Source organism: Callospermophilus lateralis, chromosome 1 (genome assembly GCF_048772815.1).
Source record: "Callospermophilus lateralis isolate mCalLat2 chromosome 1, mCalLat2.hap1, whole genome shotgun sequence".
Taxonomy (NCBI): domain Eukaryota; kingdom Metazoa; phylum Chordata; class Mammalia; order Rodentia; family Sciuridae; genus Callospermophilus; species Callospermophilus lateralis.
Genome location: NC_135305.1, coordinates 222,185,134 through 222,315,524, shown reverse-complemented (window position 1 = coordinate 222,315,524; position 130,391 = coordinate 222,185,134). Strand labels below are relative to the sequence as shown.

The 130,391-nt window shown below is 60.0% G+C and overlaps 6 protein-coding genes across 12 annotated transcripts; 1 reads left to right on the top strand and 5 right to left on the bottom strand.

Moving 5' to 3' along the window:
- Positions 1-1,667: 1,667 nt before the first annotated feature.
- On the bottom strand, positions 1,668-14,902 carry Ubxn6 (UBX domain protein 6). The gene is made up of 11 exons (XM_076872115.1): positions 14,715-14,902; positions 11,611-11,774; positions 11,185-11,249; positions 10,325-10,453; positions 4,796-4,893; positions 4,104-4,179; positions 3,534-3,618; positions 3,201-3,420; positions 2,984-3,114; positions 2,648-2,796; positions 1,668-2,159 (listed from the first exon to the last, which is right to left on the bottom strand). The coding sequence occupies exons 1-11, from the start codon at positions 14,795-14,797 to the stop codon at positions 2,031-2,033; spliced, it is 1,329 nt and encodes a 442-aa protein (XP_076728230.1). The 5' UTR covers positions 14,798-14,902; the 3' UTR covers positions 1,668-2,030.
- A 13,839-nt stretch (positions 14,903-28,741) lies between these two features.
- Positions 28,742-51,686, top strand: Hdgfl2 (HDGF like 2). 2 transcript variants are annotated; one of them, XM_076851304.1, is made up of 16 exons: positions 28,742-28,922; positions 30,643-30,719; positions 30,813-30,951; positions 38,840-39,040; positions 44,151-44,264; positions 44,357-44,428; positions 45,232-45,391; positions 45,540-45,615; positions 45,776-46,088; positions 47,306-47,409; positions 48,583-48,656; positions 48,933-49,003; positions 49,377-49,478; positions 49,661-49,874; positions 50,669-50,798; positions 51,409-51,686. In XM_076851304.1, exons 1-16 carry the CDS (start codon positions 28,851-28,853, stop codon positions 51,503-51,505), a joined length of 2,016 nt encoding a protein of 671 aa, XP_076707419.1. In that variant the 5' UTR covers positions 28,742-28,850; the 3' UTR covers positions 51,506-51,686. The 2 variants fall into 2 exon arrangements, with proteins under 2 accessions (XP_076707419.1, XP_076707411.1); XM_076851296.1 differs by having other exon boundaries at positions 51,406-51,686.
- A 6-nt stretch (positions 51,687-51,692) lies between these two features.
- Positions 51,693-64,037, bottom strand: Plin4 (perilipin 4). Of its 2 annotated transcripts, none has more exons than XM_076851277.2 (7): positions 63,773-64,037; positions 63,273-63,420; positions 62,440-62,516; positions 56,163-60,210; positions 55,885-56,072; positions 54,724-54,810; positions 51,693-54,651 (listed from the first exon to the last, which is right to left on the bottom strand). In XM_076851277.2, exons 1-7 carry the CDS (start codon positions 63,821-63,823, stop codon positions 54,322-54,324), a joined length of 4,929 nt encoding a protein of 1,642 aa, XP_076707392.2. In that variant the 5' UTR covers positions 63,824-64,037; the 3' UTR covers positions 51,693-54,321. The 2 variants fall into 2 exon arrangements, with proteins under 2 accessions (XP_076707392.2, XP_076707401.2); XM_076851286.2 differs by having other exon boundaries at positions 62,440-62,501.
- A 2,812-nt stretch (positions 64,038-66,849) lies between these two features.
- On the bottom strand, positions 66,850-74,347 carry Plin5 (perilipin 5). 5 transcript variants are annotated; one of them, XM_076851224.2, is made up of 9 exons: positions 74,259-74,347; positions 73,777-73,887; positions 73,447-73,528; positions 72,559-72,754; positions 71,713-71,795; positions 71,040-71,220; positions 70,164-70,363; positions 68,106-68,216; positions 66,850-67,769 (listed from the first exon to the last, which is right to left on the bottom strand). In XM_076851224.2, the coding sequence occupies exons 3-9, from the start codon at positions 73,504-73,506 to the stop codon at positions 67,236-67,238; spliced, it is 1,365 nt and encodes a 454-aa protein (XP_076707339.2). In that variant the 5' UTR covers positions 73,507-73,528; positions 73,777-73,887; positions 74,259-74,347; the 3' UTR covers positions 66,850-67,235. The 5 variants fall into 5 exon arrangements, with proteins under 5 accessions (XP_076707339.2, XP_076707380.2, XP_076707360.2 ...); XM_076851265.2 differs by having other exon boundaries at positions 73,777-73,828; positions 74,259-74,342; XM_076851245.2 differs by lacking the exon at positions 71,713-71,795.
- A 1,346-nt stretch (positions 74,348-75,693) lies between these two features.
- Positions 75,694-77,950, bottom strand: Lrg1 (leucine rich alpha-2-glycoprotein 1). The gene is made up of 2 exons (XM_076872099.2): positions 77,865-77,950; positions 75,694-76,910 (listed from the first exon to the last, which is right to left on the bottom strand). Exons 1-2 carry the CDS (start codon positions 77,945-77,947, stop codon positions 75,929-75,931), a joined length of 1,065 nt encoding a protein of 354 aa, XP_076728214.1. The 5' UTR covers positions 77,948-77,950; the 3' UTR covers positions 75,694-75,928.
- Positions 77,951-80,041: 2,091 nt separating this feature from the next.
- Positions 80,042-91,834, bottom strand: Sema6b (semaphorin 6B). Its single transcript, XM_076872087.2, has 17 exons — positions 91,483-91,834; positions 90,828-90,977; positions 90,558-90,681; positions 88,946-89,006; positions 88,775-88,837; positions 88,152-88,253; positions 87,667-87,757; positions 87,139-87,258; positions 86,495-86,583; positions 85,246-85,463; positions 84,563-84,694; positions 84,207-84,356; positions 83,617-83,799; positions 83,391-83,537; positions 82,515-82,592; positions 82,374-82,432; positions 80,042-81,838 (listed from the first exon to the last, which is right to left on the bottom strand). The coding sequence occupies exons 2-17, from the start codon at positions 90,946-90,948 to the stop codon at positions 80,925-80,927; spliced, it is 2,652 nt and encodes an 883-aa protein (XP_076728202.2). The 5' UTR covers positions 90,949-90,977; positions 91,483-91,834; the 3' UTR covers positions 80,042-80,924.
- Positions 91,835-130,391: the final 38,557 nt, after the last annotated feature.

The window sequence follows — 130,391 nt, the reverse complement described above, 5'->3', positions numbered from 1 at the left end:
CTGACCCTAGCTTGGCCAGTAGGCTGGGCTCATCCCCAGGTCTGGGCTGCAGGCCCTCCTGCTTCCAGCAGAGCCTATGTCTACTTGACTCTCAGGCAATGTTCCTGGAGTAAGCAGGGGACGTGGGTCAGAGCTGGCCTTGATCCTCAAACTCACATTGGGCAGCTCTAGAGTAAACTGGGGTCTCAAGCTTCAAGTCTGACTCATGCAGCTGGTAGTAGCCACATGACCAGTCACCACAGACCCCCACTGGAATAGGCTAGATGGTCACAGCCTGGTGCCAGTGATAACCCACAGTGTCTGGGGTGGCGGGCCCACGGCTTCAGTGCTGCCTGGCTGCAGAGATGGTGCCCATGTGTGAGCCACAGGACCAGGGCCTTCGACACAAGGCCTTATCCAGTCTCCTGTGGCTGCTGTAGCACATCACCACACCTGGTGGCTTAGAACAGCACAGATTCATCGTCTCACAGTTGTCAAGGCTACAGTCGCACGTGGTTCCCGAGGTGGACCCAGGAACGGCAGGGCTGGGCCAGAGGAGGCCCCGCAGCCCTCGGCTCCCAGCCCTTCCTCCAGGAGAGCCAGCAGTGCAGTGTCTCCCAGTCTGACCCTTTTACCTCCTCCCATGAAGACCCTGGTGACACTGGGCCCCACACAACCCAGGGTGACCCCCCCTGCATTCTGCTGAAAGGGAATAGACACAAGTTGGAGGAGGTGGAGGTTTGGGGGAACAATGTAGTCTGAGTATGTCTCCCAAGGCTCCACCTGTGGGATCTTGGTCCTCAGGGTGGCCACGTGGAAAGGGACCTTCAAAAGGTGGAGCCTCGGGTGGGATGGTGGAAAGAAATTGACCAAATTATGCTATGTACATATTTGAGTGTGCCACAGTGATCACCTTTGTGTATATCTATAAAGCATTAATATAAAAAATCTAAGTAGAAGAGGACAGGAGGAGGGAAAAGGGAAGTGCTGGGGACCCAAGTGGAGCAAATCACTGTCTGCTTTTATGATCATGTGAAAGTGAACCCCAATATTCTGTGTAACTGCAATATGCTAATAAAAACATCTTTTAAAAAGTGGTGGGCCTCCTGAGAGGTTTAGATCACTGGGGCAGCTGCCCTCCGGAGACTGTGGTTCTTGGGACCCTGCAAGGGGTGTGCCTGCAAAGGAGAAAAGGGCAGGCCTGGCCCTTGCCCACGCTTGTCCTCCTGGGTCACACTTGATTTCCGCTTCACGTGTCCTCCCACCACACCCTGCACCCCGTGAGGCAGCTGCAGGCCCTCACCAGAGCCATCTCATGAAGGCACTATGCCCTTCTCCCTCTAAAACCGTGAGCTCAGAAAACCTGTCTTCACACTTTACTGAGTCTTAGATGTTCTGTTATAGCAACAAGCTAGTTGAACACACCCCTCCCAGGGCTAGGGGATCCCAAAGGGGCCCTGGGCCTCAGGGACTTGGCACAGGGCCCCCTAAATAAAGCTTGCTCACTGAGGTTCTGTGAGCAGTTAGGGAAATCGGACATGAAAGCTTGGCCTTTGGCACGTGGGGACCCCTGGCTGGACAGCCAGCAGCCCTGAGAGCATGAGCCATGCTGAGCCCTCTGCACTGGGGAGCTCAGCAGAGGTGACCCTTGCCCTAAATCCAGTGGTTCATATTAACCACCAGGAAGCTATTTTCAAATATTCTATTTATTTAGGTTCATAATTTAGAAATTACTGTCAACTGTGCTGTTAGGCTAGCATCTCTCCTGCCACTGTCACCAGCTTAGTGCCAGATGGGGCCACCCCCATACACAGCACATGGAGCCTGTGCTCAAGCTCTGCCCAGGGAGACACATCTGCCCGCCCCAGGGGCTCTGCAAAATGGTGGTCAGAGGTGCTGCCGCCAAGGCGGGCACAGCTCCTCCAGCCAGCCGAGTAGGGCTGGGGGCCAGGCCCAGTGTTTCCAGAGGTGGCTGGGTGGCCCTCGATTGGGACAGGGGACAGGGAGAGCATGAGACAGACCCGTGGGCTGAGGCCAACCCTGCCTTTATTTCAGGAGAGCTTCTCTATGGCCGCCAGGAGCTCGGGTTTCAGGATGGAGGAGTTTGGCTCAGCCCCCGCAGCCTTGATGTCCTCTAGCACAGCGGCATCCCAGGAGAAGGTCAGGAGGGCTGAGGGCACCTGTGGGGGGACAGTGGGATCCAGATCATCCCCTGATGGGCTAGTTGGCCAGGAGATGCCCCTGCCTGGCTAAAGCCATCAGAACCAGGCAGAGCCCCAGGTTCCCACCCAGGCCCTCACCTCCCTTCCGGGCAGCAGACCTGCACCTGCCCCGCAGGCATCCTCCCTGGGAAATCCCCCGCCTTCATTCCACCTTAGCTCTGCTCCTCAGAGGACGCACCAGGCCCATTTCAAGAGGCAGCAAGAAATTAGGAACCATTCAAGAAAACAGCAAGGTCAAGGTCACAGCACCAGAGGGAAGGTGGGATTCTAACACAGGAACCAGGCCTGGAGCCATCCTAAGTCCTGCCCTGTGAGCACCACAGACCACAGGGAGGGTTTGGTGACAAAGTGATTGCCAGCAATCAGCTTCCCAGGATGTCTCCTGGTCCTCCTGGGTGAACCCCTGGGGGTCCTAACTGCATCACCAGCACTGGCCCCTCGCTCACCAGCCCACACTCGTTCAAGGCCAGGTTCTCTTCCTCCGGCAGCTTCTGCCCTCCCGAGGCCAGCAGCTCAAAAGGCAGCCAGTCGTTCTGCAAGGCCTCCCTGACGAACTCGTACAGCGATGACAGCCGTTCCCGGGCGTAGAAGGTCCCTGGGAAGCAGGACAGTCAGATGCAGCCACTAGGCTGGCCCTCTCCTGTGCCCACTCCGTGCCCCTAAGCCCAACCACCAGCAACTCAGTCTGAGAGGAGCTGGGCAGAGCACAGCTCAGGGCCGTGGCCCTACAAGACTGAAGGCCCAGTAGCAAGAGCGAGCCCTGCCCTGGCCCCTGGGCCCACCCTGCAGGAGGCAGCCATCAGGGAGGCGGATGCGCAGCAGCGTGTAGGTGTACTTGCGCAGCTCCCTCTGCTCCTCCCTCTCCCGCATGGCCTTGGTCCGCAGCACGCTCAACCGCTCCACAGCATCAGCCCTGCAACCCACACCCAGAGAGTAGGGCTCAGGCAGCTGCCTGGGCCCCAAACCCAACCTTCCCGGGCCCCAGGTGTGCCTGCCCACCTGAGCCTCTGCTCCCGCTTGATCTCCTCTGCCGTGAGGTTGAAGAAGTCCCCAGGAAGGTCAAACTGGGAAGCCAGGGGTGAGGGCCGGAAGACACGGCGCTGCCGGTCCAGTTTGGCCCGCACGGGCTCTGCACCCAGCAGCTGCTCCTTATGCCGCTCCAGGCTCTGGGGCTGCGCCAGCGCGGCCTCACTCAGCACGTAGAATTCCTCCAGGTCCTCTGTGCCACCCCCACACAGATGACACTGCAGCAGGGCCACCCAAGCCGGGCCCTCCCACCTCAGCCCCTCACCCCCACCTGAGGCTCAGCCCAGGCCCTTCCTCTAGCCTCACCCTGATCCGGGACAGGCAGTAGCATCCTCTGGAACCCAATGGCCTCAAAAAACTCGTGGGTCCCTTCCAGGCAGTTAATGCGCTCCTAGGAGTGCAGCAGAGGTCACACAGGGCCTCCTCAGCCACAAGCCCAGTGATCCCTGATGGCGACCAAACCCTAAAGCTGTAGCAGAGCTCAGACAAACTCGCTTTCCTAAGGAGAACCTTGGAGCTTCCCTAGCACCTCCTGGAGGACACAGTTCCCCTAAAGGCCAACCACCAGGGGCAGGAGGCAGACCCCAAGGACTGCTAGGGAATCCCCAAAGCAGGGGAGGACACAGCTTCTGCTCAGAACACAGGCCGGGGTCACCAGACCCGCCGTTGCTGCAGAAGAACATCACGTGTACCTTCCCAGTGTAAGGGTCAGACTATTCCAGACAGGGAGCCGCCCACCAAGCCCGTCCATGGCATGTGACTTCGGTCACCTTACTGCCACCTTCTGCTGGCCACTTCAAGGATGCCCCCCCCTCCCCATGCCAGCCATCCCACCATGGCTGGGGCCAGCTGTGCGGGCTGAACTGCGGCCCTCACCTGGAACACCTTGTTCTGCAGCTTGATCTTCCGGTACTTCTCCTCTTCAGGATGCAGGTGGATGTTGTCCAGGTACCTGAGAAGAGGACGAGGGAATGGGACACAGGGTCCCTGGCTCCTTGACACTTCCAGTACCAGGGGACAACAGCTAAGAGTCACAAGCAGCATCAGCAGCAGCAAGAAGAAAGAAGGGCCCAGTGGGACCCGGCGCTGCACCTTGGGGTTGGAATCACAGGTACCCTCACAGCCAACCAGAGGGGCTGTCACTATGCCTGGCCTCTCAGTCCTATCTGCCAAGGACACAGATTAACCACAGAGATCAGACAACAGAGACGATAACCAACCCCTGCGCAAAGGCACGGCAGGGCTGGGGGTTCCGTGGGCGGTGCCCTGGCAGCTGTACTCATGGGCATTCTGGATCCACCCGATTTGCCTGACCAGCTGCTGGAGTGAGCTGGTCCCCATTCTCCTTATACACTCCTCAGATAACCCCAAGGGAAACTAGGGTGGTGAACCCCCAATTCCCTAGACCCTTTTGTTGCAGACAGGTAAACCAAGGCCCAACCCCTTCCCTGAGGCCTCAGGTGGGCTGGCCTCCCTCCCAGTCTCTGCTCCTTCCTGGCCCCACCGAGTCCCCAGAGCCAGAGGGAACGGCCCCACTGGGAGCGGCTTGGGTGGCTGACTGCACTCACTTGGCGATGGTGTCCACGCCCAGCTTCACCCTGTCCCGGTCTCTGTTGAACGTGTGGATCTTCATGATGGAGGCAGCTACAGGGTCTGTGGAGAAGTGCTGCAGGGGACATGGCATGACATGTAGTACCACTCCTGGTACTACACTGTACAGCCGGCCACAGAGGAGTGGCCGGAGTGGTGCCACTGGCTCTCTTGGGGCAGAGCAGGGGCATCCGCCATCCAACTACACACTCGGCACAGAGTTGAGGAGAAAGACCCCAGTGGTCAGTCCTGCCTCAGACACTCTCATCTCCAGGCAGAAGGCAATGGCCACCAAAGCAGGAGAGAAACAGCTGCCCTCTCTGTGACCTTGGTGGTCAGTGTGGCCTAAAGTGACAGATGTCTACCTCTCACCCTGGCATGGGAAACTCCAGCAGTGGGCGCCGCAATCCTGGCACACGACGCCCAGCCCTGCTGGTCCTCATCCCCGCAGATGGAGAACTGCAAATCTTCACCCAGGGGCACACAGGTGTCGGGTAACAGAGAGGATGCACAGGAGTGCCCCAAACCTGGACAGAGCCAGGTGGCAAGATGGCCAGAATGGGCTACTCCCAGGGCCTACCTACAGGACCAGGACAGCATGTGCTCTCCCTTTGCCCGATCATGGAACAAGCCACACACATGCTCCCCTGCAGCCAGCAAGTCCTGGTGAACTGGGAGGTACAGAGGACAGAGGGGTGGACAGCAGCCCAGCAAGGGCCCACCAGCTTGCCTAAAGCTCCTGCAAGGTGGGTTTGGGCCTTGTCCTCCCAGCACCCTCCCTCAGCTACATGGGGGGCCCGGGAGCTGCATCAGAAGCACACAGACGTTGGCTCCCAAATGAGCCAGTTCCCCGCCAGCCTGATTGGGACCCAGCCCACCTGCTGGTTTCATTGCCAGGGAGTGGGGGACAGAGAAAGCAGGTCTGCCAGAGGTGGCAGTGAGGCGGTCAGGAAGGAACCCAGACTCTCTGTGGGAAACCTCACTACACGGGGTCGGAAATCGGCAGCTCTCCAGGAAAACTGCCTCATGCTCATCCCTCCCTGCAGGTGGACTCCAGCTGCGTGAGAGCTTCCAACAGTGCAGCACACCACCCAGGCAAGACGAGGAGAAGCAAACAGAAAAATGCTAGAAAAACCACAGGATTATTATTTTAGGAGGGGGCTAAGAATGGCTTCCTAAGTATGACCCCAAACTAGAAGCCATAAAGTAAGACCGACACCTTCAGTTACAGTGACCAAAATCTCTCCCGGCAGTGACTTCAGTCCAGTCAAAACATAAACGATTGAGGGAGAATATCTGCGACCCACCCACGTCGTGGTCGAAGACTAGCTTCACTGATAACAGTGCTACAAGCCAAGAGGACAGCCAGCCTAACCCCAACAAGGGAGGCGCAGGGGAAGTCTATCCCGTGGGGTCGCTTTGGCTACAATTTGAACAAAGACCAGGAAGCCTGGTGAGGGGCGGGGCTCTCCCTCACCACTGGAGGGAACCTGAGCGGGATGCCCCCAGGAGAGTCCCCCGAGTACAGTGCAGTGGCCTCTGATCCAAGCTCCACTCTGTGACTGTGGCCAAGGCCGCTCACTGCCTGTTTTCATAGCCAAAACCTGAGTAAGTCCCGGAAGAGCCCATGTGTGGCACTGGGCAGAGCAGTGTGAGGGGACCAGAGGTGCTGGGCTCCTCACTGGAACAGGATGCCTTCCACGCTTCCATGATCAGGTCAGAATGGACTCTACTGTCGTTTTGTTTTTGTTTTTTTGCGCTTTGGTACCGGAGACTGAACTCGGGGATTAAACTCCGGGCCCTTGACCACTGAGCCGCATCACCAGCCCTATTTTGTATTCTACTTAGAGACAGGTCTCATTGAGTTGCTTAGGGCCTCGCTTTTGCTGAGGCTGGCTTTGAACTCATGATCCTCCAGCCTCAGCCTCCCAAGCAGCTGGGACTACAGGCATGTGCCACCATGCCCCGCTCCACTGTCATGTTTCACTAAAAAGAACCAATAATTCTTTTTTTAAAAAAAGAGCACGCAGGTGGCACAGAGTAGCTGGGAGGCTGACAGCAGGATCAGGAGTTCAAAGCCAGCCTCAGCAACTTAGTGAGCCCCTAAGCAACTCAGCGAGACCCTGTCTCTAAATAAAAAATAAAAGGGCGTCAGAGCGAGACTTGGAGACTCCGGACTCAGCGGCAGAGTCGCCTTGGGATCCAAGAGACCCGGCTCCGGAGGCGCGAGGTGCACACCTCTAACCCGGGTCTGCCAAGCGCACACCCCCATGACCACTCTCCGCGCGCGCACGCGGCGCTGAGCCGGCCCAGCGCAGGGTGGAGGTCCGACTCCCAAAGCCCCGCCCCGGTGCTCGCCGCCGGCTCCCGCTCCTCCTCCCGCTGCTCGCCGCCGCCGCTGCCACCACCTCGTGGATGCCAAGTACCAGCTTCCCTGTCCCTTCCAAGTTTCCACTCGGCCCTCCGGCTGCATTCTGCGGGAGCGGAGAAACTTTGGGGCCCGTGTTGCCCGCCGTCAGTACCATGAAGGCGGCGGAGTACGCGAACTTGGCGGTGGCTGGATCCTGGCTGGGGAAACAGTTCAGATGCGAGCGATTTGGGAGGTAGGGCTGTCAGAACCACTAAGGACACTCTGTGATGAGTGAGGTTTCGGTGGCCCGGTTTGGCAAGGCCGCCTTTGGAAGTGAAGAGGAGCCCCACAACATGAGGTTTGGGGTTCTGCGCCTTTTCTGCCCAGGCTCATAGGGACCTCTTCCTGAACACCCTGCTGGGTCAACCGGCCCCAGGTGGCCAAGGCCCCTGGCGCCTCTAGGCGTGCTCAGGGTTGTGGTCAAATGTCCAGCTCTAACTCAAGCCATTCTGCATCGTTTAGACAAGATAATTTGGACTAGAAAAAGCTTTGGGAAAGGTTGAAAGGGGCCCACAGGGTTCAAGCTGCTGCTTCCTGGTAAAGGTGCCTCAGTGCCGGACCTGACTGTAGATGGCCAGTGCAGACAGCAGGGCTCCAGACTCTCCTGTGGGGCCCCCTGGTTTACCTTCAAGCCCCTTGTCCCCTTGAAAGAACCATCACAATAACAAAATCCTCTGGTGGGCTCCCGCAGGTGTTTTTAAAAACAACCTGGAGAGGGATGACTGGCTGCTAGGAGGGATTAGGATGGCCCCATAACATGGAAACTGGGAGACACCTCTCCAAATTTCTTATCAGCTCTGAAGTATGTTACTTAAAATCACTGGAAGAAAGCTGGCAAACCTGCCGATGCTGGTGCGCTCTCACGCTTTTTAAGGGCAGACGTCCTCCTGACGAGCACTTAAAGGAAATGCTAGTTTCCTGCATGGTTCTAATAAGTGTTTCAGGCCCTCACCCTGGAACTGCAGCGCCCACAGACTTCCAGCTTTGGAGACCTTGCTTATCTTAACCAAAGATGAGCTCAAGAACTTACATTCAACACAAGATCTTTATTTCCAGTGCCCTGATGTCCCATGTAGGAAGCATCTTGTGAAACTGGATAAGACACTGCTTATGTTTCTTAAAATTTCATTTCCAGCTCGAATGTTGAACTATCAGGCAGTGTTTTAATGCTTACATAATGAGCTCTTGCTATGAAGTGTGGGGTTTGAATTTTGAGCCCCTGGACACTTACCTTCTGCACATATTTGTCACTGCTTTAATAAAAAAAGATCTGTCTAAGTTTAAAAAAAATAAAAATTAAATTTAAAAAAAGGGATGGGATGTGGCTCTGTGGTTAAGCGCCCCTGGGTTCAACTCCCAGCGCCAAAAAAAAAAAAAAAAAGGAGCATGTAGAACTTTCCCACAGACAGATCAAGAAAAGATGAGGGTAGGTGAAGAAAGTGGAGCACAAATCTCATTAACACCTGGCAAATGGGGGGGCAGCAGATTAATGCCCCCCCACCACACGTACACAAAGACGCCTGCATCCTAATCCCTGTGACCACGAGGAGGGGAAGCCTCATGGGAAAGGAGAATTAAGCAGCAGAGGGAACGAGGCTGTGCTGGATCATCCAGGAAGGTCCAGGTAATCAGAGGGGCCAGAATAGGAAGAGAAGCAGAGCTGGCAGCTTGGAAAACACCTGGCCTGGCACCGCTGGCTCAGGAGAAGGCAGGGGCGGGAGCTGTGGGCACCTCCTGAGAATAGAGGAGGTGGGACCAGAATCTCCCTGGAGTCTCAGGAGGGACCCCCACTGCTGCACTTGAATCTGGCCCAGGGAAGCCTAGGGTCACAGTGTGGAGGGTATAAATACAAAAGAACAGCCAGGACAGACACGCAGCTTGTCTAAGCCACCGGGTTTGCAGTGACTGGTGGTAACAGCTGGAAAACTCACACCCTGAGTGTCCTGGTGTGGGGTGAGGTGTTCCTCCAAGCTCCAGTGCTAATGCAGGAAGGTTCAGAGTGAAATGAGTGGACAGTGGGAGCTGGGGCCAGCCAGTCCATCCTGGTTTGAATGGCCTGACATGTAGTCAGGAGTGTGGCCAGAGGAGTGGTCACTGAGAGGTGCCCAGCAGGGTGCATCTGCCCTGGGGTCCCTTCCCCTCTCTCTCTGCTTCGGGACCCTGCCAGGAGCGGAGCAGCTTTCCTCTGCACACCAGCACCATGATGCCTTGCCTCACCTCAGGCCCCGTGTACCCCAGTTGGCCATCTATGGACTGAGATCTCTGAAACCATGACCGCAATTGAACTTTCTCCTTTCTAAGTTGTTCTTATCAGTTTGGTTACTGCAACAAAAAGCTATCCAACAGCTGGGTAAAGGGTATTTAGGTGTCGTCTGTGTTCCTCTTGCATTTTTCTTCCACATAAAGAGCCACAAGGGGCTGTGGCTGGGGCTCAGTGGTCCAGCGCTTGTCTAGCATGCGTGAGGCACTGGGTTTGAGCCTCAGCACATGTAAAAATAAACAAATAAAAGTACTGTGTCCTCGGGAGGAAGGGGCATGGAGATAAAAAGACAGTGAAACGAGACCGACATCATTTCTCTCAGTACAGGCATGAACACACGAACAGTGTGAATATGTTGTGTGTACAACAGAGACATGAAAACTGTGCCCTGTACATGTACTAGGAACTGAAACGTATTCTGCTGTCACGTGTAACAAATTACAATAAAAAATTATAAAAAAAAAAAGCACCGCATCCATCTACAACTAAAAAAAAAAAGAGCTACAAGGAAAAAAATATACCAAAGCAGTTCCTCCGCGCAGACTGCCTCCGAGTGTCTAAGGTAAGTGTGCACGGCCTGGCCCGCAGCCCTTTATGTGGAGCAGAATGTGGAGGAGAGAAGGACAGACGCCTCAGGGCATCTTAGAAAAGGACCTCAGCTACCTCCAGCAGCTGCCGGGAGGCGGGCCTGAGGGGTGGCAGCGCCCTCTGCTCTGCTCTGATGGCGTCCTTGGTGCTGCCCTGTCTGGGGAAGGCATAGCAGGCACGGAGGCAGGGCGAGGCCCAGTGGAACTGGCTGCTGCCCTGGGATGAGGACACACAGGGGACTGCACTCACCGACAGAATAGCTTCTTTGATGTGGGCGTCCCGCTGGTCCCTCCTCAGAGTGGCCCCCGTGAGTGGGCAGGTGAAGTACACGCCAGGCACCGCGAGGTGTGTCGAGCCTTCCTCTTTGGGCTCAGGTACCTGGGGGGTGAGAGCGCTGAGCAAAGACTGTGGACAGAGGTGGCCCCAGGACAGTACCGGCGAGCATGGCCCGTAGAGCCTGGCGCTCCTGGCCCCCACCGTCCCTTCCACTTGTCAGCTGAGGGCCGAGCCCTTCCTCCCAGGTTCCCTGGCCCATGCGCCATCCCCCCAGTTCCCAGGGCACCGACATAGAGCAATGCCAACCGGGAGCAGCCACTGCACTTCGCAGGCTTCCTGCGCCTGCAGCCACCCCCTAGCTACTGGGAGTGAGTGTGGGGCTGGGTTGGAGTCGGGGGGGCTCAGCACCTCACATTCTAGGCCACGTCTAGGGTCTCTTCCATTCTAAAATCACGGCTTCCTGGCCAAGCTCTGCCGAGACTCCCAAATGACACCTCCTCCATGGAGCCCTCCAGGCTCAGGGACACACAGGAGGGCTGTGCCAGACTGTGGCTTCTGAAGGCACACAGAGGTTCCAGTCCTGCCCCTCCTGGCCAAGGACAGCAGCTGTCACCTCTGGGAACCTCAGGAGCACTCTTGGCACCCTCGGGGTGCTGAGCCCCGAGGCCCCAGACAGCGCGGGCGTCTGCCTCTGTGGTTCAGGGCAGCACGGAGTGGAGACGACACCTCTTTTATGCCCCTGGCAGCAAGTCCTCCTGGCACAAGCTCTGCCACAGCCCTCCCAGGGGTCCCCGTTGCCCGCCTTGGGGGCAATTCCACAGCAAAAGCTTTACCTCCTTGGTCCCTGGAAGCTCAGGACCACCACTGACGGTCGCCTCAGCGCGTAGTTCCTTTCTCACTGCAGGAAGAAAACACGCGGAGGAAGAGAGGAAAATGGGACAGACGTCGCCCTGCCCCAGGCCCCCACCCGCACTAGGCCTGCCAGCCTGGCAAGTGCCCGCCCGCCCGACGCTCTGGGTCAGGCTCTAGTCCTCTTGCTGGGCTTGGTCTTTGTGCGCCCCCACTCCCACCCCCACTTCCTGCACAGCTCAGCTGCCCTCCTTCCTCGAGGAGCACCTGTCACCCGCGCCCTGACACCAGGCCCAGTGCCACCCTCCCACGTGGCACATCCCTCTTGACTTTAAAACACCCTGTTTACTGTTTCCACCCAGAACCAAGTGCTAGGTCCCCCACCTCAGCCCAGGATGACCACCACTCACCCTGGTTCCGAATAGAGTCCTGTGACGTGGGGCCCCGGGCCCTGGGCTGCTTCTGTTCCAGTCGGGCCAGGGCAGCTGCTGCTGCCATCTGTGCCTCATCAGTGGGTCCCTGGCGGGGCTGCCTGAGGGCTGGCTGCTGGGGCTTTTCTCTGGGGGCCTTCTCCCTGGGCAGAGATAGGGGAGTAAATGGCCTTCCAGGGTGGCGAGGGAGGCTGACTCGGGGAAGTAGGAAGAGCACCTGCCCAGCCTCGTTCCTGCCTCCTGACCCCTCAGACAGACATGTGCCCATCTACACAGAATTGCCTTTCGCCCTCCCAGGCCACCCAGGGCCCTGACAGTCCTGATACAGGTGGAGGAGCCTCTGAAGGCAGGAGAGGCAGCTCTACTTGGAGCTCTGCCCCTCTGGGCAAGTGGTGCCCCAGCTGGGCCTCAACATCCACATCTGTAAAATGGACCCACAGCATCCTCCCCTGCAGAAGCCACCCTGACGTTCCCAAGCACTGAAGAGGCTCATGGGGTCGTGACCTTGCCTCCCTCCCTCCGTCCCTCAGCACAGGTCTGTGGAGGACCTGCCCTGCTGGATTTGGCTGGCCCTGCCCGTGTGCTCCCCGTAGGCTCTCCAGGAGTGCTTCTGGCCCCTCCTCACAAACCCTCCTGGGCTCACAGGAGCATGGGCAAGCTATCCCTGCCAGGGCTGACCACAAGGCCTGATCCCTGTCACCCTGGTGTCACTACTCCACACCCCGGATGGGCAATGGGTGGCTCCATGACTACTTAGCATAGAGGGTGCTGGCAGCGACTCCCCTGGGGCCTGCAATGATGCAACCGTCTCGCCTTCCCCTGGGACCCTCACCTGACCCCAGCAGTTCCCATCATCTGTGCTCTAGGTCCATAGAACCTTCTAGGAGCCTGGCGTAGTATTGGACCCTCACTCCTCTGCTCCATCAGACACTCAGCAGCCATCCTATCCTGATACCTGGGGGCCTGCCTCCTGCCCACCCCACCTCTCTCCATCGTCCCCACAGCTGAGGGTCTTGAGATGAAGAAAAGATGGCTCCCGCAAACCCGCCTGGCATCATCCACTGCTAGACTTTCCATGAAACAGCATTTCCACAGCACTGCCAGCCTGCAGGGACTCTAACTGGGTAACCAGAGGGACCCCCTGAACCCAAGCCTGGCTCACCATTCCCCTGGGCCAAACCCCTCATGGCTCGTGTGACAAACTCAAGTGCCACCTTCACTTCCCTCCACTCGGGGCTCCCCTCTGGTCCTCCACATGCAGCCCAGTGTGTCGCACTGAGGAGTCTTTGCACTTTTGTACCTTTGCCCAGAACACTCCACCTGGGGGTGGGATAAAACCAGGTCTGCAGAGGGTGCTGTTGAGGGGCCGAGAGCCACATACTGGGTCTTGCGGAGTCCCATTCTCAGCTCACATGCCACCTTGTCAGAGGGGCTTTCCTGGACCACCTGACAGCTGCCTCACTGCACACCAACTACTTCTCTCTCCTCAGGGGCCTCAGCGCCACCTCCTTCTTGTGGCATATGTGCTGACTGTCCCACTGGAAGGCAGGCCCTGGAGCACGAGGCCCGACCTTTGCCCAAGCCTCCAACGGCCTGGATGCTGCTCTTAAGTCCCGCTCCAGCAGGCCACATGTCACAGACACATGGACCTCCACAAGCTCTCTCCCTGACCACCCTGAGTCCTCCTGGTTCCTCCGAAACCCCTAGACTGAGGTAGCCCCAAGCCCCCATGTCCCTCCCATCACACAGCCCCACCACTTGTTCACCATCTCCAGGTTTGCCACCCTCCTCCCTGCCTGGGCGCAGGAACCCAAGGTGTTGGCTACCTGGCCCTCATGGCCTGCCTTCTCCAAATCAGCACTGTACCCCTGGGATCCCAGGACACCCAATCCTCATGCAGGACACCTTGGTGCCTCCCCTGCCCCTTCTTGCCTGCCTCTAGGCTCCTTCCCTACCTTCAACCCCTCCAGGATTCCTTCCACTATCCCCCACATAACCGTGGCTGAGCTCATCGACGCCTCCTGCAGCAGCCCTAGCCTTCCAGGCCCCATCTCCTCACCCCCACCCGCCCTCAGTCTCAGCCTGATGCCACACCTGCTCCATTCCCACCCATGCCTCCCCAGGAGCCTCCAGTGGACAGACACTTCTCCCACCAGGCCTCCATCTCCTGGCACAAAGGCTCCCACCTCCCAGACCTCCTTTGGCCCCTCACAGCCACTCAGGTTAGGCTGGCTGGCCTTCCAGACTCTTCCTAGTACTCACTCCCCTTTCCTAGCACTGCAGGGCCAGAACCCAGGAGCTCTCTTCCCAAGGAGGCTCAGCCTCACTGACACCCCAGGATCCCTGCAGTACTTGCTCCTCCGGGTTCAGCCCCAAATCTCAGGTCATTCCAGATATTTCCCAAGCCTCTCCTTTATTCCTCTAGGCCTCTGATCTTCCTCCAGCAACTGCAGCCCCAGACTCCTCCCTCATCCTCCACCGGTCAATACCCATTGGCCTCTTGCCCCGCCCCCAGATCTCACTCTAGCCCCTGCTCCCAAACATCACCCACATTCCCCCAAACCCCCTCTCATGCTCCGCCTTTCCTGTACCACCCCCAGGTGCACCCATGCTCCGCCCCTCCCGTGCCACCCCCAGCTGCCCCCATGCTCCGCCCCTCCCGTGCCACCCCCAGCTGCCCCCATGCTCCGCCCCTCCTGTACCATCCGCAGCTGCCCCCACGCTGCACCCCTTGCCCCTCCCAGATCCTTCTTGATCTGTCTCGGCCCCTCCTGCCCCGCCCCCGCTCACCGCGCTCCGCCCCTTTCCGCGCGCCAGGCCCCATCCAGCTTCCACGCTCCGCCCTCGTGCCCCGCCCGCCCCCAAGTCCCCTCCCCGAGCTCCGCCTTTGTCCCGCCCCTGGCCCCCTCTTGCTTCTCCCACGCTCCGCCCCTCCTGGCACGCCCCCGTCCCCCAGCCGCTGCCGGAATCTCGCCGTCCGGCCTGCCCGGCCTCTCCCGGTCAGCCTCCCGGCCTCTGAGCTCAGACTCCTCACCACCCATCCCGTCCCCGCCGGGCTTTAGCGCCCTGCAACCGTCACGCACCCCGCGGAGTCTGTGAGTTTCTGACCGGGCCCCGCGCTCTTGAACTTGATGTCGGCCTTGATCTCCTGGAAGAACTTCTTCATGGTGGCAGCAGGCCCGGCGGCAGGGGGCCGCGCGGGGCGGGGGGCGCAGGGCCCAGTCGGGGAGGAGCCGGCAGGAGCCAACAACCGGAAAGAAAATACCGCGCTGCCGGAAGTCCCTCCCTCGAGCGGCCGCCCACGTGACAATCGGCCCGGCGCAACTCTCTAGCTCTCCGCACCTCGCTGGCCCGGGGCGGCCTCTCTGCACTCTGGAGCCACGTCTCGGTGATTCTTCCGGAATTCGTTGCCGGGGCGACGGCGCGCTTCCCGCGGCGTTCCGGAAGGGGTGCCTGAGCTACCCGCCGCCTGACCCCGCCGAGGATGCACTGGCTTTGTCCCTTGCCCTACTCAGGAACCTCCCCTGGCACCCAGTGCTTACGTAACAAAGTCCAGTTCAACGGGAGGACATTCAGAGCCCCTCGGCCCGCCCGGGCCGGGGCCGCCTCGCCCCCGCGCGCCCATGTGGAGACGCGCCGGGGGACCTCGGCTGTGGCCTGCGGGCCTTCCCGGACGGAGGGCACCGGGGGAGACAAGCTCGTGGGGGCATGTGCTGCGCTGTGCGGGCTGCAAAGGAGACGCCCGGGGTGACGGCTAAAGCCGTCCTCCGCGAATTGTCCCCCAAGAAGACCGCGTGGCTGGGGAGGGAGCGCGGTCAGCCGAGGCGCGGAGAGCGGTTGGACCGGAGTCTGCACTTTCCGTTGCCTCCCTAGGAAGTGGGCTCCAGTGTCGCCGGCCCCGCAAGGTGGGCCCGGGGTGTGGCTCAGTGGCGGGAGGGTCTCCAGCGTAGGCACCGGGCCAGCGGGCGAGAGAAGGCCGCTTCGCTACGCGCCCGGAGCCCGGGAGGGCTGCTGCCTTGGTTTTGAGGGAGGTGGAGAGGAAAGGCACAAAGTGGGGATGGGAAAAGGCTATAGGGAGCCCTGGAGCAGTTTGCAACATGAGTAAAGGGGTCGGCCAGGAAAGGCTTTGGGGGGCTTGCTGAGGAAGGAGCCCTGGGTCTTGGGCGGTTTAAGCACACACTGTATGACTGAGCAACCCCCCAGCCCCCCAAAAGGACATTTTGTTTGAGGGAAGGCACTCATCACCGAGCCACTCCCCAGCCCTATTATCTATTTTACTTAGAGACGAGTCTCACCCAGTTGCTTGGCGCCTCGCTTTGGCTGAGGCTGGCTTTGAACTTGCCATCCTCCTGTCTCAGCCTCCCGAGCCGCTGGGATTACTGGCATGGCCACCGTTTTTGAGACCATCAAAAAAGGACGTGTTTGAGACCATCACGGAAGTTTAAATATGTCTGGCTTTTAGATGACGTGAAGGATTTAAGTTGTTTTGGAGGAATAATGACATGATAATTGTATTAAAAATAGGTATTTGGGGACTGGGCTCAGTGGTAAAGTGCTTGCCTTCCATGTGTGAGACACTGAATTCGAGCCTCAGCACCACGCAAAAATAAAAATACTGTGTTTTCATCTACAAGTAAATAAATATATATATTTGTATGTGTCTGTGTGTAAATATATGTGTGTGGGTGTATATGTGTGTCGTGTGTGTATATATATATATATAAATATATATTTTAAAAGGTATTTGTTGGGCTGGGGCTATAGCTCAGTGGTAAAGCACTTGCCTTACATGTGTAAGGCACTGGGTTCAATCCTCAGTACCACATAAAAACAAACAAAATACAGGTATTGTGTCTAACCTAAAAATGTTAAACAAATAAATAAATAAAGGTTAAAAAAAGGTATTTGCCAGAGATGCATTCAAAGTGTTTATGGGTGAAATGACATTTAAGGTTTGCCTTAAAAATACTCCAGAAATGAGACAGGCATGGTGATCACACCTGTAATCCCAGCAGCTCTGGAGGCTGAGGCAGGAGGATTGTGAGTCTTGCTGAGCCTGAGGCAGGATTGCTGGTATCCCATCTCGAAAACACACACGAGAATCCTTGTGGCTACCAATTCTTACATTAGGTGGAAGAGAAAAGCAGGCAGTCCTCAAACATGTACTGAGCATCTCCTTTTTGTCAGGCCAGTAGACTTCAGCAGGGCACAACACAGGGTCCTGCCCTCATGGGACTCACCATCAAATGGGGACACACCATGAAAGATCTAGGTGGTTCCAGACAGTGACGATGAGCTACCCTGGAGAAAAATAAGACAGGAATGAAGAATGGTCTCACTATGTGGTGAGGTTGGTCTTGAACTCCTGAGCTCAAGCAATCTTCCCTTTTCACCTCCAAAGTAGTTTGGGACTCTAGTGTGTACCACACCAAACCTGCTGGCAGGTTGTCTTTTTTTTTTTTTTTTTTTTTTTTTAACAGGGATTGAACCCAGGGGCTTAAACCCTGAGCCACACCCCCAACCCTTTTTGTTAAGTTTCCAGACAGGGTTTTGCTAAATTGCTAGGGCCTTGCTCAATTGCTGAGCCTGGCTTTGAACTTAAAACCCACCTGCCTCAGCATCCGGAGCCACTGCGATCACAGATGTGTGCCCCTGCCTCCAGCTGCAGAGATGGTCTTAGATAGGCTAAAGGAATCAGCCCCATGAAGAAGATGAGTGACCAGTGGCATGTGGCAGAGGAGCATCTCCAGCAGAGAGGCAACTGGACCAGAGGCACTGGGGGAAGCTGGAACGGGACTAGTGAGGGGGGAATCGGCTTAGCCAAGACCAGGTCCACTTGACCTCCTAGTCCCCTCAGTGGGGTATTCTGTAGACACCGGGAAGTGGGGTCACAGGAACGAGATGGCCACAAGGGAAAATCCTCCAGGCGATGTATTAGTTAGCAATTGCTGCATGACAACTTACCCTCAAACAGCCATGGAAAAACAGAAATCAGAAGGAGCTCCGCAGGTGGTTCAGACCCCAGTTCTATGTGGTTGACAGCAACCTCAGAAAGACCAGGAGTCTGGGTGGTTCCTATGAGACAATAATAGTGTGTGGTGGTGGGTTTTGTTTCCGTGGTCCTAGGCCTCTGCCCCTACGCTCACCTAGCAGTGGTGATGACCCCTGAGCATAACTGTCCTCCCCACTGGGAGATACTAGAAACGGAGGGGCACCCCACTCTGAACTCACCCCCTGCATCTCACCATGGGTGGCTCCTTGTCCGCTCCCTCCCATAGTCCCCTAGGTTGCTTCCTGGCTAACCTAGGGTGTCTCTCACCCCAGACCTAAGCCCCCCAAAACTTATCTGCTTGTGCAATTAGATCTTGGCTCAGTATCCTTTGGACCCTGAATGTCCACTTAACGGCACCCTAGATCCCAGTATTGTAAGGGATCTTTCAACCATTGTGAGCATCTGGGAAAATGAAAAGCCATCCCCCACCCTCAGGCCTTCTCTTCCCTTCCTTCCAAACCATCCCTCTGCTCCTCTTGTTCTCGGGCCCAGGTTCTGCTGGCTCTTTTTTTTTTTTTTTTTTAATATTTTTTAGTGTTGACGGACCTTTATTTTTTTATTCATTTATTTATATGGGAGCTGAGAATTGAACCCAGTGCTTCACACATTCCAGGCAAGCACTCCACCACTGAGCCTACCACCCCAGCCCCTCGGCTGGCTCTTAAACCCTCTCTTCTCATCCTCAGGACCCTCTGCAACCCCAGACTTCGACCTGCTGACAAACCCCTCCCTACTGCTCTCCACCTTCTGCTCCGACTCCTCTCCTTTTTTCGACTCCTGCACCTGCTTTCGGTCCACCTGCTACTCGCTCTCGCCCCCTCTACCCAGCCCGCACCTCCGCTTCCCTTTTAGGAAGTAGCAGGGTCGAGGGAGTTGTTTGGGTACACATCCCTTCTCCCTTAGTGACCTCTCCTGAATTGAAAGGAGGCTAGGGTGTTGAGGGCCACAGTCAGTGACGCAGGGCATTCTGCCAGAAGGGAGTGGTTGAGAGGTGACGCCAGCGAGCCATTGAGATGATGATGGTTATGTTAAGCTGTGTATTCAGTTGTATATGGACCCCTGCTGTCCGGCAATAGGGTGGCTCCAGAATATGTGGCTGGGGGAATAGGGTGGTCCCTGCTGCCTCAGGGCGCCGGCTACTCTGGAGTTCCCCTGGAGTTCTGCCGGTCTGGTCTGAGCGGGGTAGGCGCGGAGCTGGAGGAGAGCTGAGAGTCCCCAGGGAGTGTGCGTGGAGTGCTGGTGGAGTTCAGGCAATAAAGTTTCCTGTTTGAACATACAAGTGCTTTGTGCCGGCTCGGTGATTTGTGCCCAGCCAGACTGCGGCACTAGGGGTCCTTCACCTCCAATCCTTCAGGATACATTAAGGAATTCCAATATCCAACCCAATCATAGGATCCAACTTTTCATATGATCCTATCCAACACCCTCCTACCTGAGAACACAGGTGAGTTTGGGAGCAGGGTTAGGGACAGCAGTTTTCCCAGCTCCTCCCTGACCTACATCAGGACCTTCCATTGAAATGCAAATGGAAGATATCTGCTGAGCTCCCCTGCAACAAAAAAAGTAAAAGTGTCTTTTACCTGAACTCAGACTAAACCAAAAAGTAAATTGTATGGTACTTTAATAACTACCAGCCAGTCATTTTTTTCTAGGACTCTTTTTTCCCTAAATTCCATAATTTAAACTCATAATTTTGGTCCTCTGCACCTAGGTCAATGTTTTTCTGATCAGTCCTATTTTTTATTCAACTATGGAGTTTTTAAACAGCTGTAACATTGCAATGGAGACTCACCTGGGAAAAGCTACGTGGCCTTTACTTTCGTATGTATCACACTGTGTGTTGTGTTGTCTGCCCATATGTGTGTGTGTCTGTATGTCCTGACAAGATATCAACATTGGCAGGTTGAAAATGAACGCTCATAAATTAAAATAGATCCAAATACCTTTAATTCATGATTCAAGAAGTTTCAATTAAAATGAAGTAAAGAGATGAAAGTAAAGATGTCTTTAAAATTAAACTTAAGTCTCTCTGGGTGGTCAAAGAACTAATAAAATATTGATGTCTATGAAATGTCTAATATCCATTGTTTCTAGGAGTTTTCTTCAACAAGGAAGAAATGGCTACTATTCAATACACTTATATCTTGATAAAAATAAGTAAAGTAGATTTGATATGGGACTTCTCATAAATGTGTTTGTTAGACATCTGATTAATTCACAAGGTTAAAATGCTAACTTAAATATACCATCAAGTATTCCTAACCCCTTGAATTCCATTGGGTAACATTATTGATGTTTTAATAAATTGGTAAATGAAAAAAAGCGGGGGGTTAAAGTTGCTTTGTCATCACTGGAAAAAGGTTACTAAAAATTTCAAGCCCCAATAGGTATAATTCTATATGTTTGAACATTTGTGTTTTCATGAAATGGTAAACAGATGTGATTCTATATACAAAGGTTATAGAAGATTTCTGTATACAAAGGCCCAAAAGTTTCGACTGTTCCAATTAAGAGTACTGTCAATAACATAAAGTATTTATTTTTATTAAAATGAAATTATTTATCTAAATTCAGAAGTTTACCAGAATTGTTTCAGAATGTGAACAGAAAAGAGGGTTAACAGATGGCAAAGATGGGACGGAGTTGTGGCTCAGCAGTAGAGCACTCTCCTAGCACATGCAGGGTGCTGGGTTCAATCCTCAGTACCACATAAAAGTAAAGTAAAGGTATTGTGTCCAGCAGATGGCAAAGAGAAATTAGAAGGTTCTAGGTATGGGAACCATGTTTAATAGAAGGAAAAGAAAGTGTTTCTGGATAAGAAAGTCTTTATGTGATGAAGTAAACAAAAGGGTTTAAATAAGTCAGAAGGAAGATCTGTGTAAGTTGGATATATATATGTATGTAAAACAATCAGTCAAAGCTATTCAAGGTTTTTTCCCCTAAGGTCAAATGTCAATGTACTAATATAAGCCAAAGTTTAATCTAGGTGTTAAAAGGACAAAGATTTCTTAAGACATTAACTTACCCATAACATTGTGTTCATTAAGTTCTGTTTTTTTTGTTTGTTTGTTTGTTTGTTTGTTTGTTTTTTTGAGCAAGTAATCTTGAAGGAATTAAGGCCTGTGATTAAACAATAACTGTTATTTTGGAATATTGTAATATATTTTTACTCTTGTTAAATTCATTTTGTATTTTCCTTATGATCTGTCTAAATGTTGCCTGTTAATGTTTTGCAGAGGTACTCCTTCAAGAACACACAACCTGATAATAAGCCGTCACCTATAGGACAGATAGGATAATACAGAGGCCCATTAATAAAAGGTCAATGACTGTAAGCTTATAGGCCCAGTACTCTTAATCTAAGACTGATGAGACTGACTTGCTGGATGTTTAAGACCAAGACTTAAAAATCAAAGTTAAATTAAAAGGGCCAAGAGAACCAATATTTTTTTTGGCTCTTGCCCTCTGAGTCAGTCTGAATCCAGGGAACAGGGGACTCCTCTAAAGAGCTTTCATTTAACCTCCTGGAGAACAGGAAGCCACTCAATGCACTTGCTGTGAAGAGGACAGACATTGGAGAAGGGAGACATCCCTGATGCTTTCAAGGGAAGCCACATGGTCAACAAGACCTGGACCCATCCTAGCGCAAATGGCACTAGCAGAACTAAGAAGCTGCTCTCAAGTTCCCCGAGAATGACTTCCATGGGAACTCGGGTGACTTTTAACAGCAGATAGAAACAGTCAGTTTGACCTGCTTCATCTTAAACACATAGCAAATCAGTTAAACCAAAACAGCCATTTCTGAGCATTTAAAAATAATAGTAGTTAAGTGGAACTTTGGATATACATTTGTGTTAGCCCCTAAAATAAGTAAGACTGAAGGCTACAAAAGAGAGATTCTTCTTCGGAAGGAATGCCTAATAACTACCAAGTGAAACTGCCAAGTCGGAAGTTTTCAGTCAGTTTAAGGCCTACAAATCTTCCTAACCTCCTACACAGGTAGGATTGATATTTGCTAACATGGGGACTGGGGTTGTGGCTCAGTGGTAGAGCACTCACCTAACACATGCGAGAGGCCCTGGGTTCGATCCTCAGCACCACAGAAACATAATAAAGGCATTGTGTCCAACTACACCTAAAAAATAAATATTTAAAAACTTGCTAACATGATTATCTAGCCCCAAGTACAGAAATAAAGGGTTCTCTACTAGACACAGAGGTCATACCAATAGAAAGGTTTTACAAGATCAGATGACATTAAGTACCTTAACAGCATCTTGAGAGGATGGACATCTGTGACATTACAAGTTAACTGTTGGGTTTATATTCCTGATAACTCTGGGGATGTTAAGGATTTATATTCCCAAATAAGGGCCTTGTCCTCTCCAACCTTGTTATGGGGACAGCTTCTCAGGCCTCACACCTCCTGGTGAGAGATTCTGGGCTACTCTCATTTAGCAGCAGGTCTTCTGGGCCTGAACAGCTCACTGGGAAGTCCCTACTCACATGAGCCCTGGACACAAACGTGCTATGCAACTTGTTTCTCCAGTGGCCGCCCTGGGGTTGTGGCAGGAATAACCGCCCCCATTGCCTGTTTCCATCACTCTCCAATCAGCTTCGAGGGGACATTCAACAGGTAGTCAGTCCACACTAACCCTCCAGAATCAACTGGACTCCTTAGCCTCTGTGGTCCTCCAAAACCGCCATGGACTGGACCTACTAACAGCAGAGAAAGGCAGACTGTGTCTTACCTACAGGAGGAAAGCTGTTTTTGTGTCAATCTATCTGATATAGTCAAAGACAGGATCCAACGACTCCAACCGGCCCTGGGACCTTGGAGACAACAGCTCTCCTCTCAGGGGATGGCAGCTAAGAACCCCCTTCTCCAGGGGCACTTCCTTTCCTGACCCTTGCCTTGTCATAGGCCTTCTGCTAATGCTCGCCCCTTGCGTCGTTAGATCAGATTCAAAAAATCTCTAACCAAACCGTGAACCAGCTTCTGTCACAGGACTTCCAAACCCTCGCCAACATTGGGTGTCCAGGGTCACCATCACCTCCTGACCCTCACCTCTGACACAATGACACCCTGTGCCCCTGACAAGTGTCCAGATGCCGCCCCTTCCCAGCAGGAAAAAGATTGGTTTACGCCCCTGTCCCTTAAGGGGCCCAATAACAAAAAAGGGAGGAATACAGGGTCTTGACTTAACATCTGAGCAGCCACCTTATAAGTTTCCCTTTCCTGTACTTCCTTTTACTCAACCCCCCCCCCATTAGTGACCTACCCCATGTACCCTAACCCTCAGCCAATTGCAGAAGGACATGACCCCTTGGCTCTGGAAAGCCCCAGGTGCCATCCACCTAAGCCAATCCCATGCTATTCCCACCGCCCAGCTCTGAGGTCCCCAGCCTGTCCCACAGCGCCACAGCTCCAGCTCCAAAGCCCGACCACACAATGAACCCCGAACATCTCGGGGCCTCTCTCCTCTTAGAGGGATGGCCTTTATTTGTCAGCTCTGACAAATAAACTCTCCTGTGTAATCTCTGCCTGGTCTCCACCCTTCATGCCTCGATTTCCTTTTAGACATCACCTGGGCACTGTGGGGGAAGGGTCCTCCGCCACCTGATGATCGAAAACCAAGGAAGTAACTCCCCAGGAGTAACACTCGGGCTCCTCAGCCTAACCGTGGCCATCCTGAGGCTCTGGGAAAGTGAAAGGCCTCATCCCTGTCACCATCCACCTTTGCTGCAGTCTGGCTGGGTACAAATAACTGGGAGGTCACAAGCCACTTGTAGGTTCAAAACAGGAACTACTTTATTGCCAGAACCCAAGGGGAACTCAACTGGAACTCTGCGAGAATTCAACAGGAACTCAATGGGAACTCCAGGAGAACTCAAAAGTAGTGGGCACCCGAGGTAGCAGGAGCCGCCTTATTGCCAGACAGCAGAGGTTTATATACACAACTGAATACACAGCTTGTTTCAATTTAGCATCATCTAGTTACAGCAATCAGTCATTATCTTAATAATTATATACAGCTTAACTTAATTATCATCATCTTAATGGCTCACTGGTGTTACTTCGCAACCACTCCTTCTGGCAAAATGCCAGGCGCCATCTTGACTTGGTTGTGGCTCTCAACACACCTTCCCCTCTCTGCCTCAGTTATCTGGAATTTTTTTTAATATTTATTTTTAGTTCTTGGCGGACACAACATCTTTGTTTGTATGTGGTGCTGAGGAGATTGAACCTGGGCCGCACCCATGACAGGAGAGCGTGCTACTGCTTGAGCCACATCCCCAGCCCCAGTTATCTGGAATTTTTTAAAAATTTGAGATGGGGTCTTGCTAGTCCCAGGCTAGTCTCAAATTTGAGGGGCCAAGCAGTCCCCCTGCCTCAGCCTCTCCAGTAGCTGGGACTGCAGTTGTGTGGCCCTGGGTCCAGCTTTTCCTGGAACTGCTGAAACTCACCTGGAGGACCCGCCCGGCAGTCCCCTGTGGTGGAAGGGACCTCATTTGTCTAACTCAGTCCTCTTCTTCCAGAAAGCCCCCTGGCTACCTTCCTGATGTGGCTGACCTTCTGTGTCAGCCTGTGTTCTGTTACTTCAGTGAAATACCAGAGGCTGGGCACTTCATAAAGAAGAGAGGTTTATTTACCTCACAATTGCAGAGGCTGAAAGTTCTACAAGAACTACCTAATCTTGACAGGGCATGCCCCCATGACCTAATCACCCCACCTCTAAAGGTCTGCCCCCTATCTTCACCCTATGAGGATCAAGCCTCCAATACACAGCCATGGGGACACAAACCCCCAAACCATGACACCTCCCCGTTGTAATCACCATTGGTGACGATTCCTGGTGCTCAGGACATGTCCCAAGCGCTGGACTCATTTTCTGTGCATAATCTTCCCAGTTACCCTACTGATATGCTCTGTGCCGCTGTGCCTCCTGTTCACAGGTAAGTCAGGAGAGCCCGCCCAGGCCGCAGGGCTCTTCAGCCAGAGAACATGAGGAGTCCGCACTCTGGAACCCTGAGATCAGAGATGATGCCCCGCCCCCAAGGTGTCCAGGACCTAATCTGTGAATATGCTACCATTTGTGACAAGAGAGATTCTGCAGGTGGGATCATGAAGGAGACAGAGACAGGGTCGCCCTGCGTCCTCAGGGGAGGGAGTCGGGGAGAGTGAAGGTGCTGGTCTGCTGGCTGAGGAGGTGGGGCAGGAGGCTGGAAGAGGCCAGGTGGGGACTCCCCTGGAGCCCACAGGAGGAGCACAATCTTGCCAGCACCTTGGTTTTAGCCCCAGAGGATTCATTTCGGAATTCTGACCCCCAGAGTGATAAGGATGAATCGGGCTAGTTGGAGCAATTCAGATTGAGGTGATTTGCATGAGCACAGTAAGGTGGACTCCATCTCAGGCCAGGCAACCCTGGGAAATAAGGCCTGCCAGCTCTGAGTGCACAGGGACGCTGCAGGGACTCAAAGGCTGCCTCCGGGCCTCCACAGTGCGCCAGGGCTGGATTCACGCCCAGCACTGAGGGCTCTCTGACCCGCTCCAATGAACACAGAAGTGCAGGTGTGGAAGCTGCTGGTTTCAAGGAGGCTGAGAGTCCACATTCCCAACAAGCCCTCTACCAGATGCAGAGGTTGGTCCACACAGGATGGACAGGTCAGGGCGCTGCCTGGTGCTTCCGCAGCACCAACCAGGTCCACAATAGATGAGGATGTAGGCCTCGAGGCTCTAGTAGAGAGAAGCTCTGGCTCAAATGGAGTCGGCCCCTCCCGGGTTCCATCCCCAGGTGCTCTTCCCAGTTCCCCCACCCAGACAGCAGGAATGAAAAATAACAGCTGACACGGGAGCAAACCACCTTAGATTCATAGCATACAGGGTCTGGCACATTGTGACTGCTTAATAAGTGTGTGTTGTGGGCTGGGGATGTGGCTCAAGTGGTAGGACACTCGCCTGGCATGCGTGCGGCCCAGTTCAATCCTCAGCACAACATACAGACAAAGATGTTGTGTCTGCTGAAAACTAAAAAATAAATATTTAAATTCTCTCTCTCTCACACTCTCTCTTAAAAAAAAAAAAAAAAAGTGTGTTGTTACCAGGGGGGTGCAGTATCCACCAAGCATTTCTGAGCTAAAGGTCTGGAGGTTTATGTCTCAGTAGGTAAACAGGAGAGCAGAGGTCAAGCCCATAGCACAGAGCAGGTGCTCAGAACGTCAGCTGATGGGGGGGGGGGAGTCTGTGTGTCAATCTGGAGTTGGAGCATTCCCTCTGCCCACTTGGCCTCCCCTGACCAGGTGCGTCACCTCCTCAGGTGATGATTTCTGGCCCAATCTTTGCTTTGACCAGATTCTGATTTGGCAAGAAGCTGGAGATCCCCTCTCACTTCAGCCTGCCACTGGTTGGCTGAAGGGGCCCCTTGGGCCTCCCCTAGCTCTTGGGGATCCAGGTCCCACCTTCCATCTTTCTCTGGCTGCTCAACCTAATATAGCCAGGCCTGAACAGGCTCAGGGTCTGGGAGAGGACAAGTGTGTGTCCAAACAGCAGGGTCTCAGGGGCAGAACTCGCAGAGGTGGCTTCTGTTCTTCAAACTCCCACAACCTGACCTGGAGCAAAGCCTGTCCCTCCCCCAGCCTCAGTCTTTCCATCTGTACCATGGTCTAGCCCAGGACCCTCTCCTGCATAGGGGCAGCTTCCATGCTGGTCCCCATGCTGGGGACCTGGAATTCAGACTAACCACCACCAATACACAGCATTAAATTTATGGTTTTACTTTTTTTTTTTTTAACTAGAAATTGAACCTGGGAATGTTCTACATTCCCAGCCCTTTTTTATTTGGAGACAGGGTCTTGCCAAATTACTGAGGCTGGCCTAGAACTTAAGATCCTCCTGCCTCAGCCTCCAGAGTTGTTGGTATTATAGGCATATGCCACCACACTTTTACTATTTTTTGAAACTACATGTTAGATATTTTTATCTGATGATATGTACATTTATTACACTTACTATTATGTGGCTAGGCAGTGACTCCAGGGGTGCTCTACCACTGAGCTCCACCCAGGCTGGTACCACCACACCCAGATTCTATACAGGTGTTTGTGTGCACATTTATTTTCATTTCTCTTGGGTAGATATCTATTGTGTTAGGTAGGGATGCTACAGCAAAATACCGTAGACTGCGTGGTGGCCTAAACAGACACGGGCAGCCATAGTTCAGGGGGCTGGAGTCCAAGATCATGGTCAGGATCTGGGGAGGGCCATCTTGTGGATGGCCACCTCCTCATAGTGTCCTTTGTGTGTGTGGCGCTGGGGATTGAACCTAGGGCCTTGTGCACGCAAGGCAAGCACTCTACCAACTGAGCTAGGTCCCCGAGCTTCCTCAGTGTCTTCACCAGTATCCATGGGCCTGGCCCCACACTGTGTCTTCATTTAACCCAGTCACCTCCTTGAGGCCCTAACTCCCAAGACAGTTGCCTGGGCTGGGGTTAGAGCTTCAGCACAACTTTGTGGGTGGACATAGTTAGTCCCAAGGCACGTAGGAATAGATTTTCTGAATCACAACAGAAGTCTGTCTTTAACTTCGTAAAACAAACAAACAAAAAACTGTTTGCAGGCATGGTGGAGCATGCCTGTCATCCCAATGGCTCAGGAGGCTGAGGCAGCAGGATCAGGAGATCAAAGCCAGCCTCAGCAATGGTGAGGTGCTAAGCAACTTAGTGAGACCCTGTCTCTCTATATAAATTACAAAACAGGCTCAGTGGTCAAGTGCCCCTGAGTTCAATCCCGGTACCAAAAAACAAAACAGAACAACAAAAAAACTATCTGCTATAGAAAAACTATCAGGTAATATCTTCATACCTGGGGATGTGGTTCAGTGGTCAAGTGCCCCTGAGCTCAATCCCTGGTTCCCAATTAAATAAGTAAATAAATGTCATTTAATGCCCTGCTGGACTTGAATTCCTGGAAACCAGGGTTACAGCATTGAAAGCACCTAGTGTTACCTATTGCTAGACATAGTTTCAAGCCCTTGGGGCTGGGGAAGTCACGCCACCCTCACAGCTCTGTAGAATCCGTACCGTTAAGAGTCCCTTTTCGCAGGTGGGGAGACTGAGGCACAGAGCAGTTAAGGAACTTGGCAACGCAGTATTTTTTTTTTTTTTTTTTAACTAGGGATTGAGCTCAGGCAGACAGGGTCTCACTGCATTGTTCGGCGCCTCGCCATTGCTGAGGCTGGCTTTGAACTCGTGATCCTCCTATCTCAGCCTCCCTAGCGGCTGGGATTACAGGCGTGTGCCACCGCGCCCGGCTCATTCACTTTTTAAATCAATTAACGTGTGTCTTGAGGACTCTGTGGCCGTGGCACGCAGTAAGCGCTCCGTAAACTTCTCTTCGGGATTAAGTAAATAAGCCGAGCATTTTGAGGCGACCCCACATGGCCCGCCCCTTCCCTAGGCCCCGCCTCCTAGGCCCCGCCTCGAGTTGAACGTCCCCTGGGGCAGCCAATGGCAGACGCCCTACTAGGCCCCGCTCCTGTGGTAGCCAATGCTTGTTCCTTAGATCGAGAGGCTGCTCTTGTGGTATCCAATGTCCTGCTTCACCATTTTGAGACCCGCCTCAGGGAGATAGGCTGTCAATAACCCGCCTCCTACGTTAATTGGGCCTTTCTTCCTGTGGTATCCAATGGTTGGTCCCACACTTCACGCCCCTCCTCTTGCGGCGGCCTATGTTCCGCCCCTCTCCCTTAAGTCCCACCCCTTCACTCCCGTAGCGACTCCTTTTCCCTCCTCATACCTTTTCCCTTTCACCTCCCATAACCTCCGCCCCCTCCCATTAGGCTTCTGGGTCACGCCTCTGGATTCGCCCGTTACCCAATCCCGTTAACTTGCTCCGCTCCTACCCCTCTTCTCATTGGTCGCCGCGCTTCTCTGTCCCCGCACGTGGGCCTGAGCGACTGAGTCACCGGCCCGTGACGGCCTGAGGGCGGGACTTCCGGTGGCGCCGAGCCCAATAAGTGCGCGCCGGTCGGCTGCCTGTGCGGCCGTCCCGCCCCCTCAGCGTCCGGCTCCCGCCCCCGGCTTCGCCTCCCGCTGCCGCCGCTGCAGCCTCCGCTGCCGTCGCCGCCGCCGCTGCCGCTTCCCGCGGCCTGGGCCTCCCGCCGCCAGCATGCCACACGCCTTCAAGCCCGGAGACCTGGTGTTTGCCAAGATGAAGGGCTACCCTCACTGGCCGGCCCGGGTGAGGCCGCGCGGGTGATGGGCCCTGCGGGGGGTGGGGCAGCGGGGTCCCTGGGCCTGAGGGGCCGCGCGGGGCTCTGAGGGCCCTGTGGTTCCCGGGGTCCGCGGTCTGAGTGCGGGGCCTCCGGGCGATCAGCGGCCTGAGGTGCTGAGTGCGGGGGTCCGGCGACTCCGGCGTCCGAGGGGCCGCGCGCCGGGGGTCCGGGTCCGAGGGGCTGAGGGAGCCGCGCGCCGGGCTCGGGGGCTCGGAACCCGGGGCCTGAGGGGCTGGGTTTGGGCGCGCTGAGACCGGAGGGTCCGTGGTGGGCCTGAGGAGAGGTCGGGTCTGGTGGGCAGGACCCCGGGAGGCGCGGCGGGGCTGCGATCTGGCTTGGGCCCCGTGGCCGGCCCCGGCCGGAGAGGCGGCTGGCGGAGCCCGCGGCGGGGGGCGCGTGGGGCGGCTCTCCCTCGCTGACCGCGCGGACTTCGAGTTCCCCTCCGGCGGCAGCCGGTGCCCAGGGCTGAAGGGCGCCCCGGGCCTGGGAGTGCAGCGTATGCGGTGGCCGATGGCTGGGGTTGGCCCTGTCTGGGGGGGCTGTGTGCAGCGGGAACCCCAGAAGCTTCTGTCACCCCAGATCTGAGGGCTCAAGTGGCCCCGGGCTGAGGGTGGTGCAGTCGGCCAGGGGGACTGAGGGAGGCTGGGTGAGGTGAAGACCAGCCCTGGGCGGACGGGCAGTGGAGGGGTGAGGCCCAGGAGTGTGGCCGGGGCTCGGAGGGCGCTCACAGCCAGCGCTGACCTCTGAGGGGTGGGGGCGAGCTGCCCCGGAGGCGCTCTGGGCGGTCCTGGGGCAGAGTTTGGGATTCTCTGCAGGAGAGGGCATGTGTGGCCGGGATGCCCATAGCCAAGGCCAGGAGCCACGGGCGGAGAGAGGAGTTGAGAGAACTGAGGGACAGGGAAGGTTCCCGCGGCCACCCAGGAGCTGGAGAGGTGGATGGGGAAGGCAGTGTTTGGTACCTGAGAACCCACTCCATCCTAACTTGAGGCACTCATTTTCCTGGGGGAGACCATAGAGGTGAAACTTTACGGACACTTCCCTCCTTTCCAGAGCTCTAGCTTTTCCCTCCCCTGACCCCCCTTCTCCAGCTCAGAGCGCCCAGAACATTTCCAAGCACCTGATTGGAAGTGAAGGGGCTGCTACCCTCTTGTGGGGAAGTGACTGACAGCTGCTGGAGCCCGTGGGCCTGCGGGGAGAGGGTGGGACTTCCTGGATGCTCAGGGCCTGTCTCCTGCAGCCCACCCCCACCCTCTGCATCCTTGGAGCTGCCAGCTGCATCCTTTGGGAGGCCGCCTGCCTGCATGATCTCCTCTTTACAGGAGGGGTCCCAGGGGAGGGTCCTGGGAGTTCACAGAAGCTGATCTTGGCCCCACCCCTTATTTTCTTCAGGGGGCCATATTTGGCTTTGCTTAGGTGAAGCACCTGCCTTGGAACCAGCTTTCTCCCTAGGGGGAGAAAGATCACCTCGGGTGGGGGACAGGTGCAATGAGGGGTGTCTAGAAGAATGCAGATTCCTATTTGTAAAGTGATGTGTCTTTCTAGGTTGAAGGCTCCCCTCTCCTTTCATGCCTTTCCCCAAGTAACTTGGTTGGTTTCTTGGTGATTTCCTGGGTTGTTCTCTGAAGTTGTCTCTTGTCTCTCCCGCTAAATCACCCCCTGATTGGGCTGATTGACCTCTCACTATAGATTGATGACATTGCTGATGGTGCTGTGAAGCCCCCACCCAACAAATACCCCATCTTCTTCTTTGGTACACACGAAACGTAAGTGTCTCCAACTGGGACTTGGTTACCCCCCTTGGTGCCTCCCAGTGTGGCCTGGCTCACCTGGAGGTGGTCTGTTGTTCCTTTCTCCAGAGCTTTCCTGGGACCCAAGGACTTGTTCCCCTACGACAAATGTAAAGAAAAGTACGGGAAACCCAACAAGAGGAAAGGCTTCAATGAGGGGCTGTGGGAGATTCAGAACAACCCCCACGCCAGCTACAGTGCTCCTCCGGTGAGTACCCTGGAGATGGAGAACATCCAGTTGGGGTGTATGTGGGGCCCATTTGGGGATACTTCTTTACAGTGGGGGCTAGAAATAGCCTTTTCCTTATGTCGTAGGAAAAGGAAGTTTCTAGGGCAGGGTCTTTCTTCCTCGGTACTGTGGACTTTAAGGACCACATTGTTTTTGGGGGATGGAGTGTTCTGGAATGCAGGATGCTAAGTGGCACCAGTGGTCCCCGCCCACTCCATGCCAGGGGTGCTGTGAAGTTCCCAGACACTGCCTTGTGTCTCTGGATAGGGAGAGAGGGTTGAAGAATCACCCTTTGCTGAGAATCACTGCTATAGAATGAGATTTAATTGTTTGTGGTTTTGTTTTTGATTTTGTACTGAGGATTTAACCCAGGGACCCTCTACCACTCAGCCACATCCTCAGCCCTTTTTATTTTTTAGGTTGAGATAGGATTTAAGTAAGTTGCCCAGGCTGCTCTTGAACTTGTGGTACTCCTGCCTCTGCCTCTTGAGTGGCTGGGATTATTGGTGTATTCACTATGCCTGGTGAGCTTGAATTTATAATAGGATGTTATTAAAATTCTTATAAAACCTATTTTTTTCCTAAGGAAAATAATTTCTTTAAAAAATCATTGCCTGGGCTGGGGGTATAATTCGGTTGGTAGAGTGCTTGCCTTGCATGCACAAAGCCCTGGGTTCAATCCCCAGCACCACAAAAAAACAAACAAACAAACAAAAAAAAAACCCTGCTTTCTTTCTCCTTAGGTTTTGGATGCAGGAGAATAAGTGATAGTTTTTAGATGTGAGAGTTCATGGTCAGGTGGGAAAAAATAGTCAGGAACCATAACAATGAGGACATCTCAGTGGCATATCAGTGTCTGGGAATGTTCTGGGAAAAGAAGAACTTTTGAAAAGTAAATCATTAATGGAAGGCCTTGAAAAGCCAGAGAGTGGTGCCCTGTGGGGGGCATTTTGGGGTGAGGTGTGGGTGGAGGAAAGCTGGGCTGGGGTTCTTTACTCTTTTTTTTTTTTTTGTACTGGGGATTTTACTCTTTTTTTAAACCAGTGCTTTTGCGGGTAGGGGGCAGTGATGGCCTGGATTTAGAAGGGGGGTGGGCATGAAGATGGGGGAGGCCAAGGGAACAGATCTCAGTGAAGGAAAATTTGTTAAGTGAAGGAAAGGATATCCATGGTTGTCTGAGGAGTGGAAATTGGGAGTTGGTGAGGGTCAGATCTGGCATGTGTTTTTCATCAACTGAAGATGGATGGAGTCATTTTGTCGCCCCTGGTCCTGCTTGAGAACTCAGGGTCCTGAGACGGTCTGGATGTACCTCTCCATCTCAATCTGGGCTGGGTGGTGCTTGCAAGCAACCACTCATGGGTCCACACACGTTTGTGTTGACACCTGCCATGTGCCATGGGCTGTGGGTCTAGAATTTGGGATATACTCAGCAGATGTGTCCTGGACATTGATGGTTTGGTAGCCTCTTATCAAGGGGCTGGGGCCCATGTGTATTCATGTTGATGGTATTTTATTCTTGATAAAGAATCTGTGTCCAGGAGGTAGAGGGTTCCCCTGTTTGATAACTCAGCATCTTTCCTGAGGCTTTACTTGTCCCCAGTCTGGCTGTGTGGATCAGAAGGTCTTTAAGGCATGAGATCCTTTTCTGGCCCTGACTCAAGTTCTCTTTAGTTATGTCCTAAGCTTATTACCTCCTGGTGAATCATCGCACCATTTAATATTTATTGGACACCCACAGCTTGCTAAGTACTGCATAGATGCTGCCCTCGAGGAAAGGAAATGCAAAAGTAGTGCACCCTTGAAATGAAACAAGTTCTCTGCAGGTCCCCCAAGTAGCTGTAAGTGTTAGAGCTTATTTGTGCTCTTTGGTTCTCTAACCGAATGTGCTTTCAGTGGAACATTTGTTTAAAATGCAGGTTCCTGGACAAGCCCCTTGAGAAGTAGCTTTAGTAGTGTAGGACTGAGGCCTGGGACCATTGAGGTCTTCCCTGCAAAATGCTGTCTCCGAGCCTTTGGATGTAGCCAGGGCATAGGTAGGTTTTTGAAGTCATCACTTTTTAGGAAACTGAGCATCTCTTTTTTTCATCCCCAAGGTTTTTGGTTTGAAAGGCACTGGTACCTCCATTCTAAGCCTAGCTTACTTTTTGTTTTATTTTCTTCCCAAGATAACCACAGCATCCAATTCCTTGTATACCCTTCCAACATTCTTTTCTTAAGCACATAATTCTGAACTTTGATGTATTTACTCAAGAGTAAATCTTGAAAATTGGTCCATCTCAGCCCACAGAATAGCCTCAATACTTTGACAGTCTTGGCTAGGCCTCCCAAGAGGAAAGGAGGGCCAAGTTCTCATCCCCTCAGAAGCCAGCAGGTAAAAATGGCATCTGGGGTGTTTTTTTACTTAAGTGTGTTTTGGTCCCCACAGTGAGAGTGGCCTGGGCACGTGCTGTTTTTCCATTGTACAGATGAGCAAACTAAAGCCCAGAGAGTTTGCTTGAATATCCACAGGGCCCCAGCTAAAATCTGATAGCCCATAGACCTGGGCCAGGTTTCCCAATATTTGTCCTTTTTAGCAGTATAATGGTGAAATGTGGGGCCAGGTCATTCTCTGCAATAGGGTCTCCCCTGGGCATTGTGACTGCTGAGCACTATGGCTGGTCTTCACTTGCTAGCTGCAGTAGTACTACCTCTCCATTTCACCCCAATCTTTTTTTTTTTTTTTTTTCCTTGGTTCTGGTTATTGAATGTTGAATGTAGGGCTCCACTCATGCTAAGCAAGTACTGTAGCATTGAGCTACATTCACAGTCCTGTTATTTTATTTTATTTTTTGGCACTGAGGTTTGAACCCATGGGTGCTTTACTATTGAGCTACATATCCAGCCCTTTTTATTTTTTATTTGAGACACTGGCCTCAAATTTGCCATCCTCCTACCTCAGCCTCCAGAATTGCTGGGATTAGAGGTTGTGTGTCACCATGCCCAGCCTTTATTTTATTTTGAGACAGAGTCTCATTAAGTTGCCTAGATTTGTCTAGAACTTGTGATACTCTTGCCTCAGCTTCCCAAGTTGCTAGGATTACTGGTGTGCACCAACATGGCTGGTTCCACCTCCAATCTCATTAACCAAAATATGTCTAGAAATTGATAGATGCATCCTGAGGACAAAATCACTCATGGTTGAGAACCATTGGCTTAGAAGGATCCCACTTCATATATCCTTGTTCCTTGATAGGTGAAGAGGCAGAGACCTGTACAGGGCTCTCAAGTTTGTCAGCAACAGAACTGAGCTAAGACCAAAGTGCAGGCCTCCCTCCCCCAGGCCCATTTTCTTTTCTTTCTGGGGGGAGGAGGAGGACCTGAGGCCTGCCCGCTCACAAGGGAACCTGGGGCCAAGTAGACCTGGGTTCAGGTCCTGGCTTTGTGCCGCCTGCTGACTGTGTTCCTAAGATCATGCTCATGGTGTTCTCAGCCTCTCAGTTATTGGGAGGCTTCAGTGAGAAAATATGTAGTAAGTGCTCAATGGATATCAGAGGCCACAATGGGAAATTAGGAGACCACGCGAGGTCCAGTCTCTTCTGCACCATAGTAACCTCCAGGCTTATTCAGACAGCCAGCTGTTTCTCTCATACCCATCCGATGCTGGGATGTTTGGAGGTGGCAAGCTTTGGCTTTTTATTTCTTCTGGGTTCTTCTCTGGGCCACCAGCATTCACATCCACTAAATGTTTCTGTGTGGGTCAGATTTCCCAAAACCTTTGCTGAAAGCCAGCTCTGTAAGATGCAGAGGTTCTGGCTGTACGCATGGACTCAGGGTGAGCAAGTTGGTCCCAATCGCTTGATGGGCTGTGGAGGCCCAAACCAGACTACAGCCAGTAAAGAGAAGGGCTGAAGTGAGGAGGGGCTTTGACTGCATGTGTGCCTGTGTCCAGTGGCCCAGGCTTTGAGGACAGAGCAGACCTGAGCTGTGTCCCTGCTCTGTTAGTCATTCACTCTGTTTTGGTACTAGGGATTGAATCCAGGGCAGAGTCCCACTGAGCTACATCCCTAGCCCTCTGTTTGTTTGTTTGTTTTTTATTGATACTGGAGTTTGGACCCAGGGATGCTTAGCCACATCGCCAGGTGTTCCCCACCCCCCGCTTTTTTTCTTTCTTTCCTTTTAAATATTTAGTTTTTAGTTTTAGGTGGACACAATATCTTTATTTTTATGTGATGCTGAGGATTGAACCCAGTGCCCCACTCATGCCAGGCGAGCGCACTACCACTTGAGCCACATCCTCAGCCCTGTTTTTTTTTTTGTTTTTTTTTTTAAGAGAGAGAGAGAGAGAGAGAATTTTTAATATTTATTTTTTAGTTCTCGGCGGACACAACATCTTTGTTTGTATGTGGTGCTGAGGATCCAACCCAGGCCACAAGCATGCCAGGTGGCGCTTCCGCTTGAGCCACATCCCCAGCCCCCTGTTTTTTTTTTTTTTTTTAATATTTATTTTTTAGTTGTAGTTGCGCACAATACCTTTATTTAATTAATTAATTTATTTTAATGTGGTGCTGAGGATTGAACCCAGGGCCTCACATGTGGTAGGTGAGTGCTCTACCGCTGAGCCACAATCCCAGCCCATCCACAATCCAAGTTTGAGACAGGGTCTTGCTAAATTGCTTAGGTCCTAGATAGGTGGCTGGCTTTGAATTTGCGATCCTCCTGCTTTGGGCCTCCAGAGTCTCTGGGATTGCAGGCATGTGCCACTGCTCCTGGCTTCATTCTGTTCTTGAGCTGTAACTTAACCTCTCTCTGACTGTATCCTCATCCCCAGAATCAGAGTGGTAATTCCCACCATGCATAGAGAGTCATGACAAGCTCAGTATCACTTAAATAATGGTAGATCTTGGAATGGTGATGTAGACCTTTGGCAAAAGACCTTTGGTCCCATCATTCAGTCACTTAGACTCTCTGAGCTGCTGCTTCCCCTTGTGAAAAGTGGAGCTGAAGCTCTCCCTTCTTTACTCACCAGGTGTGCTCCAAGGGGAAGTAACAGATTTGAGAGCCTCTGAACTCTCTGAAGGAAAGGTGTGAGAGAAATCACTGTGAAAATGTTGTTATTCTCTCCTGGCATATTCAGTTTGGGGCTTGACCTACTTAAGTATTGTCCTTTTTAATAATCTTGTCAAAAATTATATAGTCAGGGGGCCCTGTTGCTGTGCTGAAGGGCCCTTGGCCACAGTAGCACAAGTCAGACAAAACATGCTTGGTGTTGAGCAGCGAGGTCATTTCAACACCTGGTTCTCATTTTTCTTGTCTGTTAAGCAGGGATTGTTAGCTTGAGACTGTGTGCAGAAGTTGGTGGGGGAAGAATAAGGGGCTTTATAAAACAGGGAGACTGGAGGGGGCAGGAAACTGAAGGCGGGCTGAGTTCCCCTCCTGTCATTCCCTCTGTCCAGGTTCCCTCCAGCCCAGCTCTGCTACCCAAATTCTTCTTCCCACGTTTCCATTCTGTTCTGCCTGTGTGTGCAGTGATGTGCTGCAGAGACCTGACCTTCAGCATCTGTCTAGCCCTTCCACCGCTATCTCCCCCCCAACCCTCCCACTCCCGCCCACCCAGCTGCAGCATCTCGACACAGACTTGGCTCCTCTCTGCTTCTCCTTCCTGGTCTCACTGTCAGCATGTGCCTTGAAACTCCTCTCACGTTCTTTCAGGCCCTTAGTCCTCCTCCTTGATTTTACTTGGCCAGTAGGCTGCCTCTGTCTAATCCACTGTACCCTGGCTAGCTAGTTATAACAAGAGAATTTGCCTTTCTCTGTGATCTTTTTTAAAAAATTGAGATAAAATTGACATAAATTTCATCATTTTAGCCATTTTCTATTTCCTTTTTTCTTTAAAAAAATTTTGTGGTCCTGGAGTTTGAACTTGGGGCCGTGCACATGCTTGGCAAGCCCTCTGCCATTGAGCTATATCCTCGGCCTCCATTTTAACCATTTTAAAACTCTACAGTAGCTTTAGTACATTTGTAATGTATATAACCATCATCACTCTAATTCCAGAACATTCCCCTGCTCCACAAAGAAACCGACTCACAGTCATCCTCAGTTCTCCCTCTAGCTCCTGACAACCTCAGATCTACTGTTTCAATTCACCTAATTTAGCCAAGAAATTCCTTTCAGTGGGATTTCTTGCTTTGGGGCCTTTGTCCATTTTCCTTGCTGCATGGAGGTCCAGGTTTCCTCTGCTTAGAGTGTCAGTGCTCCCTTCCTTCTCTGTGCTTGACTGTTCCATTCTGTACCCGTGCCATATGGCGTATCTATCAGTTGATGGACATCTGGGTTGTTTTCAGAGATTGCGGCCTTAAAAAAATCTTATCCCCGGGCTGGGGATGTAGCTCAGTGGAAGATCGCTTGCCTAGCATGTGTGAGGCACTGGGTTCGATTCTCAGCACCACTTACAAATAAACAAAATAAAGGTCCATCAACAACCAAGATTTAGAAAAAAAAAAAAATCTGCCTCCTCTTCTGTCTTAAGTGATAGATATTCAGAATAGAAACGACGTGAAATAGCTCGGGTGGGTTTTACTTGGATACAGCTAGGCTGGTGTCACCCAGCGCCTCTGTGCGCGAGAACTGCTGTGGCATCCCCTTCTTGTTCTTGTGACTGTATATTTACTTGGCTGTCTCCCCATTAGACCATGAGCTCCCTACTGGCAGGGACCGTGTCTTATTCGTCTCTAGCCAGGGCCTGGCACATAGTAGGTATTCCAGAATGTTCGTTGGATGAAGGAGTGATGGCTGAATATTCCTGGGGCTCCTGCGTTTTCCTTCCACAAACGTAAGACATCCTAACTGAATTCAGAAAGGGACCCAAGAAAGCCCCGTGCTTTCACTGTGCGCTTTGCCTGATGATTTTAGAGCCTCAGTAACACCTTGAGTGACCCACCCAGTCTCACTGTGTGCCTCTCCTTTGCCATCTCATCTTTCCGGGCCCGGGGAAGGCTGTACCAGCCTCTTCTGGCTGCTAAGGGGACCATCATTCATGCCATTCCTGCTCTTTAGAGTGCATATAGCCTGTCCCCCTCTGCGTGCTGGGGACAGATTCTCCATTGAAATGTCATCCTCTAAAGGGCCTCATGGACTACCCAGTGCAAAATACTCCCACCCCTCAGTCTCTACAACCACATGCAGTGATTTTCTGCCCGTTGCCACAACTGGGAACCATATTTATGTTATCAGTCACTCCCAGGGTCAAGGGACCATGCCTCAGTCCCTTCTGTGTCTTCACTACCCCCTCATGTGGTGCTGGGCACATGGCAGTATGCTGTCCCACAAGCATTGACTGATGGTATGAATGAGCCTGGCACTGGCCAGCACAGAGGAAGCACACAGAAGTGGTGGCTGTTCTTGTGCCTGCTGCTGCCTCTGCTGTTATTTTGAATGCAATAGAAATTGAGCAGCACCTGGAAGGTGCTCAGAGGTCTTGTCCTAGGCCAGCTTCCTCAGGATAGAATGATTAAAAAAAGAGAAAGCAAACATTTCTGAGCCCTTGCCACAGCCTGGGCTCTGCCCTCGGTACTCCACGCACCACTTCAGGCGCACCCTCGCCATAGCCCTCTACAGCCAACACTGTGCTCAGATGTGGAAACTGAGGTACAAGAAAGGCTGGAGTTACTTGCCCGAGATTTAACCCTGGGTGCCACTTCCTGACCTTGGTGTCTACCATCTTACCCTCCTGTCTCCTTCTCTGGGCATTCTGGGCCTTGGTTACCCCATTTGTAAAGCAAGGAAGCCGGGAACTGACATTTGAGACCCCACTGGTGGGTTCCCCCTCCTATTTGGGAAATCCACACAAGACTCAGGGTGACACGTATTCTTTGACCTCCACACCCAGCCGGTGAGTTCCTCCGACAGTGAGGCCCCTGAAGCTGACCCAGCAGGTGGGAGCGACGCGGACGAGGACGAGGACGACCGGGGAGTCATGGCCGTCACAGCCGTTACTGCCACAGCTGCCAGTGACAGGATGGAAAGTGACTCGGATTCTGATAAGAGTAGTGACAACAGTGGCCTGAAACGGAAGACATCAGCATTGAAGGTAGGGGTCAAGCCGGGGCATGGCCTGTGCGTGGCACAGGCACCCCAGCACCCTGAAACCTCTCCCACCAGCACCCTTCTCTTCTTTAACAAAAATTGAGATAAAATTCTTACACCACAAAATTGACCATTTCAAAGTGTACAACTCAGTGATTTTTAGTATATTTGCAGAGTTGCCATCTTTTTCTAGTTCCAGAATATTCTCATCACCTCAAAAGGGACCCCAGAACCATGCATGAACTGTCGCCCCATCCCCTCAAATTTGCACCCACAAAATTCCTCTCTCTATACTTTTCTGTTTTGGGCGTTTCTTGTCAGTGGAGTCGGGCGTTGTGTGGTTCTCATGAGCATGATGTCTTCAAGGTTCTTCATGTGGTGGTGTGTTGAGCGATGCTGCATTGTAGAGATGGCCCCCGAGTTTTTCCATTTGTGCTTTTTTTTTTTTTTTTAATTTTTGTTTATTTTTATATGGTGCTGAGGATCGAACTCAGGGCCTTGTGCATTCTAGGTGAGCGCTCTACTGCTGAGCCACAATCCCAGCCCCATGTCCATTTGTCAATGGTCATTTGGCTTCTTTCCCACTTCTTGGCCGGGATGGCTCATGCTGCTGTGAAAATTCCTGTACAGTTTTTTTTTTTATGCAGATGATGTGTGTTCAGTTCTGTTAGGGACAGTCTCTTCCCTGTCTTTTGACTGCTTCTAAATATATAGGTACATGGTGAAATGACCAGGTTCTAGTAGTAAATTATTTGATAGAGGAAGAAATTTAAAAATTTCTTTTTAATATTTTTTTGTTTTACTTTTTTGGTGGTGGAGATTAAACCCAGGACCCTCGACATGCTGAGTACCTACTCTACCACTGAGTTATCCCCTGGCCCCTATTGTTTTTTACTTGTTTATTTATTTTTTTATTGTGGTGCTGGGGATCGAACCCAGTGCCTCATGCATGCTAGGCAAATGCTTTACCACTGAGCCACAACCTTGGCCCCCTATTATTATTATCTTATATCTTTAATATGTGGTGCTGAGGATCAAACCCAGGGCCTCACACCTGCAAGGTAAGCACTCTACCCCTGAGCCACAACCCTGGCCCTTTATTTTTATTTTTCGTGGTGCTGGAGATTGAACCCAGGGCTTTGTGCATGTGAGGTAAGCACTCTACCAATTGAGCTATATACCCAGCACCCCCCCCCCATTACTTTTATTTTTAATTTTCCAATTATAGTTGGACACAATACCTTTATTTTATTTATTTATTTTTACTAGTTATATATGGGCACAATGTCTTTATTTTGTTTATTTTTTGAGGATCGAACCCAGGGTCTCACACGTATGAGGCGAGCGCTCTACCCTGAGCCACAACCCCAGCCCCCCAATTATTATTATTATTATTATTTTTTAATATTTATTTTTCAGTTTTCAGTGGACACACATCTTTATTTTATTTTATGTGGTGCTGAGGATCAAACCCAACGCCCCGTGCATGCCAGGCGAGCACGTGACCTCTTGAGCCAAATCCCCAGCCCCCCAATTATTTTTTATAATAACATTTGCTTTTGCTTCTAAAGCCATGAGCCATATTCATTGTAGGTATTTTGGAAAAAAAAAAAAGTTTCCTGCTATCTGTGGGGTGTTACTGAACCAAGCAAGGATACATGATATCCTGATGTATTTGGGAGCTTGTTTGTTTTGTAAGTAGTGTTATGAGCATTTCCTTGCATTACATTTTGGTTGGTTGGTTGGTTATTAGAGATTGATGTCCTTGGGGCACTTAACCACTGAGTCACCTCCCCAGGTCTTTTTATTTTTTAGTTTGAGACAGTTTCTTGCCGAGTTGCTCAGAGCTTCGTTAAGTTGCTGAGGCTGGCTTACAATGAAGTTTTCAATGGCTGAGAAGTTGTCTACAATATAAATTAATTCTAACTGCTGGGGCTGGGGATGTGGCTCAAGCGGTAGCACACTCGCCTGGTATGCGTGCGGCCCGGGTTCGATCCTCAGCACAACATACAAACAAAGATGTTGTGTTCGCCGAGAACTAAAAAATAAAATATTAAAATCCTCTCTTTCTCTCTCTCTCTCCCTCTCTCACTCTCTCTTAAAAAAAAAAAAAAACATTAATTCTAACTGCTATCTTAAGATTGTTGAGTAGTTTTTTCCCCAACTTTTTTTTTATATTTATTTTTTAGTTATTATGGGACACAATATCTTTATTTTATTTACTTTTTTTTAAAGAGAATTTTTTAAATATTTATTTTTCATTTTTTGGTGGACACAACCTGTTTATTTTATTTTTATATGGTGCTGAGGATTGAACCCAGCACTGCGCGCACGCCAGGCGAGCGCGTTACAGCTTGAGCCACATTTTATGGGTTAAAACACATCCTAAGGCTATGGTTGGGCTCAGGGGTAGAGCACTCGCCTATAAGTGTGGGGCACTGATTTCGATCCTCAGCACCACATAAAAATAAAATGAAGATACTGTGTCCACCTAAAATTAAAGTAAATAAATAAATATTTTTTTAAAAAAGAAGATATCCTAGACCCCCACCATGAGCCTTCTTGGAGTCAGGCCCAGCATGGTGCCTGGCCAGTAGGGACACTGAGCTGGTCTTTCCACCTAGACACTGCCTGTGTGCTGTTTTTGTCATGGTAACAGAGCTGTCCTGCTCAGGGACACTTGGCGCCCACCCCCTGGCCTCCTCTTCAGCCTTCCAAGTGCACATAGGAAGAGTGGGTCCTTTTTTACAAGGCCCTGTCCAGGACCACATGCTGTTGCTCTTTTTTTTTTTTTTTGGTACCAGGAATTGAACTCAGGGGCCCTCGACCACTGAGCCATATCACCAGCCCTATTTTGTAATTTATTTAGAGACAGGGTTGCACTAAATTGCTTAGCATCTTGCTTTTCCTGAAGCTGGCTTTGAACTCATGATCCTCCCGCCTCAGCCTCCTGAGCTAGTGGGATTACAGGCGTGCGCCACCACGCCAGCTCAGTTGCCCTTTTAACATCCTGGTTGTCTTAGTCCTCCTGTTCTGCCCTATTGTCCAGGGCACCAGGCCACACCCCAGCTTCAAATGCTTAATCTTTATCAGGGTCTGGAGCTGCTTCAGAATCTGACGGAAACCTGGAATTAATAACATGTGAACTCAGGATACAAAAAATGTCGTATAAGTTGGGCATTCCCTGAATGCTGGGTTAAGAGTCTTCATCCTAATGCAGATGAGGAAGGAAACAAAGAATATTTAATTCCCTCGCTTCCTTTTTCTTGATGTCCTTTCTCTCTGACCCTGGTCTAAGCTCACCGCTCATCTCAGCCACCTCCTTTTTTGTTTTTTTAGTACCTTTATTTTATTTATTTATGTGGGCTGAGGATCAAACCTAGGGCCTCACACATGCTAAGCGAGTGCTCTACCGCTAAGCCACAACCTCAGCCCCCGACCTCCCTTTTTAAAGGTGTGGTGTGAGATGAGCCTCAGCAGGCCTTGGCTTGGCATCTGTAAGATAGGGTCTAACTCCACATAGCCTGTGCAGCCCTGTGGATGCAGCCCCAGCCAGAGCCCTGTCCTCTGACTGCCTGCTCTGCCACCAGGCCTTCTTCACGTCTTCTGAAATGCCAGGCTCCTCATCCCAAAGGCCTTGGCACCTGGGGCTGTCCAGCCTCTGTTCCCCATGTTCTGCCCCAGGCCTCATAGCAGCATCTACCTCTGAGCTCCTGATCTCAGGCACCCCAACCAGCCCTTTTTTATTTTACAGAACTTCTTGTTCTAACAGAGTCTTCTTTAATATTTACATCTTTCTCTGGACTGAAATATAAGTCACCCAGGAGCAGGGGCTTCACCTCTCATTGAGGGGTCACCAAGTACACGTATGTGCTAGCTTGGCTGCTGCAACTGAGTGCTGCAGCTGGAACAGCTCAAATGGTAGGACCTTACTTCCCACAACCCTAGAGCCAGAAGTCTGAAATCAAGGTGTGGTGGGGCTGGGACTTCCTGATGTGTCCCGTCATGGTTGTTCCTTTGTGTCTGTGTCCTAGTCTCCCCTTCTTAGAGAGACCCAGTCATACTGCATTAGGCCTACCCTAGTAACCTCTTCTTACCTTGTGCCCTCTCTTATTGCCAAACATAGATACACAACTAGTCCCTAATGCTGAGGCCTCAGGTGGGGCACAGAGTAGTTAACAGTTGTTAGATGAGCGCGTCTCTGGTTGTGGCAGAATGGGCAGAAGTGCTTCGTGACTCTGAGCAGATGTCCTGATGGGAAACTGTGCTGTCGTTACTGGGCAGGGATTGATTTCTAAGGCCCATTTCTCTTTACTGCCTCAGTTAATCCTTTGTATGATTCTAAAGTTGTTTTCTTCACATGGACTTCAGAGAACACGTAAGTCCCTGAAATTGAATAAAGATTATCTGTATCGGTATCTAAGATTTTTTTTTATTGACCTGAAGCTCACATAACATCCCACTACCATTCTTTGTGTGTGTGTGTGTGTGTGTGTGTGTGTACGCGTGCGCGCGTCTGGGATCAAACCCAGGGATTTGCAAATGGGAGTCAAACGTTTTGCCCCTGAGCTACACCCCAGCCCCTCCCACCCCTTTTCTATATTTTATTTAGAAGCAGGATTTTGCCGAGTTGTTTAGGACCTCACTAAAGTTCCTGAGGTGGGCCTTGAACTTGTGATCCTCCTGTCTCGGCCTCCTGAGCCTCTGGGATTCCAGGTGTGCGCCACCGTGCTCGGCCCCACTAACCATCCTTAAGTGTATGACTCAGTAGTATCAGGCACATTCATGTGATGTGCACCATCATTGCCATACATCTCTAGAACTTTCCAATTTAAACTGAAGCTTCTTCTACTCAACACTAAACCTAGCCCCTCCCAGCCCCAGGTTCCTTCTCTTCTGCTTCCTGTGTCCGTGGCTCTGACAACTTCTGTGAGTGGAGTCCTGCAGTGTGTCACCTCGTGTGACAGGCTCGTCCTCAAGATTGGATCCCTGGTTTTAAGATTCTCAAAGATTCCCGTGGAAGCTTCTAGGATTGACCTCTACTAAGCTATGAGGGACCCGGTGGGGCTCACAGGTTTCTCAGCCGCTGATATGACCAGACTGTTCCCTCACAGATGTCAGTCTCAAAACGAGCTCGAAAAGCCTCCAGCGACCTGGATGAGGCCAGTGTGTCTCCATCTGCAGAGGACTCGGAGAGCTCATCAGAGTCAGCAAAGACCAGTGACCAGGTCAGCAGGCAGCAGCTCCTTGATGGGGGGCTCGGGGGCCTGTGAGGGAGCCAGTCAGCAACGGCCCCTGAAGCTCCTGTCTCTTCACCCAGGACTTTACCCCCGAGAAGAAAACCGTGGTCCGAGCGCCACGACGGGGCCCTCTGGGAGGACGGAAGAAAAAGGTAGACCCTGTCGGTTTTGTTCCCTTGCTCACCCAGGGCTTCTCGTCACGGTGCCAGGCCCTGCCCTCAGTGCAGAGTTTGGCCCTTGTGGGAAGGGGGACTGGGCCGCAGGCAGGTGCCACAGAGCAGCAGGTTTCTGAATGCCCACGTGCTCATGCTGCACCAGGAGCAGGTGCTGAGAGGCCACCATCAGGCTTGGAAAACTGGATTCTGGAACGACACAGCCTCGAGGGTTCCTGTGTCTGATTGTGTGTGTGTGTCTGTGCTAACATGAGCATGAATAAGTGTGGATGGTGTGTCCATGAATGTGTTTTGTGTGTCACTGAGTTTTTTTGTGCATGAGTGTGTTGTGTGTTTGTAAACGTGTGTCGGTGTACCAGAGTGTGTACAAAGCTGTGTCGCTGTGTCCCTGTATGCTTGCGCTATGTGTTGGGGCTGGGCGGTTGAAGGCAAAGGAAGCAACTTGTCTGGGTAGCCCCTGTGTAGGACTGTGCACGATGATCCTGCCACCAAATCCGGGGGCTCTGCTGTGCTCCCTGTCACCTGTGAGGAAGTGAGGCCTGGGGAGAGGCCCCTTACCCCAAGTGAAGGATTCAGCCGTAGCCCAAGATGCCAGGGCTTCCTGTGGCCCTGTGTTTTTACTGTGGAGATGGGGGTGGATTTAGGGGGTGATGGCATGCTCAGAGTGAGCCCTGAATGGGGGGCGGGCCAGGGCAGATTCAGCCTCTCCTTGCCCTGTGCACCTGGCCTCCCATCCCACCCCTCAGCCTCCTGACCTCCTGGCTGGCCCTGTCACTTTCCAGAAGGTGCCATCAGCCTCTGACTCGGACTCCAAAGCAGATTCAGACGGGGCTAAGGAGGAGCCAGTAGCCTTGGAGAGGTCAGCGTCTTCCTCCTCCTCTTCCCCCTCCTCCTCCGACTCGGATGTGTCTGTCAAGAAGCCTCCACGTGGCAGAAAGCCAGGTAGGGCTGACCCGGGGCCGAGGCCTGCTCTCTGCAGCTGCTACTCTGGGCCGCCTCTGCTAGGGGGCTGGAGCAGGCTTCCTGTCCCTGTCCACCTCACCCAGCAGTCCTGGGAGTGATGGTGGACGAACCACCTCCTCTTCCACAGTTGAGAAGCCTCCCCCAAAGCCCCGAGGGCGGAAACCTAAGCCTGAGCGGCCACCATCCACCTCCAGCAGTGACAGGTAGGTGTCAGCCGGGGTCACTTGTGGCTCAGTCTTGGGGTGGCAGTATGAGTTCAGGCCAAGTCCTCTGTCCACCTAGACAGAATCCAGGTGTGAGGTGGGTTGGGGTCCTGGGGCAGAGTCCAGAGGGAACCAGAGACCCCAATGCCATTTGCCCCAGTGACAGTGACGAAGTGGACCGCATCAGCGAATGGAAGCGTCGGGATGAGGAGCGGAGGCGGGAGCTGGAGGCGCGGCGGAGGCGTGAGCAGGAAGAGGAGCTGAGGCGACTACGGGAGCAGGAGAAGGAGGAGAAGGAGCGGCGGCGGGAGCGTGCGGAGCGCGGGGACGTTGAGTGTGGGGGCAGTGGCGGCAGCAGTGGAGAGGAGCTCAGGACCGAGGACGAGCCCCTCAGGAAGCGCGGCCGCCGGGCCCGGGGCCGTGGACCCCCGTCCTCCTCTGACTCAGAGCCAGAGGCCGACCTAGAGAGAGAGGTGTGTGCCCTGGAGGGTGGCGGGGGCTGCTGCCTGTGCTTGTTCCCCTAACCCTGTTGTGGCCTTAGTGCACAGTTCCTTCACCTGCCGGGGAGGTAGCGCCGAAGCAGTGAGTGGGCCTGGAAGCCCAGGCTGGGGGAGCTGACTGAGAGCCCTAGTGACATGGGTGTCCAAGGCTCAAACTGGAAAGTGGTACAGTTTCCATTTTTATGGTGCTGGGTTTGAACCCTGGGCTTTACACATGCCAGCAAGGCCTCACCACCAAATACGTCCCCAGCCTCTTTTCCACTTTAAATAGGAGTAGATCCCTTTAGTTGAGAAGGTGACATTTAAGGAAGGAGCCAATGAAGTGACAGGGGATCTAGGGAGAAAAGCATTCTAGGCAGCAGTTACCACCCATGCAAAGGCCCCGAGGCCTCACATACTAGAGGCACAGTGAGGGGCTCCTGGCTGGAGCACAGGGAACAAGGGGGAAAGAGGAAGGAAGGAGGCAGGAAGGGCATGGGGCAGGTCCTACAGGGACCTATGGGCCATGGGGGGGACTTGGCCTTTGACCCTGAAGGAGGTGGGAGCCATGGAGGCTATAGGCAGAGGGGAGAGAGGTCTGATTTTAGGTGTTCACACGTGCCCTCTGGCCATTGTAAGAGAACAAACAGCTTGTGGTTGAGTATGGGAGCAGTTAGGGCTCTGAGGAGTGGTGGCAGCTGGTGAGCTTGTTCTGTGCCTTGGGCTGTGGTCCCATCAAGCTCTCTAACTTGTGACCCTGGCAGTCTGGCAGAATTCAGTCTGGCCTCATAGCCTGAGCTCAGGGACCCCAAATGATGGCATCCCCAGGCCGGATCTCCTTTCTTTGTTGGAACCTGGAAAAATACCTCTTCTCTCCTTCACCCCCTTTATTTACAAAGGGGAACCCAGCTCCTGGCAGAGAAGGGGTCCCCACCCCACCCTGAGCTGCTGGGCAGGAATGTGGCTCAGCCCCTCCATTGGTGGAGCCCTGGACTCCCAAGTCTGCTCAGCCCTCTCAGGGCCGGAGAACAGGAGTTGACCTCGGAAGGCCACACGTGGTTCTACCTCGTCCGCCTCCTGCCCACCAGCTGCAGGCAGGAAGAAGGGCCGTGGAGTGGGGAGCTGCAGCTCTAGGTGGGGTGGTCTGGGGTCTGGGACCATGAGCCCCACCACCTATGCTCCAACCCCACCCCTGGCCCTGGCTGCTGTAGGCAAAGAAAACGACCAAGAAGTTGCAACCGCAAAGCACAGACCCCCCAAGGAAACCCAGCCAGAAGGAGAAGAGAGGGCGGCCTGAGGAGAAGCCCAGAGCCAGGTCAGCTCCACAGCCCCCAGCCTCACCCCAGCCTGGACCCCGTGCTTCTCCGCCTCCCAGGAGGTCATCTTTGGAATTTAGCCCTGGAGCCAAATCCACTTGAGGGTTCAAGTTGCGGGGGGAGCCAGGGCTCCAGGATTGTGGTCCTTCCCAAGGCAAGGAGTTCTGCCCCTAGGCATCCCTGGGTGATACTTGGGGGCAGTGGTGGCTGTCATGACTGGAGGAGCTCCTGGCATGGAGCAGGTGAAGGCCAGGATGCTGCTCAGCATCCTGCAGTACCCAGGACACCTCCCCCAGAGAAGGACACGGCCAGTGTCCACAGTGCCAAGGGCCGCAGCCAAGCCCCAGCCTGGTAGTTTTGGTTCTGAGACCCACTGAGGAAGGGAGGTGGAGCCCATCCCTGGCCCACTTTGTAAATGGAATTCCAGCCATTGGTGAACAGACAGCCCGGGAGAACCGGCCAGCGTGGCCCTCTGACTGCTGTGCCGTGGAGTGTGATGTGCGGCTTACTTGCTTTTTTTCCTTGGTACTGGGATGAACCCAAGGCGCTCTACTGCTGAGCCAAGCCCCAGTCCTTTTTGGTTTTTTTAAATTTTAAATTTTTCTTTTTTGATTTTTTTAAGTTATACACGGGCACAATATTTTTATTTTGTTTATTTATTTTTATGTGGTGCTGAGGGTTGAACCCCGGGTCTCACTCGTGCGAGGTGAGCACGCTACCACTGAGTCTCAACCCCAGCCCCTTGTTTTTTATTTTGACACAGGGTCTTGCTGAGTTATTGAGGCTGGCCTCAAAATTGTGATCCTGCTGCCCCAGCCTCCCGAGTCACTGGGATGACAAGCGTGCTCGCTTTCGTTCGAATATCAAACTCAAGCGCTTTCTGTTGTTGCCAGCGCTCTGCCACAGGGGTAGAGGAGGAGTTCTAGCACGCGGTTTGGTTCACAGAGCCGGTGTAGAGGGGCTGGGTCTTGGTCTGCTTGAGGCCTGTAGCTAACTTGGTCCTGTCCTGGAACTAGATAGTGACAAGCTCTGACCTGTCCTTGAACCCAGCCCCTGAGGCCTCCTAAAGGTTTCCTTCTGCCCTTTGGGTGGGTCCACCCCCAGGCGCTGGTTCCTGGGTGGGAGGACTATATGGTTTGCTGGGTTCCGTATGATGGGGTGCCTCTCCACAGGCCCTTGAAGGTAGAACGAACCCGAAAGCGGTCCGAAGGGTTCCAGTTAGACCGGAAGGTGGAGAAGAAGAAAGGTGAGGAGCCACCAGACTCGGGCTGCGAGTCTGCTGGGGGTGGGGGCAAGTGCATGGAGGTGGGGTTTTCTGGTCCGAGAGGGCGCTAGGCAGGTCCTCAGCACCCCTGAGGGGGGGCTGGAGCGTGTGCAGGTTGGGCTTAGCTGCCCACTGCCCTCTTCTCCTCCTACCCTGGCTCCTCTGGGGGTCTTGAGGCATTGCCCCAACTGGGTACTCATGTGGCCTGGGCCTGGAGGCCCGCTAAGTCCTGCCGCTCGCTGTCTTTCCTGGCCCTAGAACCTTCTGTGGAGGAGAAACTCCAGAAACTTCACAGTGAGATCAAGTTTGCGCTCAAGGTTGACAACCCGGTAAGACATTTTTGGGGCCATGTTATTATAGCACAGCCACTTCCCTGAGCCGTGTGGTCCCCTCTGCCGCCTTGCATCCAGGGCTTCCTTAGAATTCTTGGGAAGCTTGGGCAAATCCAGGGCCCCACTGGTGGAGTCCTCATTCCATCAGCTGAAGGCCTGGGATGGCCTTGCCAAGAGCAGTGCCTAGCTTCGCCAGCAGGGGCACCTCAGGAGGATCCCCAACAGTGGGATTCTGGGTTCTCCCTGCCTGTCCTGAGTCCCTGCCAGTGGCACAGTTAAGTGGTACTGCTCTGCAAGATGCAGCCTTCCCTGCAGAGAGGCCAGGATGTCTCTTGCCCAGAGCTGCCATTTTTCACTCCCCATCTGACAGGACGTGAAGAGGTGTCTTAATGCACTGGAAGAACTAGGGACCCTGCAGGTGACCTCTCAGATCCTGCAGAAGAACACAGATGTGGTGGCCACATTGAAGAAGGTGTGGTGGGACTAGGGATGGGCCTGCGGTGGGCCAGGCACAGTCAGGAATGCCTGAGCTGGGGTTCCTGGTGGACTGGTGGCTGTGGGCACCCCATGGAGGGTGGCAGCCTCAACTGGAGAGGAGGGTCTGGGATGGGCAAGGCCAGCTGCCTTCAGTAAGTGGGGCCTCCTGGTGGCCAGATTCGCCGATATAAGGCCAACAAGGATGTGATGGAGAAGGCGGCAGAAGTCTATACTCGGCTCAAGTCACGGGTCCTGGGACCAAAGATTGAGGCGATCCAGAAAGCGAACAAAACTGGAACAGAGAAGGAGAAGGCCGAGGCAGAGAAGGCTGAGGAGAAGCTGGCTGGGGAAGAGGCCCCCAAGGAGAAGGTGGAGGAGGAGCCCAGCACCGGTGAGGGTTGGGATGGGCCTCCTGGCCAGAGGAACAGGTACTTGCAGGATGTTTTGGGTGGGAACCCAGGTCTGCTCTCTTCCCCAGACTGTCTGGAGTGGGTGTTCCTGTTGGTAGCGTCTGCAGACCTGGTTCCATCCCGGCATAGCTGGCAAAGGGTGTTCTGGCTCTGCTGAGTGCCAGACAGGGTACAGGTGGCCTGGAGGCCCTGACAGTGCCTGCTCGTGATAGCAGGTGCCTGTGCTGCTTGTGGGCCCAGAGCCCAGATGCCTGGGGACTACATGTGCCCCTGGGATCCAAGTGTGTGTGAGGCCAGGAGCTGGGAGTTCCCAGAAAGGCAGCTGTGGCAGTGTGGGTGCGAGCTCAGCCTAGCTTACTGGGTCCCGGGTGGCTGAGGAGGCTGGAGGCTTTGAGAGCACAGAGGGATTCGTAGGGTGGCCAGGGTCAGGTGGTCCCAACTGTAGGTGCTCAGGTCAGCCCTTCATACCAGGTGGCTTAGCTGAAGGCCAGTCAGGACAGCCCTGAGGCTGCTCTTTATTTATATGTCAGGCTGAGATGTGCTCTTCCCTGTTGTCACTTGCGGCCCCCCTCTCTGAAGTCTGGTGCCCTGAGGGCCTGGAGCTGGCTGTAGAAGTGACTCACCCAGCTAGCACTCGTGGGTGACCCTTTGAGGAGGGTCGACTGTCCTTCACCGTCCTTCAGCATATTCTCTCAAAGCCGACTCACTCTGGACAAAAAGGGTAAGGGAATCCCAGACCTAGTCCAGCAGTGTGCCATGGCCCTTTGTCCTCCAGGTCTCTCAGCGCCTGTGAATGGTGAGGCCATGTCCCAGAAAGGGGAGAATGTGGAGGACAAGGAGCAGGAGGACGGGCAGGACTCTGAGGAGGGCCTGAGACGTGGCTCCTCTGAAGATCTGCACAACAAGTGAGTGTCACCTGCAAGAGGGGAGCCTTTGTGGGAGGAGGCAGTGGGCAGTGTACCCCACTGTCTTATCACTGGTTCTTGATGGACCTGGTCTTGCTGGGAAGAGTCCCAGGGATGTTCCCTCCACTTTGGACACCTGTCACAAGTTTGCAGCTAGCCTTTGGTCCACCTGGCTGGCACTGGCCAACAGTGCCCCACCTCAGGCAGCTCCAGGCCTTTGAGCTGCCTGGGCCAGGCGTCCTGGGCAGGTGCTATTTTGCAGACCCGTGGGACAGGCAGGCACAGTTTGTGAGCACCAGTCCCCGCCTGCTGCCAGGGTTGAGGCCACAGGCTGTGTCTGGCAGGTGAGGCTGGTGAGTTCAGTGCCCACTCACCCAACCCTGCTCTGTGCTGGCCCATCTGCCTCCCACGTGGCACATCTACAGCAGGTGGGCACTGTGCTCCAGGAGCTTGTAGTCACCTAGCAGTGGGTGGGGCAGGAGAGGAGAGCAAGGCAGTGCCTGGGGCCAGGACCAACTCTTCCTCAGGACTGGCCCTGCCTGACAGCTCCAGAGGTAGGGACAGGGCCAATGCAGCCTCACGTGCCACCTTTGCTGTGCCCCACCAGCAGCCTACGGGAGGGCCCCGATCTGGACAGGCCTGGGAGCGAGGAGCAGGAGCACGAGAGGGCGCAGCTGGACTCGGAGTCCCTGGATGAGGAGAGCTGAGCCTGGCAGCCCTGGCCTTGGCCCAGCTCAGCCATAGTAGAATCCTAGGCCTGCCCCGTCTCTTTCCCAGCCTCCCATGAGAGCAGAGAACTTTTGGGGAAACGCTGTGCTGTTTGTATTTGTCTCCTTGGGTTTTTTTCTGCCTAATTTCTGTGATTTCTGATCGACATGAAATGACTATAAAGGGTTTTTTAATGAAAAAAGATTGCTTTTATTGACTTGGTTTTCCAGCATCACTGGTGGGTGAAGCGGGGCCCAGGGCCAGGGAGCAGTTTGCAGCTGTCAGAGGCCCTTAGGGGACAGAGGGTCAAGCTACTGGGCCACCATGAGCAGTGAGAGTGACTGTTCTTGCAGTACCTCAGGCCCCATGGTGCTAGTGGCAAAGGAGGCTGGATGGAGCAGGGCCTCCAGGAGAGGAGGAGAAACGAGGCTCTGAACTCCACAGCTCAGACAGAGGCTGCTGGGTGGCTCTTCCTGCCTTTGGCAGCCTGGTGCGGGCAGGCCAAGCAGGAATAGCGGTGGCTCAGAGGGCAGAGTGCAGAGTACACCTTCCCTGAATGTCTCAGCTTATGTGCCCTGACTCTAGTGTGTCTGTCGCCCCTAGGCTGTAGGAGGCTTCAGCGCTCCCAGGCATTGGGGCCTAGAGGGTGCTGCAGTTGTCTCCTCTATTGAGCTTTTACCCCGCATGAGCCTTGGTGTGGGCCTCCCTGCTCGTGCCAACTGCGTTGCCAGCTCCTGTGAGCTTGGCATGTGGCCCTCCTCACGGGTGCAAGAGGGTGACCCCACCTCATGACTCTACTGTATGGACACCTGTTACTTGGTAGTTCTTTCAACAGTGGCTTCTAGTGTTTGTCCCCTGCCTGTGATGACCAAGTTCCCCTATCCAGATGGGAAGTGGGTGTGGTCTGCAGGGAGGAACTCCTGAGCCTCAGACCCAGGTTTGGTTTGGATGGACCTGATGTCCTGGCCCCACCGTCTAGTGACTGCATGTGGAACAGACAGAAGGAGCCTTGGCAGAGCTGGCTGGGCACTCAAGAGTAGCCCTGTCATCTGAGGCACAGCTTCTCCAGCTTAGAGCTAAGCTGATGTGACCTGGCCCTGCACTACTCCAGGCATCCACGGTGACCCTTGGGCGAAGCAGCTCACCCATCCTGCACTTGCTGGAGCTCAAAGGACCCGGGTTCTTTTCTGAGAAGATGGTGCTTAAAAAAAGAAATGCAAGTTTCCATGTAGCATGGTCATCACTGTGCTACAGGGTTCTGGGAGGAGAACAGGTCTCTGGTCACTGGCTTTCCATGAGGCAGCTGCTCCCCGCTGTAGCAGTGAGTGGGGCCCAGCAGCAAGGAAGCTCCTGGCTCATGGACACCCTGAGTGTCCCCATCTCTGGGCACTCGGGGCAAGGAGAGGAGAGGGTTAGAACTGGAAAGCGGGCTGGTTGGTCACCTGTCAGTTTTTCTGATCGATGCAGCTCTAATGTCCTCATCCCCCTCTCAGGGTCCCCCTGAAGATCAAGGGGAGTATGGCTAGGGAAGAAGGGGTCTCCATAGTTATCACCCAGGCAGACCTTGGCCTAATCCAGATCTCAAAGCATGCTGAGCAGGCTCTGTCAGGCTCCGTCCCCTCTGTTCACACTTTTGCTTGGCTGCCTCAGCCCTGCCTCCTCAAGGACCAGAGGACTGTGGGTAAGTGGCCAGAGACAGGAAGTAGCTTGGTTTGTCACTTCCCTCACCCAATAGTCAAGCCAGTGCAAAGCTGTGGAGGTGACTCTGCTGGCTGGCAGCAGCTTTGTCCTCAGGAAGCCCTTTCTCAGCCTCACTGGGTGCTAGCAGAGGTGGCGAGCGTCTGCCTCAGGGTGGCTGTGGTATTCTAACACAATTCTGCAACAAGGGAGCAAGGTTCTCAAGACACCTTACGTATGCGGTATGGGGGTGCACCTGTCGCCTAGGTAGGAAGCTGAGGCAGGAAGATCTTAAGTTCAAGGCCAGCCAGGACAACTTAGCCAACCCTATCTCAAAATAAAAGGACTGTGAGCGGAGCTTAGCAGTGGGGCACTTCTCTGGCATTTGGGAGGTCTTGGGTTCCATACCCACTACTGGGTTGGGGGGACCATATGGGTCGGGTATGGTGGCCACACCTGTAATCCCAGCAGCTCAGGAGGCTGAGGCAGGAGGATCACAAGTTCAAAGCCAGCGCCAGCCTTTGCAAGTTAGTGAGGCCCTAAGCAACTCAGTGAGACCCTGTCTCTAAATAAAATATAAAAAAGAGGCTGGGGATGTGGCTCAGTGGTTAAGTGTCCCTTGCTAGGTTGAATGGTTCAATTCCTGGTACCAAATGACAAAAAAAGACAGTGAGGTTGCTTAGGGCTTTGGGATTGCTTTCAGAGCCAGGTGGTCGTGGGAGCCACCCGTAAGACGATAGCCGTGGAGCCACATTGAGGGCCTAGAAGAGCCCCCTAAAGATAAGGAGTCTGCAGTGGGACAAGTGGAGCGCACCTTACACTGGGCGTGTTTCCATTCTCCTAATTGACGTGCTCACTGAAGGGCTTCAGGCCGGGCCCTGGTCAGCGGTCTGAGGGAGCCCAGCTCCTAGGTCAGGAGAGGGGAGAAAGGAGTGGGGACACAGGCCTAGGCCCTGGAACATGGTGGCTGAACTCAGACAGTTGCGTGCCCTATGACTCCTGTTTCGGCCAGCTCTAGCCTGCAGGGCCCAGGGCTCTGAGGGACCAGAGCTGGATTTGGGGCCAGGAGGAGGCTCTGAGCGTGGCTCCCTGGGCAGTGCAAGCAGTAGGAGACATCTGTGCTCTGGTCTGCAGATGCCTATGGCTGCCCACCAGGGACCAAGGCGAAGGGCCCCACCAGCCAGCCAAGCGGGGGCCTGTGCTGCAGGCCATCCAGCACCTGGTCCAGCCCCTGCCATGCCTGGCTCACTCCTGCTCGGCTCTGGGCCAGGCGCTCGGCTGGCAGCTCCCCAACCGACCCAGCCGAGGACACGATGCCGTAGAGCTCACAGAGGCTGTGCCGCACCTGCCCGACCTGCTGTTGGAGCCCGGCCGGCAGGCCCTGGAGGCTGGAGGCCAGACCGCTGGAGGCTGTGTGCAGCTGCCTGAGGAGGGTGCACACCCTGGACAGAGCCGCTGTGTCCTGCGCCTGTGGGAGGAAGGAGCACGGTGAGCGGACCCAGGGCCAGGCAGGAGGGGGTCCACCCAGTACCAGACACACCTCTTGGGGACCAAGATCTTCTGCTCTGGCACTCGATCCCTGGTCCAGGAACAGCTGTCCTTGTGGAGCCTTCATGGCCTTCTCAATCTAGAAAGAGAGACGCACTGGGGACATGATGGTGCCTTGGCTGGGACTGGGGACATTCATAGGGTGCTGGCCTTAGAGTCTCACAACCAGACCTTCCCCATGGCCCTGCAGGAGTGCCATGAGCAGTGGGCTCCTCTGTGTTGAGGACACAGTCCCCTCCCCTGAGGTGCTCAGGTGGACTGCCAGTGGGATCATGGCACACCCAGCCCAGGACCCTCCACGGCTTCCCTTCGGGGAAAACCCAAGTCCTCACTAGGCCCGTGTGGTCTAGCCTCAGGGACATCTGTGGCCTTATCCCCACCAACACCCCATCATTCTCTCTGCAGGGGTCACTCAGGTTCCTATCTGTCCCTTGACCCCTCCCAGCATGCTCTGGCCTCAGGGCCTTGACACCTGCTGCCCACTCAGCCCTGGCATACTCCTCCAGGCTGCCTCTGGGTGAGCCCTCCCTGCCCACTGCGGGAAGTGGCTCTGTCCCTTCCTGTCACTAACTGTCCATCACTGTCCTTCACTGGGTGTTTCTTACCTCATTGTTGGTCGCTGTGTCCCCAGCACATACACCCGGCCCTCCCAGGACCCATCGTCCTGTCCCGCACAGGGCCTTCCCTCCAGCCTTCCCTGCAGTGAGACTGAGCCTGCTGCTCCTGCAGAAGCCTCCAGGGCCAAAGCCAGTCTCAGGGTTCAGTGCCCAGCTGCCCAGCACCCTGCTTTCCTCCTGTTGTCACCAGGGCCTTCCGTCCTCACCCACACACCTTTGGGTGCTCCACATTTGCAGTACACCCAGAGCCCAGCTGCTCCAGCTGTACCAGCCTGTGGCGCCCCTCCCAGCTTCCCACTGCACCACTGTGCCCAGCTCCTGGCACGTGCCCACCCAGGTTGCTGTCCTGCTGTCTCTGTCCTCTCCAGGCTTTCACACTGCCACCTTGTTGGCCAGAACATGCCTCAGAGGGACACCCCACCACCTGCTCTCTGCACAGCATGGCCTGGGCCTAGTGTGGAGGCCCCGTGGATGCCTTGACACAGGGGCATTTGAGGGGTCTGGGGGCAGGGGGCCCGGGAGGGGGAGTCTCTTACCACCTGGAAGGAGTCCTGGAGCTGAGCCAGTGTGTCCCTGGCTTGGAACTGGTTGTGCTGCAGGTGGCTCAAGGCATGTTCAAAAGCCCGCTGGCGGAAGCCCGGGGCCAGGTCACCGAGGCGGACAAAGTAGCTTCCCTGGTCAGCAGAGAGCACCCGGGGCCCCGGCCCGGAGGCCGCCAGCTGAGCTGGAGGGGAAGAAGCCTTCAGCCCAGGCCGTCCTGCAGGGTGGCTGGGCGCCCGGGGCAGGGGGACAGCCCTCCCACGGCCCCACTCACCTTGCTCCTCGGAGCTCATGGGGTGGAAGATCTCCCCCAGCCCCTCCAGCTCGTCCCGAAGCGCGGCGAAGCCAGTGGTTCCTTGGCACACAGCTGAGGCCCTCTGCTGCCCCGCGGCCGCCGCCTCCCTCAGGGCCCCGGGGGTGAGGTCAGCGACATCAGGCACCAGGGCCGTGGTGACACCTGTGGCTTCCCCAGCAGGCTCCCAGCCAGTTCCAGGGGGATCTGGGAGGTTGAAGACCCTGGAGGACAGGGCCTCTGGGGGGGTCAGAGCGGTGTGCTGGCCACCTGGGTCTGTAGCGCTGTAGCTAACAGGTCCACCCCAGCCCTCGGCCTGGGCCCCAGGACACCAGCTTCGGCTACTGCTGAGACTGGTGTGGGCAGCACCCGAGGCCGCATTCCCTGCCCTGGCCAGCCCAGCAGGACCAGCTTGAGCAGTGCTGGTCAGTGCAGTGGTGCTGGGGTCCAGGGCCCCCTGCATGGCTCCTTGGGCCAGGCTCACCACATGGGTGACTTCACCACAGACAGTGTCGTTGGTGCCGGGCAGCGTGGATTTGGCGAAGCTCATGCCAGCCTCAACAGTGCCTTTGGCCACATTGGCTGCCCCTGTGAGCCCGGTGGACACAATGTCCTTCGCACCCAGGACCACAGATTTCGTGGAGTCCAGGCCCCCCTGAACTACCTCTTTGGACACAGTCATGGCCCCGGTCACCCCACTGCAGACGGTGTCCTTGGTGCCCATCAGCATGGTCTTGGTGGTGTCCAGGCCCCCGTGGACAGTTCCTTTGGCCACATTCACTGCCCCGGTGAGTCCAGATGTCACTGTATTTTTCGTGCCTGTGAGGACAGCTTTTGACGTGTCCAGGCCCCCCTGGACAGCTCCTTTGGCCACATCCATCGCCCCCGTCACCCCACTGCAGATAGTGTCCTTAGTGCCCATCAGCACATTCTTGGTGGTGTCCAGGCCAGTCTGGACGGTTCCTTTGGCCACATTCACTGCCCCAGTGACCCCAGTGGACACTGCGTCCTTGGTGCCAGTCAGCATGGTCTTGCTGGTGTCCAGGCCCCCCTGGACTACCCCTTTGGCCACATTCACGGCCCCCGTCACCCCACTACATAGAGTGTCCTTGGTGCCCATCAGCACAGTCTTGGTGGTGTCCATACCGGTCTGGACAGTTCCTTTGGCCACATTGACTGCCCCGGTGAGTCCAGATGTCACTGTGTTTTTGGTGCCTGTCAGGACAGCTTTTGACGTGTCCAGGCCCCCCTGGACAGCTCCTTTGGCCACATTCACTGCTCCCATGAGCCCAGTGGACACTGTGTCCTTGGTGCCAGTCAGCACGGTCTTGCTGGTGTCCAGTCCAGTGTGGACGGCCCCCTTGGCCACGTTGACTGCTCCTGTGAGCCCCGCAGACACAGTGTCTTTGGTGCCCAGGAGCACAGATTTCGTGGTGTCCACGCCCCCCTGGACAGCTCCTTTGGCCACGTTCACGGCACTGGTCACCCCACTGCAGACGGTGTCCTTGGTGCCTGTGGCAATATTCTGGGTCGTGCTCAGTCCAGTTTGTATGGCCCCTTTGGCCATGTTCATAGAGCCCATGACCCCTGTGGACACTGCGTTTTGGGTGCCTGTGAGGACAGCTTTTGACGTGTCCAGGCCCCCTTGGACAGCTCCTTTGGCCACATTCACGGCCCCAATGAGCCCAGTGGACACTGTGTCCTTGGTGCCCGACAGCACGGTCTTGGTGGTGTCCAGGCCCCCCTGGACAGTTCCTTTGGCCACATTCACGGCTCCGGTGAGTCCAGATGTCACAGTATTTTTGGTGCCTGTGACGACAGCTTTTGTTGTGTCCAGGCCCCCTTGGACAGCTCCTTTGGCCACGTTCATGGCCCCAGTGACTCCACCATAAACGGTGTCCTTGGTGCCCGTCAGCATGGTCTTGGTGGTGTCCACGCCAGTCTGGACGGTTCCTTTGGCCACATTCACTGCCCCCATGAGCCCAGTGGACACTGTGTCCTTGGTGCCAGTCAGCACGGTCTTGCTGGTGTCCAGTCCAGTCTGGATGGCCCCCTTGGCCACATTGACTGCTCCTGTGAGCCCCATGGACACAGTGTCTTTGGTGCCCAGGACCACAGACTTTGTGGTGTCCACGCCCCCCTGGACAGCTCCTTTGGCCACATTCATGGCCCCCGTCACCCCACTGCAGACAGTGTCCTTGGTGCCGGTCAGCACGTTCTTGGTGGTGTCCATGCCGGTCTGGACAGTTCCTTTGGCCACATTCACTGCCCCCATGAGCCCAGTGGACACTGTATTTTTCGTGCCTGTGAGGACAGCTTTTGACGTGTCCATGCCCCCCTGGACAGCTCCTTTGGCCACATTCACTGCCCCGGTGACTCCACCACAAATGGTGTCCTTGGTGCCCATCAGCACATTCTTGGTGGTGTCCACGCCAGTCTGGACGGTTCCTTTGGCCACATTCACTGCCCCCATGATGCCAGTGGACACTGTGTCCTTGGTGCCCGTCAGCACGGTCTTGCTGGTGTCCAGGCCCCCCTGGACTACCCCTTTGGCCACATTCACGGCCCCCGTCACTCCGCTACATAGAGTGTCCTTGGTGCCTGTCAGCACGGTCTTGGTGGTGTCCATGCCGGTCTGGACAGTTCCTTTGGCCACATTGACTGCCCCCGTCACTCCGCTACATAGAGTGTCCTTGGTGCCTGTCAGCACGGTCTTGGTGGTGTCCATGCCGGTCTGGACAGTTCCTTTGGCCACATTGACTGCCCCGGTGACTCCAGATGTCACTGTATTTTTGGTGCCTGTCAGGACAGCTTTTGACGTGTCCAGGCCCCCCTGGACAGCTCCTTTGGCCACATTCACTGCCCCCATGAGCCCAGTAGACACTGTGTCCTTGGTGCCAGTCAGCACGGTCTTGCTGGTGTCCAGTCCAGTCTGGACGGCCCCTTTGGCCATGTTGACTGCTCCTGTGAGCCCTGCGGACACAGTGTCTTTGGTGCCCAGGAGCACAGACTTTGTGGTGTCCACGCCCCCCTGGACAGCTCCTTTGGCCACGTTCACAGCACTGGTCACCCCACTGCAGACGGTGTCCTTAGTGCCTGTGGCGATATTCTGGGTCGTGCTCAGTCCAGTTTGTATGGCCCCTTTGGCCACGTTCATAGAGCCCATGACCCCTGTGGACACTGCGTTTTGGGTGCCTGTCAGGACAGCTTTTGATGTGTCCAGGCCCCCCTGGACAGCTCCTTTGGCCACGTTCATGGCCCCCGTCACCCCGCTGCATACAGTGTCCTTGGTGCCGGTCAGCACGTTCTTGGTGGTGTTCATGCCGGTCTGGACCGTTCCTTTGGCCACATTCACTGCCCCCATGAGCCCAGTGGACACTGTGTCCTTGGTGCCGGTCAGCACGTTCTTGGTGGTTTCCATGCCAGTCTGGACAGTTCCTTTGGCCACATTCACTGCCCCCATGAGCCCAGTGGACACTGTGTCCTTGGTCCCCGTCAGCACGGTCTTGGTGGTGTCCAGGCCCCCCTGGACAGTTCCTTTGGCCACATTCACTGCTCCGGTGAGTCCAGATGTCACTGTATTTTTGGTGCCTGTGAGGACAGCTTTTGACGTGTCCAGGCCCCCCTGGACAGCTCCTTTGGCCACGTTCATGGCCCCCGTTGCCCCGCTACATACAGTGTCCTTGGTGCCCATCAGCACATTCTTGGTGGTGTCCATGCCGGTCTGGACAGTTCCTTTGGCCACATTCACTGCCCCAGTGAGCCCACTGGTCACTGTGTCCTTGGTGCCAATGACCACGGCCTTTGAAGTGTCCAGGCCTCCCTGGACAGCACCTTTGGCCATGTCTACTGCCCCCATGACCCCGCTGGAGAGCACCTCTTTGGTGCCTGTGAGTGCTGACTGTGTGGTGTCCAGGCCTCCCTGGACCACGCCCTTAGCTGCATCCATCACACTGGCCACTCCGGAGGAGATGGCCCCCTTGGTCCTGGTCATCTGGGAGCCTGCCAGGGCTTTGGACTCTGACATCAGCTGAAAAGAAAGAACACAAGTGGTCAGCAGAGTTGGGGTGCTGCACCCTGGAGCTCACCGTCCTCCCTTGGCAGCAGGCCCTGCGGCGGCTGCAGGCACCAGAGCCCTGCTCCCTGGAAACACTGCCCCGTTCCACCGGACACACTGGCCCTTTGTCAGCCACGTTAGCCCCGGTGTCCCAGGGCAGGCTCGTGAGCCCGGTGTCACAGTGCGCTAAAGGTCTTTTCCAGTTATTCCCAACGCCCCATTCAATAGTGTCCCCATTGGTGGCTCTCGCATACTCGCCAGGGTCCCAGGCCTCAGGCTCGGCCATGTCACGAGGGTCCCTGTGCTGTGCTCACCTGTTGTATTCTCTGGCAGATTTCCAGCCTGGCTTCCCAGCAGCAGTGGAGAAGGCAGATTGGTTTTGGGGGTTTTGTTTGTGATTTTGGTATCAGGGATTGAACTCAGGGGCTCTCAACCACTGAGCCCCATCCCCAGACCTTTTTGTATTTTATTTAGAGACAGGGTCTCACTGAGTTGCCTCAGCCTCCTGAGTCACTGGGATTACAGGTGTGTGGCACTGCGCCTGGCGGCAGATTGCTTTTTGAAAATTGAACAAACTCGAGTAAAAGAAGCAAATCAAGATTTAGAAGAGTAATAACCAGAGTAGAGGCACTATTGGGTTGGAGACAGAAGGTCTTGGTGACCTGAATCAGTTTTGGCCTCCAGAAGGGCAGATTTCCGTAGGCTCCCCAGGACACTGGGTGGCAGGCTGGTGCTCACCACCTTCAGGAGATAACGGTAAGCGTGTGCCTACCCTCACCCCCGGCCCCGGTACTGGGGACTGAATTCCGGGGCCCTCGACCACTGAGCCCCATCCCCAGTCCTTTTGGCATTTTAGAGACAGGATCTCACTGAGTTGCTTAGTGCCTCGTTTTTGCTGAGGCTGCCTTTGAACTCCCAATCCTCCTGCCTCAGCCTCCTGAGCTGCTGGGATGACAGGTGTGTGCCACCGCACCTAGCCCAAGCATGTGCTTTTTAATTCAACAGGTCTCAACTGGGGAGGTCCTGCCTGCTGGGACACTTGTGGTGTCATGACTCGGGTGTGCTGGCCTGGCGGGGATAGAGGCCAGGGATCCTGCTCAGCACCCTGCAAGGCCAAGACAGCTGCACTGCAGGGAAGGAGCTGGCCCCGGTTTCCATGGTTACTAGGCTTGAGAAGCTGACATTCTCTTCTCCACACTTGGCTCTGCCCACAGTTAGCTCAGGTGCCCACCTTGGCTCTGAAACAACTGGGTTTGAGTCAGCTCTCTCCTGTACTTGAGATGTGACCTGAGACAAGCCACAGTCCTTCTCTGAGCCCGAAAAATGGTGATTACAATGGCATCTCCTTCAGGAATGGTGAAGGAGATGAATCAGGGCACCTTAACCCTTGGAACCAGTAGGTGCTCAATTGATGCAGAGGGGTGTGACCTCTGCTGCTGAGTGTATATTTTGTTTGTTTTTGGTGCCAGAGAATGAACCCAGGGCCACTTACCACTGAGCCACCTCCCCAGCCCCTTTCATATTTAGAGACAGGGCCTCCCTGAGTTGCTGAGGCCGGCTCTGAACCCGCGATCCTCCTGCCTCAACCTCCCAAGCCACTGGGATTACAGGTGTGGCCCCATGCCCGGCTGCCAGGTGTGTTGGGACTGGGGCTCAAGACCCTTCAGGGGTGAGCCCAGCACTTCTTGGCCCTCTGAGGTCCCGGATCTGGCAGATGAGCAGAGCGGGGAGTCATGGAAAGCTCTAGACTGGGACCTGTGCTGGGGAGATGGGTGCCAGGGCTTGGCTGTCCTGCTGTGACTTTCAGCTTGGCCAGGCCTCAGGGACTCTGATACCACAGTGGACCCCCTTTCTAGGATGAGGGTGAGGTGGCATGGGTTATTGAGCTTGAGACTGCCAAAGGTCCAGACACGGCCTGCCACACCCTGCTGTGTGACCTGCGGGTGGCTCAGCACCTCTGTGTTGCCTTCCCTGAGGGGCGGACGACTCAGCCTGGTGAGCACAGAGCATGGTGCTGTTTGGCTGCATGCCGGGTGGAGCCCGTGCCCGTTCCACAGGCGTGGAGACAGCCCAGAGGGGAGGGGGCCATGCGGATCCCCCAGCAGGACCCGCAGGGGCGTGCCTGTCTCCTCCCTGTCCAGGGTGGCAGGAATGGGACACCCAGAAGAGGCCCCAAGGCTTCAGCCCGCCCGCCCCTCTCACCTTTTCTGGAGGCTGCTGCAGTCCCTCTGTACCCCTGGGCACCTGTGCTGGCTCCGTGGCCACTGCGGGGACAGAAGCTGTCAGGGAGGGTGTGGGACGCTGTAGGGATCAGCTGCCCTGGAGCCTGTTGCATAATTTCCCAGCACAGCCCAAAAGGTCAGGAGTGTCCCAGCCATCCGGCCAGGGACAGCAGGAGGTGACATCGAGGGTCCAGCCAGGCTCAGCCACTCACCCCTGCAGGGTCTCCCTGCCCCCTGCAGTGCATTGCCCTGGAGCAGGACTCGGTGGGGTCCTCGGCTGGCCCCAGCCCAGCTCCGGGCCCACACAGCCCTGGCCGCCCCTGCCCCGCCCCTGGCAGCTGCCAGCCGTCTGTTGGCCAAGGTATGTGAGGCACAAGTCAGCTGCCCGGGGCCCTGGGCCCACAGCGAGGCCCAGCCCTGGTGGCCACCCCAGCCCTGGGTTCCCTCAGCAGCTGCTCTGCGTGTCCTGGGCCTGCCCGGAGTGTCCCAGCTGACTCTTGGGACAAGGAGACCCAGGCTGTGTGGCCCCAGGGAAGCTGCTGCCCTCTCTGGGAGCCAGGATCGCAGTCCTCCAGGAGCTCAGATGGGCAGAGACCCCGGCCTTTCCCACAGGACACCAGCAGCCGGGTGGGAACCCAGAGCGTGGGGCCTGCGAGAGCGTGCTGTCCCCACGCTGTCTGTGCCCCCACGGCCAGCTCGCTTCCCGTCCTCACGCCTGTCTGGCCGCCTGTGGGGTCTGGGACGCAGCAGTGCCTTTGGGGGCTCCCTCTGTCTGGGCCGACTCAGACCCCCACCCCACCACCGTCCACTCACCCTGAGCCTGAGGCTGGGTGGCCTCAGGGGCGGGGGCGCCTGTGGTGCTGGCTGCTGGCCGGCTCTGTCTGCCGGAGCCGTGGGCGCTGGCCACCAGGTTGCGGGCGGAACTGAAGCCAGGCAGGGACCCGAAGAAGCTGCTCAGGGTCTGCGGGGAGAGGCAGTGTGAGCTCGGCCGCCCGGGGACCCCTGGCCCCACCCCGCCTTTGCTCCAGTGACCTTGGGCGTCTGCGCAGCAGCGGGCAGACACAGCCTGCCCCGTGGACAGAGCGGACTTGGCCACCGGAATGCCAAGGCCACCGCTTGCTGCTGCCCTCGCACAGACGGGGAAACTGAGGCCGGTGGGGTGGGGCTCACCTGGGTCACCCCATGGGCAAGGCATTGGAGGCTGTGACGCCCTCAGGCTTCTCCAGCCCTCCCGCCCCACGGGGGCCTTGCCCGGAGCCGAGGACACCTTGGAGGCTGGAGTCCCCAGGCCAGGCAGGATGTGCCCCCCTTACCTTGCCCTTGGACTTGGGGGGGTCCTGTCTCCCTTCCTCTGCAGCAGACATGGTGACGGTCTCCACAGCTGGAAGGGACAGAGAAGGAGCGGGAACAGGGTCCTCGTGGCCCTGCTGAGTGGTCCGGCAGCTCCTGCGCCCACCTGCAGCCCGGTCACGGCGCAGGAGGCGGCTGACCTAAGTGCGCGAGGCTCCCACAGGGTGACAGGCTGCAGCTGGCAGCTGCCTGAGCTCCCTGTTCCCAGGCCTTATAGGGTCTGGGGCGGGTGCTGCCGGGCCAGCAGAGGCAGGCGGCCAGTGGGACTGGGGGGGGCAGTCACATGCCTGCCTGTGGGCCCGGCGAGGGCTCAGGGCCCAGCACCTTTCCCCTGCTCTCAGCACAGGCTGGTGACTGTGCCCATGGCCCCCGCCCGCACCAGGCCAAGTGCCTCAGGGGCCGCTGGGCTCCCCTCCCAGGCCCCAGGGAACCCACTGCCTGCCCTCTGCCTCCATTTCCACCCACCAGATGGACATAGCTCAGGTCCTGCCCCCCTTGGCTAGCTACCATATTGGTGACTCGGATTCCCCCACCCCCAGCGCCCCACTGTGCCCGCAGGTGGCCTCCCTGCCTTGTCCCCCCCCCTCACTCCCCTGCTCCAGCCACACAGGCGCCTTGCCATGAACATGGCACACCAGGTGTGGCCCTGCCCCAGGGCCCTTGCACAGCTGTGCCCTCTGCTGGCGCACCTTCCCCAGACACCCACTTGGCTGCCTCCATCCCTCCCCTCTGCCAGGCCTGTTTTGTCTCCCATCGAGTGCCAGCACCTAGAACAGTGCCTGGCACACGTTTGACACTTGGGAAACTTTGGGGCCCATCAGGCTGGTGCTGAGCAGGAAGCAAGGTCACACCTGTGACCTCTCCACCCCAGTACTGGCACCCCACGAGCACTCGCTTAGCAAGAGCAGGGGTGTCCTGACAAGGGAAGGGACGTGTCCCTTTCTAGCAAGGACTTGGGTCAAAATACAGACCAAGATGGAGCGGAGCAGAGCTGGAGGTGCCCTAGGAGCTGGCTGGGCTCCTAGGAGGAGGTGTCGTGGGCCTGAGGCCACAGGGCCAGGAAGTGACAGAGAGGATTCGGACAGTCTCGGGTCCCACGCGCCAAGTGGGCTACGGGTGGACCAAGGGGGCCAGCAAAGCACAGCGCTAACACTCGCCCTCCCTGGGCGTCCCCTGCCCACCGCTGGGACCCCGCCAGGATGGGATCCCAGCCTCAGCGCATCCAATCCGCTCCGGCCGAGCTGGGAGGAGGCAGGGTCTGGCCTCTTGGCCTGGTGACCCCAGGCCGTCTCCTTGGAATCAGCAAAACAGTCTGGACATAGAGGGGTGCCCCACTCCCTCCCTCCTCAGGAGGCTTGTGCTTCCAAGGGTGGCAGGAGGGCCCCAGACGTGCCCTTCCCTTTCCCAAAGGCAGCCTCCGCCAAGTGGGCGAGAGAAAGCCAGTAAAAACGATGATGGACACCCCTGTGAAGTCCCCCTCCTCTGCCCACAGCCCCCGAGGTCTTGCCCAGAGTCCTGGGTCCCCTCCCTGGCTCCTCTCCCCACCCTCCTTCATGGGGGCTCCCTGCTGCTCCTCCAACCTGTCAGGCTTGGTCCAGTCCCAGGGCCTCTGCACAGGCTCTGGCTCCACCCAGGCCACCTTTTCCCCAACCCCTTATCTCCATGCCACCTCCTCAGAGCAGCCTCCGTAAGCTTCCCCAACTTAAAATATTCACCCTTTTGTACCGCCCCCCCACCCCTCCCCTTTCATTTTTCCCATCTATTAACACTAAAATCACTTGTTTTCCTCCTCATTATCTGTCTCCCATACTGCACTGTAAACTCCCAGAGGACATGATACTGTGTCCCCAGGGCAGAGAAGTGCCTGCACACAGCAGGCACTCAATAAGTGCTTGTTGAAGGATCCAGCAATCGAGTGCATGGGTCTTTACTGGGGTGGGTACAGCTGCCACCCCTTCGCTCCCGGCTCCCAGAGAAGAGGCTCAGGGACATCCCTTGCCCTTGTAGCTGGCGGCAAGTTGGGACCCAACCCAAGTGGCAGGGTAGCCTTGACCACTCTCTCCCCTCTCTTCCGCCCACCCACTCAAAAGTGACTCCCTGTCATGCCTCTGCCAGGGCTGGTCCCGGTACCAGAATGCCCTTCCCCGGCCTGGGCACCCCTCACCAGGCCTGGCCCTGCAGCATGGCAGCCTGGTGTGGGAGGGGCCGTGGCCCAGGGCCAGGCAGGAGTCCTGGCCTCTCCTAGCTGGCTGGGGGTGGAGGAGGGCCTGCCCAGTGGGTGCAGCCCGCAAGGCTTCCTGGAAGAGGCACAGCTGAGGCTGGAGGGTGGGCAACACATGTCCTAGAGTCAGGCAGGAGGGTGGCAGGGCACCCGGGAGGTGGGCACAGCTTCCCCAAAGGCCCGGAGGTGGACACAGACCAGTGTCAGAGAGTGAAGCTGGATGGTGGGTCTGAGAGCCACAGGGAACATGGAGATTCCAGAGCAGAGGCCGGAGGCCAATTGGCTGGCGGGAGGGGTTGGGCTCCCAGAGCCATCCTCGGGACAGGCACCAAGGAAGCCAGGGGGCAGCCTGATCTCACCAAGCCACATGGTGGTTTCCCAACACCCTTCCAGCCACAGGGGAGTCAGAGGGGCAGCCAAGAATGGGGTCAGGAGATGGAAGGGCCCCCAAGATTGGCTGTGGCCTTGCCCTGCCTGTCTCCCCCACCCCACCAGCGCAGCAGGGGACACAACCATGCCAGCCCAGCAGGTCAGGGGAGCGGAAGAGGGGCCTCCTCATCCGCTTCCTTCTCTTAGGTCTTTCTCCCTGCGGTCTCCAAGAAATTTATTTATACTAAGGTGAGAAGGGCTTCCCCCTAGGCGGTGTGCCGAGGCCCAGCTGGCTCAGGCAGCAGGCTCCACACACAGGGAGGTACCACTCCTCTGTGGCCCCTAATGCTGACTTGAGGCCGCTACCCTCGTGTCCTGCGGTCCCATTCTTCTGAGGCCCCTGTACCCTGGTTCTGAGGCCCATCCACCAGGTACAGAGGCCCTGGACCCTTGGACAACGCGAAGCGTCTTTATTCTGGAGAGCAAACGACAAAGCACCTGGGTCTGGTGGGCTGAGTGGGCGCAGCTGCATCTCTGGAGACCCCTCAGTGTGGGATGACCAGTCTGGAGGACAGGGGCTCCCTTCCAAAGCCTTAAGGACACCATTGGGCAGAACGTCCTTCCCAGGGGATTCTGAGCAGCCCTGGGGGCTGGGGCAGGACAGGGCGGTAAAGAGCTGAGGATGGCTTTAGAGGCTTTGCGGCCACGCCCCTGCCTAGGCCGCGCGATCCCCAGGGTCCCCGCCTGTCAAAGGTCCCAGCTACGCCCAGGCCGGGCAAGGCCGTTGGCGCGGGCTCTGGCCACCAGGGGGCAGCAGAGGCCGGCCCCGCCCTGGGCTAGAAGTCCAGCTCCGGCATCAGTGTGTGCTTGACCTGGCGCCGGGGGGCCTCGGGCTCCTCCACGCCGGCGCCCCCGGGGAGGCCCGTCCCGTCGCCGTGCTCGGCCTTCCAGGCTCTCTGCTGGGCCGGCCAGTCCATGTGCGCCCAGCGCGGGTCGGGGTCGCCCACCACCTCGTCCACCCAGTCCTCCAGGCCAAGCAGGGGCTCGGACCGCTCCATGAGGATGGGCGCGAAGGGCCCCACGAGCCAGGGCAGCGGCACGGTCTGCACCACCAGCTCCAGCAGCTCGTCCACGCAGGCATGGGCCCTGGCCACACGGCCCCGACCCTCGGCCAGCGCGGCCGCCGGCACGTCCCCAAAGGAGCGGGCGTCGGAGAAGGCGGCCTGCAGGGCGTCCACGCTGCGCCGCACCTCCGCCACCTTCGCCTGGGCGCTGGCGGGCAGGCCCCGCACGCTGGCCTCGAGCGCCTCCACCGTGCTCCGCAGCTCCAGGGTCAGGCTGCGCGACAGCACCAGGGTCTCCAGCTCCGCCTGCAGAGGGCGGGACCTCAGGGGCCTGGCCACGCCCGGGGTGGGGTCCCTCTGGCCCTCAGTGGACCTGGAGTGGGGCTGGGGACTTCAGTCTCCGCCGTGCAGACACAGGGCTACTGAAACCCCGCTGGGCCTCAGTTTCTCTCTGTGACACACAGTAGGGCCGCTGCCCCGTCTGGGTTATCCCCAGGGTCCCCCAACCAGCTGACCTCAACCTTGGTTTAGGCAGCTCAAGACTGGCTCCTGGCCGCCCATAATCGTTCCAGAAACCCACGTTCCCTGCAGCCTCACCTGTCCCCCACCTGTCCCCCACCAGCCCCCCTCCCCCCTCCTCACCTGGCTGCGCCTGCGTCCATTCTCCAGGGGACGCTGGTCCTCCCACTGTGCCGTCACCTTCCCAGGCTGGGCTGCAGGGGAGGGGCCGGCCCCGCTCTGCGATCGGTGGATCTGCAGGGATGGAGGCCGGGGCTGAAGGATCTGGGTTGGGGGCTTGAGGACCTGGACTAGCCTCAGTGAGCACTTAGTGGGCACCATCTGGATGCCACCTCCAGGTCTGAGGATCTGGCAGGCCAGCCTGCCCCCCCACCTCACTGCCCCTCAGGACCCACCCTCCCGCAGCTCCACAGCTGCCCCGGCTCTTGGACACACTGGTCCCTGCTCCCCTCCCGTGCTCCCTCGGGCTGGCAGACCCCTGGGGTTCCAGGCACACATCATGGCCTGAGGCGGGGCACTATGCTTTCAGCGTCAAGGACAGGGCGTGCCCAGAGGGCTGCTGGGGACCCACGTCCCACAGAGGTGCAGCCGCACACCTGCGCGGGGGCAGGACAGCACCCGGCAGAGCGGGGCCTGGGTCCACCCCAGCACTGCCAAGGAAAGTAGGTGGAAGCAAACAAGGTCCCAGTGCCTCTGGAAGTCACCGGCCTCTTTTTCCGCAGGACGGAGACCCCGGGGCACTCGACCACTGAGTCACGTCCTCAGCCTTTTTAAGTTTTTAGTTAGAGACAGGGCCTCGGCGAGAGGCTTTGACCTCTTAACCTCCTGCCTCAGCCTCCTGAGCCGCTGGGATGACAGGCATCTGTCACATCGGGAAGGCACCTTGAGGACGCTGCGCTGAGGGAAAGGGCCAGACACCGCGGGTCCTGTCCACCCACGTAGCTAAGCAGTAGAGCTCTGGCCTAGCAAGTGGGAGGCCCTGGGTTCGATCCTCAGCACCACATATAAATAAATAAATAAAAAGAAAGGTATTGTGTCCGACTGCAACTGAAAAACAAATATTTAAAGAAAAAGAAAAAATTGATTTGGGACAGGAGTGAAGCGCGGGCCTTCAGAGCCACAGACAGGACGCGGCATGTGGACGGGGGCAGGGAGGGGGCAGGAGCTGGTGCTTCATGGGTGGTTAAAGGGGCAAGTCTCCTGGCATGCTTTGGAGCCACAGCACGCCGCTTCCCACGGTGGGCAAGCTGCGCGGGTGGCGGCACACGGCACACAGCTGACTTCCCCATGTGTATCCAGTAAGCCTCAACTATGTGCTGCTGCCAGGGATGGGCCAGCCAGTGTTGCAGCAAGGCCCACAGTTGGTGCTCAGTAAACACCACTGAGTGGCTGAGCAGGGCAGGTCCCTGTCCTCAGAGCTCTCAGTCTGGAGGGGAGATGTCAAAACCCAGTAAGTGACGAGGCAGGTCACATGGTTATCCAGAAGCCAGGTGTGACAAGGCAGGAACTGAAGTGCCCCAGGCAGAGGGCGCAGCTTGTGCCAAGGCCCTGGATCAGGAGGAGCCTGCCCTGTTGGCTGGAGCAGAGGGAGGGAGGAGAGGAGGCCGGAGGGACCCGGGATTGCACAAGGCTTCGTGGGCCACAGGGAGGACTTGGACGTGGATCCCAAAGGAGGTGGGAGCTATGGAGGGCTGGGGGCAGAGGAGGGAGGGACACGGTGCCCACAGTGCCCTCTGGGGGTCACTGTGGGGAGGACAGGCCGTGAATGAGGGGAGGGGCTCAGGAGCCAGGCGGGTCCAGATGGAGCTGGAGCCTTGGAAGGGGGACCAGAAGCCAGTGGCCCCGTGAGCCAGCCCCGGACAGTCTGGCTGATGTGTTGGACTCCGGAGGGGAAGCGGGGGCCTGGGGTCCTCCCAGGTGGGGTCCTCCCAGGTGGGGTCCCGAGCCCCTGAGGTGGAGGAGCAGGTATCTCTCGGGAGGGGAGGAGGAGCCCTGTGAACAAGAGGGCGGGGCGGGGAGGGCAGGCCCTTCCTCCCGAGCTGCCCTGGGAAGTCCAGCCAGCGCTCATCCTCGGGGCCTCCGCAGCCCGCGCTGGGGCCCAGCTACCGCCTCTCGGATGCGCCCGGCTCAGCCCACGCCCGCTGGGGGCACCGCGGACGGGAGCAGGGGGAGGGCGCTCACCAGCTCCAGGGCCTCCTGCAGCTGGGCCAGGGTGTCCTGGGCACGGAGTCGGCTCTGCCTCAGTTTCCCCAGGGAGTGCTCATAGGCCAGGTGGCGGATCTTCGCTGACAGGGAGCCCAGACGCACGAAGTAGCCCTGCTGCCTCCTCTGGTCCTCCAGGGAGCCCACCTCTGGGCTCTGGGCCTCAGCTGCCAGAGCCGCTAGAAGACAGGACAGGGACAGGGTCAGCGTGGCTGCCTCCCAAAGCCAGCATCTCTCTACTGTCAGCCCACGTCACAGAGGGGCACTGAGGCGGGAGGCAGACCATCACACCCAGGCCGCTGCCTCCCGACTAGCCAGACGCCTCTCCAGGGCCGGTCCGCACCCAGGCTGCCCACTAGGCCTCGGCCTCTCTTCCCAGGGGCGCGGCCCGCGTACTCTGCTGTGCCCAAGAGAGGACTTGAGAAGAATCGTCTCCAGGTCGACGACCCCAGACAAGACAGGAGGCTCGGGGACAGTGGGGCTGGGGACCCTGTCCACAGGACGAGTGCTTGAGCCTGTGCCTGCTTCCCCAAGACAGAGACAGGAGCGGTGCGCCCCCTCTGCTCGCTGGGTGCTGGGGAGGGGGCACACGGCCACGGAGACCAGTTCCGAGGCTCGAGACCCTGGTCCTCAAGCCTGTAAGCCCGAGATGCCCCGCTGGGGTCTGGGTGTCCTTCTGCAGAAGGACAGGCCGAGGGTCCACTGAAGGGGGCTGGAGGGTCAGGCCTGGGTTCGAGTTTCCTGCTGACCCACTGTGTGTCCTCGGGCCAGTCCCGGACCTCTCTGATCTGGACACTGCGGAGAGGCTCGCTGGGCCTGAAGGTCAGGGGGAGCTGGGGAGGGTGCTGGCCTCACCGAGCTCCTCCTCCGACATGGGCAGGAAGTGGTCCACCAGCTCCTCAGACTTGCCCAGCACAGTGTCCAGGGCGTGGCTCACAGAGCGCTTCAGCTCCACACTCCAGCGGCGGCTCCGCCAGGCCAGGTCCACCACGCCTGTGACACTACTAGCCACCGCGTCCTTGGCCGAGGTCACCACCTGGTGGGAGGGGCCCCACTGCAGGTGCTGCCCGTTGCCGGTCCTGTCCCCTGCCTCAGACTCCTGACCCTGTGCCTCACTTTCCCTCTATAAAACGGAAAGTGAGGTCCGTGGGTCCGTGGGCGGTCACCAGCACCCACGGGCAGCGTGTGAGTTGGTGCTGATCACTGACTATTTCATCTGGCTGGTCTTCGGGAACTGGGTTGAACTCAGGGGCACTCGACCTCCGAGCCACTCCGCAGCCCTGTTTTGTGTTTTATTTAGAGACAGGTCTCACTGAGCTGCTCAGGGCCTCACTAAGAGGCTGGCTCCAGCCTCCTGCCTCAGCCTCCTGAGCCGTGGGATGACAGGCCTGCACCACGGCACCTGCGGTTAGGGCCTGTTTTCGCTCTGGAGGGAGCAGGAGTCGGACTGTGCTCCGGGGCGGCACCCGCCTCCTCCCACTCTGCTCTGGCCCAGCCCACGCAGCCCCGGGTCCTGTGGTCTGGGTACCGCGTCTGAAGGTTGCTGGAGAAGGGGCAGCTTCTCCTCCAGTTTGTCCAGGCCCCTGCAGGCGAGGTCATTCACTGTGGCCACTGAGGGGAGGGGTGAGGAGAGAGGGACACAGGCAGGGATGCAGAGGGAGGGCGAGCTAGAGGGGAGCGATGGGGGAGGTGGGGGACACAGGAGGGGGGAAGAGACCTAGAGAGATAAAGCTGAGAGGCCCAGCTGGGGGGACAGCTGTGCAGGCCCCGAGACAGAGAGCCCAGAGATGCCGGGTGGGCATCAGGCCTGTGGGACAGGGACCTGGAGGAGGAGCCAGTGGCTGTCTCCCAGGGAGGGTGCAGGAGGGCCACCAGGCAAGGCCCGCCTCCCTGGCCCTGGCTCTCCCCCTGCCCCGCCCCTCAGCCCCAAGGTGACTTCTCAGCAATGCCCAGCGGCCAGCCCAGGGCCACAGCAGGAGAGGAGCTGGGGACCCAGGCCGGGGCCGCCGCTTCTGGCTCACATGGGGGGCAAGGGGTCTTTCTGCCCGTCACCAAGATGGACCCCTGAGCTGGTGACAGGAGCCTTGGAGATGTGGGAGGTGGCGGCTGGGCCGAGGCTGTGGGGCTCAGGACAGGGGAGGAGAGGCCAGGGGACAGAGGTGGACAGACAGTGGCCGCGAGGCATGGGGGGGAGGAGGGGAGGAGGACAGGAAGCAGGAGCTGGGGGGGAGGGGCCACAAGGCACCAGGTGGGCCGAGGGAGGTCACGTGAGGGGACAGGCAGGCGGCACATCAGAGGCAGCAGGGTGGCGGACAGCCAAGGAGGGACCCCTGTTCAGGGGACAGCCCAGGGCACGTCCTGCGGAGGGACTCACGCTGAGGCTGCAGGCGGTCCAGCAGCGGCTGCGCGCGGCCCAGGGCCTGGCTGGTGAGGCCCCCCAGGCAGTGCTCGGCCAGGTGGCAGGCGGAGCCCAGCAGCGGGTGCCTGTCCTTGGCAGCGCTGTAGGCCCCAGAGATGGCTGTGCACGCGGTCCTGACCAGGGGCAGTGCTGCCACCCGCTGCACCACGCTCTGTGGGAAGGGGTGCCGTCAGGGGCCCAGGGGACAGGGCCCAGCCACCCCATAGCCCACGTCCCCTCGCCGGGCCAGGCTGAGGGACGGGATGGGAGTCAGGGAGAAGCCTGGCGGCCCCCTGGGGCGCCAGCCTTGGTTCTCAGGAGCACCCAGAGTCCTGTGTGTTCCTGGCGGGCACTGGCGGGCACGAGGACCCAGGCGTCAGAGCACCGCCCCCGACACCTCGGCCCAGGTGCGGTTCTGGTGGGCTACTGCGGAGCTGTGTGAGCTCAGGCAAGTGACCTGCCTGCTCTGAGTCTCGGTTTCCCCATCTGTAAAGTGGGTTTCCAGGGCAGTGGGTGGTGTTCGACCGCGAGCATGGGGACTGGCCAGTATGATATCCTGATGGCTGCATTACTGTTACTGTTGAGAGTGACAGTGGACACAGGCAGGAAGGGGCAGTAGGGATTCAGAGTGGACGAGGGACTGCGCTGGCCAGGGCCAGTGTCCTGGGAGATGGTCCCTGGCCAGGACCTCCTCACAGCCTCGGGAACCAGCAGGCTGCACCAGCCTCTCCGTGGCTCTCAATGTGCCCAGAATTGTGTTCTCCCAGTGAGGGCAGGGCTGGGACATCTGCCTGAAACCGCCCGGGAAGTACTGTCCCCCTTCCCTCCCTGAGCCCCTGCTCCACGGAGGGGGCAGCCCCTCACCTGCTGGTCCTGCTCACACAAGTTGGGCTGGGGAGCCTGAGAGGCCTCATCCTCAGACATGGCTGCTGCGAACAGGGTCACCCTGGGGGCAGGACAGAGTGAGGGGACTCCTGCATGCCAGCCCTCCCAGCTCCTGCCCTCCCTGAACTCGCAGAGCTGGGGTCCTGTCCACCCGGGCTGTGGCTTGGGCCAGTGGCTTTCCCTCCCAGGGTCCATGGAGTGGGTGTCCTGCAGGGCACAGACAACGCATAAACCCATGGGCGCTCAGTGAACTGCCACTGGTGACAGCCTGGGCTGGAGAGACAGACTTGGCCCGAGTCCTGCCATTACCTGCTGTGTGAGCATGGGCAAGGTCCTTCGCCTCTCTGAGCTGTTTCCTCTTCTGTAAAATGGGGGCGATCCCTACTGCCCCTGCCAGGGACAGACCTGCCCAAGCAGCCCCTACACACGCGGGCAGAGGTACAGGTGGTAGCTGCAGGATCCGGATCCGCCCACAGTCCTTTGGCAGCCGGGGGCAGGGTGCCCGGGCTGCAGGCAACAGGTCCCCTCTGCGCCCAAGGTCACTCAGCAGGGTCACAGCTCGACCTCAAACTTCAGACTGGCCACTTGCGGCTCTTTCCCCTGTTGCCACCCCGGCGCCCTCTGATCCCTGGTTCCCTCCCAACTGGGTCCTGAGCGTGGGCCAACTGGGCCAAGGGTCTCAGCCACCTGTTCTGGCCCATCGAACCCCTGCCACACCGCCGCACCCTCTCCAGCCACCGACTGGGGGTCCCGAGCCTGGGGGACTCCGGAAAGCAGGCCGCAGCACTCACCTGGTCGCTCGCAGCCTGGGACCTGAGCCAGGTGCCTCCAAGGACCCCAGTCCCGGCTCGAGTCTCGGGCCGCAGTCTCCGCTCCCGCCGGCCCCGCCCGCCTTATAGCTGCTCGGAGGCGGGGCCTCTTGGAACCGACCAATAGGGAGAGAGCACAGAGCACAGGGCAGGTCCATGGGCGGGGCTCCAGTCTACCCTCCTGGGCTCCTCCCCTCGCCTAGCGCTCTGAGGTTGCCATAGTAATCCAGGGACGCCAGGTGCCCAAGGATTGAGCTACTGGCCTTGGCCAGACAGTGTCACCTGTCACCTTCCCTGCTGTGCCGCAGGGACAATGGAGGGCGATTACAGCCCTCCTCACGACCTTGCCAAGTGACGGGCAAGTCTCTGATGATTTTCTTTTTTAATATTTATTTTTTTAGTTGTAGGTGGACACGATTTCTTTATTTGTTTTTATGTGGTGCTAAGGATCGGACCCAGTGCCTCACGCGTGCTAGGCAAGCGCTCCACCACTGAGCCCCAGCCCCAGCCCCTCCAAAGATTTTCTTTCTTCTTAATTTTGTTTGCACTGGGGATCGAACCCAGAGATGCTTTACTGCCCAGCCAGATCCCCGCCCTTTTAATTTTCTTATTTGAAAAAGGCTTGTTAAGTTGCTGAGGTCCTCGACAAGTAGCTGAGGCTGGCCTCAAATTTGCAATCTTCCTGCCTCTGCCTCGGAAGCTGGGATTACAGGTGTGTACCGGGGTGCTCTGCTCTTAATTAAATTTGCCATTTAACTTAGCTGGGAGCCAGCAGCCCGTCCCTTGGGTTCACATATTTCCAAAGAGCAGACTGAGGCTCAAAAGCCTGGACCACTTGCCCCGTGAAGAATCTGATTTAAACCACTGTTAGACTTCAGGTCCCTGCTTTTCATTGGGGACATAGCCTTCCAAGGGGACTGTAAAGCCTGTGCCCCAACACTTCAGGATCCCCCAAATCTGACCCCAGCCCCCACATGCCCAACTTGGCACTGGCAGGGGCCCAGTATCTGAGCCCTGAGAACATGCCCCTCCGACCAGCCCCTCCAGTGCCTTCAGTGCCCTGTTGAGCTGGTCCTGGGCAGGCGTCCCCTCAAAAGATCCCATGCCAGCATGAGGCACCGGAGACCTGGGCAATCTGGGACACAAGCTCTGGCAGGAATCCACCTGTAAAACGACACCCAGCAACTGTCGGGGATTTATTGCCAGTTAAGGCTCCAGATAGGGGAGGGAGAGTAGAAGCCATGGGGCCATCTGATCCCCATGGCTATTGGCTTGGGAGCTTCGTCTTGCACCCCAGGCTCTAGGTGACCGCCACCTCTTCTTCCATCCTGGGCATCAAGGGTGCAGAAACACAAGATTCATCCGATTCGGGCCAGCAGGTGTTTATTAAGTCCCTGGGGTGGTGCCAGGTCAGGCCAGCACTCAGAGAGCCCTTAAACTGGGGATGACAAAGCCAGATGTGGCCAGGGACGCAGCCAGAGGCAGGAACCAGGGGCTTGTGGGGAACCCGGGGACCAAGGGAGGTGGGAAATGGAGCACCAGCATCCGGGAGGGCAGGTGTGGGCGCAGGTCAGGAGGCTGCCAAGTGGGCCCTGGGCGCATGCACCAGTGGGAACCCTGGGGTCTCGGCCACCCCACCCCGGCGCCAGGCCTCATGGGGACCCTGACACCTCCAGCAGCATCCGGCCCCTCAGGGCGTCAGGCCCAGCACAGCGCGTGTCATTCTGGGAGAACATCCTGTGCTTGTTGGCCACAAGCCAACGACAGAGGTCATCCAGGTTTTGGTCGCAGACCCAGGGGTTGCCTGAGATGTCAAAGCCATCCTTCATGTCCCTGGAGGGCATTCCCAGGGATTCCCAGAGCCCTCTGGGCACGCTGGACAGCAGGTTGTTGGAGAGGTCCAGCATGTCCAGCTCCTTCAGGTGGTGGAAAGCGCCAGCAGCCACTGTGGTCAGCCTGTTGTCACTGAGGAAGAGGTAGCGCAGGGCCGGCTGCTTTGCCAGCAGACACTCTCCAAGGACCTGTAACCGATTCTCCTCCAGGTGCAGCCGCTCCAAGCGCAGCGGGCCCCTCAGGAGGTCAGGTGGCAAGGTCTCCAGCTGGTTGTCCCCAAGGTCAAGGGTGCGCAGGGCCACAAGATTGGCCAGCAGCCCTGGGGGGAGCATCCGGAGGCTGTTGGAGGACAGGTCCAGATGCTCCAGGGCTTTCAGGCCGAGTAGCCACGAGGCCTGCAGGGCCTTCAGCCGGTTAGCCTTCAGCACCAGGACACGGAGCGCGGCAGAGGCCCGGAAGAGGCCCAGGGGCAGCTGGGTGAGGTTGTTGTGGGTGAGGTCCAGCACTTCCAGCCGCGGCACAGGAAGCAGCAGCTTGGCGGGCAGCTCCTGCAGCTGGTTGCTGGCCAGGTGTAACTCCTGGAGGCCCGCGGCACCGCGCAGGGCGCTAGCCGGCAGCTGTGTCAGCGTGGAGAACTCCACCACTAGGTGGACCGTGTCAGCCGGGAGGTGCTCGGGGAACCGGGCAGGCGAGAAGCAGGAGACGGTGCTGCCCCCAGGGGACGGCAAGGTCATGCACGCTTTGGGGCTCGGTGTGACACCCCGTGCCAAGACCACCAACAGCAGTAGTAGGAACAAGGTTCTAGAAAGAGGGGGGTCAAGGCCGCCTGAGCTGAGGCAATCCCAGAGGTGCTGGTGAGCAACAGCGGACGCCCCGCTAGCAACAACACCAGGACCCTCCTCCGCCTCCCGCCACCTGGCCTGTGCCCTCGCCTTGCTCAACAGGGCTAGGGCACTACAATCACTTCCTCCTCCTCTTCCGGCCTCCCTCTTCTCCCCCACCCCACAGCTGCCAGGAGGGACCCCTGTTCCAGGGAGAATCCTCAGTCTGTGGCTTTGGCTTTTTCTGAGCTAACTCCTGCATCTGCCCTAGCCCATCGCTGGCCCAGCCCTAATGGGCTATTAACTGTTCACAGTCCGACTTGTTAGTGTCTTCTGATCCAGCTTGTTTTCTGGGTCACTTCTTGTCTCCCTAGTTGTGTGTTCTGATGACAGAGCCAGTGAACTCCTATTCAACCTACAAATCCCTGGATCCAATGACCCTTTTCCATGAAGTCTTCCTGCCCTTCGCTACAAGGCAGGAGTGCCCATTCTAGCCTCTTCCTCACTCTATTTGTGACCACATAGGGTCAGGTTGTCTTGTGTTCTGCAACTGAGAACAATTCAGGGCTCAGGTGCCAAGAGGGGATCCTGGACATGGAAGTGTGTCCTGCTTTGGGCAGGTCTGGGGATGAGTATTGGGTCAAGCGGGGGGTGGTTTCTACTTGGTACCATAACCCTGGGTGTCTTTGGGGGGGCTTCTCCTGCTCCTCCAGGCTTGGCCCGATAAGCAGACATCGCCTGGACAGCCTCCGTCCATGGCCCCAGATCTCTCCCACTACTTGCCCGACCTGAGGCCCCTTGGGCTTTGCAGGGGTGTGCAGGTACGGGGTTGGTCTGTGCCAGCCGCTCGGCCCCCTGCGGCTTTGGGGCTGGGATGGCTGCCTGTCTCTACACAGCCTGGCCTTGGGCCCACTGGGGTGCACGGGGGACCTACCTCTGCATTTGCTGCCCACTCCAGGGGGACATGGTGGCTCTTCTCTGGTGGTCCTGGGTCTCTATGGCCTGGGGAAGTGGCATTATACCTGCTTGGACTGGGGCAGGGGACCCAGTCCTGTGGAAGGCCCCACCCATCCTGTTCCCGTTAGTGCCAGAACCGGAGCTGGCGGGCGGGTGGGGGTGGGGGTATTGCGAAATCACTTCCAGGCAGCAGCGTCCGCCAGCCCTTCTCCCATCTCTGGCTTCTAAACCCAGTTTTTCCTCCCCCAACTTTCTGTTTTTGTGGCACCCAAGAGCCTCTCGAGCTGAGTCCGACTCCCCCCAGCCCAGGATTCCAAGGGTCAGGACTGCGAGGTGCCACCTGGAGGGGGCACCACCCTGGAGGGAGTCACCGTGTCCTTTTTCTTTTTTAAAATGAAGTGCGTTTTGTTGTGGTTTTGTTTTAAGAACCATGGTTGGGGAGGAGCCTGGCTCTGGTGCAAGGCCCCCGGCTCTGCAGGAGGGTGCAGGTTGGAGCAGTCTGTCTGTCCATGGGCAGGGGTGGTCTGTGCCAACCTGCAGGCCTGTTCCCCTGTGGCTTCATGAATAGGGAGGACCGAAGGTCCACCTGTCTCTGCACAGCCTGGCGTCCAGGCCTGCCCAGGGTGGAGGGGTGGGGACATACCCCTGTCCTCACTGTCCCCGCCTGGAGCACACGCTGGCTCTTCGCCCCGGGTTCTGAATTACAGCTCCGCTCAACACGGCTCTGCTCCATGCGCTTAGACCGTGCCCAGCTTTCCCGGGGCTGGGCCTCCCACCCACGAAGCCAGACTCAACCTCCTCTCAGGGCTTTCTTAGCTATTTTGTTCCTCAGTGGAGACTGGCGTGCTCTGTGTGTGTGTGTGTGCGTGTATGTGTGTGTGTGTGGTGCTGGGGAAGGAACCCAGGGCCTGAGCCCCTCGTTTCCACATCGATGCATCTGGGGGCTACACGTTTCCCTTGGAGGACTGCTTTGGCTGCGCTCCACTGGCTTGGTCAGGCAGGGCCACTTCCAGCCTTAAAACCAAGTTCCAAACACTCAAGTATGATGTGCCAGTGCACCCGCCGTGCCTGGCATGGCCCTTCCTTCCAGCCCGGACTCTCGTGGGCTGAGTTCAGCTGTGAGGGTGACCAAGGAGTCCGTCTTAGTGGGACCCCTAGGCTCAGAGACAGACGCCCTGGCTCACGGTGGCAGCCCCGGTTGAAAGGCAGGGTAAACACTCAGGAACACACGGACCAGAATGACACAAAGACAGCAGAGGCCCAGACAGAGCCAGAGACTCCGAGCCGGACACCCCGCACGGAGTGACAGGCCCACAGAGCCACTGTCAGGAGCAGACCCACAAAGACAGACACCAGGCACGCTCTGCCCTGCTGGTCTCCCAAGGCCAGGGAACTGGCCTGTCCCTTCCCATCCTGTGCCCAGGGTCCAGCCTGCAGTATTCAGGTGCTGCATGGACAGCCACGCTCTGGCGTGGCCAGAGCCAAAACCAACAGATCATATCCCATCTTAAAGTCCCCATAGCTCTGTCCCCAATTAAAATTCACAAGGCCAGGGGGAGGGGAAGGGTTCTCGGGGTCCAATGGACCTAAGGTTTCGGATGGGAAGTGGCAGTTCTGGACGTGGATGGTGGTGACGGCTCACCTCCCGGTCCCCTCGCCCCCTCTTCCTCCTACACCAACTCTCTGGCCACGGGCTTCTTGCACGTGGATACTCTCTGCAGCCCCCCACTGGCCTCTCCTCCGCTGACCTCTCAGTTGATAGGACACCTAGGAAGCCCTCCCTGGCCACTCCATTCCTCTCCCCCACGTCAGCCTGTACCGTGTCCTGCTGTCTGTCTTGGTCATACATCACCAGCTCAAACACATTTTCCCGGACACTGGCCGTCACCCCCGCCCTATGTGCTCAGACCTAGTTCACCACAGGCTACTGGTCCCCAGACTGGGCTGCGGGTCCTGCAAGGGTAGGGTCCTCGGGCCCCAGTGGGGGTGGGCTGTACACTGAATGTCCACTACAGAAACACTCAGAAATGGGGATCCCCTGAACGCCCCACATTTCACACCTGACTCCCTTGAGCTGGCTGTGGATCTCAACCAACGATGTCCCCACTTGTCCTCAGCCACCTCCAGGTAACAGAGCAGACACAGAGCCTGGGGGCCGGTGGTTGTAAACAGAGTTTTATTGATGGGGAAGGAGCGGGGAGGCAATCTCCAGAGGGTCTGGGAAGGGGCTGGCCACGTGGCATGCATGGTCAGCCGGAGGCTGAAGGGGGAAGTCACAAGGGGTAGGTGGCATGGGACTCTCTGACCACCCTGGGGTCATATTTACAGGGGGGCCCCACCCGCCTCTGCCGCCCCCCAGACCCCCAGCCCTTTAGATGGCTGCTGCCAGTGTGACTTCCGGGCAGGCTCTCCGTCCCCTGCCGCCCGGCCTGTCCCCGCTGCCCTCCACAGAAGCGGGTGGGAACTCCTAACCGGCACCTCGGAGGCCCCGGCCTTCCGGAAGCCGGGGGTCGGCTCAGCCAACGCCCAGGCGGCGGGCGCCTGGCTCACACGTAGACACACACATGGCCCCGCGGCCCACCCGGACGCACACGCCCACCGCAGCCCGCAGGCACGCACACGCACGCCTCCCCGGCCCCCTGCACACGAACACGGCATGCACACGCACACACACCCACACACGCCAGGGGCCAGGGGCGAGGAGGGACCTGGGGGGGCTTGGGTCTGCAGCTGCGGCCCCTCCCAGCCCGCCGGAGCCCGGCTGCCACCCCGAGAACGGAGTTGTGCAATTAGTTAGAAAACTGCAAAAGAAACCAAAATCCATGTGCAGGCCACCCCGGGGGTAGCCAGTCCCCTGCCAGCCCCGGCCCCTCAGCGTCCTCGCCCTCTGGGGTCGGTGAGCTCTTGTGCTTCCGTGAGGCCGAGGGGACCCCACGAGGGCGGGGTGGGGCCGGGCACCCGGGCGCTGTCCCAGGCCTGGCCCGCGGGGCCTCTGGCTCCGGTTCCCGTGGCTGCACTGCGAAGGCGTCGGCCCGGCCTAGGGCACCGGGGGCGCAGTCCTGTCCCCCGCCCCATAGGGGAGGAGGTGGGCCAAGTCCGTGCTGGGCCGGGAGTGGCGGCCGCGGTGGCGGTCGCCGGGCCTGCCCTCGCCGCTGTTGAATGTGTGCGTGCGGCGCAGGGCGGCGGCCGGCGGGCCGTGGGGACCCGGCCTCCGGAGGCTGCCCGTCGGGGGTGGGCTCCAGGGCCGGGGGAGGCCGTCGACGGCCGAGGCGGGGTCCAAGGGGCCCGTGGGCGCTGACACCACGCGCCGGCGGTCCGGGCTGGCGTGGGGGGTGAGCGGGAAGTCGCCGTGCGAGGCGCGGCCGGGGCGCGGGGCGCAGAGGCGGCCGTCGGGGCCCGGCTCGCCGGGCGCGGGGGGCTGCTCGGGGGCACGGGCCGGGGCCAGCAGCAGCAGCGAGGACGAGGCGGAGGCGGACAGCAGCGCGGGGCCGTGGTCCCAGGCGCGCGGCGCCAGGGCGTGCGGGTGCGGGTGCGGGGTGGGCAGGCGCTTCTGCGGCAGCGGCGTCTGCTCGGGCGTGGGCAGCAGCCCCGAGTCCAGGTCGTGCGGGCCGCCCTGCAGCAGCGTGGCCTTGGCCCAGCCGTTCTGCATCAGAGGCGCCAGCAGCGCCTCGGGGGGACCCCCAGCGCCACCGCCGCGGCCCCCGGCGCCCGCCCCGCGGCGCTCGCCCAGTCGGCTCACGCTCAGCACCGCCTCGCCGCCGCCGTGCGCCAGGATGGCCTCCTTGTCCTTGCGGCGGGCCAGCTCCCGCCGCTCGCGCAGACCCACGAACCAGCCCACGCTGAAGCCGGACACCACGGCGCCCACCACGAAGGCCGCCACCGACGAGGTCACCAGCAGGTTCACGGACACCAGCCCGGCGCGCTCCTCCGAGAGGCTGGCTCGCAGGAGGCCTGCAGGGCGGGTGGGTGCGGCCATGAGCGCAGGGTCTCCTCTGGCCGCCACCCGGTCCTTTCCTTCTTTGGGAGGGGGCGGCTCTCTAGATTGAACCCAGGCCTCCCACCACTGAGCTGCGCCCCAGCCCATTTTATTTTGACACAGGGTCTTGCTAGTTGCGGCTGGCCTCGAACTTGCCATCCTCTGGCCTGGACCTCCTGAGCAGCTGGGATGACCCGTGGCGCCACGCCTGCCTTCTCTGTCCACCTCAAAGTCTGTCTGTTGGCATCTGTCCCCAGTACTTGCCTCTCAGGATGTGCCCGTCTGTCTGTCCACAGTATCTCCTTGTCTCCCAGAGCTTGTCTGTCCATCTGTCTCTCTCTGGGCATGTATCTCCTGGTGTCTGTCTGTCTTCTGGGATCTGTCTTTCCCCCACCTCTCTAGCCAGGAAGTTGACCCCTGCACTCCCCAAAGCCCACCACCCAGGGCAGGAGGGGGACCAGGACTGGGGTTGGCGGCCCCTCCCCCGCCTGGCTTCCCTCTGACCCTTACCTGTGCAGTCCCCTAAGCCTGAGGTGCTGGCCCCGGACACATCCTGCTCGAAGGTGGCTCTGGTGGAGGGGGACAGAGGCACGGTCAGCAGTCACCCTTCACACAGCCCGGGTGGAGGAAGGGCTTGGGCTGTCCCCGTACCTGGTGCCAGGGCTGAGGAAGACGCAGGAGCCGTCAGGGGTCCACCCACAGTAGGGGTCCTGGCTGCCGACGCAGTTCCTGGAATGGACCACGTCACAGTCACTAGGGTGGCCCCTGGGTGCCAGGCCCTGTCACTGTCACTAGTTCCCGAGTCCTCCTGGCCGGTCTTGGGTGTTCTTCATTTCCCGTTTTACAGGTAAGGAAACTGAGGCTCGGGAAGTCCACGGGGCCAGGCAGCAGGCCTGGGATGGGCCGACCTGAGCCTGGAGCGAGGCAGGCTGGTCCCAGTCGCCTCCTCAGGGTGAATGCTGTGGGGTCCTGTCTGCAATGACAGCAGGCAGGGCCCGGAAGCTGGGGGTGAGCCCAGGCTGGGCCACCACAGGACAGGCCTCTGGCCTTCCCACCCAGAGACAGGGAGGGAACCAGCCTCCCACCTTGGCCTCCCTTCCCAGGTCCCCCACAGACTGTCCTCCCCACAGCAACCACTAGAGGGCACCCTGAACACCTGAGCCAAGTTCCTCCCTGGTCCTCCCATGGACCTCCAGGGCTCCCACCTTCTCCAAGCCGAAGCCCAAGTCCTCCCTGCAGCCCACAAGGCCCTGCACGACTTGCCCTTCCCCTCCCTGCCTCCCTCCTCCCCTCCCCCCTCACTTCCTCTGCTCCAGCCACATGGGCTCCTTGCTGTCCCTCCAACACACCAGGCTCAGTCCTGCCCCAGGACCTTTGCACAGCTGTGCCCTCTGCTGAGTTCATTGCTCTGTGAGTCAGGGTGCTGCCGAGCCCTTGACTCGACCTGGTTCTCTCCCACGACCCCCCCCCCCCCGCTTCCCCGGCACATCTCCCCCGCTTCCCCCACGCGGCCCAGGGGGCACTCACTTCATGCACCCCGAGAACTGCTGGCAGCGGGCCACAGGTACACGGACCACGCAGTGGGGAAAGGCCGCCAGCAGGCCACCTGAGGCTGCGTCCAGCTCCAGGCTCAGCAGCCGCTGCCCTGACTCAGCACCGCCGGGGCGTCCACACCTGGGGCAGGCGGGAGGCGCATGAGGCTCAGGCCCGTCCGGCCGCCGCCTGCCGCCCGCCGCCCACCGCCCAGACTCACCTGTCCGGCCGGTAGGTCTCAAACTCCTCCAGGAAGACGCTGGGCCCAGCAGGACCCGAGAGCCTGGTGCTGGGCCGGACGAGGAACTTGAGGACAGTACCCACCTCGGAGCCCAGGAAGACCACCGTCTGGTTGCCCCAGGGGCCAGCACCCACGTCCACAGCCACGCGAGTCAGCGGGTGCCTGGAGGCCAGGGCGGGGGTCAGGGTGGCCAGCAGCACCCAGGGCACCCTGGTTCCCATGTGCCACCAGTGTAGGGGCACAGGCATGGTCACAGGGACACACGGACTGGTGTGAGGTGCAGGACAGAGTGCAGGGGTGGGCACCTGCCTGCAGCCACACCGGGACACCCTGTGCCCAGCAGGACAGAGACCCCGAGGGCCCGGCCTGGCCGCCTCTGTATCTGCCTCGCTCTCCTGTCTGTCTGTCCCCTCTGCCCCTCTCTCTGTCTACCTCCAGTCTCTTGGTGGCCTCAGAGACTGGCACTCAGCCACATCGTGTGTGCCCATACAGGACGACTCCCTGTGTCCTCCGCAGGCTCAGGGGGCCCTGTGCTACCCAGACCCCAGCCTCTGGCCCCCAGCACTGACCGCATCAGGGTCCGAACGATCCAGGGTGCGTGGCCCAGCGAGGGCACCGTCTCGTCCATCAGCGGGTGGGTCTTGACGAAGCTGAGGATCTCGTCCGGCAGGGCGCTGGACGCGTTGTACTGCATGCCCGGGGCAGCACAGCACCCGGGCCTGGGAGGGAGAGGCCGGTCAGGCAGGTCCCCACAGAGGGGCCTAGTCCACCTGGGAATCGGCCATGCTGCCCCAGGGCCTTGGCACCCCCTCGGCATAATGGACACAGGTAAACTCAGGACAGCTAAGTGACCACCCGAGGGCCCCACCCAATGTCCGGGCACCAGGACACACAGGGCCGTGTCCCAGGACTGAGGGGCTCTCACCGGGGCCGCGGCACCTGATCCTCGGGCACCGGTGTCCAGATGGACTCGGGGGACTTCTGCTCGCGAAAGCGGCCCTCAAACACGGCGGCCACCTGGGTCATGTCGAAGGCGCAGACGGCCGAGCCGGGGATGCTGGGGTCAGAGGGGCACTCTGGTGAGCCTGGAGGGGTCCCTGTCCTTGGCCCTCGGACGTGGTGCCGGCCCCTCTCCAAGGCCACCCTGTGCTCAGGGACGTCCCTGCCTGGATGTCCCTCTGCCAGCGGCTGCTCTTGTCCCGTGGACCCTGTCCCCATCTGAAGCCTCAGCTCTGACCTCCCCCGCCCGCTCCTCAGTCTCCTGTGTCCCCCCAGCGCTCTCGGGAGGGAGGCCAGGCTGCTGCATGGCCTGTCCCCCGTGCTCCTCCTGTGGCTGGGATCCCAGCCTCGGGCCTCCCTCCCGCTGCGGTGCCCTGGCGGCCCTGCCTCCTCCTGGGACCCGCACCCGGGGCCTGGCTCAGGGCGCCGTTTCCAGGAAGCCCTCCCTCGTCCCCAGGCAGCCGACCAGCCCAGGGACGGGAGCCCTCGCCTGCTCTGCCTCGCCCTGGGGGGCTGCGGCCCTCGGGTTCAGTCCTGCCCACCCAGGACCCGGGACCATCTCCAAGGGCGGCACCCCCCAGGCCGCCTGCGCCGCTGGCGCCCACCGACCTGTTGCTGGGGGTGGAGAAGACGGCCAGGACCACGGGCCGGCCCCCCAGGCTGACCACGCCCGTGACGGCCTGCAGCACGTTGAAGTAGAAGTGGGAGTCCCCGGGCACCGAGCAGTTGAGCCGCGCCTTCAGGAAGGACGTCCACTGCTTCTCCAGCACGCGCGGGGAGCCCCCCACGTCGTTCTTGCACACGCGGGCCACGCGGGCCACCACCACCTGGGCACAGCCGATGGCAGGGCCTGAGCCTGCGCCTGGGCGAGACCCACCACGGCCAGCTGCCCGCCGGCCAGGGCCAGCCACGGAGGCTCCTCCCAGCTCTCCAAGGAGGCCACGGGCCCGCTGCACACGCGGACGCTGAGGCGCAGCAGCAGGAGTGGCCAGCCCCAAGTCACACAGCAAAGTGACGGCCTTTGCCCCTTATTGCCGGGTGGCTGCCTGGGTGGGCTGGGAGGCTGGGTGGACAGCTGGACGGACAGCGGCAGGTGAGTAGGGAAGGCAGGGCGGGAGGGACGGGGCTGGGGGCAGAGCAAGTCTGGAGAAGGGACACACGAGGAGGAGGCTGAGAAAGGAGACGGCAACAGGTCAGCAGGCGGGTGGACAAGGGGCTGCCCCCAAGAATGGGCGAGGGGGAGGGGAGGGGGAGGGCAGCGGTGGTCTCAGGGAGGGGGGTGGATGGGCAGGCAGAGGAGGGGGCCGTGGTGAAGCCACAGAGTGGGACAGGTGGGTGGGGTGGGGGGTGGATGGGAGGCTGGGGCAGTGGGGGGTGGCCGGTTGGTTCCGAGGGAGAAGCGGGTGGCTGGGTAACTGGATGCACAGGCGGAGGAGAGGTGGGAGGAGGGGGTGGGCGAGCTGGTAATCAGGACAGACTGATAGGCGGCGGGCCGTGTGGACACAGGGCAGGAAGGTGGAGGGATGGACAGGTCTGTGGGAAGCAGGGGAGCAGGTGGGTGGGGGCAGGATGGTGGGGTCAGTGGGTGGCAGGTGGGGAATGGGCCAAGGGGTCAGTGGAGCTGTGGGTGGCTGGAGGGTAGATGGGGGAATGCAGGGTGGCAGGGAGGTGGACAGTGGACGGGGGTGAGTGGACGGCAGCTGGGTGGGCGGCGACAGCACAGTGTATCCAGGTGGCCTTCCCGTGGTGTCTCCTGCAGAGCTGCTGGAGCGTCACCGACCCCCTTCCGCCCGCCACACCCCCCACAGAGCCCCTGGGGCCTGTGCCCACTGCACAGCTTCCGGGGACGTGGCCTCACCTTCTCCAGGTAGTTAAACTCCATGGCGATCTCCCGGAAGAAGAAGTAGACGTGGCTGCCCCAGTCCACCGCGTGCACGAAGTAGGGCTCTGCGGGGGTGGGCAGTCAGCACCAGCCCTGCCACGCGGGGCGCTCGGGGCGGGCCCCACAGTCTGGGAGGTCTTTTATGGCCAGGGCACTGAGCGTGGCACCAGGCCAAAGGAGCCGGGCTCAAACGTTTCGTTTCGTGGGAGGGAGGAAGTCAGAAGCTGAAGACCCCGTGTCCGCCCCGTCCCGATGGCCACATCTGCTGCAGTTTGTCCCCTTCCCCCTGCGTGTCTGCGGGGCCGTGGCCGGCGGTGCCCAGCCTGTCCTTCCATTTCAGGCTCCTGAGCCGCCCACCTCCGGCCAGCTCTACTTTAGACCCAGTCTTCTCCAGCTTTAGCTTCAAAAAAATCCAGCAGAAACCTGGGGACAGGCTCGGGGCAGAGCGCCGGGCGAGCAGGCGCAAGGCCTGGGACTCAGCTCGACAGCCAAAGATCAACCACCGAGTAAAGATGCCCGGTCACTTCCAGGGACGAGGAGGGAGTCCTCTCCTTCACTCTGATTCTGGGGGGCCTCGTAACGCCAGCCCCCAGGTCTGGGCTCACTGCCCCCAGCCTCACCTTTGAACCACTTGGAGTCGTGTTTCACGGTGCGCAGGGTGGGCCGGTCCCCAAGGCTGCGGTAGATGACAGCGTCAATGGCTAGGAAGTCGGTCACAGTGGCTGTGAAGAGCATCCCATCTGGACATGGGGCGGGTGGGAGCAGGGGAAGGTCTGAGAGAGATTGAACTGAAGGGGCCCCGACTCCATCCATCTCCCAAGACTCAGCCCTGAGCCTGGGGCTCACTATCCCAATCCCAGGCCTGGCTGGGGCCGGGAACTAGTGAGTCCCACCCCGATGGCCCTGAGCCTGGGCTGAGCCCCAGACCCAGCAGATTCTTGGTGGCAGGTGGAATCCCTGACCCCAGGCTGAGTTTAGACCCTCTCCAAGTTCCAACCTTCAGTGAGCCTCTGAGTGGCTGAGACTCTGCCCATTTTACAGATACTTGGTCCCCTGCTGCCGGTTAAGCCACCGAGTCTTCAAGAATGGAAAGTGCCAGGCCTGACCAACACTGGGGCTGATCTCAGGTCAGGGGCCGGGGTACTCACCTGAGAAGAGGGCGACGTTGGCATGTTTGGGGTCATATGGACAGCGGGCCATGCCACTGATGTTGTCCCCAAGAGGCTGCAGCGTGTCCATCTGTGGGGAACATGGGGCCTGAGTAGAGGCCTGGCAGCCCCTGGCTTCCCCGCCCTCCATTCCAGGGGGATCCTGCTTCCCCCTGGACCCTGTGACCGTGGCCAGTCCCTTAGCCTTTGTGAACCCCAGTTTCCTGCTCAGAATGGTCCTAGTTACTAGTCCACCTCCTTCTACACCGACTCACTCTGCACCCAAGAGTCCATCCCAGTTCCCACTGGAACCGGCTCTTGGATCACCGCCCGGCTGCCCTGGCCTCCTCTGGAAACGCTGACCCTTCTTGAGCTGGGGTGGGGGACAGATCGGGTGGGGCTTCTCGTAGGGGTCACTGTGTCATGGCCAGATGGGACCGGCTGGAGGCCGGCCCTGGGGTGGGAGGGCTCCGAGGGACACTCACGCTGTAGTTGGCGCACACCGGGTTGAAGGCGTTGGAGCCGCACACGAAGAGCGTGGACTGGTCGCGGAGCAGCAGCACCTTTACGAAGTTCCGACACTCGCCCTAGAGTGGGGGCGAGCGGATGCCAGTGTGGGCGTGGCTAGGACTGTGGTGGGCGTGGCTAGGGCGGGGGAGGAGCCCGGGGCGGGGGGAGGAGAGCAAGGAGGCGCCAGGGATGCGGCCAGCACAGGGACCAGGTGGGGGCTGAACGGAGGGCCGCTGGGGACAAGGGAAGGGCCAAGACAAGGAGATACTGTGTTTCAGCAGTTAGGCCAGGTCAGGGCTGTGGGCGTGGCCACGACGGAAGACCCTCTTGGGGGCGTGTTCAGGCTCTGAGCATAACCATAGAGACAGCAGGTTCGAGCCCTGGTGAAGGAGGAGCCCTGACCCTGGGCCAGGGCGGGTCGGGGCGGCATAGGCGTGTGGCCCTGTGCTGGACAACCGTGGACTGGTCAGGGCGGCCGGGAGGGTGGCCACCTGGGCACAAACTCAGGGTCCTACCCTGGGATGGGGGAGGAGCAGGCCCTGGGCGGGGCCGGGGGCTGGGGCGGGGCCGAGCCTGGGGTGGCCAGGGACCCGCTCACCTCCTGCTTGCCCTTCATCCGACACACGTCTATGTCGCTGGGGTTGGAGCGCCAGGTCAGCTTCTGTGGGCAGAGAGCTGGTGAGCGGGGCAGGGTCCCCAGCAGCCTAGCTATGCGGGTGGGAACCCCTGGTCCTGGACCCCTGCCCACGGGCCTGCACCCCGTCCTCACCCGCTGGTACCGCAGCTCGGTGGACGTGGGCGGCTCCAGCTCCACCCTGTACAGGTTGTCCCTGCGAGAGGGCAGAGGCAGGCAGGTTGGAGGTCTCCGCCATCCCTCCCCCATTCCACCCTCCCCCCCAAACGTGGTGTCCAACAGGTGACATGCGGGCACACGCCAGCCCCTCTGGCACCAGCATGTCCAACACCGAGTGGACCCTCTAATGGCCCAACCCCACCTGTAACGGGTCCACTCACACCGCAGGCCACCTCACGCCCGATGTCCCACCTCAGCGGACCAAGGGCACGTGTCCCCAGACAGACTGTCCCCCACGCCCACCTCGGCTCACTTCCTGTGTGGATGTCAGAGCAAGAGCCGGGGTGGGGGTGAGGGACTGTCTCTCCGCGGGCACATGCCCTTGGTCCTTCTAACCTCTCAGTGTTACAGCGGTCACCTGTCCACCCTCCTCGTCCTCTTCAAGGCCTCTGCCCCAGCTGGTCACCCTCTTCCTGCAAACGCTATTCCTAAGCAGCCCCCGTGCCCCCCCCTCCTGGCTGCCTGTGACTCTCTGGGATGTCCCCTGCCTGCCCTCTCCTCTATGGGCCCGGGACTGGGGACTCTTCCCTCCTCCACGACACCCCTCCTGGGCAGCCCCGTCCACTCTCAGGAACTGTCCACAACCCTGTGACGCCCAGCCGATGCCCATGCTCCCACGTCTCCAGCCCTGTGCTTCCTCAGATCCACCCTCGGGATCCAGCTGCCCCTGGATGCCTGGGGGGGGGGGGGGTTCATGGGTCACATAGGCAACGTGGCCAGGCCACATCTGACAGACTCCCAACCCTGTACCTCCTGAGTCTGTCTAGGGGCTCAGGCCGCTCTTTGGGAGGAACCCCTGGACACCGGCCCCCTCCCCTCCTGGTCCCACACAGCTCAGGCCGCCGTGCTGCAGGCTGTGCCGAGACTCCCTGCTGGCCCCAGGCTGTGTGGCCCTCCAGGGAGTCTCCCTGTCCAGCCCGGAGTGCTGCCAGCTTGGACCAGTAGACTCTGGGCTCCCTGCTTCTGCCCTGGTCCCCAGTCTGTCCTCCCTACAGCAGGCACCAGAGAGTACTTGTGACCTGAACCAGGACCCCTCTCTTCCCCCATGACTTCCACTGTCCTCGGGTCAAGGCCCAAGCCCTCCCACTGCTCACAGGGTCCTTTGCCAGCTGACCGCCCTGTCCTCCCCACTCCCTCTGCTTCAGCCACCAGGGCCGCGCTGTTCCTCCAGCAGACTGGGCTCCACCCTGTCCCAGGGCCTTTGCACAGCCTCTGCCCTTCACCTGGAACACCCTGCCCCCCAGTGCCCCTGGCTGAAGATTCACTTGGGTCCCACCCAATGTCACCTGCTCAGGGAAGCCCTCCTGACCATCCCCATGGCGTCTGTGTGGTCAGTTCATGGCTGACTGGACCTCCCACCCCAGGACAGCCTTCTACCACCATGGTGGACCACCAGGGACTGTCCTCACCTTCACACACCCGAGCCAGTCCCGCCCAGCACTCGAAGGCCAAGGTCACACAACCCGGCCAAACAGCAGGCCGGTCAGCCAACGCCACCCCTGGACACGCTGCCCCAAGTGCCCTGTACCTGTCCCCGATGAACAGCGTCCTGTTGACCCGCAGCACGCGCTGGATGTTGAGGTCTTCGGTGTCCTCCACGGGGCTCGGGCGCCCAGGCCCCCCGCCCACGAACACGGGGTAGTGGCTCAGGTCTAGGGAGAGGTGGGACGGGGGTCACGCCCCTTCTAGACTGGCTCCTGATTTGGGGCCGCCCCTCCTGGTAGGGTCAGGGGACCCAATTTGGAAGCAAGAGCCTCTGCCAGGACTCGACCTCCCCCAAGGTCCCCTTCCCACTCACAGTCCCTGGGGGCCACGCTGAGCGGAGGCGGTTCCTCGGGGAAGAGGCCCTGGGAGTCCCCCAGTAGCAGCAGCAAGAGCATCAGGGCCGGGCAGGGAGGAGGCGCCCCCGCGGTCCGCATGGCGAGGGCCAGGTGGTGGGAGGTGACACCTGCGGGCGAGGACCCGGCGGTGAGCGGCGCGGCCTGCAGTCCCGCCCGTGGCCGGCAGAGGGCGCGCGAGCCTCCCCCAGCTCCATTCCCGGAAACCCCCGCGGGGATGGGAAAGAATAAATAACCACGAGGGCAGTAATAGTAACGATAAGAGCAACGTGGGGCACCTCCCCAAGTGACAGGCCCGCTTCACGGCCACACTTCCAACGAGAATGCACCGGGTAATTAAAAGCCAATCACAATAATTACAATAATAGATACATTTAAACTATGTACTTAAAATTTAATCTCAAAACGGGAATTTAAAAGTTCTTGGAATTAAAACACAAAGATCTTAATGATGCAAAAAAAAAAATAAAAATCAAAGTTTCCTAGTAGTTTATAAACCGCCACCTGGCGAGGGCAGGAGTGCAGACCCGGGTGCAGCCCGCCAGGGCCTGGGGCCCCCTCCCGCCTTCGTGCCCTCTGCTTGACCACCCTGCGACAGGACAGGCGCCCCAGTACCTCCAGGAGCGCTGCTCTTTCTGCTCCCACGCAGGGTGGCTCGCAGGGGCTTCTGGGTGTGGGGGCTGGAGACCCCACCCAGGTCACGGTGGGGGGAACTCACGCTCTGAAGCCAGCGCTCCCCGCCCGGGCCACTTCCCTACCAGAAAGGGCCGCCATCCTGGTCTCAGAGGCCCCAAGTGAAAGTCCTGGCCGCCTGCTGGCTGGGGGCGTCTCTGCTGGGCCCCAGCCTCAGTCTCCCCATGTGAGCAGCAGGGCGTGTCCCAGCCCTCCCTGGCCCTGTGGCTCGGGATGCCGAGACCCTGCAGGGAAGGTGGCCGGCGGGTGGCCTCAGCGCTGCCTGGGGCAGTCAGACCCGAAACAGGAAGGCCCTGCGGGGACCAGCTGGCTTCCTCCCCTGACCCTGGGCTTCCAGGATTTGTGACTCAGAGGACGCTGGCCACGCGTGCTTGGGGCTCGGCCCTTTGTCTTCAAGCGCTTCCTTCCCTGGCCCCTGCCCAGCTCCCAGCCTCCTGTGCCTAGGCCCCCGCGTGCACCGCCCAGTGCTGTTCACAGGGGGCCTTCCTTTGACCGTCATAAAGCACAGGTGACATAAAACTGACCGACTTCCCTTTTTTTGCGTGAGAGTTGCGGGGATGGAGCGCGGGCGCCCGACCACTGTGCCCCAGCCCTTCTCATTTTTTATTTTAGACAGCGTGCTGCTAAGTCGCAGAGGCTGGCCTTCATCTTGCAATACTCCTGCCTCAGCCTCCTCATTGCCGGCAGGGCCAGGCCTGGAGGTGGAACACTCGTCCGCCCGCCCGCCCGCCCGCCTTTCTCTGTTGGTCAGGCTGATATTTACCTGAAGAGACCTCGCAGCGCCACCTCCCCCTCACTCCCCCTCACGCTGTACAGCCCCGGGGTGTGGGACTGGGCTCCAGAGCCAAGCCACCAGGGTTCAAACCCAGCTCCCTCTCTTCCTCCAGCAGGTCAGCCGCCCTCTCCGGGCCTCAGTTTCCTCAGTTTAAATCAGTGATGTTCCAACCTTATTAGCCTGCGGAGGGAGGCATGGCGCCTGGCATACAGTGGGTGCTCAGTAAGTGCCCATTGTTTTTGGAGTGAACGCTCTCACGGCACCCAGTGCTCCAGCCGGGCGGGCATGGCAGAGCTCACCTGCAGGTGGCTGGATGAGGGGGCTGTGGCCTGTCCCGGGAGAGCACAGCAGTGGGGCCCCAATTCCTGCCTCTGGAGTTGTGAGGTCACAAGAACAGGAGTGACAAGCCAGCCCAGTCGCTCAACACCCCCCCCAGGCCTGTGACTTGACACGACCCATCGTTCCTGAGCCCCACGCCTGTGCTGGCCTGGCCCGGGCCCCCTGACCCTCTGGGCACCGGCTCCCTCTGCACGGCTCAGGCCTGCCCATCCCTCCCTGCACCAACCCCGGGTGCCCTCTGTGCCAGAGCTCCCCTGTCCACGGGCTGCGCTGCTCCCTGGGTGGGTCCTAGCAGGGTGCGGAGGAGTGTCCCTGGCCTCCGCCTCTCCAGCCCCCGTCCTGACAGCCACAAACGTCCCCAGGCAAGGCTGAGTCCCCTGCAGCGGAACCACTGCTCTGTACCCCTCCGCGGCGGTTGCCCAGGGCCCTGAGGCGGTCCCAGCTCCCCTGAGCCCCCCCCCCGCCAGGGCACCTTCACCCGAAGGCCACTGTCCTGCCTGGCTCAGCCTGGCCCCAGGCCCTGGGAAGGCGTCTGGGATCTTGAGTGTCGCCCCTTCCCAGAGTGGCCCCTAGCCCAGCGGCAGCGTCCAGGCCAGCATCCGGTCACCGAGTCCTTTAAGTGTCTGTCTCCTCTGTGGGACAAAGCCTGGCCGGGCAGGGCTGGTCTGCACTGGCCACTTGTCCCCAGCACACAGAAGAGGGCCCAGCATACAGTAGGAGCTCAATAAGTGAGAAAAACAGCAAACACTTGCTACGTGTCGGGAACTGCTGAAGCCTTCAGTCCACTGTTCAGGCCCTTCAGACACCGGGGACAGCTCGCAGGTCCCTCTACAGACAAGGGACAGAGGCCCCGGGCAGGGCAGACACTGCCCAGGCCGGGAGCCTGGCGTCGGGGCCAGAACCCTGGGACAGCTTCACGAGGCAGCACTGGACCCGGGAGCCGGGGGGCGTCTGAGCACCTGGGCCACCTCACCCGCTGCCCCAGTTCCCCCCGAGGCCTGGGTTACCAGGGCCTCCACACCCCCCGCCCCAAGGCCATCTGCTTCCCGCCATGAACTTGAGGGGCCTCTGCCAGCAGCCGCCGGAGCCCACCCACCTCCAGGGCGCGCCTGCCAGGTCAGGGCTGCCCAGCACCTGGCCACGGAGCCGCCACAGGGCCAGGCCACAGAGCCACGAGGGCCTAGGGCGTCCACTGTCTGTGCTGGGGCCCTGCCGGCAGCCCTGTCCCCTGGCCCACGGGAGACACCAGGAAGCAAGAGCCCGTCCAGGAGGCCACCAGGGCCCCCCGCCCGACTCCCACGGTCACTCCAGCTCTGGCACCAGCCACGGCACAGAGGGGACAGCCTCCTCATGGTGGCCTTCCCCAAGGCCACGGCCCCCACCCACCCAGCTCCGTCCTCACACACCCCAGCCCCTCAGTTCCGTCCCTCCTGGTCCTTGCTGGGGCTCCTGGGGGTCCCCTCTCCCAGGCCCCTGGGGCTCCGAGCCTCTCCACCTCGCGCACCGGACACCAGCCGCTGCCCCCTCCTGGCGCCCTGATGTCTCTGCTCCGAGCTGCGCCCGGGCTGCCCCCCAGACCCGCGCCCCGGCTGGCCGTCCTTGGTGCCCCCCCACCCTGTGCTCCCGGGCCCCAGGATGCCCTCGGGGACCCTCTTCTAAGTCCCAATCAACGAGGCAGATGCCTGTGGGTTCCACGGTCTCGTCCACAGCCTGCCCGGTCCACCCACGCCCAGGGCGCCCACTCTCCTCCCCGTCCACTCCTGCCCCGCACACCCAACGGCCGCCCTCCTGGGCGCTCTCCCTGCCCACCAAACGCATCCAGAATCCCCGCCACCGCCCTGTCCACGCCCAGGTCAGCATCTGGCTCAGCCGCTGCCGCCCACACCCCAGACCGTCCCGGACACCAGAGGGCGCTGAACCCTGGCCCTCGCCCTCCAGGGCTCCTACCGCAGCCTCCCGCGGGCCTCAGGGCCCCACCACCTGCCCGTCCCTCCCTGACCCCTTCCTCCTTCTCCCCTCACTCCCTCGGCCCCAGGCTGTGCCTCCATCATGCCAGGCTCAGCCCTGCCCTGCCCTGCTCACAGCCCTGCCATGGCTCCCTAGTGCCCCTCAGCCCCCCCAACCTTCCTCCTGTCCTCACCCCTGCCAGAGGGTCCCAGGCCATTTCTGCTCAGCCTGTCCCCTCTGCCAGGGGACCTGTCTGGCCTTCTCAAGGCCCAGCTCCTGGGTGCTGTAGCCACACTTGTAACCCCAGCGGCTCAGGAGGCTGAGGCAGGAGGATCCCAAGTTCAAGGCCAGCCTCAACAACTTCGCAAGACCCTGAGCAACTCCGTGAGACCCTGTCTCAAAATAAAGAACTAAAAGGGCTGGGGAGTGGCTCGGTGGCAGAGCCATCCCCGTCAACCCCCAGGCTGCAGAGGACCCAGGCCCGCCCTGCACACAGGGCCAGCGCAGAGGGCCCAGCGCAGAGGGCCCAGGGCAGAGGGGGCACATGGGGGGCTGCAGCCTGGGCAAGAGGGAAGGAGCCATGTGGAGGGGACTGTGGTGTGGACGGGGGCAGGTGGTGTGGACGGGGCCCAGGGTGGGTGGGGCGAGGGAGTGGCCAGGGCCCTGGAGGTGCCTGTGCAGGGAGCCCGGCTTCTCCCTCTTCTCCCTCGTACCAAGGCCCCAGCTTGGCCTGGCCAGGGACTCACTTTACGTCCAATGACCTTGCTGTGTGACCTCAGCCAGCAGCCTGCCCTCTCTGGGCCTCTGCACAGGATGGTGAGGGACTCGGGGCCCCTGGCCAGGCGCTTCCGCCACGGCCCAGCAAGGATGGGCGCCTGACTCCAGACGGTGGAGGGGCTCCTGTCGGCCTGGCCCTCCCAGCCTCCAGCTCCAGGGCCAGGCGTCCCTCGGGGGATCAAGTGACCCGGCCCGGCAGCCGGGCCCCTGCGCCACGCAGGTCTGGTTACCGGCTCTGCTTACAGCTGCCTCCCCCAGCTGCCTCCGTGGCCCCCGTGGCCGCCCCGCCGGGCTCCGGGGCCGTCCAGGAACTTGGCAGGAAGGCCACAGGCCCGGGGCCCTGCCCGCCCTCAGCCGTCCCCAGTGACGTCCGCGATGAGGATCCCAGGGGACGTCTCCAGGGCCGTGAGCCCCGCGATGACCACCCAGCCAACCGCACGGCGCTCTGCAGCCCCAGCCAGACCCTCGCCCTCTCTGGGCTTGTTCCTCCTCCGCAAAATGGGGAGGAGAACTCGGGCTCCTGAGGGCAGGGGCGTCCGGGCTGGTGTCCACTCTGCCCCCCCCCGCCCGCACGAGGGGCTCGACAAATGGCAGCAGGGTGCGCGCCCCAGGGAGGGCCCCGCTCATACCACGGGGGCCAGGGCGTGTCCACTGCAGACTTCCTGCACACCCACTGTGTGCCAGGACCCACTGTGTGCCAGGACCCACTGTGTGCCAGGACCCACCGTGTGCCAGTACGGCCAGGGCTTCAGCTGTGACGGGGACATGCGTGTCGGGGGCCTGGCCGAGGCCCTTTGCGGGTAGGAGCTGGCGTCATTGCCACCCCAGGCCTCAAAGACCAGCACGGCAGCCTCATTGTGCCAATGGGAAACCTGGAGCCCAGAGAGGTGAGGCCGCTGGGCTGGGGTCACACAGCACGCGGGGAGCTGGGACCCGTGATGCCTCCCGCCGGCGTTTCACTGAGTGCTCGCGGGTGCCAGCTGTCCTCCGTGGTGGCACAGCCTCAGGAAGCACTTTACAAATAAAACATGGAGACGGGGAGGCTGTCCCTGTCCCTGGGCCACTCGGGGAGCAGGGAGAGGAGGTGGCCGAGGCAGGACCTCACGTGGGACACCGACAGGTCCCCAGGCAGCAGGGGGGCTCCGGTAATTGATTTTAATCACTGTTTGGAAATCGGGCCTCCGGGAGGCAGAGCGGGAGGCAGAGTGGAAGCAGCAGCTCCTAATTAGGAGTGGGGGGCCGCGGCCATTCAGTGAGATTAAAGTGTCATTTACACCCAGCGGGGAGCTGGGGGCAGGAGACCCAGGGGAACCGGACGGCTGAGGGCCAGACACCCACGGACCCAACCCTGCAGCCTGGGCCAGGCAGGCGCAGGTCCCTGTCCTCAGAGTCCTTGATCTAGGAGCAGAAAATAGGGACCCTGACACCCAGCGCCTGGGCCTGGGAGCCCCCTTCCACCCCTGAGCCCCTCAGAGTTCACCCACCACACACCCTGCAGGGGCCTTGTTTGGAAGGACACAGGGATCCCCGAGTGGGCAGTACCAAAATGAGAGTCCTGCAGGGGGACACCTCTGAGAGATACGGGCGGGGACAGGAGGGGCCCTGCAAGAGCTGCTGGGAGTGGAAGGCTGGCAAAGGAACTCAAATGAAGACAAAGGCAGGAAACAGGTCCCCAGGGAAGACCCTGGGGTCAGAGTGGACCACAAGTCCTGGTGAGTCAGGGCTCAGGAATGGCGAAGCTGGCAGGGCGATGCTGCTGCTGCAGGATGGGGCGTGAGAACTGTCCAACATTGGAGAGAGACGGCCAGGAACAGGGGCCCCTGGGGGTTGGGTGACCTCGGGGACTGGCACTCCGAATGCTGCCCTATCTGTGCAGTCACCTGGCTCAGGCCTCACAGGGCAGCCACAGCGGACACTATGGGAGGGCCCGGACCGCCCTCCCAGCCCTGGGCTGGGCCTTTAGAGAGGTGCCTCCTTTGGCAGGGAGCCAGGGCACTGCTCTGACTATTTAATAGGCGAAGAACCTGAGGCCCAGAGTGGGCGCCAGGTGAGGCCCACGTTGCCCAGCCAGGAAGGGGCCCGTCTGGGATTTGAACTTGGCCTGTGTGGTCCAGGGCTCCGACTCCACAGAGCTGCCCTGGGGCCAGCCTCCTCCCCACAGCCACTGCCCGGCTAGTCCCCAGCCTCACCAGCTGGCACCAGCAGTCACCTCCCACTCGCTGGTCCCTCCACCTGCACCCCACAGCCTGTGGCCCTGCAGCCGCCGCCAGAGGGCGCCCGTGAGCACCTAAGTCAGGCCCCTCCCTCCTCTGCACACAGCCCTCCCAGGTTCCCACCTCCTTCAGTGTCAAAGCCCAGTCCTCCCTGTAGCCCGCAGGACCCTGCAGGTCCTGGCCACCCTTCCTTTCCCTGCCTCCCTCCTGCCCGCTTCCCCCTGCTCCAGCCACACGTGCTCCTCCCTCCGCCTCCAGTATGCCAGGCTGCTCCTGCCCCAGGGCCTTTGCACAGCTGCATCCTCTGCCTGGAGTGCTGTTCCTCCAGATCTTTGCGTGACCTTCTCCATCTCATCTTCCCGGTCTCAGCTCAAATGTCACCTCCTCAGAGACAGCCTCCCGGACACCCTGAGCTGAGCAGCCGCCCCTTGGCCTGGTCCTCCATCTGCAGGCGCTCACCGTGTAGACTGGCCCTGTTTATTTCTCGTGCCCACGGCCCCGCCTGCTGCAGATTCCACCGGGACAGGCCCAGTCTGCCTTGGTGGTGGCATCTGTTGACAGATGGGGTGCCAGCGAGGGAAGACGGGGGTTCAAGCTCAGGGCAGCTGACTCCCTCTGCTGCCCCGAGGCTCTGATCCGTGGGCCTGCAGGGAAGGTAGGGCCAGTTCCCCAACAGGAAGGAGTCCTCCGACTGTCGAGGTTGGCCTCCTCCCGGCGAACTCCTACACATCCATCGAGGCCCCAGATGCGATGCCCTTCTCACGCACTCCTCCTACCCAACTCTCCCCAGCCCTGACCGCCCACGGCAGAGGGGGCCCATGTCTGTTCCCCTCCCCTCGTCTGGAAGCCTCTTGAAGGCCGGCCAGACCCCAGAGCTCCGACTCCTTGTCTGGGATCCAGGTCACACAGACATGGGCCACTGCATGTGGGGCCTGGGAGCACTGGTCGACTGTCCTCCCTGAGACTGCCCTGAACCAAGGCCCACGAGAACCCATGATCCTCCTGAGCTCCAGTTCTGCCAAGTTCCCTCCCAAGTTCGCCCTTGGAGGCCCAGCTGGGCAGGGCGAAGGTGCATCCTGGGAAATGTAGTCCTCTGTGGCTGGGCCAGTGGCCAGGGGACTCGGCTACCCAAAGGACTACAGGCGGGGTCCCCAGCTGCAAAGCCACCTCGTTCTAATGTCCACACCTTACCTGGGCCTCCAGGAGGGGAGGTGACGGACACTAATACTGAGTGGCCCTTCTCAGTTTTGAAGGGCCCCGGGGCCGTTCCCACGTCTCCCCCACTGGACGAGGGGCAGGTGCCTGGCCACCCGGGTCCTCAGCTGCCATCAGCCTCAATTTTCCTGTTGGCACTACAGGGAGGAGGAACCGTCCACCGCGGCTACGAGGGTCACAGTGAGGACAGGGCAGCGGGGCCTGGACGACCACGGGCCGAGGGCCCTCCCCGGGACAGCCACCGTGCCTTCCTGTCCCCGCAGTGGCCGACCTCGGCTCCCCGGCTCCGGGCAGCCCCCTCAGGACTGCCGCGGGCTGAGAGCTGCCAGGTCCCCTCTCCAAGACCTCGCGTGGCTCCCGAGGAGCCCAGGCAGGAAGGGGGGGCTCATTTCTCATGTCTCCCACTCTTCACAGTCTCCCCCTCAACGTCTGTCCCCTGGGGGGGCACATCTTCCGTAAGCCCAGTGCCCGCGCCCCTCCAGGCAGCCTTCAGACTGCAGCCAGTCCAGCCTGTCGCCCGTCACCCCAGCATCACGGCCCAGGCCACCCCCAGGGCCAGCTCAGGACACCTTCCCTGGAGATGGCAGTGACCGGCACACCCTGCATCCCCAGGGACCCAGCTCACCTGCACTGCCCGCTGACGTCATGGTCACCTCCCAAGGGCAGTTGGGTTCTCCCCCTCCAGGTCCCGCCCCAGGTGACCCCAGCAGACGTGCCTGGAGCTCTGGGTGGCCCCTGAAGACCCGCACCTTCCCCCAGCCCAGCACCGACTCCCAGAGACAGGACCTTTCTCATCTCCGAGCAGAAGGGGTGGTGAGGACCCCAGGCCCATGGGTGCTTCGCCCCCGCGCAGCAGGTGGGGGCAGAGCCGATCCAGGCCTAAACCCAAAGAGCATCTTCCAGGGAGGCCGCCCAGAGGGCACAGTTCTAATTCCTGCCAGTTGGGGGGGTCCAGGAACCCCTTGGCTGGGAAGGGCATGAAGGGGGTGACTCTGGCTCTGAGGCGACAGAGCGGTGTATCCCCCAGCCCTGTCCAGCTACCTCAGGTGAAGGAGCCCGGGCTCCTTCCCTGCTCACCGCCTGCGCCCTGGGCCTCACTGTCCCCAGATGCTCAGGGGAGCAGCAGGTTCAGGGTGGACGTGTACAGTTGACAGCCACCCACTCAGCATCCAGGGCACCTCGAGTGGGTGGCCGTGGCCCCCTGCCACTTCCTGGAGCTCTTAGGACCCTTCCCAGATGCGGCTGCCCTCCAGGACCCCTGGCCATCGCCTCACACCTGAAGTCCCCCCTGGAGCCGCGGGCATCACATGGAGAAGGGGGCTGGCTGGGTGGGACCGTCCCAGGAGCTCCTGGGTATTTTTGCTGGAGGGGTCTGGAGGCCTTGGGGCACTGAGGGAGCCCAGAACAATATGAAGGAGTAAAATTTTCCAACTGGGGCTGGGGTCCTCCAGTTACCCCAGTCATGAGTCAGCCCCCAACTCCTTCCTTCTTGAACTTGACCCCAGCCCCCTCAAAACTGGAGCCCACCCTCCTGCAGTCCCAAACTGCAGTTCCTTTCCAGTCTGGGGGTCACAGACGACCACCTGGGTGGACGGTGTCAAAGACCTTAGCCAGAGAGGGCCCAGTCCCCGGTGAGGGCTGCGAATCCGTCCCCAACCCCAGGACTCTTGCAAACACTCCCAGCCGTGGTGTTGGCAGGTGGGGGCAAGGGTGGGGGTTCACCACAGCAGCGCCCCCTCTGGGAGGTGCCCCAAACTCCCGGAGGCGGAGAGCAGGATTGGGGGGCACGTGACCCCCGCCCCAGGGACCAATCAGCGCCTGCAGGCGGGGGGCCACACTCCGCGCCCCCCACCCAGCTCGGCGCGCCTGGAGAGAGACATTTTCTTTGTCCCTTTGTCAGCTCTTGGGGGGCCCCGAACCCCCAGGCTCCCACTGCAGCAGGGGGGATCCGGACTGGCCGGGCCTGTCCCCGCACCGCGGCTCCTCTCCGCGGTCGGGGCCGGGACTCGCTCTGGTCGCGGCCAGGCAGGAGGCCGAGAGGACTCGGGCGCCCAAGGTGCGGCGGCGGGACCGCGGAGCGGGCGGAGGGGCCTCCGCGCGTCGGGACCACCGCGCCAGCCCCCGGGTCGCCGCGACTTAGCTCTGGGGCCCCGCCCCCCACCCTGCCACCCTGCCACCCTCGGGCCAGCAGGCCCCCGCCTGCCAGCCTGCCCCGAGCCCCCCACCTGGGCCCGAATCCAGCTCCCCGCGGCGCAGCCACGAGCCCCCATTATTGTGCCTCCCACGGCCCCCCAGGGACAAAGTCCCCGCCCGCTGCGGTGCCCACAGACCCCTCACGGCTCCCCACAGGCCCCCGGGCCACAGTCCAGGCCCCCAGCCGCGGTGCCACCAGACACCCCCGGGATGGAGCCTCGCTCGGCGCCCCAGGCCAAAATCCAGCCGCTTCCGCGCGAGGCTCCCGGGCGCCGCCGGTGCCGCCCGAGGGTCCCCAAACCCTGCCCCCGCCCCGATGCGCCGCCGCCGGGTCCTCGCGTTCCGGCGCGCCCCGAGCCCGCTCCCGGCCCCGAGCCTCCGTGCGCGCAGGGCCCGCGGCCCCGTCCCAGCGCCCGCCCGGCCACCCAGCCGCCGCCCGCCCCGCGGCTGCCGCCCGCCACCCCCGCGGGCGCCCCCGGCCCCTCGCGCAGACGCCCCGGGGCGCTTACCTCGGAGCCGCGGGGCCGCGAGTGCGCGGGCGGCGGGCGGCGGGCGGCGGGCGGGGGCGCGGGCCGTGCGCGCACCTGTCCCGCGGCCGCTCAGCCGGGCATCCCGGGGGGGCTGGCGCTGTCCGCCCGGCCGCGCGCTGGCTGGGCAGGGGGCTCAGCCCCGGCCCCCCGCGCGCTGGCGTCGGCTCCGGGGGGGGCGCTGCGCGGCGGCCGGACCGGGGGCGCGCCGCGGCCGCATCTCCATCTCCTCCGCCGCCGCGGCGGCCGCTGCGACTCGCGGCTCCGCCACCTCCGCCCCCTCCCCGGCGCCCCCCACCGCCCCGAAGCCCGGCCGGAGCCGCGCAAAACCCGGCGCGGAGCCGCGGCGGCGCGGAGCGGAGGGCGGAGCCACGTGGGGGGCGCTGCGGGAGGGGGCGGCCCGAGGGGTCACCCTGCTGTTGTCCAGGTAGTGGGCTCCAGTTTTCTGCCCCGGCTTCCTCTGTTCAAACTTGCATCCCCAATCAGAGCCGCGGGCATGGACGCTGGGTGGAGGCGGTCACCTCGGGGTCTGGATGGCCCCCAGATGAGTGAGGTCACTCATTCCACCCACAAGCTTTCCGTTAGCAGCACTCACTGGACATGTGGGGAAACTGAGGCACGGGGAGGTGTCTGGCCCAAGGTCACCAATGGAATGAGGACTTGAACTTCAGCAGGTTGGCTGCAGAGGTCTCCAGGGTACACCCATCTGGATCCTTGAAGCTCTTCCTCTGCCCACGGGGTCTGGCTAGAGAGGGCCAGGTCCCCTTCTGCTCCCAGGGAGCTCTCTTGTCCACTGCCCTTGAGATCCCAAGACTGCATAGAGGTTTCATTGACCTCCCTGGCCCTCTGTCATCACGAGGGTAGGGATGTCACCGAGTGCCTCAGTTTCCCTCATAGATCAAAGTACCTCCCCAGGTGGCCGATTGGGAGCATCCCCCCTGGGCCGGTGCTGGGCTGGTCCTCAGCATCTCTGGTGTGCAGCTGGTGTCCCTAGACACTTGACTATTGTGTACTTAGTGACATCTCTTGCACAGCCACTGTGTGCTAGGGTCACCGTGGCTCCCCATGTGTCCAGAGCCTTAGACCAGTGTGTGCTGACTTCCCAGTGGCCACACGGAGGACACGGGTATCAGGACTGAGCCCTGGTTCGGGTCACTCTGGCCCTGGGCAGACTGCAGGCTCCCGGCGTCCATGGAGACAGCCCTGGTCTTGCGGCTCAGTGTGTTCCTGGCCACTGGGGCGACCACAACCTCCAGGCAGCAGGGCCTTCCCGGCTGCTTTCCGGCTGCCCCAGCCTCCCAAACAAATTAGCCACAGCACCTGTGTGCGGCAGCCGGCTCCGACCCTGCCCCGGGCAGACCGCAGACAGAGGCCTGTCAGGCCAGGGGGTTTGCGACCCAGCACCTCCGTTTTCCGGCTGAACTCATATCCCTGTGCTGTGCAGGCCCTGCACCTGCAGCCCTGGGCCCGAGGGGCTGTTCTGCACCCCATTCATTCAACGAACATTTATTGAGTGCCAAGTGTGTGCCAGGAGCTGACCTGGGCAAGTGACAAGACTGCCTTCAGCTTACAGTGCAATCAGGAGACAGAAAAACCCAGGGCTGGGAGCTCAAGGTGCAGACTCAGGTCCAGAAGCACCGGCACTGTGGGCGCCTGGGGCCCAGGGAGTCTGGGGGGGGCGGACACTGGAGCTTTGGAAGGGTCACCGATAGATGTGGCAAAGCACAGAGGGCGCGGTGGGGGTGCTGTGGGAAGGGCGGGGTAGGCAGAGACCTGCTGGGACAAAGGCCCTGAGGCAGGCCCCACCCCCGGCCAGCTCAGCTGCCACCCAGGCTTCGCGGCCATGAATGGGTCTTTCATGCCCTGGACCAGGGCAAGGTCAGGCCAGGCTGCTCGCTCCCCCCGCCCGGGGCTCCTGGCTGTCTGCGACCTGACCTGGAGGAGGGTGACGGAAGTTCACTGCTGGCCCTCAGGGTGAGCCAGGGAGGCCCAGTGAGGGGCAGGCCTAGCCCGAGGTCACCGGAGCCAGCAGCGTCCCCCTAGTGGGACTCTGGGGAAGGCCCCGCCCCCTGGGCCTCAGTTTCCCCGGCCTGGGCGGGCGGCCTGCGCAGCGCTGCGCTCCCGTCCCGCTCCGGCCGGAGCGATTCCAGGGCGGGTTTTGCGGGCGCCCGCGGCTCCTGACACCTTCTTCCCAGCGCGGCCCAGCAGCGGCCCCGGGTCCGAGGGGGCCTGGGGACACCCGGAGGGGGCTGATGGCCCGCGGGGCCCCGGGAGGGCTGCGGCCGGCCGGCTCCTGGCGCCCGCGCCCGCGGGAGCTCAGCCCCGCCCCGCGCCCGCGCTCGCCGCCCTGCTGTGTGCCTCCCGCAGGTCCCTGGCCCTCTCTGGGCCCGGCTGCAGCCACACTGGTGGGCAGCCTCTGGGAGGGGTCACCTGGTCCCCCTCCTCCCAGGTCCCAGCCTCGGTTTCTCCCGCCGGGTGCGTGCACTCTGGAGCCCAGGCGGGGGTCTCCGCGGCTCGCGGGGCTCGGTCGCCCCCGGGTCCGGCTCCGGCCAGGGAATCCCCCGGGGGCTCGGAAAGGGCAGCTCCGATTGGCTGAGACCGCGTGTGACGTCAGGGCCTCCCCCGACGCCCCCTCCCCCCGAGGCACGTGGGGGGAGGCGATGGGGGGAGGGGCCGGGGTCGCGGGGACTCGGGTGTCCCCCGCCGGAGCTGGCAGCTGGGCGGCGCAGAAGCGATTCTCCTCGGACAGGTTTCCCCTCGTCCCGAGTCCCCCTCCGGCCCCCCCAGCGCGGCAGCTGCTCGGGCGGCAGATGCGCCAGATAAATCCGCCCAGCTGGTCCCTCAGCGAGCTAGCGCCCGGCCCGGGGTGGGGGGGTGGGGGAGTCGGTGGTCTGCTCCAGACCCTTCTCTGCTGTCCGACCTCTGACCCCTGCCCCCTTGCGGGCCCGAGGGGTCATCTTAGGACCTTTCCTAAGCTCCATTTCCCTCCTGGATCTTTGGAGAGGATTTGGGGGAACTGGTGCCCAGAGAGGGTATAGCCCTCTCAGAGACTGCACAGCATTCCCGAGCCTGCTGCCCAGAAAAATACCCTATATTGTGTGCATATGAATGGTGAGAATGATGAGCTAGCATATATTAGCTTCCTACTGTATGCAGGGGCAGTACTCTAGAATGGAACTACAGCTCTTATCCCATATTCAAGTGGCAACCGGGGCCTGGGGACCAATGGCTGGGCTTGGCTGGTCGCACAGCCAGAGAATGGTGCAGTCACTATTGGACCCCAGGGTTAGAGCATAGTGTGCTGTGTCTGGGTCTGAGGGTCTCCTCACCTGGGGGACTCTTAAGACCTGGGACGTGGCATGAGACAGAGAGCCACCAACAACAACCTCCTGGTCCCCTGCCTGGGTGCCCCTGAGCCTGACTTGGACCCTCCCTCTCTGTTGCCTCATCTCCATCCTGGAGCCGTGGAGGACAGGGGCCTTCCTGGAGGAGGAGGCCGCAGCTACATTCTGAAGCATCAGGGACACCCAGCCTGCGCTGAGCCAGGGCCTTTGCACTGGCCGCCCCCCCCCCCCCCCCCCCCGCCACGCTCCTGCAGGTCTCCAGGGAGCTCCTGCCCTCCAGTCTCAGTTGTCACCTCCACTGAGGGACGCCCACCCCACCTCCCAGTTACAGCCCCTACAGTCCCTGTCTCCTGCCGGGTGACCCTCGGGTGTCTGGAACAGCACCTGACACACAGTGGACGCCCCATGGATGATTGGTACCTGGGAATCTCAGGGGCATGGTGCTGGGGCAGGACAGAGGCCGCCATGGGTAGGCCACGGGGCGGCATTACCGAGTCCCCCACCTCCTCCGCCTTCCCGTCACTCTGCTCCCTCCGCCGGTTCCTCCAACATCAGGCCAGTCAGGTTCAGCCTTTGCACTGGCCGGCGGGCGGCTGCCTCTGCCTGTGTCCTTTCCCCGTCCCAGAGGGCTCCATGCACATGTCCCCGCAGCCTTCCCGTGAGCTGGCCGGGCTCCCTACCCTGTTGGATTCCTTTGCTGAACATCTCGGCCGACGGGACCCTCCCTACCCACTGGCTGCTCTCAGGGCCTGGGTCTGCCTTGGCCTCTGCTGTGTCCCGGGACCTAGAACAGGGCTGGCATGTAGTCGGCGCTCCACAAATGCGTGTGAGTGGGCGAACAGTGGGTGGCGAGGGTCTGAGCCCAGGAGCCCGGCCTCATTTATGGAGGGGAAGAGGCCAGGAGGCGGGATGAGTCCAGGGGCACGGCTCTCTCCCTCTGCAGAGCGGGGCCTTCTGGCTGCCTCTCCAGGAGCGAGCAGGCGTGTCCAGTGAAATCACCACCTCGAAAGCACACAGTCAGCACCTCCTGTGTGCACTGGACACCTCTGGAGCCAGGGCAGGGAGGGGAACTCAGGTCTCCGGCCCCAGGACCCAGACCAGGCTTTGCCGCTGGCCGTGAGCAGATGGGTGACCTGAGGCCATTTCTGAGCTGCACAGCACACAGTAGGTGCTTAATGAAGGTGGTCTCTGCTCCCTCTGTCGCGCTGCACCCTGTGCTGGAGGGGGATGTGGTGAGGCAGGCTGTGGGGGTGGCCGGGGCTGCCTGCCCGCCCCAGATGCCCCTCTGGCCCACAGACCAGGAGGCGGGCGCGGGCTCTGTGTCCCCTGGTTGGAGGTGACATTCCATATGTAAAGCTGGGGACATTGAATTAGAGAAACACGCAGGACCCTCCACTGGCTCCCTGAGTGGATCACACAGTTCCAAGGAGGGAAATCCCCCAGGAAGGCCCAGGTGGTCCTGAACCCCCCAGGTGTCATCTGCATATGCAAATGAGGCAAGCGGCACCTGGCCCCCTCTGGGAAGTGGGGGGATGCAGGGACCCCTGGAAAAGGCCAGAAAACGAGGCACAGGGAGGGCTGGAGGCAGGCATTGGGTCTGGGGGGTCTGGGGGGTGCTGGCTTCTCCCTGTTGAGACCCTCTGGCTGGCTGCCACCCCGGCCTGGAGGACACATCCAGTCCTGCCCCAGGGCCTTTGCACTGCTGTTCCTTTGCCCAGGAAGTCGTTCCCCATCTTGCTGAGGCCTTTCCTGAACATCCCAAGTGTAGAACGCGCCCCTGTAGCTGGTTCTGCCTCCTGACATCACCGTGTCCCCCTGCTGAGGGCAGGGAAGGATGCAGTCCTCGTGCGTGCCAGGTGGGTGCCCTACCACTGCCCCCTAGCCCGCCTTCGTTCAGTTTTGAGCCAGACACACAGTGGTGGGCTGCCCCTGATCAGAGGCGGGAGGTGCTCTCCGCAGCTGGACGGGACCCAGACCCCGGCTTTGCCGCTGGCCGCGAGCAGATGGGTGACCTGAGGCTGTTTCTGAAGCTGCGAGGCGCGCAGTAGGTGCTTAATGAAGGTGGTCTCCTGCTCCCCTTGCCCGCGGGTTCCCGTGTCTCCCTTCCGGGGAAGCTGTGAGGAGCTCCAGCGCCCGGAGGCGGTTCAGGTGAGAACCCAGATGGCCACTGGACAGACAGACTGCCGCTGGACAGCAGAGACCGCCACTGGACAGACACACTGCCGCTGGACAGCTGCTATCCACCGGGGTCCGTGGCAGAGCCTGAGGGCAGCAGCAGCCTGAGTGTCCACTGAGGGGTGAGCACCGTGGACACTCAGGCTGGTCCAGCTACACAAGGGAACAAGGGACACCTGAGGACACGGTGCCCAGTGACACGGGCCAGACAGCAGGACACGGGCAGGGTCAGCCCAGGAGGCCCGGGGCCCAGAGCCACAGAGATGGGCGGCATGTGGGAGCCGGGCTGGGAGGGGACGTGGGGGCAGAGCCTGGCCTGGGAGGGGCAAGCCCTGGAGAGGGTGGTGCCGGCCGACCCAGGCACTCAAGATGGTGGCCCTGGGGGGCTCTGAGCCGTCCCTGGCCTCGGTTAAGGACCAGGGCGGAGGGAGTCGGGAGCCTGTGGAGAGAGGCGGGCGGGCAGAGGAGCGCCTTGAACGACCTCACTCTCGCCTCCTGGCAGTGCCACCAGGGCCAGCCGCACAGGTGACACTGGCGTCACCCTCACACCCTCGCACCCTTCACGCGGCACCTGGATGAGCTCAGCCTGGGCGGAGGGGCCGGGTCCTGCTGGTGACGGACCGGGCCACCAGCCTTACTGAGCACCACTGCCGCGGCCCTGCCAGGAAGCCTGGGCACACCCCGTCCAGGCACAGTCAGGCTGAGTCCTGGACCAGTGTGGGCTGCGGCTGCGGGGGCCCATGGAGCTCTGGCCATCAACTCCGCACTGCACCGGAGGCAGAGGGGCTGGCCCCAGGGGCTGCTGCCCAGGGAGGCAGGCGGGCGTAGGGGACGGAGGTGTGTTCTGGGTCGGAGATGCTGCAGAGCAAGGAGCTGGAGCCGACCACAGGCACCCAGGGGACTGGCTGGGAGGTGGCCGGGGTCCAGTCAGGGCGGAGGGGAGGGAGGACGTGGGCAGGAATACAGGGAAAGAGAGCCCCGGGCAGGGAGCTCGGCCTTGCAAAGGCCCTGGGGCAGGTGGAGCAGAGGAAGACGGGAAGCAGCCAGGGGACAGGCCTTTGAAATCCATCCTGCGGCTCCCAGGCCCCCTCCTCCCACTGCAGGCTGCCCCTCCTGGCATCTGCCCGCCTCTCCTGCAGGCTGACCTGTTCCCTGCATCCTCAGGGCCTCAGCTCCAGCCCAGCCACACCTGCAGCCCAGGTACACAGCAGGCGCTCAGGAGAGACTCGGGATTGGGTGAGGTCCGGCTGCTGTCGCAGAACCCTGGGCCCTCAGCGTCCAGAGCTGCCTGTGGCAGGTGGCTTCCCTCGCTGGCTCCAGTTTCCCCTTCCAGAAGGTTCCAAGGCCCCTGACTGGGATGGGGAGCGAGGGTCCCTCCTCTGCTCAGGAGTGTGGCGCAGACCCCTCCCACTCCTGACCTCCGCAGCCCCCGACCTCCGCAGCCCTGCTCTGGCCCTCTGACCCCGGCCTGGCTCCCCTGCGTCTCCAGGGTCTGAATCTGCAGCTGGGGCGGCCAGGTGCTCCACAGCCCGCCCCCTTGGGTGCCAGCAGGTCCCCAGGGCACGTGGGCTGACAGCTACCCCCTCCCAGCTCCGGACCCCCCAGGCCGGTGGGGAATTTCTAGGGAGAAATCAACACACGTGTCATTTACATAAAATCTGCATCCATTAGCATATGCATCACAAGAGTCTCCAGAACCGGCCAGCAGAGCCACCCAGTAACTGTGATGACCAATAAGGCCGTCTTCTGGGGACCCTGTCACAGCCCACCTGGCTTTACAGATGGGGACACTGAGGCCCATGGAGGGAAGGTGCAGGCAGGGCCTCTGCCGTCCCTGAGCCTCCACAGACAAGAGGGAGGAGGGTGAATGACCCGAATACCCTCAGGCCCCTGCAGGGCCAGGGAGAAGAGAGAATGAGGGCAGCGATTGTCTGGGCCATCAGGGAGGGCTTCTCTGAGGAGGTGATGTTTGAGTGAGTCCTGGAGGAGTGTAGGAGCCATTTGGGGAGAAGAAATAGGAGAGGGCTTGTGCAAAGGCCCTGGGGCAGGTTGAGTCAAGTGTGGGAGGAGCTGGGGGCCCAGGTGCCTGGAGTTCAGGAGGAGGGGAGCCGGGGGACAGGCCCGGGGCAGAGTCTGATTTCAAGGGAAGGTCCACCCAGGGTGACTGCACTAGTGTGCGCGGGGCTGAACCAGGGCAGGGCGCCGGTCAGGGCTGAGGATGGAGCCCAGGCCGCTGGCCGCCCTTGCTAGTTTGGGTTGGACGCAGGGTCGCTGAGCTGCTGGGGCTCCCCTGGACCTGGCCCCTGCTTTGGCCTCTGAGCACTGGGACAGCGGGCGTGGCCAGGCGTGGCCGTGGGCCCTCCGGAGAGGGGCAGATCTGAGATGTGGACTGGGGCCGTCCTCTCTGACGCCGCCGCTGGCTTCTGGCTGCTTCTCCCCTGGGCCCCCTTCGGCAGTCACCTGGGACAGGGCAGACAGCCTGGTCGGTGGCATCTTCGCCACAGGGGCCTGAGACTCCCCAGGCCGGGTCCTGGCGGGACAGTGGCCCTGGGCAGAGCAGCCGTCCCAAGGCACGGAATGGCGCTGGTGGCCTCCAGGGCTCCACAGCAGACCAGGCCCGCCAGAGGGACCGCGGCTCAGGGTGCAGCCCTGGTGGCCCTGCTCCCCGTTTCTGTGTCCCTCGAAGACAGACCTGGGGTCCCTGGGGCCCTGTCTGCTCCCAGGGGGCTGGTCGCGTCCCTCTCCTGCCCCGTGGGACCCGGGGACCGGCCTCCGCCCGAGGACACTGCTGCAGGAAGGAGGGGCAGAGCCAGCCCCTTCCCCACCGCCCCCAGCCGGCTCCTGTCTGCAGTCACCGTCACCTCTCCTGGCCACAGTGAGCCACGCTGTGGCCCGGCCTCCCGGCTGGGCCAGCAGAAGCCCTGGGTGGCCCTGGGGGCGGGAGGCCCTGGCTCAGAAGCCCTGCTCACCTGGGGACAGGCCTCGGCTCCCCTTCCCCAGTGCCCGCTGCGGAGGGCAGGGGCGTCCTGGGGGGACCTGGGGCCTTGGCCGCTTTCTGTGGGGTCCCCGGGGGCTGGGCCGGCCGCGCTGGCGGGAGGGAGGCCGGGGACAGCGCTATTTCCCTCCCGCAGTGTATTTATAGATTCCTTTGATGTCCCCTCGGCTCCTGACCTGGTTCCTGGCTGCGGCAGGAGGAAGACAGGTGCCCGGGCTGCTCCGGGGCGGCAGGGCGGGCGGCTGGCGAGGCGGCCAGGTGGGCGCCCCGCACCCTGGGCTGGGCGGCGGGAGGCGGGAGCTGGCCTCGGTTTCCCCATTTGCCACACAAGGACGTCGGGGCCCAGCTGTGAAGACCTGGAAACTGGACGCCCCAGACTTCCAGGGCACACAGTGGGCGACCCCCTTCAGGCGCCGGGTCGGTGGGCAGGGGGTCCCGGGGCCTCGGAGGAGCAGGGCACTGGGGTCGCTCCTGGGATTCAGACCTGAGCGGCACCCGCACTCACTGAGTGGCTGAGGCTGGCCATCCTCCTGCCTCAGCCTCCCAATTGGCTGGGACTGCAGGCGTGGCCACCGTGCCCAGCTTTGCAAGATTTTTTAAAGGATGTGAGGATGCCACCGGGATGCCACCAAGCCAGGGGCGCTCTCCCACCAGGACACCCGGCCGTCGCAGCAGAGTGCCACACAGGCCTGAGGGCAGGGACCCGAGGGCTGTGCTGCCCAGAACTCTGTGTCCTGTGACGCGGTGGCCACTGGCCGGTGCGACCAGCCTGCTGGGAACTGGCCTTTGCCCCTCGCAGGTTCTGACGGATTTCAGCTTAGCTCTTCAGCGTCCTCGGGGCCAGGGGCAGCCAGGCTGGGCCCGCCCCAGTGGAGCAACAGTGACCAACCGCGGGACACCCTGTCTCATGTCCGAGTTCTAGTTTCCTTTCCTAAGTTTCCTCAGCGGGCACAGCAGCGTCGTGCCAGCCAGCACCGTGCTGTGGACGTCTCCACGGCAGGCGCCTGAGGGCGCCAGAGAAGTGTGCTGTCCACCCAGGGGTCCCCGCTGCACTCTGAGTGGCTGTGTGACTTTGGGACAATGGCCTGTCCTCTCTGGGCCTCAGTTTCCGTATCTCTAGAAAGAAACCTAAATGGACACACGTTTGAGTGTGGGGAGAATTCCACGAGTCAGTCACGCAGAGCGCGGAGAGCCCACCAGGCTCGCGGGGAGCACGGGATGACCCTCGTGGTTGCTCTGACCGGAATATCCCACCCTGTGAGTCACGTGGCCGCAGGAGCCTCGGGAGACATCTGTGCAATGGCCTCAGTGATGCTTGGTGACTTATTGAGGAGAATATGTGCGCATAGAAAGCCTCTTAGCACAGGTGCTGGCCTGTCATAAGTGGGGAGAAGGTGCCCAGAGAGGTTCACTAGTGTACTTAAGGTCACACAGCAGCAGGGCCAGAGCTGCAGTAGGAGCTGAAGCAGGGTCTCTCCAGCTAAGGTTGGGAGCAATGCCAGGGCTCTCCACAGGGTCAAGAGGGCCGGCGTCGGGCCTCTGAGGACCCGGCGCCCAGGCTCCAGGGTTAAGCCAGTGCAGCAGCTGAACTCTGTGGACCTGCAGCTCAGAATTCCCTGGGAAGTGAGGCATCAGGTGTCCCGGAACCACAGGCAGCGGCACATGGAGGGACAGCTGGCGGGAGACTGGTGGCCAGGGACGAGGGCCCGGGAGAGGGGCCTGGGCCAGAAAATGAGGTCATGAGCTGTCCCAGCCCGGTACCCCGGCCCCAGCAGGCGGGAGCCACGCACTTCCTGTTCTGACCAGGGCCCAGAAGCCCGTCCCTTCGTGGACATTTGGGAAATCGTGCGGTCCCCGAGGTGTGCCAGGGACCTGCGAACCCGACCCCTTACAAAGGCCGCCAGGCGGAGTCACCGGTTCATCACACAGCAGGGACAGCCGGCCTTGGCTCTTGCTCTGCCGCAGGGCCTTGCACACCGTGCCCGTCTGGGAGCCTCACCTCTCAGCTCAGGTGGCACTTCCTGCGGGAGGTTTTCTGGGACCCACCGGCTCCCTGTTCCCCATGGCTGCCCGCGTACTTCCCATCCGGGACCCCTGACCACTGCCCCCACCACTGGGCTGTGAGCCCTGGCGGTGGGGCTGGCCCTGTGGTGGTCACTCCTTGTCCTCAGCTCCCAGCCCAGGTTTGTGCCACTCAGTGTCGCATGGTGGAGAAGCAGGTGGGGGAGTGACGCCCAACCTCCTCTCCATCCCCACTCAGAGCTGGGGAAACTGGCTCCCCATGGCACCAGGTGCCCAGAGTCTCTCCTGGACTTGAGCCGGGATGGATGGGGACCGTCCTTCTGACAGGGTCCTGACGAGCCCAGCCCAGGCCTGGTGCACAGGCAGGGGGTCTCCGCTGATGTCGCTGGGGAGGCATCAGGGGGACCTGTGCAGGGAGCCCAGAAATCGCTGGCTGTTCTTGTCACCAAGGACAGGAGCAGGCCAAGCGGTTGGTTGGTCGCCGGTGCTCCGCAAGAGGAAGGGTGCCCAGACGAGGGTCTGCAGAGGAGAGACTGAGAGCGAGGGGCTTCCTAGAGGGCGGGACCTCATGGGGAGGGGCTTCGTAGGGGCGGGGCCTAGCTGATGGGGCGGGGCTTAGCAGAGGGAAGGGAGGGTTTTCCTAGAGGAAGGGGCTTCCCAGAGGAGGGTCCTCTAGGGGCGGGGCTTTCCCAGAGGGCGGGGCTTCCCAGAGGAAGCTTCCTGACCACTCCCCCCACCACTGGGCTGTGAGCCCTGAAGGTGGGGCTGGCCCTGTTGTGGTCACTCCTTATCCTCAGCTCCCAGCCCAGGTTGGCGCCCACTCTGGGTTGCATGGTGGAGAAACCTCCTGGCCCTTCCCTGGAGCCTCCCCTCTCAGCTCAGGTGGCACGTCCTGTGGGAGGTTTTCTGGGACCCGCCGGCTCCCTGTTCCCAGAGGGGCGGGGCCCCAGAGGGGCGGGGCTTCTAGGGGCGGGGCTTCCCAGAGGGAGGGGCTTCCCAGAGGGAGGGGCTTCCCAGAGGGAGGGGCTTCCCAGAGGGAGGGGCTTCTAGGGGCGGGGCTTCCCAGAGGGAGGGGCCCCCAGAGGAGGGTCCAAAAGAAGAGGGGCGTGAGAAGCGGGGACTCAGAGAGGGCAGGTCTCCGGAAGGCCGGGGTCGCCTTCCTTCTGTCCTCCCCTGGGGCCCCAGGAGGCCAGGGTCAGGACCGTATCATGTCACCGGGTTCCATGTCCATCCAGAAACCTGACCGCATCCCCAGGGCTCAGGGCGCCCCGTCCCGCGCCTCCCCGCTCTCCCCGGGTCCTCCGTGTCCCTCGGCGGACCCCCCCACGCGGTCAGCTGTGTCCGTATTTAGAGCGGGGCGCCCGGGCCACTGCACTTCCGAAAGGGATCGCGTCCCTCCTGGGCTGCAGGAGCCCACACCTGTTCCCTCGCTGGAGCCCGCGGGAGGGCGGAGCTGCCCCCAGCGACGTCCTTCCCCAGCCCGCCCTCCGCCCTCGAGCCCCGCTTCTCTGAGTCCCCAGCCCTCCAGGCCCTGCTGCCCCTCCTCCGCAGCCCCCTTCCTGGACACAAACCCAAGCCTCTTTCCCAGGCCCCTCAGACCCCAGCCCTGCCTGTCCCCCTCCTCCCCTGGCCGGTGCATTGTCCTGGATCTGGGGTCTCTGCGGCTGGGCGGGCAGGGGTCGGCACGCAGGGCGGGGGCTGCCGGCTGCCCCCTCGTCTCTGGGCAACGCTGGCACGCGACGAGCGACGGCCCGGACACAGAGGCGCGCTGTTCCATGGAGCGGGGAGGCTGGAGGCGCGGGGGAGATGCTGCGGGGACAGCGGGGACAGCCGGGAAGGGCGGCTCAGGCTGGCCGGTCCCAGGCAGAGGGCCTGCCCCCGGGTGGACAGGGGTTAATGAAGAGCGCCCTGGGAAACCGCCCCACAGGCAGCCCCGGTGTCCCCCAGTCACCCACGCCTTTCCTTTCCCTCCTGACCGCCTGGCCAACGGGAAGATGAGAAGGGGACCCTAGGGGCACCTGCCAGGCCAGGTCGGGGAGGGGCGGCCCTGCCTGAGGGCTGCTGGCTCCCCTGGCTCCCTCAGCCCCTCACCACCCTTCTCCTCCGTCTGGACTGGGTGACAGCAGAGCCCTGGAGGACCGGCACCACTCAGCCCTGTCCCTGTCCAAATCCTTCCCTGGAGAGCAGAGCACCCCAGCACCCCCACCTACCGCAGGCTGGGCAGCAGGGGCTTCGGGTTCTGCACTCCGCCCTGCCTGGCAGGCCCCACCAGAGACGGCTTGTCCCCAGCGGAGAAGGGCTCTGGCTCCTCCTGCACTGGCAGACCCTGAGGCACTGTGGCCAGCGGCACCCTTCCCGGGAGCAGGCTGAAGCCTTCCAGGGCCCCACACCCCTGCCCTGCTGCTTGGGGTCACCATCAGCAATTACAGCTCCACAGCACACATGTGACCATCAAATCCCCCAACAGCCCCAGGGAGGCACAGAGAGGTCCCTTTAGTTACCCAAGGTCACACAGCAGGAGAGTGTGGGATTCAACTCTGGGCTGAATACTCAACCACCTTGGCCCTTTCCTGCCCAGGGGAACACATCCACAGCCCAGCTCTGGCTCTGCACTGTAATCAGCCCCATGGCACTGAGGCCCAGAGAGGGGCAGGGCCTGGCTCAAGGGCACACAGCAAGTGTGTGTGTGTGTGTGGGGGGGGATAAAGACTGGCCCAGGGTTTATCCTGATTCTAGCTGAATGAATGCATGAGGGAGGGAGGGAGGGAGGATGGGTGTGTGGTGGGTGATGGACAGATGGGGCAGGCAGGTAGGTGGGCGGGCAGGTAGGTCGACGGGTGGACGGCTGGACAGGTGGGTGGGTGGATGGAGGCTCTGGGTGGGTGGCAGGATGGAAGGGTGCTGGGTTGGCTTCCCACCCTCCCTGTAGCTTGGTCCATCTGCGGATGGGGGTGAGGGGAGAATGGGGTTGTGGCTGGAGGGATCCTGGGCAAATGGGGGGGGGCCTGAAGGGGCCTCCCGTGTCCCTCCTCGGCAGACCCTTCCCCCACACCTGCTTCGAGCCCCCAGGGTGTGGCAGGCGGGAGGAGGCAGAACCCCTCCTGCGGGGCCTCCAGGAGGCGGAGAGAAGGCCCTGGCCAGAAGGAGGCTGTTCCCAGGTCAGGTGCTGGCCCTGCTGGGGGTTGGCTCAGGTGACCTTCAGGAGGCAGCTGGTGGGAGGGAGCCCCCTGGAGCAGACCAGAGGGGCAGCAGGAGGGCGGGGAGGGCGACCCAGGCGGACAGCTCTCCGAGTCTTGCCACGAAGAGAAGCAGACAGAGCGCGGCCCCGACGGAGGGGTGCGTGTCCACAGAAGGTTCTGGAACTCTGGGAGGGGCCTTGAGCAGTGTGAGGCTCGCTCACGGGCGGGTGCCCTAAATGCACTGCATCAGATGATGATTGAGATCGTGACCCTAGTGACGTTACTCCCCGTTCCTGGGGCTCTGGGCAAATCCCAGACAGCTCCAATGCCTGTCAGCCCCTTCAGCCGCAAACAAGGGTGACCGGGGCAGCAGGCGGCCGGGGTGCAGCCCAAGGTCCAGGCCCTGGGTCCGCAGGCGCAGGTTGCTGGGTTTGATTTTACGGGTTGACTTCAGAGCCAGGAGCAGCTGAGCAGCCCTGAGCCGTACTGCGGCTTCCTCAGGAGGGTGACAGCTGGACCAGCTCGCGGAGGCCAGGGGCCTCAGGAGGTTCAGGAGGGTCCAGCCGCGCCCCAGGCTGCACCTGCGTGCCCGTACTTTCATCCATCCCACATTTATTGAGGGAATGGCAGGAGCAAAGGTCCTGGGGCCCCACAGAGCAGACTGTGGCAGACACGTGGGCCCTGAAGAACCCGTTTTCTCCTCAACTCAGGGCCCTGTTTCCCCGACGTGTGACATGGGAAGAGTCACCGCCGACCCCTCCAGGCTGTGGGTGGCTTTTCACTGAACTCAGACCCTGTGTGCCCCCCTTGTCACCTCAGCGTAGGCCAACCCGTGTTGTCGTTGTTTTCGGTGCTGGGTTCGAATTCGGCGAGCTGCAGGACAGCCCACCTGGTCAGCAGGAGCCCCCGAAGGGACAGCGTGGTGAAGAGCCGCCATCACGCCACCAAGTTCCCATTCTGCCACCTGCTGGGGCTTTTCTGCGGCAGGAGGCTTGTGGACCCTAGTGGCCCAGAAACTCGAGGGACCATGGGACACAGGCTCACGATGGCCGGCGCGTCACCGTGCCCACCCAACAGGGACGCCTCGGCTTCACTGTGCTCTCACGGGCCACCCTGGTGTGGACGGTCCCATGTCAACTGAGAAGCTGCCCAGAGGGAACCTCGCTGTTGCGCCTCGATTCACAGATGGCACCGAGGCCTCCGCAGGTGGGGACCTGCCCCGGGCTCCTCTGCCAGGGGTCTGGGGTGACCAGGTGCCTGGCCGACAGGCACAGGGGCTCGGGATGGGGCCCCGCGGTGCTGGGTCCTGGGCAGGAGGCGGCGGCCAGGTGGGCAGCAGGCCCAGCCCCAGGCCTCGTTCCTCCCTGGTGCGCAGCTGGCCTGGGCCCAGCTGCCGGCTCAGCGCGTCCCCGGGGCGGCCATCCATCAGCCCCGCAGCCGCCTAAGTAAAAGGCTCTTCAAAGACGAGGCCCGAGCTGCGCGGCCTGGGCTGGGGCTGAGTGGGCACGGCTGGCCCTCCACGCGGGAGATCCAGGGGGCGCGGGGGGATGCGGCTGGGCCTCAGGGAAGCAGCAGCCCAGGACCTCGATGTTAACTCCTCCTGGTTTGAAGCCATGTCACCACACAGGACGCTTGTCCCCAACCGCCCTGTGTGCGCGGGGTTGGACTCCAGCCTGGGAGGAGTAGGGGGAAGCGGACGGGGACAGAGGGGGGCGATGTGGCCGCCCACAAACCCCCACATCCGCTCCTCCCTGGGGGACCCCGGGCCGGGAATGGGGTCCAGCGCCCAGTGGGCCCAGCTGGACCTGAAAGAGGAGGACCCATTCATCCTGAAACCGGGCGGGCCTCGGCGGAGCTGGGCGCATGTCAGAGGGGCCACTGTGGCCGGGCCCTGGCGCCCCCAGTTCCCTCCTCCCCTGTCCCCGGCCGAGGACGACAGTTTCACCCAGTGTCTCAGGAGAGCAGACCGAGGCTCCAAGAAGGGAGGCGTTCTCCAGCCATTCTCTCTACGTTCTTTCATCTAGAAAGCATGTACTGAGCGCCTGCTGTATGCCAGGCTCAAGATGGGGTCCTGGGTTCACTGTGGTGACCAACACTTGCAGCGAGGCAATGACAGCTGGGGGTATGTGGGTGACAATGTGGGCAACTGCGCAAGCAGGCACCGGTGCAGACAGACAGCTGGACAGTAGTGAGGGCAGCGGCCTGTGCGAGGCCTGCAGTGACCACTGGAGGAGAGTCTTCTTAGCCAGTTGTTTAATTTTTCCTTTTTTAAAAAATTAAGCGGGGTGGGGGGTGGGGGGCTGGGTTGTGGCTCAGGGGCAGAGCACTCGCCTTGCACGTGCGAGGCCCTGGGTTCCATCCTCAGCAAAGTGAAGATATTGTGTCCAACTACATTTAAATAATAAATATTTTTTAAAAATTTAGCGGGGAGCGGTGGCACCCACCTGTGATCCCTTTTAACATGTGTTCTTAGCTTGTCCTTCCGGAGGCTGAGGCAGGAAGATGGTGAGTTCAAGGCCAGACTCAGCAAGTTAGCAAGACTGTTTCAAAATAGAAAATTAAAGGGCTTGAGTGTAGCTCAACGGTAGAGCACCCCTGGGTTCAACTCCTGTATCAAAATCATCAAAAATTAAAAATGAATAAATTTTGGGGGGCACCAGGGATTGAACCCAGGGGCACTCAACCACAGAGCCCCGTCCCCAGCCCTATTCTGTATTTTATTTAGACGCAGGGTCTCCCTGAGTTGCTAAGTGCCTCGCTGGTGCTGAGGCTGGCTTTGAACTCCTGATCCTCCTGCCTCAGCCTCCCCAGCTGCTGGGATGACAGGCGTGGCCACTGCGCCCTGTGGAAATCCTTTGTAAGAGAGAGAAAGGGATATCAGGAGGAGGGTGTGGTCGGGGACCACGTGACCGTTGTCATTTTGCTGCCTGGGGAGTCTTTTTCTGTCCTTTGATTTTCAAACCGACGTCATCCTGTTTTGATGTTTCACGGTGGGATTCTCCAGACTCTATAAAGGTAGATAGAATGGCCCAGCGAAGCCGGCGTCCTGACCACCTTGAACACGGGTCCACTCACAGCTGCTCTCCTCTCTTCTCTGCCTGACTCGTTTCCCCTCCTGTTCACATCATTTTGAAGAAAATTCCAGACAGAGGATGATTTATTCATAAATATTTCAATTTCTGTCTCTAAAAGGTAAAGATGCATGCTTGTCTTTAAGTTTTCGATTGTATGAGAATGTCATGTTCAGTGTGTTTGCAGCAGTATCCAGATAAGCACCCCACGGTCACCCTGTCTCTGCGTCTCCCTTGCATCCATGGCCTCTCTCTTGGTTTTTCCTTGCAGTGTATTAGCTGATGGTGCACAGTTCTGCTTTAGATGTGTGTCTTCAAAAACAATCCAAACACGTGGATTTTGCTTTCTGTTGAGTTTCCCTGTGTCCACTCTGAGGGAGTCTAAGACTTTTCCCTCCCTTCGTGTCACCAGGACCCAGCCCAGGGCCTGAGGCATGCTGGGAAGGCTCTGCCCTGACCTGCACTCCCAGCCAGTCTGTGCCTTTTAGGTCGCGAGTCTAATCCCTTTACATTTATTGTGCTCACCAACATATTTGGACTTATGTTCAGATGACCTTCTTATATCTTCTCCTTGATGTGGCTCTTTTCTGTTGCTTCCTGTTTGCCTCCTCCTCAGCCTTCTGCTGGATTGGTTGGGTCCCTTTTTCATCCCCTGTGATGCTGCTGGTCCTTTTAACATGTGTGCCTAGCTTGTCACAGCAGAAAGGAAAGCCAGCGTCTCCACTCCCTGGGACCAGAGGACTTAGGATACTTGCCCTCCAGCCCTCCCCAGCTCCGAATGTCCCTCGAGTCTGGTGCTTGAGTCCTGGTGTCCCCAAGGATGAAGAGCGGGCTGGGGACAGTAGCTCATGAGAGGTGCCATCTGCTTGCGGGAGGTGGATTCCAGGGTCGCCAACTCTGAAGCAGGCGGGTGCAGTGTGGGGCTGCCGGGGACGACCCTGAGTCCCTCCAGTGCTGACATCCGAGGGTCAGAAGCCCCACTGTGCTTTGCCCCCCACTCAGAGTGAAGAGGTGAAGACCCCAGGAGCCAGGAGCAGCTGCAGGGAGGGACTGCCAGGCCGGCCACAGAGGGAGCTTGCCAGGGACGCGAGGGCTAATGTCCTTATTGACCTCACTGAGCTAAATGACCTGGCGTGTTGCTCATCAGGCCTGACGACTTGATTAGATTTCATGCACAATTGGGCCTCTGGAGCGGAGGCCTGGGTTGGAGACTTTGGAGGACATGGGCCTCCTGGCCTGAAAGGCTCCTGGTGCCGGGCAGTGGCAGGGCCCTGGCCCCCGCCCCAGGGAATGGTCAGTGCACAGGTCAGAGGGAGGAGGCACAGCTCTCCCAAAGTCGGGGGCCCATCCTGGCCTGGAGTTGAGGGCCCACAGTTACACTCGACCTGTCATTGTTCATTCATTAATTGATTGATTGTGGTTGAAGTTTTATTTTCATCCCAGGGATTGAGCCCGGGGGTGCTCTACCAGGGGCCACATCCCCAGCCCTTTTTATTTGTTGTTTTGAGTCAGGGTCTTGCTAAGGTGCTTAGCGCATCACAAAGTTATTGAGGCTGGCCTTGAACAGGATCCTGATCCTCCTGCCTCAGCCTCCCGAGGTGCTGGGATTACAAGGGTGTGCCACTGCGCCCCCGGCTATTTGGAGAATTTTAAATAAAGTCCAGAGGGCAATATAGAGTAAGGGCCAACCTAGTGGGCACGCTGATGTTTTTTCACTTTTACTTGAGACTTTTGTTTTTCTTCTTACATGAAAAATTCAGCCTTCCATGGCTCCCGCCTCCCTTGGGACCAAAGCCCATGTCTTCCCCATGACCCACAGGCCCGGCAGGACCTGCCCTTTCCCCTCCCACCTCCCTCTTCCTGCTCTCCCCGTCTCTCCTCTGCTCCAGCCACCTGGGCTCCCTACTCCTCCAACACTCCGGGCTCCATTCTGCCTCAGGGCCTTTGCACAGACTAGTCCGCCTTCCAGAGACAAGTCCCCCAGGTTACCTCTGAGGTCAGCTCCCTGTTCGGGTTTAGGTCTTGGCTTAAATGTCACCTCCTCAGAGAAGCCCTGTAAGATCACCCCACCCCTCTATGACTTCCCCTTGTTGAGCTGAGGTGTTCCTTGGTTTCCAGCAGGCCGTACCTCCTTCCTCCCCGCTGGGACCCTCAGGACCCTGTCTCTGTCCCTGTCCCCTTGGTCAGTGTCCAGCTGTGCCCAGTCTTATCTCCCCACAGCCCGGTGGCCCCTCCTGTGCCTGACTAGGGCCTCTGGGTCCCCAATGCCTGTATGTGGGGTACCCAGCACAGGGGCCACCCGCCCCCTGACGTCAGACCCCCGTGCGCCGCCCAGCAGAGCGGAGGACAGCCCGGCGCCCCCTCCTGCCTCTGCGGGTCTCTGCTCCTCCTGCTCCCTCCTCTGCCCTCCTCCTCACCGCTGGGGTGCACACTGCTCCCCTCATTCCTGGCCACCCGAGGGGTCTGCTCTGCGTCAGCGCCGGCCAGGCAGCCCCCGTCCTCTCCTCTGTTGTCCCCTTCCCTGTCTGAGGCCGGGGACGCCCGGGGGTCGGGGCCAGGGGCCGGGTGCCCCCGCAGGGGGGCGTGTCTCTGGACCTGTCCACCGGCCCCTCCCAGGCCCCGCCCACTCCCTGCCTCCCAGGTACCCGAGGCAGAACTGGGCGACCTTGTGGCCTCATCTCCCATCCAGCTGGGGGGTGAGAGGGGCTTCCATCAGATCCAGGACCCCCTGGCGCCCTGGGGAGGTCCCCACAGGCTCTGGATGTGAGTTCCAGAAGCCGCTGCGTGCTGTGTTACCCCAGGCAGGTAACCCTACATCTCTGAGCCTCAGCATCCTCATCTGTTTGGGGACAATGGTAAAGGTCCGTCACTTGCTCAGTGACCTTCAGCAAGCAGACTCAGGACAGTCACTGCTGTCCTTAGGACAGGGAGACAGGGTCTTGTGACAGCCTTGGTAGGTGTGTCTGTTCCTAGGAGACCGCAGGGGAAACGGGGAGGGCTGCTGGTTGGGGACCCTCAGGCAGAGGCCAGCTTTGTTCAGAAAGTGTTGGGGGCTGACGCGGGGCAGGGGAGGCTGGGCTGCCGCTGGGCAGAGGGAAGGAGGGAGACCAGGGCGACGTGGGGACCCTGGGGCTCATCTCCAGTGTCCTCGGGCTGTGCCTCTGGCGCCCGCGCTGCTGGGTGGAGGTGGGCACTTTGGTCCCCTGGAGCAGACCCATGGGCACCGGCTAAATATAAAACAGTGGACCCTTGGAGGCTGAAGGCGCCCAACCGCTCCCTTCGGGGAAACAGCCTGGGTTCAGGTGGCTTCTCCGGGTGGCGTCCCAATGAACCACGCCTGTCCTGAGCTGGGCCCGGCCACCTCTGGGGTCCTCCAGTGCCCACGTGCGTACCCCAGGGCCAAGCGTGGACCTTCCCAGGCCTGGCCGGTTCCCCTTCCCGGACACCTCTCCACGTGTCCCCAGAGCTGCTGGCCTCCTCCAGAGCCCCAGAGTGCCCTGCCAGCACGTGGGACCGCGCTCACCCACCGCGGGGCGGGAAGCGGGCGGCTGTGCGCCCATCATGCCTGCGTTGCCTGGCTCCCTGGGGCGGGCGAGGGAGGCTCCTGAGTGCACCCAGGGGAACTGGATCTTGGCTGCCTCCTGCACCCAAGTCCAGCAGAGGCCAGAGGCCAGCAGGGCCCCTCCCCTCCCTTCCTGTCCCCTCCCTGCGCCTCCTGCCGGTGCTCCCTGTGATCTCACCGCTGAGCCCCAGCTCTGCAGGCAGAACCAAGGGCCTCCAGCCTCCGCCTCCTCCAAGGGCCTCCAGCCTCCGCCTCCTCCAAGGGCCTCCAGCCTCCGCCTCCTCCCCACCTCGGGTCCTCCCAGTGAGTCCTCTGGGGCTGGGAGTGGCCTCCACGGCCCAAGTGAGCCTCAGGGTGAGAGCGACAGCCACCGCCCCTTTCCCCAGGAGGCCCCGGCCCCAACCACTTGGCTGAGGGTTCCCCACAAGCTCCCACTTTCTCTCCAGGTTACAGATGTGCGTGTGCGTGCGTGCGTGTGTGTGTGCGTGTGCGCGCGCGTGTGTGTGCGTGTGCGTGTGTGTGCGCGCGTGTGTGTGTGCGCGCGCGCGTGTGTGCGTGCGTGCGTGTGTGTGCGTGTGTGTGTGCGCGCGTGTGTGTGTGTGAGATATTACATGTGGTTGATTTCCCCCACAGTTTTCTTTGGTGACTGGACTCGGGCCCTCGACCACTGGGCCCCACCCCCAGCCCTATTTTGCATTTTATTAGAGTCGGGGTCTCACTGAGCTGCTTAGGGCCTGGCTAAGTTGCTGAGGCTGGGTTTGAACTCGCCATCCTCCTGCCTCAGCCTCCCGAGCCACTGGGATGACAGGCGTGGCCCCCCACAGGCCAGGTATGTGTCAATTTTGACTAAAATAAACCGGAGACCTGCCGGGGGTGTGCGCAGATGAGGCACCGCCCCCGACACGGCCAACACCTCTCATGTTTGCCTCAGGGTCTTTTCATTTTATGAGAAATGAAATATGAATGTGCAGCCCACAGAGGCCGCGCTCAATCACAGCGCTGACGGGGGAGTGAAAAGTGTCATTACACGTGGACATCACATAGGGACAGCGTCACACACGTGTCCATGAACCATGGATAGTGTCATTTGGGCCTCCGAGGGCGCGTTCGTGGTGGGGTGAGAGGAGTCTGGCCGGCTGCCGTCGTCACCATCCCATACCCAATGTTCTGGCGCCGGGTTCTCACCCGAGCTCTACCGTGCGCACGCCCTGTGGCCTGGGCCAAGTCCCCGGACTCTCTGAGCCTCCTGTCTAGTGTGTTGGTGTCTGTTGCCAAACACCGAGGCCCGATACCTGACCTGAACAGAGTGGGTGACGTTCAGAGGGTGAGGGACCAAGGAGCGGGATGTGCGGGTGGTTCTGTCTGGGGACACAGAGGACGTTGCAGGCAGGACACTGGCTGGGGCTGCAGCTGAGAATCAGGACCTGGGTGGCTGTGTCCCAGGGTCTTGGTTGAGTTTGCAATCAGGGCATCGGCCACGGCGCCCTGTGGGAAGGTTCCGCCGGGGGCCAGCCGATCCCACGGGGTCCACGCGCTTGGCGAGAGCAGGAGGCCTCAAGTCCTCAGCCCGCCTTCTCCTGGGGGTGCTCACGCCTCCTCTATGCCTGGGGGACACGGGCAACCCACGAAGGCCCAGAGGAGCGCAGGCCTTTGATGACCTCGACTTGGAAGCCACATCCCGTCACTTCTGCCCTGTTCTATGTATTAAAAGAGTCACCGAGGGCCAACTGCAGCAGGAGAGAGGAGAGCCTCCACCGGGAGCAAGGGTCAGCGAGTGCCCGGGCCGCTCTCAAGGTGCTGCACACGGAGAACACGCAACCACGAGCCCTGTTACGCGGATTTCTGGGGATTCTGCATGCCGTCATGCATAAGTGCTTCAGAGTGACCTGCACGTAGTAGGTACTCAATAAATGTTAGAATTGTGGTCTGGGGCTGCAGCTCAGGGGTAGAGCACTTGCCAAGCGTGTGGAAGACTCTGGGTTCCGTCCCCAGCGAGGCAGAAAGAAAACACGTTAGACATTGCTCTGTGTAGATGTCCCTGGGTATTTGCGATGCTCTACCAAGTCCACCTCGGTAGGGACACCCCTCCCCTATCCACTCGCCTTCCTGTCTGCAGACTCCCAGGCGAATTCCTGGGATTTGGCTGTTGTTTTGACTTGAGGCCTTGCTGTGTTGCCAGGCTGGCCTTGAACTCCTGGGTCCAGAGGTCCTCCTGCCTCGGCCTCCCAGTAGCTGGGAATTGCCCCCCCCACACACACACACCTGCCAATTCCCATTTTGTTATCAATGAGGTGGCCCCTGCGCCGGGCTCGCAGATCTCTTCACACATCAGCAAAGGACTTCCGCAAGGACAGGCAGGTGGGCGGCCTGGGTCGCTGGCTGCGCGCCCACTGCCCTGCTGGGCCCAGGGGCTGCACCCGCCCGCCCTGCCGCGGCTCCCTCCCCCACATGCTCACCGCAGCGCGAGTCTGTTTTCAGGCATTACGTGCCCCAGATCCCTGGACTCTGCCCCATGGCCACCCACTGTACTCCCACCTGCCCCGCACCCCTGAGCCCAGTGCTCCAGGGAAGGCCTGAAAGAACCATCTCCGGCTTCCGACTCCTCGACTTTGGGGAGGAATCTCAGGTCTTGGCCCTTTTCCCAAAAATATCCCAGAAGTTCCCCGATCCGACGCATTATTCAGAAAATGTCCTTCCCAAATACATTATGGTCATCGACACAACCGCGCCACGATAACAAGAAAGGGCAGAGGTGCAACCCAGAGCAGGCTACACCGCTTCAGGTGTAGCTGGATCCAGGACTTCAGCTAATTCCTAGGAATTAGGAACTCTCCTCCTGCCTCCCGCTCTGCTTTCCTCCCGGTGGGCTTCACCCGCAGGTGGGCTCCCTGCTCCTGGTGGCAAAGCCCTGGCTGCCGGCTCCCCAGCCAGGAAGCCCCGGGAAGAAGGCCCCCTCTTCTCACTGTCATTGGCTCATCTCTGACCAATCACTGTGACTCCAAAAAGCTGTCGTGCTCTGATTGGCCAGGCCGTGGGCGGGGGCGGAGTCAGCTAACTGGGAAGGGGCTGGACTCAGGTGCCCAGGGAAGGGCAGGCGCAGGCTGAGCCAGCCTAACGCTGCTGCCGGAAAGTCCAGGGAGCGCTCTCAGTTCTTGTCATCTGCAGTGACATCAGGACATCACAGCATTGGGGTCCCAGCCGCGGGCTAGCCACCAACTCTCCCCAGGTCCTGGGGACATGGTGTCTACTTGACTGAGCAGCTCTGTAAAGCAGGGCTGGGAAAGCCCACGTCCCAGGACCATTGGGACAGGGGAGGAGGCGTGGCACGAGGGACCCCGACAGGACCCCCCTCTCCATCCACCCCAAAGGACAGCTCTCCGGGATCAGCGCCTCCGGCCTTTGCATGTGCTGCTCCCCCACCCCCTCGCCTCCCTCGGGTCTCTGCTCCTTGTCACCTCCTCTGAGCTCCCTCCCTTGGTCACCCTGCCCCTCCCGGTCCCTTCCAGTAACCCGTCATTCACCTTGCCACCAGACACCGTGCTGCGCGGGGCACCGGCTCCCGGAACATGTCCCCTGCAAGATCAGCTCCGGGGGACGAGGGTTTGTGGCCACCTCCTCCCCAGGGCGTCCAGCGCCCAGAACAGCACCTGGCTGGCAGGAGGCTCGGTCGGGAGTCCAGGGGCGCCAGGGCCCGGCGGAGCTCTCCAGGGTCCTGGCCCCTCTCTCCCGTCCTCAGCTCCCCTCAGCCAAGTCAAGGTGGCGGCAGGGTCGCATCCTTCCTGCAGGCTCTAGGTGGACCCTTTGCCCATCCCCCCCTCCTTGGCGCACGCCCCTTTCTCCGTCCTCAAGTCCTGCCCATGGGCCAAAGCCTGACCCTTGGCTTCTGCTGGCGGCTCTCTGAACCCGACTCTCTCATGAGGGCCCTGTGAGGACAGGGTGGCCTCCACTCCACCCCTCTGCCACGGAGGGCCACGCCTGCTCAGGTGGCAGGCATCAGGAGTGGGCACGGGTCCAACTGTTCATCCCACAAACACTTATTGAGCACCTACTGTGTGCCAGCCTGTTCTAGGACATGGAGACACGGCATGGAACAAGAAAGATTAACATCCTGGCCTTCCGGGAGGGAATCGGGCACCAGGCTGTCTCCCCAGCCACTCGGGAGGCTGAGGCAGGAGGATCACGATTTTGAGGCCAGCAGGCAACCTAGCAGACCCTGCCGCAAAAAATAGAAAGGGCTGCGATGGAGCACCCCTGGGTTCACGCCCCAGTTCCAAAAAATGAATGAATGAAGAAATAAGTAAATAGATTGTCGTGGAGGGGTCAATAGGGAAGAGTGCAGCAACGCAAGGTCCGGTGCTGCCCAGAGGGTCGTCTGGACACCTGGTCCCAGGACGTCACGGCTGGTGACGTGCAAAGCAGCCGCTGCCCTCCTCCACACATGGTAGCCCCTGGGAGTGGGCGAGCTGTGAAATGGCCCTGGGACCTGGTCACAGATTCCCCTGCAGCAGCCTGTCCCTACGTGGGACCCGGGTAAAGCCCCCTCGATCCCCAGTCCCGCCCCCTGAGGGCACCTCCAGTCACTGCCATCTGTGGCAAGAGATGCTGGCCTCCCTTTCCGCTTTGCGATTAAAACAGGTTTAAGGTATTTATGGATGTTCTAAATGTGAGTGGTTTAAAGGAAACATCAGGCGGCGTGGACGTGGGGAAGTGGAAAGGCCAGGCTCTGCTGGCGCAGGTCCGGGAAGTTTCCTGACTGTTTCAAGACCCGGAAACAGGCCAGTGGAAGAGGAGGGCTTTCCGGGCCACCACCCTCTGCGGGACGAGGGCTTTCTTCAGGAGGGGAGAGGCGCAGATACAGGAAGGCTTCACTACCCCCAGCGCTCCTCTCCCTCCACTGGCAAGAAGGTAACTCTTATGAGGATCTCCAGGGAACAGCGCTCCAGGCAGAGGTCAGAATTGTGCAAAGGCCCTGGGGCAGGATGAGCCTGCTGAGCAGGAGGCACAGCAAGGAGCCATGCGAGTGGAGCAGAGGGAAGAGGGGAGAGACGAGGAGGGAGTGGGGAGAGGACCGGGCACTGTTTCAGGGTTCTGTGGGCTTCAGGGAAGACCTGGGCTGTGCCCCTGAGGGAGGGGGCAGCCACGCAGGGCTGTGGGCAAAGGAGGAAGGGCTTGACTCAGATGCGCACTGGCGCCCTCTGGTGGCTACAGAGAAAGCATTGAAGGGGGAGCTCAGGGCCTGAGGGGAAACCTGTGTGTGTGGGGGGGTGTTCAGTGGCTCCAATGCTGTGCGTCTCAGGGCACGCGAGTGCCCTCTCTGCGTTCAGGATCCATATTTGCTGAAGGGAGACCATAACAATGTCTCTGTCCCCAGGCCACAGCAGGGACTCAGACTTTGCAAGAAAGAGGACGTTGGCCCAGATTCAGGCGCACGTGGGACTGCCTCGGGTCAGGATTCTGCTCACGCCTCCTCCTGCAGGTGGGAGGATGAGGTCAGCGGCACCCCGGCTCAGGCCCGATGAAGTCACCCGGACGGTGGGGACAGTGGCAGAAATAGACTTCCCACGTGTGCCGAGCCCCTGGGGGGTGCAGCTGGGCAAAGTGCGCCTCGGGCTCCACCCGCCCACCTGGCCGGGAGCCTCCACTGCAGCGGATCGCCACTGGTGTCACGGGAGGCAGCGAGGGACGGGGACCTCGGGGGCCGCCAGGGGAGCTGGCAGGGGAGGAGCAAGAGGACCCCTGACCTCGGGCATGGGCTGGAGGCTGGCTCGACCCTCCTGCTGGGACCCTCTGCTGCTCCCCTGGGCCCGGCTTCCCCAGCCACCAACACAACACGGGACAGACATCTCCCTAGCTTATTTAACAAGCATTTAGTGAGCACCTACTGGGTACCTATTGGGAGCATCAGGGACACAAGAAGCAGGGTAGACCTGAGCTCTTGGTCCAGAGGGGACATGGACTCGTCCCTGGGTGACCGTGCTTGGGTCACTGGACTCTGGGTGCAAGGGATGCCCTGGGTCGGCTGGGACTGGCCAGGGAAGAGGGGCCAGCTTGCCTTCTGCTGACCAGGCAGAGGCAAGGAAGAGCGGCCATGGTGGCAGGCACCGCCAGGACAAGGTCTGCAGGTGAGAGAAGAGGAAGGCTCTGTTGGATTGAAGCAGGACCTCCTGGAGGAGTTGGAGGTGACTGCAAGGTCAAGGGCAGATTTCACAAGGACCCTTCCCCAGCCCCAGCTGCCACATGGCCTTCTCCCTGAGGTTCACCCGGACTCCACAGATGTTTCCTCCCCCTCTCTGTCCCCTGAGCTCTGTGCGGCCCCTGCTTGGGGGTCTGGCTGGACCCTGCCTCCTCCAGCCTGGAGTTGTGCTGTGTGTGCAAGGCTCGCACACAAGGGGGTGGGCTTAGGGGTGCGCGTGGAATGAAGCAGTAAATGCAGTTTTAAGGGTTTTTATTCTAGGGAGCTCTTGGGACCACGGAGCTTCTTTCCTGACCCCCCCCACCCCTCTGCATACATCCTGTAAAGCTTTATGAGGGTTTCCTTGGTTTCATCCAGTGGTTCAAGCCATAAAGTCCAGGGACTTCAGGAACAGCTGGATCAGGGGGCTTCAGAATTCCACCTCCTTCCAGTTCTCAGTGTGCTGTCCCCCACTGGCTTCGCGTTTGAGGTCTCGCCTCTGGTACTGGCCCATCGCAGACCCCAGCTGTGCTTCTCCAGGTTCCGATCAGCTCCCAGGGCTGGGTTCTGTCCGCCCAGAGCCAGCCTTCCTGGGAGCAGCCCCTGGGCAGAGCTGGCCAGGTGCTGGGTGACATGCCCGCTCCCTAGTCAGGTACCCAGTCTGGGCTCCCCGGCTTCCGGGTGCCCCCACCCAGCCCCTGGTCCTCCCTAGGCTCCTGGAGGTAGTGTGCCGAATCCCGGCCTGGCACTGTCCCTGTACCCATCTTCCAGAGGACAGGCTCCCAAAGCAAATGCCTGCCGCCCAGGCTGTCGGGGTCACTACCCTCCAAGACGGTGGCAGACGGCGCTGCCCTCCCCACCAATCCCGCACGCCCTGGCGGGGCGCACGGCTGTTTATGTCCCCAGACGCCTGCCTCCCACTGGCAGGCGCGGGCGGGCTGGCATCTGTGACCGACACTTGCAAACGTGTCTCCAGGCGGCTTCTCAGACAGCAGGGGGTGGGTGAGGGGGGACAGGGAACAGCGGTGCGCTCCAAACCTAAGCCCGCCCCTGGCCCTGGGAGTGACAGCGGCCCCACCAGTGCCCACAGGGGACTCGGCACGTGGGAACTGCCTGGGAGCGAGGCGGCCCGGGGACGTGGGCTCCGGGGTCCCCGACCGGCTCCCCGCGGGCCCCGCAGAGCCAAGGCCGGGGGCCAGGGAGGGACCCCAGACCCCTCCGCGCCGGGCGCCGTGCCCCTGCGCAGGCGCAGGGCAGAGGCCCCAGAAGGCGGTCGCAGGCTCCAGATCGCAAGCCTCGTGGGGTGCGCGGCGCAGCCTCGGGGTGCGGGCCTGGCGAGCCCAGGGTCGCGGCCCCTTCCCGGGAGCGCGGGCGCCGCCAGCCCCGGGTTCCGTGCAGAGCGCGCCCCCTGCCGGGAGCGGCCGGGAGCGGCGCGCCGCGGCCCAGCACCGCCACCGGCAGAGCTGAACTGAAGTAGCGTCCCCAGCTCTGCGCAGAGCACCCTGTCGCCGGGTGGGCCCGACTCTGGGCTGAGCTCCCACCCCCGTGGAAGCCCCACTGCAGGCGGATCCTGATCCCAGGGCGCCCGACATGGGCTGAGCCCCCCCTGAACCTCAGCTCTGGGCGGCACTGGCCTCAGCCCCAGCAGAGCCAGGCCTGGCCTGAGTCCCAACCCCAGTGGGCCACACCCCGGACCCAGGGCCACCTGGCCAGGCAAGATCATTCCCCCCCAGAACCCTCTGCTCTGAGCCCAGTCCCCTCAGCTGCACAAGGAACCCAGACCCACTCACTATGCTTCCCTGCTCCTCCCACCCCCCTTGCCCAGCGGGGGACCCCCAGGATGCAGCTGCCCCAGGGCTGGACCCTCACTTGGAGTCAGATCCCATGAGGCCCTGATGCACCCTGCAAGCCCCTGGCTGTGTGGCCCTGGACAAATCACTTGTTCTCTCTGGGCCTCTTTGTCATCTGTGAAATGTGACATGGAATGATCCCAGAGAACTTCTGGCCCAGTGACAATAGACACAAGACAGTAGGGTGTGGCCAAAACCTAAACAGGGGCCTCCCTGAGGGCTCAGGCTGCCCTTATGTTGGGGGCACCGGGGTCTCCATTCCCTGGGATCTGATGTGGCTGGGGCCTACGGTGAACCTCCGCGGACTGCAGGCGGTCATCGCTGGGCCCGCCATCCCAGGAGGGACTGCTCCCGCTCAGGGCCATCTCCAGGTCCCGCCATGGGGGACCTGGAGCTGGCCCTGCTGCTCCTGGAAGGTGAGGGCAATGGCTGGGACGTCCCGGCCTTGCTCCAGGGACAGCTGAATGTCCCTGCA

What these genes read in the sequence shown, in the direction of transcription:
- Ubxn6 (XM_076872115.1), bottom strand. Translation starts at nt 14,797, where the DNA reads ATGAAGAAGTTCTTCCAGGAGATCAAGGCCGACATCAAGTTCAAGAGC. An exon ending in AAACTCACAGACTCCGCGGG is followed by an intron (nt 11,775 to 14,714) that starts GTGCGTGACGGT and finishes ATCTCTGCCCAG; the next exon opens with GGAGAAGGCCCCCAGAGAAA. An exon ending in CCTTGAACGAGTGTGGGCTG is followed by an intron (nt 2,160 to 2,647) that starts GTGAGCGAGGGG and finishes GTCCCCCCACAG; the next exon opens with GTGCCCTCAGCCCTCCTGAC.
- Hdgfl2 (XM_076851296.1), top strand. Translation starts at nt 28,851, where the DNA reads ATGCCACACGCCTTCAAGCCCGGAGACCTGGTGTTTGCCAAGATGAAG. An exon ending in TCCACCTCCAGCAGTGACAG is followed by an intron (nt 45,616 to 45,775) that starts GTAGGTGTCAGC and finishes CATTTGCCCCAG; the next exon opens with TGACAGTGACGAAGTGGACC. An exon ending in GAGGAGAAGCCCAGAGCCAG is followed by an intron (nt 47,410 to 48,582) that starts GTCAGCTCCACA and finishes GCCTCTCCACAG; the next exon opens with GCCCTTGAAGGTAGAACGAA.
- Plin4 (XM_076851277.2), bottom strand. Translation starts at nt 63,823, where the DNA reads ATGTCTGCTGCAGAGGAAGGGAGACAGGACCCCCCCAAGTCCAAGGGC. An exon ending in CACCCAGCCTCAGGCTCAGG is followed by an intron (nt 62,517 to 63,272) that starts GTGAGTGGACGG and finishes CCTCCCTGACAG; the next exon opens with CTTCTGTCCCCGCAGTGGCC. An exon ending in TCCAGGACTCCTTCCAGGTG is followed by an intron (nt 54,811 to 55,884) that starts GTAAGAGACTCC and finishes CTCTCTTTCTAG; the next exon opens with ATTGAGAAGGCCATGAAGGC.
- Plin5 (XM_076851224.2), bottom strand. Translation starts at nt 73,506, where the DNA reads ATGTCTGAGGATGAGGCCTCTCAGGCTCCCCAGCCCAACTTGTGTGAG. An exon ending in TCCAGCAACCTTCAGACGCG is followed by an intron (nt 71,221 to 71,712) that starts GTACCCAGACCA and finishes CCCTCCCACCAG; the next exon opens with GTGGTGACCTCGGCCAAGGA. An exon ending in ATGGACGCAGGCGCAGCCAG is followed by an intron (nt 67,770 to 68,105) that starts GTGAGGAGGGGG and finishes CGCCCTCTGCAG; the next exon opens with GCGGAGCTGGAGACCCTGGT.
- Lrg1 (XM_076872099.2), bottom strand. Translation starts at nt 77,947, where the DNA reads ATGCCACTTCCCCAGGCCATAGAGACCCAGGACCACCAGAGAAGAGCC. An exon ending in AGTGGGCAGCAAATGCAGAG is followed by an intron (nt 76,911 to 77,864) that starts GTAGGTCCCCCG and finishes CCCTCTTTCTAG; the next exon opens with AACCTTGTTCCTACTACTGC.
- Sema6b (XM_076872087.2), bottom strand. Translation starts at nt 90,948, where the DNA reads ATGCGGACCGCGGGGGCGCCTCCTCCCTGCCCGGCCCTGATGCTCTTG. An exon ending in CCGAGCTGCGGTACCAGCGG is followed by an intron (nt 88,838 to 88,945) that starts GTGAGGACGGGG and finishes CTCTGCCCACAG; the next exon opens with AAGCTGACCTGGCGCTCCAA. An exon ending in TTCTCCACCCCCAGCAACAG is followed by an intron (nt 84,695 to 85,245) that starts GTCGGTGGGCGC and finishes CTCTGACCCCAG; the next exon opens with CATCCCCGGCTCGGCCGTCT.